Below are 136,636 nucleotides of genomic sequence, written 5' to 3'. Positions count from 1 at the left end.
CTTTATTTTGGTCTCCACTCTACCTGTCACAGGCTGGGTCTCCGACCCAGCACTCTGAGTTTTCTTTGTATTTTTTGATATGTTATTAGTTTGTGTTATTTCCTATTTGCCTTTAGTTTAGGCAGTTATTGTTCCTGGGTTTTCTATGTTTTGGGGTTTTCTATTTATTTCATCACGTATTAGGTCTGTTAAGTTGTGTTGTCATTTCCTGTTTTATTCTGACAATGTCATGTGTTCTTTGTTCATTGTATTTAGCTTTCCTCTCCTGGTCCTGTCATTAGGTTTATGTCTGTCAGCTGTTTTCCCCCATGTGTCGCCACTTCCCCTGATCACCTCATGTCTGTATTTAAGCCTTTTGTTTTCTTCATGCCATTGTCAGTTCGTCTGTTTATCTCACCAGAGTTACAGTCATAGTCATAGTCTTAGCCTGTTTATTTTCCACCTCAATCATAGTTATAGTTTTTGGTCTTAGTACCTTTAGTGTTTTGTTTCTTAGTGTTTTGCCAGCTTAGTGTTTTGTTTCTTAGTGTTTTGCCTGTTTGCTTTGGTCTCTTGGTTCATTTCCTGTCGTCATCGCAATAAAGGTTCACTTTTCTGTTAATCATTACTATTCCTCGTCATCATCTGCTTCTGGGTCCTGTTTCCGCACACATCGGCGCACCCCGCCGTGACAGAACGAACTGACCAGTCATGGACCCAGCGCATTCTGCTCTCACCGAGTGTCTGGAGGAGACTGCTCGGATCCAAGCGATCCTCGACCGCTTCTTTACAGCCCCCGATTTGAAGAGCAAGCTGGTAATGATTAACGTCGCTGAAGCTATTATGGAGAGGGATCCCCGCCTTCTCCAGCTCCCGGACTCACCTGCCATAGTTGATGCCTTTACGAGGATAAAGGAGATGCTGCAGGCCCAGGGACTGTCGAGTCAGGAAATGGCTTCCAGCACCCACCAGTCACAACAACCCCACAATCAGTCATCTCCATTGCTGCCTCCGGAACCTGAGTGTGTTCGTGTCGGTTCGCTGAGATTCGCCGCAGCGTCAGCACCTCTCAGCTCACCAGTTTCCACGCCCTCATCACAGTCTCGCCATACTCCTGTCACAGTTCAGCGCGAGGAAGCGCCGCACACCATAGACTTGGACGACGACGAGCGCCAGTCTATATTCTGCGCTCTCTTGGAGGAGGAGCTCCGGTGGAAGCCGTGGCTCATTCCGGAGCACGAGCACTCTTTCCGGGGAACTCGACTGGCTCTCGGGGGACCTCGGAGTTACCAGGGACTTCCACCCATCGCTCCGCCGTCTTCCACTCCTAAGAAAAAGCGGCGTGCGCGCCACCGACGCTCCGTATCACAAACGCAAGTGAGTGATTACATTTTGGCTCCTCATGTTTTCTCTCAGGAAGTTGTTGAAATTGACACTACTTTTCCGGTTAATGAGCCCGGCTATACCGAGACTGTTTGCCCTGGAAAAGCTAGCCATCAGGCTCAGCTAAGCTGCTGTGGGACTGCTATCCAGGCCGGTTTGGAGCCGGAGACGGAGGTACAGCTGGTGCAGCCAATTTCAGTGTCAGCCGGAGGGCCCGGGGAGCCCGTCCGGCCTCATGTTTCGTCTGCTGGAGGTTCAGGAGAACCCAGCCAGCTTCATGCTTCATTTGCTGGAGGTTCAGGAGAACCCAGCCAGCTTCATGCTTCGTCTGCTGGAAGTTCAGAAGAATCCAGCCAGCTTCAGGCTTCGTTTGCTGGAGGTTCAGGAGAATCCAGCCAGCTTCATGCTTCGTCTGCTGGAGGTTCAGGAGAATCCAGCCAGCTTCATGCTTCGTCTGCTGAAGGTTCAGGAGAACCACACCAGCCTCATGCCTCGTCAGCTGGAGGGCCCGGGGAGCCCATCCAGCCTCATGCCTCGTCAGCTGGAGGGCCCGAGGAGCCCATCCAGCCTCATGCCTCGTCAGCTGGAGGGCCCGGGGAGCCCATCCAGCCTCATGCCTTGTCAGCTGGAGGGCCCGAGGAGCCCATCCAGCCTCATGCCTCGTCAGCTGGAGGGCCCGAGGAGCCCATCCAGCCTCATGCCACGTCAGCTGGGGGTTCAGGAGAACCGCACCAGCCTCATGCCACGTCTGCTGGAAGGCCCGAGGAGCCCGTCCAGCCTCACGCCACGTCAGCTGGCGGGCCCGAGGAGCCCGTTCAGCCTCATGCTTCGTCAGCTGGAGGGCCTGAGGAGCCCGTCTGGCCACCTTCTGCTTCACCACCTGTGACTGCAGCGCCACCTCCTGCGGCTCCCGTGCCGCCGCCTGCAGGACCACCACCTGCTGCGCTACTGCTTGCTGCTTCTACGCCTCAGCCTGAGGACGACGCCTCACCTGGTTCTGCCACACCTCAGTCTGAGAACTCATACAAACTCATTTCACCCACTATAGACTGTGTGTTGCTGCAACTTGAAAAGCAACCTGCCTCGTCAGCTGGAGGGCCCGAGGAGCCCGTCCAGCCTCATGCCTCGTCAGCTGGAGGGTCCGAGGGGACCGTTCAGCCGCCATCTGCGGCCACCTCGTCATCGGCTGGTCCAGCTTCAGCCTGTGCCTCGCCAGGCCCAGCCTCATCAGAGCCTTCAGCCTCGCCTGGTCCGGCCTCGTCAGAGTCTTCAGCCTCATCTGGTCCGGCCTCGTCAGAGTCTTCAGCCTCGTCTGGTCCGGCCTCGTCAGAGTCTTCAGCCTCGTCTGGTCCAGCTTCGTCAGAGTCTTCAGCCTCGTCGGTCCGGCCTCAGAGTCTTCAGCCTCGTCGGGTCCGGCCTCTGCCTGTGCTTCTGCTACGCCTGGTCCGGCCTCTGCCTGTGCTTCTGCTACGCCTGGTCTGGCCTCTGCCTCTGCTTCTGATAGGCCTGGTCCGGCCTCAGCCTCTGCTTCAGCGTCGCCTGGGCCAGCCTCTGCTTCAGCGTCACCTGGTCCTGTGCCCTCCAAGCCTCGGCCGGTACGCCTGACACTTGGGCGCCGCTGCCGCCTTCCGCACGGCCGGCCCCCTGAACTGTTTCCGCCCCGTCGCCTTCCGCACAGCCGGCCCCCTGAACTGTTTCCACGTCACCGCCGTCGAGGTCGGCCCCCTGAACCGTTTCCGTGTCGCCGCCGTTGCCGTCCGCACGGACGGCCCCCTGATCACATGAACTGTGGCTTTCTGGACCGTCACCCCCCGGGCCAGCCCCCTGATCACATGGACTATGACTTTCTGGACCGTCACCCTCCGGGTCGGTCCCCTGAGGAGTCATGAACTGCAACATAGATATGGTTCAAAGATTATTCTGTCAACTGGTTCAACAATGGTAAATGATTAATGATTGATACTTCTGATTATAACTGTGATCATAAGAATACAAAATAAAATATCTCCTGGTCACATTCCTCCTCTTTGGGCTGGCTTGCCAGCCCAACTCACACCAGGATTTATTTCCAAACCAAACAAACACGTTATGACACTTATCAATCCCAACACCTCCGTTGTTTTCCAATTTTCCCACAACCCAGCTGTTCTTTTAGCTTCAGACTCGAGTTTCAGCCTGACACGCTTCAGGCCCCTTTACCACCTCCTCTTGGAGTGAAGAAACGCCCTCGGATTCTTCTTTCTTCGACTTCCGGGGTTAGACCACCCTTCAGTCGCTACACAGATCTGTGTGTTTGTTGTCCGTTGTCACCGCCGTGTCCCCCTTTTTGCCAAAAGCCTCTCGAACCACGTTGGTCTCTGGTGTTCCTAGGTTTCGCCAACCCCTTCCTGGTTATCGCTGTGGTTATGGGATCCATCTTATCAAGGAGCCCCAAGGCCATGACACTTGACCCCAGTTGCTGTGAAGGGTCCCCATATCTCCGTGTCCCCGTCTGGTGTCTGTTCCCTTCTCTGCAAGAGACAGAAAGCCAACACCTCTCCTGTGCTGGCTCTCCTAACCTAATGTTGTTGACTTTGTTTATTCCAATCCTATGCCATGCTTATGTGTGTAAGCGTGCATGCATTTAACCCTCTGCACGTGAAGTCAATAGCTCCAATATATCAATCCGATCCGTTGTCGGATGAAGCTTTTGACCTTCACAGACTAAGTGCCAGCTCCTTATAAGCACATTTGCAATGTGTGTATAAAAATGAACAACAGACCTCAAACAAATTGGGCATTCTTAATTCTAACTTGAGTGTAGTACTCAGTTTCTGATCATCTAATTATGCTTCTCACTCGTTCCCTAAATTGTCTAGAAACCTTTAATTTTGCCATACCTAAATTATTAAAACACAAACCAAATTATAGACCCCCTATATAGGTTTTGCCTTTATGAGCACACTTCAACAATGAGCAACAACCTGCAATCTGTACCAAAAAATCTTCATGGTCCCACCTGCAATTAAAGATCAGATGCATTTTATACCTGTTTTAATTCCTCCTTATATAGAACCTCCTCAGTTTCCGGTTAGTTGCGATTAGTCTCAATTAATCGTTCTAGTTGTATTTTGCAATTCAGCTAGAAAGCAAACCTGTTAAAGTAAACAGCTTATTTACAACCACCTGCAAATCATAAGAGTAATAAACGATTCAGCACAACAGACAAGTATCATGTTCAGGTTTCTCCAATCATTAAATCACTATTATTGCCACAATTTGCTTTATTCACCCTTTGGGCAATGTTATTCCAAGAGAGAGAGCCCCTAATGGCCAGTTAGTGGGCTCTAGGTCAAACTGTCCCCAAATTTGTTATTTGTTATTATTACTTGTTTTCATGTCACTTGTCTGTTTTCTACTGCACCCCTCTCACCAAAGCAAAGCAAACATTAGCAGCACATTGACCGTAGTCAGCCATCCTCATTCCATAGGTGCTATAAAAACATTTCCTGTAAAAGAATCACAGTTTTCAAGACAGGGTGTGTCTCCCCCAACACTCTCACCAGAATACAGTGTAATAGCATCCCCAACTCCTAACCCATAAACACCGTTTCTTCACACATCCGCCCAGAAATCCTGTAATAGAAAAACATTAAAACTGTAACCCTGTAGGGAAGAAAATGTAAATGGTAACGCTGCGCAGTTACCTCTGTAAGCAACACAAGACACAAAAATGGCATTTAAAGGTTCACTCATCCTCGAATATTTTGTCATCCTTCTACTCCTGTAAAAAGAAACACACATAAATTCATCCACCCTTTTATCCTATCTAGGTGGAGGTGGTTAACCTTGAGTCATGGTCAAGTCTTGTCATCTTTTACCAGTCAGTCCGTTTGTTTTTATTTCCAGTCTTTCATCCATTCATCCATTCTTTGCTGATAGTGAAACCTGTCGTCGCATTTAGTTTCCACACTCAGCAAAATGACGTCATCTCAAAAAGAAAACAAGAACTTGAATTTGGATTACCTCGCTGAATCCTTTTTTAAACAGGGACTCTCGTTTCTAATTGTCCCCACAAGTGTTTCCTCCAGAACCCATTTCAATGCGGAGAAAGTCACTTACAACAATTTTCTCGCCGACGTGTAATGCTTGTAATTTCCGATATGCAGATCTGCTTAAAGAAAAGATTCAGCGAGGTAATCCAAATTCAAGTTCTTGTTTTCTTTTTGAGATGACGTCATTTTGCTGAGTGTGGAAACTAAATGCGACGACAGGTTTCACTATCAGCAAAGAATGGATGAATGGATGAAAGACTGGAAATAAAAACAAACGGACTGACTGGTAAAAGATGACAAGACTTGACCATGACTCAAGGTTAACCACCTCCACCTAGATAGGATAAAAGGGTGGATGAATTTATGTGTGTTTCTTTTTACAGGAGTAGAAGGATGACAAAATATTCGAGGATGAGTGAACCTTTAAATGCCATTTTTGTGTCTTGTGTTGCTTACAGAGGTAACTGCGCAGCGTTACCATTTACATTTTCTTCCCTACAGGGTTACAGTTTTAATGTTTTTCTATTACAGGATTTCTGGGCGGATGTGTGAAGAAACGGTGTTTATGGGTTAGGAGTTGGGGATGCTATTACACTGTATTCTGGTGAGAGTGTTGGGGGAGACACACCCTGTCTTGAAAACTGTGATTCTTTTACAGGAAATGTTTTTATAGCACCTATGGAATGAGGATGGCTGACTACGGTCAATGTGCTGCTAATGTTTGCTTTGCTTTGGTGAGAGGGGTGCAGTAGAAAACAGACAAGTGACATGAAAACAAGTAATAATAACAAATAACAAATTTGGGGACAGTTTGACCTAGAGCCCACTAACTGGCCATTAGGGGCTCTCTCTCTTGGAATAACATTGCCCAAAGGGTGAATAAAGCAAATTGTGGCAATAATAGTGATTTAATGATTGGAGAAACCTGAACATGATACTTGTCTGTTGTGCTGAATCGTTTATTACTCTTATGATTTGCAGGTGGTTGTAAATAAGCTGTTTACTTTAACAGGTTTGCTTTCTAGCTGAATTGCAAAATACAACTAGAACGATTAATTGAGACTAATCGCAACTAACCGGAAACTGAGGAGGTTCTATATAAGGAGGAATTAAAACAGGTATAAAATGCATCTGATCTTTAATTGCAGGTGGGACCATGAAGATTTTTTGGTACAGATTGCAGGTTGTTGCTCATTGTTGAAGTGTGCTCATAAAGGCAAAACCTATATAGGGGGTCTATAATTTGGTTTGTGTTTTAATAATTTAGGTATGGCAAAATTAAAGGTTTCTAGACAATTTAGGGAACGAGTGAGAAGCATAATTAGATGATCAGAAACTGAGTACTACACTCAAGTTAGAATTAAGAATGCCCAATTTGTTTGAGGTCTGTTGTTCATTTTTATACACACATTGCAAATGTGCTTATAAGGAGCTGGCACTTAGTCTGTGAAGGTCAAAAGCTTCATCCGACAACGGATCGGATTGATATATTGGAGCTATTGACTTCACGTGCAGAGGGTTAAATGCATGCACGCTTACACACATAAGCATGGCATAGGATTGGAATAAACAAAGTCAACAACATTAGGTTAGGAGAGCCAGCGCAGGAGAGGTGTTGGCTTTCTGTCTCTTGCAGAGAAGGGAACAGACACCAGACGGGGACACGGAGATATGGGGACCCTTCACAGCAACTGGGGTCAAGTGTCATGGCCTTGGGGCTCCTTGATAAGATGGATCCCATAACCACAGCGATAACCAGGAAGGGGTTGGCGAAACCTAGGAACACCAGAGACCAACGTGGTTCGAGAGGCTTTTGGCAAAAAGGGGGACACGGCGGTGACAACGGACAACAAACACACAGATCTGTGTAGCGACTGAAGGGTGGTCTAACCCCGGAAGTCGAAGAAAGAAGAATCCGAGGGCGTTTCTTCACTCCAAGAGGAGGTGGTAAAGGGGCCTGAAGCGTGTCAGGCTGAAACTCGAGTCTGAAGCTAAAAGAACAGCTGGGTTGTGGGAAAATTGGAAAACAACGGAGGTGTTGGGATTGATAAGTGTCATAACGTGTTTGTTTGGTTTGGAAATAAATCCTGGTGTGAGTTGGGCTGGCAAGCCAGCCCAAAGAGGAGGAATGTGACCAGGAGATATTTTATTTTGTATTCTTATGATTACAGTTATAATCAGAAGTATCAATCATTAATCATTTACCATTGTTGAACCAGTTGACAGAATAATCTTTGAACCATATCTATGTTAACATTAATCTACACAGATTATCAGTACTCTGATCAGTCTATTGTTGTTCTGTACTATTCATGTTATTTGCTTAAAGCTGTTTCACAGTTCTGTAATCACTCAGAAGCCTGTGGGGCCTGCTGGACCCTGCCTTGGTTCTATGTTCAGTTCTGCACGTACACAGGCCTTGAAAGTACATGCACGCTCTTATATAACACATGCATGTGTACACACACACTTAGTAAGAATAGGACAGTTTTCTGATAGATATACTTTCACAATAGACACGAATAGATATACACACCACACACTGGTTTTCTCTGAGTGCTGGGCTGAGTGGAAACATCTGGAGGCCTTATAAGGAGAACTTGTGGAGTGAGGGGAACTTCCTGAGTTCTGAGAACTGACTGATACTTATCATGGGACTTGACGTCATCATTGTAATAAAAGCCTTGTGAGATGCTTGTTCGGGGGAGATCGGCTCTAAAAGGCTTGTGATGCTCATCTTCCCCATATGTACATATGTATAATAAAAATCACTATTCTGACATCTACTGAGACCATGCAGTCGTTTGTCTCTTCCTCAAATTCGAACCCTGACACTGTGCTTCTGCTACGCCTGGTCCGGCCTCTGCCTGTGCTTCTGCTACGCCTGGTCTGGCCTCTGCCTCTGCTTCTGATAGGCCTGGTCCGGCCTCAGCCTCTGCTTCAGCGTCGCCTGGGCCAGCCTCTGCTTCAGCGTCACCTGGTCCTGTGCCCTCCAAGCCTCGGCCGGTACGCCTGACACTTGGGCGCCGCTGCCGCCTTCCGCACGGCCGGCCCCCTGAACTGTTTCCGCCCCGTCGCCTTCCGCACAGCCGGCCCCCTGAACTGTTTCCACGTCACCGCCGTCGAGGTCGGCCCCCTGAACCGTTTCCGTGTCGCCGCCGTTGCCGTCCGCACGGACGGCCCCCTGATCACATGAACTGTGGCTTTCTGGACCGTCACCCCCCGGGCCAGCCCCCTGATCACATGGACTATGACTTTCTGGACCGTCACCCTCCGGGTCGGTCCCCTGAGGAGTCATGAACTGTTCCCTGCGCTCCTGTGATTTTTGATGGACATTTTGTTTTTTTTTGGCCTTGTTTCTGGCCCTCCGTCCTGGACCCCCACCGCCCGCCCTTGGTGGGTTGTTTTTGGTTTTGTTTTTCGAGGTTTTAGGGCGTCTGGAATCCGCCCTTAAGGGGGGGGGGGGGGCTCTGTCACAGGCTGGGTCTCCGACCCAGCACTCTGAGTTTTCTTTGTATTTTTTGATATGTTATTAGTTTGTGTTATTTCCTATTTGCCTTTAGTTTAGGCAGTTATTGTTCCTGGGTTTTCTATGTTTTGGGGTTTTCTATTTATTTCATCACGTATTAGGTCTGTTAAGTTGTGTTGTCATTTCCTGTTTTATTCTGACAATGTCATGTGTTCTTTGTTCATTGTATTTAGCTTTCCTCTCCTGGTCCTGTCATTAGGTTTATGTCTGTCAGCTGTTTTCCCCCATGTGTCGCCACTTCCCCTGATCACCTCATGTCTGTATTTAAGCCTTTTGTTTTCTTCATGCCATTGTCAGTTCGTCTGTTTATCTCACCAGAGTTACAGTCATAGTCATAGTCATAGTCTTAGCCTGTTTATTTTCCACCTCAGTCATAGTTATAGTTTTTGGTCTTAGTACCTTTAGTGTTTTGTTTCTTAGTGTTTTGCCAGCTTAGTGTTTTGTTTCTTAGTGTTTTGCCTGTTTGCTTTGGTCTCTTGGTTCATTTCCTGTCGTCATCGCAATAAAGGTTCACTTTTCTGTTAATCATTACTATTCCTCGTCATCATCTGCTTCTGGGTCCTGTTTCCGCACACATTGGCGCACCCCGCCGTGACACTACCCTTCTACATAGATTACAGACAGTCCAGAATGCCGCTGCACGCATTCTAACTAAAACTAAGAAGTTTGCTCACATCACTCCCGTCCTTGCTGATCTGCACTGGTTGCCTGTGAAATTTCGTATTCAATTTAAAATTCTGTTGCTTACTTTTAAAATTACTAATAACACAGGACCAAGCTATCTTAAGGAACTCTTAAACTCATATGCTCCTGCGAGGGCTTTAAGATCATCCTCACAGTTATTGTTGGTTCAGCCCAGATCTCGTTTGAAGTCTAGAGGTGATCGAGCGTTTGCTCTAGCTGCACCTGAGCTGTGGAACAATCACCCGATTGGCATCCGGGCGTCTGATTCTATTCAATCTTTTAAATCACGGCTTAAAACATATCTGTTTGAACTTGCTTTTTCTACCAGTTAAATCCTGGCCTTGTTTGCAGTGAGTTATTCTATTAATTTTTCTGTTTGTCTTGCGTTGTCTTGCGTTGTCTATGTTCTCTATCACTGTGTTTGATGGTACAGCTTTACTTTGCTATAGCTATGTGCTATAGTTTACTCTTATTAGTGGTTTTTACCTGTGAACATAATTCCACACTTATATGACTCTGATGTTATAGTGTTAATTGTTCTATTGTTTTATTCTTTTATGTAAAGCACTTTGGCATCCCCTTGGCTTTTAAATGTGCTCTATAAATAAAGATTGTTGTTGTTGTTGTTGTTGTCCAAGAATGATTAATGATAAATGCAAAACCTAATACGGCAAAGATGGGAAAATAGCTCGGTTTTGAATCCAGGGTTTGAGTTTTTGTGAGTTCATGGTTGCTTTTGTTTTGAATGATTCAAATATAAATCCACTTTTCACATAGTCTTTATGAAAAAAGATGACTAGCACATTCAAATCACCTTAAAACGTTGTCTAAACAAAGTAATTTGACTGTTTTTTTGAGAGTCAAAATGTAGAAAGCAGATGTCGTCTGTTGTGCATCTGCCTTTGTGTTTTTAAGGTGTAGTTTCAGGGTGGAGCTCTCATGACAGACAGGTAACAGATTCCCTGTATTAAAGTCCAAAGATGACATTTTTAAACATGTTTTAAAATATGGGAGATTATAGTTGTTCTTTGCATGCTACCGTGCAGATGGTAGCACGCAAATGTACCCATCTCACATTAAAATAAATTATAACACATAATTAACATAATTAAGATTAACGGGTGATAATATTCAATATGAGTTAGTAAATACTTCTTATTCTATACCACAAACATTCAGTTATGACTTGAATTAAATTGTGAATGGATTGACAGATAATACACAGACCAATAGTAGCTGTATCTCAGCCTATATAATATTTTATTCCTTTCATTACCCTTTGAATCAACTTTGCTCATTAAAGTAGGCTGACGCTGCCCTTCTGGACTCAAGAAACTATTTTTAACCATATTTTTTCACTTTCTTTTTGAAAAAAGGTTAACTATAAATACAATATTGGTTCCTTTAGTATCTTCAGTCACAGAGAGTTCAGCTTGACTTGCCAGTGTAATGTCAGTTCAGTTGTTAAATTTGACCTATTAACTAAACAAGGCTTAGCAGCACCAGAAAGCAACTGTGTGCCTGCTATTGTTTACACAGTGAATAATCATTAAGTCTAACGCTAATGGTGGCAGGTGTGTCATGGTAGTTGGCACACACCTTACATTAGCCTGGGATACGTCCAAGCCATGTGCTCAATTTATAAATTTCATGCTGCTGTTTAGGGCAGGACACTTTGCTTCAAACGTCTATATTTCATAGGATGTTTGTTCTAAAGCGACACATACGCTGACAGTTTACTGACCATGTGACTCCCAGTAACAGGTCTTATTAGGGGTTTTCTTTGTATGTTTGCTTAAAGGTAATTAACTAAGTAAATTGGGTCAGACGGGGTAAAGTGGCTCTTTGTCTGACAGGTGTGTGGGCACAAATTTGGTTTAGGATGGCTGTCACACAAATATAATATATGGGCTTTGTTTTAAGAAACAAAGAATGATTTCTTAAATGTGTTCAGCACGTCACTGTGTCTGCTGAGATCATCTCAAAATGGTGACTAATGTTGATTTTTTTTATGGCAACAGTTATTTATCAACTATAGAACTTTTGAGGTTCACACAAAGATATAAAAAACAGATTTCAGTCATACTGTGAGGACTGCAAATACTGGAAGCCAACAAGAAGCACAGCCATAGTGAGCAGGAGATGCTCTGTATCTCATTGTACATCTGTCTAGTGACAATAAAGGCACTCTGTTCTATTCTACTCTACTGCAAGCAGTGAGTACTTTCAATTTTACTGCTGACAGGCTAACCATTAACAGCAACTGCTGTTCTCTAAACATGAAAGTGGATACCATAAACACATAAACGTATAAGACTGTGATACACATAAATATGGGCTAGTGGAGGGTCACTTGAATGAAGTGAAACTCTCTCTAGGCCCTCTCTCTTTTGGTCATACAGTAGCTTGCAGGAAGTAGATTATTATGAGCTACAGGTCAGCACAGGCGTGATTTGTTCAAAGGTGATTTTCATATCTGTGTTAGAAACATAAGGACGGCGTGCACAGCCTCAGGTGCTTAAATGCAGAGTCGAAGCTACTTGGTTCTCACCCACCGGTTCACCGCGACGCAACTACACCTTTTTCTGCACAGCTTTTCACTTTTGAGTAAGTGAGGTAAGACCTGCTTTTAAAACTTTAAACCAGATGATCCTTAATTTGCATTTGTATCAGTGTGGTCCTTCCTGCTGCTGTGAATGCAAACTATGGGCTTTGTAAGTTCAAATGTTATTACTGGTGCAGTTTGTTAGGTGGCGGCTGTGTGCGGACAGGGATAGGACCCAAGGTGCAGACTCCGGAGACAGTCGTGAACTCAAAATGGCTTTTGTCATGGATCGCTGTGTGGCAAGCAGGAGGAGGACCCAAATGCAAAACTCACAGACACGGGGATGAACTCGAGAAACACAGCTTTAATGCTGGCACGGCAGAACACAGGAAATACAAAACTAAACTGGGGAAAAGTAAACTAACACTCGCAGGTAGACACAGGAAGATCCACACAACATGAGGGAGAACGTGACACAGAACTGAGGGAGACGCAGACATAAATACACAGAGGGTTAACGAGGGAAGTGGGAGCACACGGGGAACACAGGTGACACTGATAATAATCACGGGACATGGCAGGAGTGAACACAACACTGACGGTAGAGGTGAAACAGGAAGTACAGAGGTTCAGACAGGAGGAGAGAGAGCATGGGGAGAACACCAACATAACGGGCAGGGGAGACACGGAATAAACACGAAAGGGCCTTTACCCTGGGGGCCGGTGTGGGTGCAGGAGCTAGCTGGACCTCTGTCGCTCCCACCCGAGGAACTGAGACAGGTGCAGGAGTCGGCAGGGTCACGGTTGACCTCACCCGGGGAACCGGAACAGGAGCAGGCAAAGGCAGGGTGTCCATCAACCCCACCCGAGGAACAGGTACGGGTGCCGGGATGAACGGCGCCTCTGCCAGGCTGGGGACAGAAGCAGGGACCAGCTGGACCTCAGCCACCCTCTCCCGAGGAACTGGTACGGGAGCAAGGGAAAGCTGGGCCCGCGCTGCCCTGGTTACAGGAACTGGAGGCGGAGAGCGAAGCACAGGAACAGAAACAGACACAGGGAAAATCGAGTTAGTGGAGCTAGAAGCAATGATAGCGAACAGAGAGTCATGGCGAGTCACTCCTGGCAACTCTGTAGGCCTTAAGCTGTCCATGTTAGGAGTAGCAGTCTCTAAAACAGTCATAGCACAGGAAGATCCAGGTTTAGCAGAGTCAGAGTCAGTAATACAGCGCACAAAGGGATCCGTTGCGGACACAGGAGCATTCACACAGACCGTTTCTAAATATACAGGTTGGAGAGCAGCATAGTCCAGGACTGAAGAAACACCATCCACAGGAGGTACAGGAGTTGGGGAGTTAACACAGGCGGTGTCCGAGGCAACTTGGTGAGAAACTAACTCAGGAATAGTCAACCTGAGCTCCCCTAGCAGTTTACACATGACGGACGGTAACTTGTTGCACTTAACCTTAACAGTTGTGATTGAATGCACAGTCTTAGTGTTTTCAAAACCTGAGTTAACAGACTTCGCATCAGCTAGTGTTAACACGAGAGGAGCAACATTCTTTATCCCTGGAGAAACAGAGTCAGAGCTAGCAGACAAGGCAGGAAAAGCTAAATGTGGCAGAGGGTCACAAGCAACCTGAGAAACAGAAAGTGTAGCCTTTGGAGGTTGGCAGACACACTGTTCATTTTCCAGGGGGTCCCCTCTGGTTTCAGCAGGAAGAGGAACCTCAGGACAGTTTGTTTTAACACTTAGTTCACAAGTATGCAACTCAAAAATAGTCTTTTTCTTTTCTACAGTGGGATTATCAGTCTGTGTGTCAATTACTGCTGACCCGGGAGGAGCAAAGGAAACACAGTCATTCTCAAACATGGGTGTGAGGGTAGGTAATGCAGACTCTGGATTAACTGACCCAGAATTACCAGACAGAGTTAACGGTCTCTGGGATGACGCACACAGAGTCTACAGTGCCAGAGTTTTTTAAGTCAGCCTGAACAGCAGTCTCTAGGGGGGCAATGAACTCAGTCTCATGCTTAATAGGTGCAGAGGTGAACTTAGAAATGTTATGAGGCCTGGAAACACAGTCATTTTCAAACTTACTGTTCATCTCTGATGAGTTACAGACGTGAAAAACTGCGGACTCAGGAACAGAATATTGTCCGAGTTGGTCCGACTTGGAAGTGGCATGGAAGAAACAGTTAGTGTCACTCACCACCGGAGTTTGCTCAGAAACTTTAGGGCGGCGGCGGCGTGAGCGCCGTTTTTGCCGAGAGGGGGGAGGAGATGAGCCGGGCCGCGAATCCTCCAGCGGACCGGGCTGAACGTCCTCCGACCCCTCACACTGGAGAGGCAGCTCCGGGCGGACGCCTACGGTGGAAACAAGGAAGTCCCGGATGTGGGGGTGCAGCGCGCCGAACAGCCACGGGAGTCCGGACACCATCCGCTGTAGACGGACGGCTACGACCTCCCGGTGTTCGTCTCCTGGCAGCGCCTCCCACTCCTGACAGTGGTACTCCACCGTATAGATCAAATCCTCCCGGAGCTCAGCGGAGGGGTTGTGAGTTGCTGGGTCCATGTCGTGGTCGCGTTCTTCTGTCATGGATCGCTGTGTGGCAAGCAGGAGGAGGACCCAAATGCAAAACTCACAGACACGGGGATGAACTCGAGAAACACAGCTTTAATGCTGGCACGGCAGAACACAGGAAATACAAAACTAAACTGGGGAAAAGTAAACTAACACTCGCAGGTAGACACAGGAAGATCCACACAACATGAGGGAGAACGTGACACAGAACTGAGGGAGACGCAGACATAAATACACAGAGGGTTAACGAGGGAAGTGGGAGCACACGGGGAACACAGGTGACACTGATAATAATCACGGGACATGGCAGGAGTGAACACAACACTGACGGTAGAGGTGAAACAGGAAGTACAGAGGTTCAGACAGGAGGAGAGAGAGCATGGGGAGAACACCAACATAACGGGCAGGGGAGACACGGAATAAACACGAAAGGGGACGAGGGCTCATGAATACACAGAGGGGCACACAGGGGGTGAGAGTCACAAAGGGAAAGCACTCAGGGAACAACACAACAGGGCAACTCAGGAAACAGAGCCTAAACAGGGAACAAAATACAAACATACAAGAAAACTAAGAACACTGGGCCAACATGGCCCAGGACCATGACAGCTTTAATGTGATACTCAAAATATAACATAACTGGAAAAACTCAAAATAAACTTAAACTGGAGGAATGACAGAACACACAGCAAGGTAAACGGTAGATTGCGACACGGACACAGAGAAACACAGGGCTTAAATACACAGAAGGAGCAATCAGGGAATGAACACACTGAGATAAGACAGAGACCTTCAAAGTAAAACAGGAAACACATAACACAGACTCACATGCAGGCACTACAGAGGGAACAGAGATGTGGGACCAGGGCAGACACAAACACTGACTGAACACGGGGATATAGGAACTAAGGATACACAGAGACGCGAACTAGACAAGGGGATGCAGGTGATAGAAAGACAGAGCAACTAAAGAAGACAGAGACATAAACCATAAGACAGAACTCAAAGAAACCAAAGACTAGAAAGTATAAATAATATAATAAACTCAAAAACCCTGGGTCAACGACCCAGGCATCCTAACAGTACCCCCCCCCCCCCCCCCCCCCCCTTAAGGGCTGGCTTCCAGACAGCCCAAACCAAAATACCAAAACAAAAAAAAAACAAAAACAACCCAACCAGGGCGGCGGGGGAAACAGGATGGAGGGCTCGAAACAAAACCAAACAAGGAGCCAGAAACAAAAAAAGAACAAACAATGGAGCCCGGAAAGCAACAGAACAAAACACAGGAACAAAGTCCAAAGCAACAGCACCAAGGCCCAGGCATAGTCCAAAAGCAAACAAACAAAAGAGCTCACGAAAGGCGCAGAGGCCCCGGCAACAGTCTCAAAAAAGGTCAGGGGGCCGGCCCGGAGGCTGACAGTCCAAGAGCCCAGAAAACAGTTCAGGAGGCCGGCCGGGCGGGAGGCACCGGCGGCGGCGTAGTTCAGGGGGCCGTCCATGACGGCAACGACGTCCAGTCATCGGCCGGACAGGACGTGCAGGACGAGCAGGACGGGCAGGACGTGCAGGCCGGACGGGACGGGCAAGACGTGCAGGCCGGATGGGACGGGCAGGAACAGACAGCACGGAGACCTCAGGAGCAGACGAAGCTGAACACTCGGAGGCTGGACCAGGCGGAGCTGCAGAGGCTGAGGCCGGACCAGGAGGCGGAGCTGCAGAGGCTGAGGCCGGACCAGGAGGCGGAGCTGCAGAGGCTGAGGCCGGACCAGGCGGAGGAGCCGGTGGTGGCTGAACGGCAACGCCAGAACCATCAGCAGACACCAGAGGTGTGGACTCGAGTCACATGACTTGGACTCGAGTCAGACTCGAGTCATTAATTTTATGACTTTAGACTTGACTTGAAAAAATGTTCTAAGACTTGTGACTTGACTTGGACTTTTACACCAATGACTTGGGACTTGAATTGGACTTGAACCGGTTTACTTGAAAAGACTTGATATTTTACCCCAAATACAAAATTTAACATGCATATTATATAGAGATTGAAAATGTGACGTCATTCACGGGTAGAACCGCAAAGGATTCTGGGAACTCGTGGCAAGCGGTACTAGCTAGTGATGTGCGATACCACTGATTTCCTTTCCGATCCGATACCAAGTAATATTCAGGGTGGTATCGACGATACTGATCCGATACCGATACTTTGTACAAAACGGATTTTATTTATTGTATCTCAAATTATAGCGTCATAATGATTACAGGACATCAGAATACCTTCTTCTTATCACTTAATAATGCAGAGTTCATCATATAGAAATAAAAAAACTAAAGTTGTGTGCTATTTGAACACCTTGCCTGCCTGGAGGACTAAAGGACTCCGTGAGAGACTCTCACCCTAGCAGCACCTGTCCCTCTCCTCCTCTTCAGTTCGCCTCAACATACGCTCGTCATATTCTGTGATATGATTTACTCTGAGGTGTTTGACAAGGTTAGTGATGTTGCCACAACCATACATGCCAACCCTCCCGATTTTTCCGGGAGAATCCCACCTTTCTCCAGATTTTCCACCCGGACAACAAAGTTGAAAAACCATATCGCAGAATTCATAGCGCGGCCCAGCCAATTCCAGTTTCCAACAATGACGGCAGCGACTTAGTTTTAATATCACTCTTATTTCTCTTTCTGGGTCGCAAAAAAACGTTTAACATATTTTCAGGTGAGAATGTAGCTGTGTAAACTTCAAATATCTGAGCCGACCGACACATCGTCTTCAAACCCCCGCGGTCTTTCACCACTCGGGTTAAACATGATGTACAAGTCACTTTGATAACTTAAAAATGTTATTGTTTGGCTTTTTCAGTGTTTTATTTGTTCGTGAGTATATCGGTTTGGCTGAGATTAAAGTTATTAGATTAGATTAAATTAAACTTTATTATTCCCTCGGGAGGGTTCCTCCGGGGTTTTCACACAGCTGAATAAACATCAAACAGAAAACTGATTAAACAGAAGAGTTTACGTCAGTGTCCGGTTATATTTTAGACAGCAAGGAGCAGACGGCAGAGTTTCACTCCACCGAGGGAGCTCGTGACGTACTACCCGGCTTTCTTTAGACCGCGAAGGCCGGTCCTCAGGTGGAAGCAGCCTCTGAATTTGGACACCCCCGCTGTTTCCGGGCCGGCCAATAATAACGGTGACATTTAACGTATTTTATCCGATAAATAAACCCTGTAAAATATATTTATCCGCCCAAACAGCCCTTTTGAATGTCTCCCTAATTCTGAGGTCTCAAGGTTGGCAAGTATGGCCACAACACCTCACTTTTTTTGCCACATTTATTGCAAACCACGGCTCAGCTGTTTGTGGAGGTAAAATACATCCGCACAATTACGCTCAGCCATTGTTGTGAGTGCGCACGCCAAGGGGCTGCGAGACATTTATACAGCCGTATTTCGCACATGACTATGAAAGGCGGAAGAGGAAGTAGTTCCTTTGAATGTAGGCAATCCGAATGTTATAGTTTCTTTCCACTGTGTTCCTGTTAATGATAAACTACAAATTTACTCTAAATTACTAAAATATCGATATTTTAATGTGAGAATCGATTCTAGAACATAAATGACTGGTATCGGAGGAATCGATATTTCAGGATCGATCCGCACATCACTAGTACTAGCGCACGCAGGCTTTCAATTAAAATCAGTTATACAGCGATAAAAAGAAACACAAGAAGCCGTTGTATTATTAACTGCAATAGCCGGTCGCATGACAGCCATGGGAAGCCGACGGGTAAAGAGATCGGTTGTTATCGGATTACCTCGTTGAAGAGAAATTGTTCGAGCCATGTTTCCGAAGTAACAAAGAGGCGACGGGTGGCCTGGATTGCAGCCATTCAAAGGTCAAATATAACGTCCCAGAACCCTCCAGCTCACAGGTTAGTCTGCTCCAAGCATTTACACAAAGGTCAGTGTTTTTTAGTAGTTAATACGTCACTTTCATAACATAACTGGTGATATAGGTTACAAGCAAGTCTGGCGCTGAACAGAAATTGTCGCGCTATGCTCCTTTATTTATTGTGCATAAATAGTAAATTGTCCTGACACAATATTGCGTTTCGCCTCTGTTATTATGGTACATTGACAAAAACATATACTTTTATTCACAGGATAAAACAGGTTTTTTGTATCACTAATTGCCCAGTACGATTACAGCATACAATATTATTGTCACTGCTACATTTCTGTAATGCGAACCAGAAATTATTTCCACTACTAATTAATTACCGTTGAGCTCAAAGGTCCTATTAATAAACGGTTAACGAATGTGTATTTATGACGACGATTTGTGAGACTGGTAAACTTATGATACGTACGATGGTCTTTACTTTCTACACGGTGCATTTCAAGGTCCTGCACCCATCCGTCGGTAAACTGTACCTGGGCTTGTTGCAGTGACCTGAAGTTACTAAACTTCATGAGTGTATGCACTCACTCCAAGAACCGTATGATTATAAATATGCATATAAATATGCTACGATGAGATAGCTGACTTCATCTAACTAGCAAATGTTGTCCAGGCTACGTTGGTGATACAGTTTTTTTAATGTGTATGATATTTTTGTCATGCGATTTTAAAGCCGGTCCTACAACCGCATCCAAGAATGACATGCAGCTTATCTCAGAACTGTCGGTGAAAACTATTCTTGGAGCTAAGTTTAATTGAGCTGCATTTTAAAGAGGTGCAATTTCACAATTTGTGTATATTTTCTAAGTTCACTATTTTGTCATGTGTTGAGAAAAACACAGATTTTAAAATTACATGGTCTAATATTTACATTTAGCATAACTGCAACATTATTTTTTCGTTGTTTTTTTTTTTTAAAGACTCGAAAGGACTTGAAATTCAAAGTTTCAGACTTGTGACTTGACTCGGACTTTTACACCAGTGACTTGAGACTCGACTCTGACTTGCCTGACATTACTTGAGACTTGACTTGAGACTTGAGGATAAAGACTTGAGACTTACTTGAGACTTGCAAAACAATGACTTGGTCCCACCTCTGGCAGACACTGGGACGTGCTGACTGGGTCCTCCCGAACCCCCAGCTGACGAGGCAAGAGGCTGAACGGGCCCCTCGGACCCTCCAGCAGGAAGAGACGGCCGAAGCGGTTCCTCGGACCCTCCAGCAGAGACAGGTGGCTGAACGGGCCCCTCGGACCCTCCAGAGACAGGTGGCTGAACGGGCCCCTCGGACCCTCCAGCGGAGTCGGGAGGCTGAGTAAACAACTGAGGCGGTAACTGAGCAGGTGACTGAGCGGATAGGTGAGCTAATGTTCGAGCTATGGACAGAAGTTTAAGTTGTATTGACTGTTGTAACGATGGCAGTAATGGTGGGTGAGGTGGTGGATGAGCACTAAGCTGAGCTATGTCTTCCGAGCCTACGGAAAACTGCTGGACGGGCTCACCCGAGCCTCCAGCGAGGACAGAAACCGGTGCAGGGGCCTGCTGGGCAGTAGCCGCTCCCACCCGCGGAATAGGCACGGGCGCAGAGACTAGCGGAGCCTCAGCTGGCCTGGAAACTGGAGCAGGGACAAACTGGGCCCTAGCCCCCCCTCACCCGAGGAACTGATACAGGTGCAGGAGATGGCTGGACCGCAGTTGCCCTGGGCGAAGGAGCACCGGAAGGCAAAGGAGCAGGCACACTGGAAACTGGCTCATCAAAAACAGGTGACGACCCTTTCCCACCACGTTTAACAGTCTGTACAGTCTTAGGTTTAGCAGTGTTCACAATCTCAGAAAAAACAGACTCGGCAAACTCAGGTTTTAATTTGTTCCCACCCCAACGAGCAGACCTCGAACTAAAAATCTCAGACGAATGCTTATTGTGATGAACTAGCGCGGGAAGATTCAAACCAAAACTGGCCTCCCAATCCAAATCCTCGTCGAGAAAAGAAATCCCAAAAGTGTCTGAGGTGAGTTCATAATCTTTACTGATCAACGGCTCAGGTGGAGTTTGGAAAGTGTAGTCCTTTTGACTCACCACCGGAGGTTGCTCCGAAGTGTCCATATGATGGCGATGTGAGCGCCGTTTCCTTTGGGCAGAGGTAGCTGGCGGTGTGAGCAACTGAGCCTCTGGTGCACAGAACGGTGACGCTGAGGCTGGAGCGTGAACGCCTGAAGCCACATGGAGGACTCCCAACTGAAACGGCCGCATCTTGCGTGCTAGCGGAGCCACAGGTGGAGACTTCTGGCAGCTCCGGGGACCGCCGAGAGCCAGCCGAGTGCCATGGAAAATGCGCCCGACGTCAGGGGTGAGCCATGGCTTCCAGCGGAGTTCCTCCTCCAGCTTGGCAAAGGCTGCTCGGCGTCGCTCCTGGAGTTCAATGTCTGCTGGGTCCATGTTCTGGTCGCGATCTTCAGTTAGGTGGCGGCTGTGTGCGGACAGGGATAGGACCCAAGGTGCAGACTCCGGAGACAGTCGTGAACTCAAAATGGCTTTAATGTGATACTCAAAATATAACATAACTGGAAAAACTCAAAATAAACTTAAACTGGAGGAATGACAGAACACACAGCAAGGTAAACGGTAGATCACGACACGGACACAGAGAAACACAGGGCTTAAATACACAGAAGGAGCAATCAGGGAATGAACACACTAAGATAAGACACAGACCTTCAAAGTAAAACAGGAAACACATAACACAGACTCACATGCAGGCACTACAGAGGGAACAGAGATGTGGGACCAGGGCAGACACAAACACTGACTGAACACGGGGATATAGGAACTAAGGATACACAGAGACGCGAACTAGACAAGGGGATACAGGTGATAGAAAGACAGAGCAACTAAAGAAGACAGAGACATAAACCATAAGACAGAACTCAAAGAAACCAAAGACTAGAAAGTATAAATAATATAATAAACTCAAAAACCCTGGGTCAACGACCCAGGCATCCTAACACAGTTGACCTTACAAGGTATTGTTTATGCATGAAGATATTATATTTTTAAGACTATCATAAAAAAAGTGTTTATAGCAGAATTTGTTTACATTTTTAGACACTAACAAAAGAGAAGCCCCTGAAAAAGAATGAATGTTAAAGGTATACTTTTAAATTTTTCCATTCAGGGTGCAAATAAGGTCCAACATAATGAAAACCTTTACATTTTACATATATTTTTAATGTTTGGAACAATATAACATAATAATTAATATAAAAGCCTTTAACCTTGTTTTCCTGACAAAAAAGTTCTCAAAAATGCCTAATTATTATTAGTATTATAATGTTAATAATAATCTTGTTGTAAACTATGTTTCATAATAGTTGGGCGAACCGCAATTTGCAATAATTTCACATGAACTATCTAAAGTTTGAACTCATTTTTGCTCTTTTTCAGCGAGCTGCAAATATGATTTTATGCACCATAATGGAATTATCTTTTTCCATCATACTGTAGCTCATTATATTTATTTAAAATATGTATCATTTGTGTCATGACTTCCCATTTTGAAATGCCATTCCCACACCCTTGATCTATACCCAACCTAAATAGGTAGTGCTGCGTTCTTTAATCTCTTATATTTTCTGGATTTTTAATGCAAAATTCTTGTAAACAGTTCAAAAACTGCAGTGATGCCTCCTCCCGGTGTATGCTTGAACATCATAGAGGCCCGCTACAAGAAGGACGGTTTCGGAAAATTCACCAAGCCCCAGAAGTTCTTGGGCCAAGACTACGAGCAGTTGAAACAGTACTGCCTCACAAGAGGAGTAAGCTTCATTGATGAGACATTTCTACCTGACAGAAGGTCCATTGGTCAAGAGATACTACGCCATGGCATACTGAGCCCTTCTGAACTGGCCTGTGTGGAGTGGCGGCGACCAGCAGTGAGTGTAATTTTGTAAAGCTAAACTGCTCAGCTGATTATAAAAAGAGCAATTCAGTTTTAGTACTTTCACTGCATTTAGATTGAGTCTCACTACACGAAGAATTTCTTATTCTACGGTTCAAAAACAGCACAGTCAGGTTTCTGGTTTAGTTTGTCAGAGCTCGACACAGATACAGTGGGGCAAAAAAGTATTTAGTCAGCCACCGATTGTGCAAGTTCCCCCACCTAAAATGATGACAGAGGTCAGTAATTTGCACCAGAGGTACACTTCAACTGTGAGAGACAGAATGTGAAAAAAAAAAATCCATGAATCCACATGGTAGGATTTGTAAAGAATTTATTCGTAAATCAGGGTGGAAAATAAGTATTTGGTCAATAACAAAAATACAACTCAATACTTTGTAACATAACCTTTGTTGGCAATAACAGAGGTCAAACGTTTACTATAGGTCTTTACCAGGTTTGCACACACAGTAGCTGGTATTTTGGCCCATTCCTCCATGCAGATCTTCTCGAGAGCAGTGATGTTTTGGGGCTGTCGCCGAGCAACACGGACTTTCAACTCCCGCCACAGATTTTCTATGGGGTTGAGGTCTGGAGACTGGCTAGGCCACTCCAGGACTTTCAAATGCTTCTTACGTAGCCACTCCTTTGTTGCCCGGGCGGTGTGTTTTGGATCATTGTCATGTTGGAAGACCCAGCCTCGTTTCATCTTCAAAGTTCTCACTGATGGAAGGAGGTTTTGGCTCAAAATCTCACGATACATGGCCCCATTCATTCTGTCCTTAACACGGATCAGTCGTCCTGTCCCCTTGGCAGAAAAACAGCCCCATAGCATGATGTTTCCACCCCCATGCTACACAGTAGGTATGGTGTTCTTGGGATGCAACTCAGTATTCTTCTTCCTCCAAACACGACGAGTTGAGTTTATACCAAAAAGTTCTACTTTGGTTTCATCTGACCACATGACATTCTCCCAATCCTCTGCTGTATCATCCATGTGCTCTCTGGCAAACTTCAGACGGGCCTGGACATGCACTGGCTTCAGCAGCGGAACACGTCTGGCACTGCGGGATTTGATTCCCTGCCGTTGTAGTGTGTTACTGATGGTGACCTTTGTTACTTTGGTCCCAGCTCTCTGCAGGTCATTCACCAGGTCCCCCCGTGTGGTTCTGGGATCTTTGCTCACCGTTCTCATGATCATTTTGACCCCACGGGATGAGATCTTGCGTGGAGCCCCAGATCGAGGGAGATTATCAGTGGTCTTGTATGTCTTCCATTTTCTGATGATTGCTCCCACAGTTGATTTTTTCACACCAAGCTGCTTGCCTATTGTAGATTCACTCTTCCCAGTCTGGTGCAGGTCTACAATACTTTTCCTGGTGTCCTTCGAAAGCTCTTTGGTCTTGGCCATGGCGGAGTTTGGAGTCTGACTGTTTGAGGCTGTGGACAGGTGTCTTTTATACAGATGATGAGTTCAAACAGGTGCCATTCATACAGGTAACGAGTGGGGGACAGAAAAGCTTCTTACAGAGGACGTTACAGGTCTGTGAGAGCCAGAGATTTTCCTTGTTTGAGGTGACCAAATACTTATTTTCCACCCTAATTTACGAATAAATTCTTTACAAATCCTACCATGTGAATTCATGGATTTTTTTTTCACATTCTGTCTCTCACAGTTGAAGTGTACCTCTGGTGCAAATTACTGACCTCTGTCATCATTTTAAGTGGGGGAACTTGCACAATCGGTGGCTGACTAAATACTTTTTTGCCCCACTGTATTTGATACACTGCAGCTTTAAGTACAAGTACCTTCTCTTATACTTTCCAAAAACAGATTTCAGGTATGCTTTTTTGTTTGGTTCAACGAAACAACAGTCTTCAACATGCTATTGTGACTCTTAAAATAATTGAAAGATTATTTCAGTGTGGATGAATAAATGCACATTTTTGTGAAGGATACACTAAAAGAAATGTGCATCCTTTCCTTTAACACTTCCAGAACTTTACTTCCTGATCAGCACTCTCCCTTTTTCAGGAAATTGTTCGTTTTCCAGTCTTAGTACTTGACGGAGTCTCCAGGTTTGATTTTGGTCAAGGGAAACTAGGTAGGGAAATGTCTTCATGAATATATTTATTGTTCTCCTCACCTGATTTCCTGTGGTAACCCTGAGAATATTTTTGAACAGGAAACTGCTGGTTTCTTGCGTCAATCGGAGCGCTGACGTTCCAGAAATCCATTTTCGCAGAAGTTGCCCCGCTTGAACAACGATTTGATGAGAACTACTGTGGGATTTTTCACTTCAGGGTAAACACCAACATGTAACAACACAAAATATTTTTATTGATCACTACTTGTGTTCAATAAAAACACACCTGTCAAAAATATTTAGTGATTTATTTATTTATTTTTGAGATGTTCCTTTTTGTTTGTATTTTAACCACAGCAGAATAAACTAGCTAAAAAGCATGTGCTATGGGTTTAAAATTTTTTTTACTGCTTATATTTTATTTTAACACATTTTCATGTTGAAACTAAACTGTGTGTAACGTAAATGCAGAATCCTGCAACTTTTAGGGTCACAGGAGAGGAAATAAATTGCTGGATATGCATTTTCCTAAATATCAGATTGGCCTGAAAGGGAACAAAATTCCTGGCCCGAATCATCTTTTCATCTATCATCACTTTTACAGACCGAGGTCGAGCGCCAACACGCTACAAGACTTTTTTTTTTTTAAATAATAAATCAAGAGTGACATGCTAGATTCTTTTTTCCCCCCAGTTCTGGAGATTTGGGCAGTGGGAGGATGTGGTCATTGATGACAAACTACCAACAATCAATGGCAGACTAATCTTTGTTCATTCCAAAAACCAAAATGAATTCTGGCCTGCTCTCCTGGAGAAAGCCTATGCTAAGTATGCAATCTTAATCTTAGACATAATGAGAGTTGAAGGTGTGATTTCTCTAAATATTAAAAAACTGTATTATCCTGTCAGGGTTTGTGGTTCCTACTCCGACATGATTGCTGGAACTCCTTCAGAGGCTATGATGGACTTCACCGGTGGCGTTCACATTAACATCGAGCTGTCACAACCGAGTCCAAGCCTGTGGGGGCTGATCTGCAGAGCTGGCAAATCAAACACACTGATGGGCTGTGGTACACCTCCCAGGGTAAGTAGAACTACACCACACAGAAGCACCAGCATTGGCTTAATGTCCCTGATACTTCTGCTGCCCTATACTCACTCATACAGGACTTGTTTTTATACTTTCATTTTGATCTCACTAAACACCTATAAAGTTTTATAACTGTATCCGGCGCAGTTGTGGTATCATTTTGTCAGAATCTACCTAGAGACAGAGGTTTAAACATCTGCCAAAGCAGCTAAAAAGACCTTAGTCATGGTTATAAGCTTTTATTACAGTCACTTTATAAATGCCGCCATAAAACGACTGTTTGTAACACTTATAACATGGTCTTGACATTACCCAAGGATAAAGTTCATTGGCAAGGCAGGGATGGCTCTGTGTGTGCTATAGACAGAGAATCAAGACTCAAATGCTGGAAAACCTTTGCTTACATGAGCCAGTTTGATATAAATGAATGGGTCCTGTTTTAAGACACCAAAGCTGCTTTTGTTCAGTTATTGTGCGTACTCATGCCAGTCTGACATTTAGTATATATTTAACTCTGCAAGGAAATAACATTTTGAAAAACATCTGAGCAAAGTAGTGTCGAATTTAGCCACAAGCAAACAATTTCACAGTCACTTGCACACGTAAAATGATTTATTGGCTTCATCATCATCAATAGAAGTTGATGTTCTTAATGTATAATATTCTACTTTACTAGTGGCAAATGCTTTTGTCTTGTAGGAGACATCTGGTAACGAAATATTACCAAATGGACTGGTTGCAGGCCATGCATACACTGTGACAGGTATCAAAGAGGTAAAGATTTGTACTGGAAATAGAAAAAAAATCAAATGATACTTAAAATTAACAAAAAAAAATGGTGGTTTGCGGTCAGATGATGAGTCGAGGAAAAATCGTATACCTTGTGCGTTTGTGGAATCCCTGGGGTAAAGGAGAGTGGAAAGGAGACTGGAGTGATCGGTAAGTCAGACTCACACTCATGGCTCTCAACTTAAAAGATGGAAAGCAAATCAATGTCAAAACCTATGTGGTAGCCTTCTATCTAGTGTAAGGATTATATTTCAAGTATGGCTGTGGACACATGCAGGAGAGCTTTTCTGAACTCCCTTTGAATATTCAAAAGAATTTTGAAAAGCTGTCTCTTTGTCTAAATAAAATGACAAATTTTCTTTGAGGTCTCCTCTGTGGCAAACTGTGAGTCCTGAAGACCGTGAAATGTGCCTTTCAGTGGCTGATGATGGAGAGTTTTGGTAAGAAAACTTGTGAAATTAAAAAACAAAAAACCAAACACAAAATACAAACACTTTTTGCATTGTACCCTAACAGCCCATCCAGATGTAAAACAAGTAATCTCAAAATTCATCTGATTTTTACAGGATGACCTTTGAAGATTTCTGTAAGTTCTACGCAGATATTGACATCTGCGGGCTGTCTCCTGACTTCTTTAATGAAAGTGACTCTAGTCAGTGGACGACCTCTGTGTATGAGGGCCGATGGGTTGCAGGAACCACTGCTGGAGGTTGCCTTAATTACAGAGGTATTAAATCTCATTGCAAATGCGTTGAAACATTAAATACATACAGTATCAGTTGAAAGTTTTAGAACACCCCAATTTTATTTATTTTTTGTGAAAATTATGCATTTTACTGTCTCATTGCACTCTGAAATGAAAACATTGTACAAATAAGCAGTTGGAGTTAAAAAAATAAATCATGGAATCAATTTAGAGACCAAAATGTACTATCAACTTTGACTCTTCAAAGTAGCCACCGTTGGCAGATACAAAGCGCTTTGAGTGCTCCAGGAGAGAAAAGCTCTATATAAGAATCAGTCCAATAACCATTTACCATAGAACAGCTGGACACACCTGTGTCATTCGTTCTACAATAGAAATCAAATATTATTCTGAAAGTTCTTCCCATATCTGTTGCAGAAGTTCCCATAAATGTGTGGCACTTGTAGGTTGCTTTGCTTTCACTCTTCTGTCCAGTTCATCCCAAACCAGCTCGATGGGATTTAATTCTGGAGACTGTGCTGGACACTCCATGTTTTCAAGCTTATCTTGTTCTTTTTTTCCTGAGGTAGTTGTGGCATAGCTTGGATTTATGTTTTGGTTCATTATCTTGCTGTAGGATGAACACCTGAACAACTAGGTGCATACTAGAGGGTATTGCATGGCGCTGCAGATTGCTTTGGTAGCTGTTTTGGTTTAGGGTGCCTCTCACTATGTACAAGTCACCCACCCTGGATCCAGCAAAACAGCCTGAGACCATCACACTTCCTCTTCCATGTTTGACAGTTGATGCCACACACTGTGGAACCATTCTTCCCCTACTTGAGTACAAAGATCCTGCATGGTGAACCGAAGAGTTCAAATTTTGATTCATCAGTCCACAATACCTTCTTCCAGTCTTCAGTAGTCCAGTGGCGATGTTTCATGGCCCAGGCAAGCCTCTTTGTCTTATTCTGATGTCTTAGCATTGTCCTGTCAAACCTGCAGCTCGAAGTCTTCTCTTCACAGTTGAAACTGAGACTTGCTTACTATGACCACTATTAAACTGTGCTTGAAGCTGTTGTCCTGTGAGCCACGTAGTTTCTCAGAAACGTGTCCTCTGAGTTATTTGAGGTGGCTGTAGCTCAGGTGGCAGAGCAGGTCAGCCACTAATCAGAAGGTCGGTGGTTCGATCCCAGGCTGCATCCTGGCTGCATGCCAAATATCCTTGGGCAAGATACTAACCATGTTTGCCTACTGGTGGTGGTCAGAGGGCCCGGTGGCGCCTGTGTCCGGCAGCCTTGCCTCTGTCAGTGTGCCCCAGGGCAGCTGTGGCTACAATGTAGCTTGCTATCGCCAGTGTGTGAATGGGTGAATGACTGAATGTAGTGTAAAGTGCTTTGGGGTCCTATGGACTAGAAAAGCGCTATACAAATGCAGGCCATTTACCATTTGTGGCTTTGGGTCTGCCAGACCTCTTCCTGTCAGAGTTTGCTCCAGTTTCTGAGTGCCTTTTGATGGGGAAGAAAACAGTACTCACTGTCATGAAATGTTTCTCCGACTGAAAACGCTTCGTCCAGATGAACAGAATCAATTTTTCAGGATACATTTTTAAGCGTTATGATGGTCTGTCTCGCTTCCATTGTTAATTGCATTTTTCTGGCCATTTTTGTAGCAACGCAGTGCTTTCTGCAGTACAGTACTGTTCAACTGATCACAAGGGTATGGTACCACAGTGTGTTTCATACTGCTTTTATGCAGACAGAGGGGGTTGGAAGGAATCCAGAAAAGTTGGAACCCATGTAGGAATCAGTAATTGAAGTTTTCAAAGCTTGATCAACCTCCATTGTCCCAGCACAGCTTTTAATTGCTAACCCATTTTGTGTTCCATGAAAAAGGCCTTTGTGTATAATTCCAAAAATGTACATTAATTTGGGTAACCACGCCATTTAAAAAAAAATCTTATTTATTTATCTTTTTTACCTCCGGTAGTTCACTTACCTTTGTACCATTTCAAGCTATTCACTGGACTTGAATGACTTGAATTGCAATAAATAATTGGGAAAATTGGGATGTTCTAAAACTTTTGACCGAGAGTGTATACTAGAAAGAATGTACCGAAATAAGCACAAATTGGTAAAGCACGAACACATACATGTAGTGTTTGTGTGATTTTAATATTTAACAGATTCACATTTAAGATTTTTATGAACCTCGGTTTCTTTATCCATCTTATTATATTTGATGAAATAGACAATTAAAAGAGATAAAAGAGTCCTGAAGGTCATAGGTGCTATGTAGGAATTTATTTCAGCAATTATTAAATAAGATTATTCTTTTAGTCTTGATGCGGACCCTAAAATTAACAATGGGTCCAATAGGGCAACAAGTTCTTTAGTTAGTGTAGTTAGTATTAAGGTCATTGCTTATTTTTTTTTTAGTTTAACATAACTCTGTTATGTTAAACTAAAAAAAATGTGAATGCAAATTTCAGCTATTTTTTCCAAGTATTGTAGGTATTAAAATTCTGTAACCAGTAGTAAAAAATTATGTTACAATATTAAAAGCCCAAATATGGTAACATAGATTTTTCTTGTGAATGGAAAGAATAAGTTGGACATCCATAACAATACAGACCCATAAACAGAGTTGTAAAGTCTTTTCCACAGTATATTATCTATATAGCTCATTTAATTGCATGACTTTGTCATTTATTAAACAAAAGTTCAGTGAACCTTTCACCCACCTGACCTGGACTATTTAACCAGCCTTGCTTTCAGGTTCATTTTTGAACTTTCATTTTTTTGTGTCCAGCAAATAAACCATGTTTTTTATTTGCTTTCTAGACAGTTTCTGGACTAATCCACAGTGTCGTTTCAAAATTTGCGGTGGATACTCAGAGAAAGACGGTGATAAAAACATAATGGTGTCTCTCATGCAAAAGCCCGAAAAAAGGAACAGACACCTGGCGCAAAACCTCCACATTGGGTTTTTCATATTTGAGGTAAACATTACTCTTTGCTGCCTAATATGGAAATGTCATGACACTTTTATGTTTTGAATCGTTTCCAAGTTGCAAAGGTATTGCACATCAGGATGGTGATAAGGATAACCTCAACTTGAAGGCTACACTGCTATTCCTTCAATGATTAAACCTTTGGCTCAGTTGTCATCATCTTTGAAGAGCATATAATCATTAGTAAAAGATGCATACAGATTTCATTAGGGTTGTATTCTGACACTAACTGAGTATATTTCTTATTCTGAACATGAACCAACTTGCACTGATTTCCTTCAAGGTGACAGAAAAAGTAAGAAACAGTTTGTATCCAGTTCCCATTTACAGATACAGCAGTCCCACTTTAAATGGTGTAAGATAACTGACATATCTACCTGCTATTTCAGTATAAGACACAGAGAGGGAAGTTTACAGAGGAGTTCTTCAAATCCCAGGCACCTGTTGCCCAAACTAAAACCTACCTGAATGCCCGTGAGGTGATGGAGTTCTTTATGTTAAAGCATGGGGAATACTTGATTGTGCCATCCACCTTCAATCCCAACGAGACAGCCTCCTTTATCCTGACCATCCACGCAAAATCAGAGACCAACTGCTAGTATGCACGCTCATTGTTTGTGCAAACACAACATTGCTAAATTGGAATAATCTGCATGAGATATATGCAAAACAGACAAGAACAAATAAATTGTGATTTTTTTCTTTCTCTGCAGTGATAATTCTGGTGATCACAAACATGAGCTTGATGAGAAGGTGGGTGTTCAACAATAAATCACGTCTGGTTGCGGTTGTGTTATATGCTAAATGATATGTAAATAGCTTTTTATTTAACACAGAATTTAATTTCTCTGTTTCAGGTCAAGGTAAAAAATCAACAAGATGATGAACAAAGGAGAGAGTTTTTCCATAAACACTCTGACAAGGTAACTTCCTGTTATTTTCTCACGAGCATACTTGACACTGTTGAGTTTACTATTTCTCTTATATAGACTGAGTTTTATCACACAGTGGAAACTTTTGTTTGTTTGATAAGATTTTTTTCATCTTTATCTAAAACTTATCTGTGAGAGGTTTGACTAACTATTATACTTCAGTGCACAAAATAAAACTGTTTGACTTCTGTATACAATGAACATAAAACGTGCTAACACGAAAGTTTAAATGCATTTCGTTACATTTGTTCTCAACTAAAAAAATCCACAACAGAACATCAGTTGTGTATAAAAGTGAGAAATTTTAAAGTGAAAGCTTAATCATCCTGATTAATTTTTTGGCTACTTTAAAGATGCACTTGTGGTTTAGTTGTCTTCTCACTGTTGGTTATTTAGTAGCAATTTAAGCTAGGATCAAAATATGCATATCTTGTATGACACATCATTATTGGGTCAGTAGGGTGAAGAAAGCTTAACTTACTGAAGAACTAAGTTGATATAAATAAGACAGAAATAAAATATGAAAATGGAAAAAGACTGTTTAAATATTAGCATTGTATAGCTCTAAATTACACATTTCTTTAAGACAAGTTCAGTGTCCATAGTAATAAAACCAAGGTACTTATAGACAAACTTTTTCTAATTTAGTGTCCTATGAAAAGTAGCAATATTTAACTGGCTAAGTAATGTTAGCCAGCTTTATTGGAAACTTTTTTTTTTTTAAATGGGTTTTAATCTGAGTTCAAATCTTTTTTGAAAGCACTTAGATGTTTCCAGACACGACAAAAATCAACGTGTAACTCACTTAATTATGAGAACTGTGAATAACAGTGGCCCTAGAATTGCACCCACATGCTGAACTAATAGCCATGCATTACTTCATGTATCCATCTTTTCCATCTAAAATAATTATTTCGGGGCAACTTGAAATAACTGGATTACAACTCGTAATATTTAGCTTGATGGGTTAGAGTTTTGCTAAAGCTAGCAAAGATTTTGTATTGTAAAAGAGAAATTACAGCAATACACAAATTAGTCAGAGTGTGTGTTTGCTAGTGTGTGTGGACAGTTTAATTTGGACGTTAACAAGTGACCGAGGCTCATAAACAGAAGTATAAGAGAAACCCTGTTTTCGTTTCCAGTATGAAGAAGTGGATGCTGAGCAGCTTCAGAGGCTTCTAAATGAAAACATCCTAAAAGGTTTGGACTTCAAGAGACTACAGCTTATAAGCTCAAGATTTATATATTTCTGAAATATATATTTCTGTTTCATTTAGGAGACCTGAAATCTGGAGGCTTCAGTATTGACGCCTGTCGCAGCATGGTTGCATTAATGGATGTATCCTGTTGTGGTGCATGTGACATTTGTCATAGTCACTCAGACAATGCAAATAATAGATTTACATGTTCTCCACATTTTCAAACATTTGCATGCATGATCACAGCAAGTAATTTGAAAATAATATCAAAAAGTATCTTAAACAGAGTTAAACAGTCAACAATCCAGGTGAGGAAGTCCCAACAAATTCTGTTCATCTGGATGTAGCATTGAAGGATATCTCAGAGTTCTTGCCAAATAAAAGTCTTAATTTTATCTCATGTTTTTGGAAAAAGGCCAGTTAGAAAAGTCTTCACCTTGTCACTTTGAGGTTTTATGAGAGTTTCTTCATATGGTTAGCAGTCCTGTAGAGTTCACGCTTTAGTGGGTCAGCACCAGTGTTGGGAAGGTTACTTTTAAAATGTATTCCACTACAGATTACAGAATACATGCCCCAAATTGTATTTTGTAACGTATTCCGTTACGTTACTCAATGAGAGTAACGTATTCTGAATACTTTGGATTACTTAATATATTATCATGCTTTTTACAACTACATGAATGTACTATTGCAGTGCGAACTATTACTTTTACTGAAGGTTATTCACCATACTAATACCAACTAGATGTTTAAATCTTAATATAAAATGAGTAACACTAGGGTGGACATTAGGTAAGGCTGCACTTTTTGCAGCGATCTCGTATAGAAAACTATTCTGCGCTTATATAAAACAGGTCCGCGGCTCCGAACCGTAAAGGCGTAAAACCATAAAGGGACCTCTGGCTAATACGTCGGGTTCGTGTCGGGCTCGTAGCTGAAAACTAGCTTTACTTTGTTGTCTGGGTCAACTTTGCTAGTGAAAGACAGAGAGAGGCGTTGAAAGGCTGCTCCAAAGGAATTTATTGTTTCGGAGGAAAACACGAACACGATGTAAAGTCGAGTCTTAACAGCTTACTTACAGCTGGGCTCGTCAGGCACTCTTTTTGGCTGCAGTGGCTATTATTATATTTACATGCTTCCAGCTCCCGTTTCTGCTCGGTGACAGCTCGTACTTTTCCTTTTTCTTCCTCCCTCGCTGACAGACACATAACGGGTATGGCAGTCCATCCACCCTGCAGCATGGACTACACTGCCCATGAGGCTACATTCTTTAGAGCGATGACTGTAACACTCTCCCTATTGCCTTCATATTAAATCATTTTTGTGAATAATTTTTAAAAATATTTCTTCACGTCATTATGCGGGTTGCAAGTAGAGGTGACATGGACTGCGAGATTGAGACACAGACATTAGAGCCTCTTAATGCGTGTTTTGTTTGGGTTTCCACCAGCGTGGAAACCAAAAATAAAGAGGGCATAGCCTAACATATGAAACAGGAAAATACCCTCGCGTAATCCATTCATTTCGACCAAGTAACTGTATTCTGATAACACCTTTATAAACGGAAACTGTAACGGAATACAGTTAGTCATATTTTGTATTTTAAATATGTAACGGCGGTACATGTATTCCGTTACTCCCCAACACTGGTCAGCACAGCTTCTTGGCTTGTAGAGGAGCTACCCAGTTGGCCAGTACATGTTTTACTCGCACACATAGCTTTGTTGCCTTAATGTTGGGTAAAACAGACATCAATTACAGGAAAACTCAACAGTGAGGAATTTCTTCGTCTGTGGAACAAAGTTGTTACATTCAAGGTAAAGACAATGAAAATTAGGTTAAATATTTGATGCTGAAAAAAGTAAAAAAAAATTTGAACTACATGCACTGCTCTATAGTTAATTATGTATGGATAATACTTCTGCTACATTCCAATTGTGGCTTTTTTCTTTTTGTTTTCTAGGAAATTTTCTTCCGCACTGATGTTTCAAGAACCGGAACGCTGTCACTGAGAGAACTACGAAATGCATTCTTAGTTTCAGGTAGGCCTGCTTGGAATTCATTCATTCATTAATGTTCCTGAAACTACACTCTCCTGCAATCCTCTCACTGGACTCCCAAATGGCTAAGGCACACCACAACAAAAAATAGGACTGCTATTTCTTGTGACTGGGAAAAAACTTGGCAATTGATGCTTTGTGCTGGTCGTATGCCAGTAATTGCGATCACCAACTGATTGCCCAGAGCTTGCAACACCTTCAATCTCATGGCAAAAATTTTCAATTGCAAAGAGATTGCTCATTTCACCTGGCGGAAGGCAACCTGTCTCCAAGGGATTATGGTGTACCTCAGATTGACTGCATCATTGTCTGACAGATTGGTGAAGGTTTGCAAATAACAGCCATGTTATTTATAAATGCAGATAAACTGCCAACAAGTTGCAATCAATCTGAGTCAGCCTCTGCTAATGACAGCAACTTGCTTTACTTTGAAAATGGACACTCGACTCAGCCGATGGCCATCTGGTTGTATTCTGGTTATCTTCCTATTAGTGCTGCCAGCGTCAATTTCGGAAAGAATAAGATAAAATATATAAATTAAAGTTAAAAAATAAAATAACTGTGCAACAAAATACACAATACACAGTATAGAACTATATAAGAATGTATGAAGAAATATAAATATATATATACACACAATAACAGCAGCTGTACAAGTATTAACTGGAAATAAAGAAATATAATGTCCAGTGTTGTGCAATCCACATTTGTAAGTGTCTTGTGCAGTGCAAATATGCCTAAAGTGATTAAGTGATGAAGTGAAAACAATGTCCAGAATGTCCAGTGTGTGTGTAAGAACTATATGTGTGGGTCAGTACTGTGTGGTGGTGTGATTGAGAGACCGTATCGCCTGCGGGAAGAAGCTCCTCCTCAGTCTCTCTGTGTTGGGCTTCAGGGAGCGGAATCGCTTTCCTGACCTCAACAGAGAGAACAGTCTGTTGTTGGGATGGCTGAGGTCCTTCACGATCTTCCTGGCCTTGGTCCAGCATCGCCTGCTGTAGATTGAGTGCAGGTCAGGGAGCTCGGAGCGGATGGTGCGCTCAGCTGACCGCACAACCCTCTGTAGAGCCCCTCTGTCCTGCATGGTGCTGTTCCCGAACCAGGTTAAGGTGTTTCCCGTCAGGATGCTCTCTATGGTGCACGAGTAAAAGTTCCTGAGCACCTTGGAGGGCAGTTGGAAGTCTCTCAAGAATCTGAGGTGGTAGAGACGCTGACGGGCCTTTTTCACCACGGTGTTGATGTGACAGGACCATGACAGGTCCTGCGTGATGTGAACTCCGAGGTATTTGAAGCTGTCCACTCTCTCCACTGGGCACTCGTTGATGACGGGGGTCTGGTAGTTCCTCTCCTGCTTAGTGCTGAAGTCCACTATCAGCTCCTTTGTCTTACTGACGTTTAGAAGGAGGTTGTTCCTCTGGCACCAGTTCTCCAGATTCCTAACCTCCTTCAGGTAGGCCGTCTCGTTGTTATCAGAGATCAGGCCCACGACGACGGTGTCGTCAGCAAACTTGATGATGGTGGTGGAGCTGGTAGTGGCCACACAGTCATGTGTACAGAGAGTACAGCAGGGGGCTCAGAACACACCCCTGGGGGCTCCAGTGCTGAGAGTGGTGTCCGCCCATCCTTACTGCCTGTGGTCTGCCAGTTAGGAAGTTGGAGATCCACTGACACATAGATGAGCTGAGTCCCAGATGCTCCAGCTTGGTGGTGAGTGTGGAGGGAATTATGGTATTAAATGCAGAGCTGTAGTCTATGAAGAGCATTTTAACATAATTCCCCCTTCTAGTGTCCAAGTGAGTGAGTGATGTGTGGAGGAGATGAGAGATGGCATCGTCTGTGGAACGATTTGGACGGTAAGCGAACTGTAGTGGGTCCAGTGTGTCTGGTAGTGAAGAAATGATGAAGTCTCTGACCAGGCGTTCAAAGCACTTCATCACTACTGAGGTGAGGGCTACAGGGCGATAGTCATTGAGAGAAGCAGGGTGGGGTTTCTTCGGGACAGGAACAATGATGGACTCTTTAAAGCATGTGGGGATCACCGACTGAGATAAAGAGATGTTGAATATCTCAGTGAACACAGGAGCTAGCTGGTATGCGCAGTCTCTGAGGATACGACCTGGGATGCCGTCTGGTCCTGCTGCTTTCCTGGTGTTCACTCTTGTTAAGGTTCAAAATATTGGGGATGGACACCAGAGGAAAAACCCACAATAACAACACTGGTCCGGTCGGGTTGAGTCAAACGATGATTTAATGATCACACACGTGGGAGATGGACACTGTATGCAGACAGTCTCAGATCTCATCTCAAAAAACACATCACCATAGTTTTATGAAATCAGGGTATTAGAACGCCCCCTCATGCGTAGTGACAGGTGTAATACAATCAATGTTGACAATTTTATTTAACACAAAGAATAACATTGTCTCCTTCCCGAGGGCAGACGCTGACTGCCCCCGTCTCCTGGAACCGTCTGTACCCTGCTAAGACACAACATGGCAGCTACAAGGACTCTTTCATTTGTTAAGACCATCAGTGTGTATTGCTCTAAATCAAGTATATAATATTAAATGAATATTGCTGGATCAGCTACTTCTACTTAAAACATATTAAAACATGACTAAGCACAAAATCACCAAGAATAACATCTTATAAGTGCTGTGTAAGCGCGTGCGGCCTTCCAAGCTCAAAGCCTTTGCCCTCCATAGATCAGCCAGACTCGCGCTGGCTGTAGCTTTTAACCTTTAATTACCTTGAGCACAACTCTAGAATAAGCAACAAACTGCAATGTGTATGGAATGATCATGGTTACATCTGCAATGGAAAATCATGTTATTATTCTGGTACATGTAAGAAAAGATCAAACTAAAGTTATCACCATCACTGTAATGCAAAGAATAATGTAAGGTCAAAAACTTCAATTTATGCTTAATGCAAAGCTGGTTATATACTTCTAATGAACTAATAATGCCATATTAAAATAATGAATGAAAATGAGAAAAACATCCCCTCCTTATTTTACACTCTCTTGAAGGCTCTCCTTACTTCATGCTCGGAGATGACGAGCACGTTTCCGGTGCTGGCAGTATCTTCCTGTCTGCAGCCGTTAGCGCCGCTAGCACTAGCATTGTTGGAGTCCTTAGCTGCAGCCTCGAAGCGAGCATAGAAAGTGTTCAGCTCGTCTGTCAGAGTCACAGCCGCGTTCGTCATACCGGTTGTTGGTGCTTTATAGTCCGTTATTGTCCTTAGTCCCCACCACAGGCTCCTAGAGTCACTCTGTTGGAGTTGTGACTCTAGTTTCCTCCCGAAGCGCTGCTTCGCCTCTTTCACCGCCTTCCGCACGTTATATGATGCGGCTTTGTACGGGTCCATTTCCCCCGTCGTGAGTCCCGTATTGTAGGCAGCGGTGCGGGATCTCAGAGCGTCGCGGATGGTTTTATCCACCCACGGCTTCTGGTTGGGAAACGTTGTGATAGTCTTTGTCTCCACGGTATCATCCGCTAGTTTCCCAATGAATCCCACAACCGCTTCCGTAAACACGTTGACATCATCATCGGAGCTGTTTCTGAACATGTCCCAGTCTGCGTCGTCGAGTGCGTCCTGTAACGCGGCCACCGATTGATCCGTCCAGCGCGCGACCTTCCTCTGAACCGGAACTTCCTGTTTCAGCCTTTGTTTGTATTTTGGCATGAGGAAGATGGCGGCGTGATCGGATTTGCCAAACGGAGGGCGAGATTGTGCCTTGTAGCCATCCTTGACCGTAGTGTAGCAGTGGTCCAGTGCCCTTTCACCTCGGGTGGGGCAGGTGATGTGTTGATAAAAGTTTGGCGCTGCACGTTTGAGGTTGGCACTATTAAAGTCCCCCGTCACAATAAGCGCAGCGTCCCGGTGTTGTGTCTGGTGCTGTGTGAGTGCCTCATGCAGCTCGCATAAGGCGGTGACCGTGTCCACTTGTGGTGGAATATAAACGGCACTTATAATGACCGATGTAAATTCCCGAGGTAGATAAAAAGGACGACACATGATGGACAGTAGTTCCAGATTTGGTGTGCAGGAGCGTGTGAGAGGAACAACGTTCGCACTGTTGCACCAGTTGTTGTTCACCATTAAACACACGCCGCCTCCCCTTGACTTCCCCGAGTCCCGTGTCCTGTCCATGCGGTGAACCGAGAAGAACTTGGCCGGCTGGATGGCGTGGTCCGGCACCGCTGGGTTCAGCCATGTCTGTATCCTGGCCCTGAGGTCGTCAAGCTTGTTCTCCAGTGACTGGACGTTGGCAAGCAGGATGCTAGGCAGAGGTGTGCGGTGTGCACGAGCTCTCAGCCTGTTCCTGATGCCGGCTCGCTTCCCTCTAAGCCGCCGCTTCCCTCTAGGCCTCCGCTTCCCTTTGTTCTCCCTCAAGATCTCGCTCGGCCAGCTCGGATCCGGAGTTAAAAACTTCGAATTGTGAGTACATTGTATACCAATAGAAACAAGAGTGTCACTGTCATACCTAATGTACCCAATGGTGATGATTTAGAGACGCTGAAAACTAACTTAAAAAACAAAGACAAAGAAAAGGTGGTCGGAGCAGTCGTGACGGCAGCCGACCTCACCAGCGCCATCTTGTTAACTTTGTTAGAATCTAAGAGTTTCTGACCGAAGTATAATAATAATAATAAACTTTATTTATAAAGCACACTTAAAAACCAAGGGTATGCCAAGGTGCTTAACAAGTAAAATAGAGTATAGGAGGAGGATAATAGAAATAGGACCAAAGCAAGTACTAAATATGCAAACAGATAACTGTCACTAATACATAGGAAAGCAACAGGTACAGAGCAAACAAGAATTTAAATGAGCATAGAAGTGCATGATATAAAATCATAAAAGAAATATTAACTAGAGGGAAAGGCAAGATTGAATAAGTGGGTTTTTAATCGTGATTTGAACAGTGCAATGGAGTCAGATGCGCGGAGGTCGAGAGGAAGGGTATTCCACAGTACCGGGGCAGCCAGAGCAAACGCACGGTCACCCCGGGACTTCAGTCGAGATCTGGGTTGGGTCAGAAGTAGTTGAGTGGCAGATCTGAGTGTTCTAGCAGGAGTATGTGGTTTGAGAAGTTCACTAAGATAACTTGGCGCTAATTTATTAATAGTTTTGAAAGTAAGGAGTAATATTTTAAATTGAATACGGTACTTTATGGGCAGCCAATGCAGGCTAGCTAGGACAGGGGTATTCCACAGTACCGGGGCAGCCAGAGCAAACGCACGGTCACCCCGGGACTTCAGTCGAGATCTGGGTTGGGTCAGAAGTAGTTGAGTGGCAGATCTGAGTGTTCTAGCAGGAGTATGTGGTTTGAGAAGTTCACTAAGATAACTTGGCGCTAATTTATTAATAGTTTTGAAAGTAAGGAGTAATATTTTAAATTGAATACGGTACTTTATGGGCAGCCAATGCAGGCTAGCTAGGACAGGGGTAATATGGCAAAATTTCCTGGTACCAGTCAAAAGGCGGGCTGCTGCATTTTGGACTGTTTGCAGTTTAAGAAGAAGAGAAGAGGGAAGACCATAGTACAAGGAGTTACAATAATCCAACCTGGAGGTCACAAAAGCGTGAATAAGCTTCTCCAGGTCCTCATGCGGAATATAATGCCTAGCCTTAGAGATAAGGCGCAGTTGGTGGAAGCTAGATCTCACTACAGCAGACACTTGCTTATCGAGTTTGAGCGAGCTATCCAGCAGTACACCCAAGTTACTGACATAGTCACAAGAAAAACTAGCAAAGGAACCCAGGGCAGCACAGAGTTGGGCACGAGGGATTTTACTGTTGAACACCACAATCTCAGTCTTCTTATCATTTAAAACGAGGGAATTACTCAGGAACCATTCTTTGACCTCCCGCATGCATTCTTGAAAGTAGTGCAGGGACACAGCAAGGTCGTCAGTAAGTTCAAAATAGATCTGTATGTCATCGGCATAACAGTGGAAGGCGATATTGTATTTTTCAAAGATTGTGCCTAGAGGGAGCAAATACAATGAGAAGAGAATAGGGCCTAAAACTGATCCTTGAGGCACACCACAACAGACCGGAGCGGAGGAAGAGGAGAAGGTTTCTAAGTGAACTGATAAGGATCTATCAGCGAGGTATGATTTAAACCAGTCGAGGGCAGTGCCTCTAATACCCACAGTGTGCTCAAGTCTTAGTAATAAAATGTTATGGTCTACCATATCAAAGGCCGAAGAGAGGTCCAGTAAAACTAGGACCATAGAGCGTCCAGTATCAGTGATTACAAGAATATCATTAAGAACTCTAACCAACGCTGTTTCAGTGCTATGCAATGGCTTAAAGGCAGATTGAAATTTCTCAGCAATATTGTTCGTGTCCAAGTACGCCTGGAGTTGGGAGAGAACTAGTCTCTCCAGGATCTTGGACAAGAACGAAAGCTTAGAGATCGGTCTATAGTTTGAAAGGTCATAACAGTCAGAATTTCTTTTTTTAAGAATCGGGTGGACTACAGCATGCTTAAAGGACAAAGGAACACAGCCTGAGAGCAAGGAAAAGTTCATAAGAAATAGGATACTAGGTCCGATTACATCAAAACAGTCCTTAGCTAAACGAGATGGAAGAATGTCAAGCACAGTATTGGTGTTATTCATTTGAGCAACTAGCCGCTTAAGAGTCAAAAGTGACACAGGCTCAAACTGGTGGAAAGTTGAAATGCACTCAGGAATGGGGAGAGGATATAATGTCTCAATGTAAGTCATTAATGTGAATTTGTGTGTTTAATGTGCTTGTCAGGAATAAGGGTGAGTGACGACATGCTGAATCTGATGGCTCTGCGCTACGGCGCCTCCTCTGGACACATGACGCTGGAGAGCTTCATCAGTCTCATCCTTCGCTTTGACTGCATGAACAGTAAGTGAAGACAAGTGGGACAAGCTATGATCTGTTTATTTCTGTTTGTGATTTATCTGAAGTAAGTCAATCAAAAAATACAACCTCACAATGGAAAACTTTAACCTTTTTGTTGTGGAAGACATTAATTTTATACGTATCTTTTAAGAGATTCAATTAATTTTTGCTCATCAACAGAAATCTTCAGACAGTTATCTGATGGAAAAGCAATGACTCTTCAAGAGTCTGAGGTAATAAAGCCAGCTTGTTCTCATTAGTACATTTTATAACACATGTTGATTCATTTTGAAGTTCAGAGGAAAGAAAAATACATTATTTTTAAAACTGAAAATAAATTTATATACTATTCATAAATTATTTTACACGAAAGGAAACAGTTGCATACTCCTTGTGCATACCTTGAGCTACTTTGTGACCAAGTAGGGCATGTCCGGGATTTTAAAACACGTTGGTAAGGTTAGACAGTTAGCAACTGTTAATGTGTTAAGGGCAAACTTAGATTGGCATTTGCTAAAAGTTCAACTGATTTCACTTATATCCCTCAAGTGCAGCTTTTTTGAATGTTGTTATGATTAAAGTTTTTGAGAGTTACAAATATAGCCATCAAAGAGGGATGAAAGATACTGAGCCTTTTATCTTGGCCAGCTTTTATAGTTCAGCAGTCCGAGGAGAGCTATGTCAGTTGAAGACTCTCCCATGTCAGCCAGTGATCAAGAAGAGTAGGCCAGGATGTCCTTGGAGATAGGTGGAGGGGCTGCACATACTGCACTAACAACCGGTCTCTCTTTATTTCCAGTGGATGTACATTTCGATGTACACTTAACGCAAAGGAATGGACGTTTGATGCACAGTTCATCTGCACGCACTGAAGAAGAGATCCATGTATATTTTTCCTGCTAAGCTCTAAGTTGTCATTTAGATAATTGCCAAAATGCAAAATGCTTTCAAGATAACTTTTCTCAAAAAGTAGACATTTCTATTTTTAATTGTCATTTACTTGGCAATTTGTTTTTTACTGAGACAGACAGAGAAGACAGAAACTTATTGTAGAGGGAACAATCTGAGATATATAACGTGAATATAAATAATCAATGAAAATTAAATACTACAAGAATGTGCTTGCATGTAAAAGGCGGCTCTGAATTAGTAACTGTTCTAACAGAAAAACAGGAAAAGGCTATAAAGGATGTTTTTTCCTTGTGCACTTTGAGCTCATTAAACACACATAGATTACTGTATGTGAGGGTGCAATGTTTGGCCATGATGCTTTATTGATTAATTCATCACTCATTATTGACACAACAGTGCAAGAAAGCACCAGTGTGGTTGGAATCAATATACTGTTGAAATGATTTTATATCGTTATTCAAATGCAGCTCTTTTTGATAAATGCATTATGCACATATGTATCTGGCTTTTTCTTATTTTCCCACTGTCAACTCCTCATTTCAGGTTCAGGTTACTTTTTACATATAAGGCTCAATCATTTGGAAAGCATTCAGGGCCATTATCAAAAACACTCAAAATCACTGGAAAATTTTCATGTAAATACATTTAAATAAAGAAAAAAGAAGAAGAAAAAGAAGAAGTTTAGCAAATGAACCATGAATTCAAATTCTGGCACCAGAATCTGGAAGGTATTCATTGATTCAGCTGCAGCTCAGTGTTTGTAAACTGTAAGGGTATGTAGTAGAGGAAAAGCACCTAGGTATAGAGGCTAGCTCATCAAGCATCATGGGAAGTGGCACACTTCAACTCTTGATCGTGGCTCAAGAGTTGGGAGTTCGCCTTGTAATCGGAAGGTTGCCGGTTCGAGCCCCGGCTTGGACAGTCTCAGTCGTTGTGTCCTTCGGCAAGACACTTCACCCGTTGCCTACTGGTGGTGGTCAGAGGGCCCGCTGGCGCCAGTGTCCGGCAGCCTCGCCTCTGTCAGTGTGGCTGTGGCTACAATGTAGCTTGCCATCACCAGTGTGTGAATGGGTGGATGACTGGATGTGAAAGCGCTTTGGGGTCCTTAGGGACTAGTAAAAGCGCTATATAAATACAGGCCATTTACCATTTTCCTTGTGTAAAAACTCCCCAGTGAGCATGAGCTCAGTGAAACTCTAATAATTTCCAGCATAAATTTACTTACACCAGTAGCCTTGCTAAATGTTTGTAAATATTCCAAGACAGTACCAAGAGTTTCCCCTCTCAAGCATTTCAGAAGGTACAAAGGGAATGTTAATCCACAACACTGTAGTGAAATTAACAGGAAACACATATTCCCAGTATGTCAGCGTTTCTTCAATGGTTCCCTGTTAAATCTTGAGTTAAATTTTAAAAACTTTCACTTACATATAAAAGTCCTAAATACTCAAACCCTGTGATATCTTACACACCTCAAATACCATGTTAACTTAATAAAGAACTTTCATCCTCCACTGCAGACTTACTTGCTGCTTGTAGAGAAACTCTGTCTGCTTTTGAGATTAGTCTTATGCTGTTATAGGCTCAGGATTCTGCTGAGCTTCCCATGATGACGCTCTTAACATTTATTCTCACCTGTTTTCAACTCCCCAGACACTTACATACCACTGCTACATGTCATTAAAGTTTGTCTTTTCTCTCACATGGCATGCGAATGGTCTTTGTCTTCGTCCCTTATGCTTTCCTTTTTCTACACTCAGCAGTGGGCGATGACATTAAAAAGGAAGTTTTCCTTCCCACCTTTGCTACCTTTATCCATATTAGATCATCCTCTCAAATGGGCGGAGAGACCAGTCAATGGCCCACTGGTAACTGGCAGTTGCTAGGGAAAAGGGTGTATTCTGGCAACGGCTGGTGATAACATTGTTTGCAAAGAGATATATAACGTTGCCAGAGGTGTGGACTCGAGTCACATGACTTGGACTCGAGTCAGACTCGAGTCCAAGACTCCTTTGTTTATTGTGCATAAATAGTGAATTGTCCTGACACAATATTAAGTTTCGCTTCTGTTATTATGGTACATTGACAAAAACATATACTTTTATTCACAGGATAAAACAGTTTTTTGTATCACTAATTGCCCAGTACGATTACAGCATACAATATTATTGTCACTGCTACATTTCTGTGATGCTACCAGAAATTATTTCCAGTACTAATTAATTACCATTGAGCTCAAAGGTCCTATTAATAAACGGTTAACGAATGTGTATTTATGAAGACGATTTGTGAGACTGGTAAACTTATGATACGTACGATGGTCTTTACTTTCTACACGGTGCATTTCAAGGTCCTGTACCCATCCGTCGGTAAACTGTACCTGGGCTTGTTGCAGTGACCTGAAGTTACTAAACTTTCATGAGTGTATGCACTCACTCCAAGAACCGTATAATTATAAATATGCATATAAATATGCTACAATGAGATAGCTGACTTCATCTAACTAGCAAATGTTGTCCAGGCTACGTTGGTGATGCAGTTTTTTTAATGTGTATGATATTCTTGTCATGCGATTTTAAAGCCGGTCCTACAACCGCATCCAAGAATAACATGCGGCTTATCTCAGAACTGTCGGTGAAAATTATTCTAGGAGCTAAGTTTGATTGAGCTGCATTTTATAGAGGTGCAATTTCACAATTTGTATATATTTTCTATGTTCACTATTTTGTCATGTGTTGAGAAAAACACAGATTTAAAAATTACATGGTCTAATATTTACATTTAGCATAACTGCAACATGCTTTTTTCGGGGGTTTTTTTTAAAGACTCGAAAGGACTTGAAATTCAAAATTTCAGACTTGTGACTTTACTCAGACTTTTACACCAGTGACTTGAGACTCGACTCTGACTTGCCTGACATTACTTGAGACTTGACTTGTGACTTGAGGATAAAGACTTGAGACTTACTTGAGACTTGCAAAACAATGACTTGGTCCCACCTCTGAACGTTGCACTGAAAATCTCCTTGTGATTGCTTTGATTGCTAGCAGGCTTCCACAAATACCAGTCATTTTCATGGAAGCAGCAGTGAAACTGTGAAAAAGGGGATTAGTGTTGGGGTTGTTATTCAAAGAATAATGTATTACACATTAGTCATTATCCTAAGTCTTGCTGCTGGGCTGGTCTCGGCATTGACTTAGTTTTATCATCACTTTGGATCCTTGGGTTACTTTGCGTTAGCATGCTAGTGTCCTATAGAGTCCTTTTGTGCAATAAAAATAAAAGTACTTTCTATACCATTTTCCTCCTGTAACACTTGGTTGTCCATTGGTTGCGGCAGCAGGATACAATTTTTATTTTGAAAAGTTGTATCCTACTGCTTTCTCTGTGTCCACTTTGGATTGGAATTTCTTGGACGTTTCTTATTACAGCTCAGAGAGTAAGTAGCGAGTTTCTGCAGACAAGTTGGCATCTTTTGTGCAAACTACCGGTGGCAACCTGCTTGTGAATAAAAGCATCACAAGTTTCTTCAAGTGCAACATAGAAAAAAAAACCATCAAACAGAAAAATAAAGGTTCTCGTTAGGGTCTCACATAATAATAAAGCAAGACTTCTCTCAGTTCAGAGGATAAATTCATCAAGTTACTGGCCCGAGAAAAAGCCAATTAATGGTACACAACATTAACATTTCCGAGTTCAAGCAGCAGACACAACTGAGCATCACCAGCTCTGAGATACATACAATCAAAGAAACCATTACTGAGGGAGACCAAGAAGGAGGATCAAACTGCTCTGTTAAACACACACACACACACACACACACACACACACACACACACACACACACACACACACACACACACACACACACACACACACACAGATCCCAACAGTGTGTGAATGGATGTTTGCTTTACAGCATTTTCACTCACATCTGCTTTATAAATAGTGGAACAATTATTTGCTTCGCAGAAGGAACAAGACTTACAGCAAAACAAAGGCTCTGTGAGGGCTACTGGCCTGAAACACACCTTTTTTGGGTTGGGGTATAGCATGAAGGCAAATCCACTTCCTCCTGGGTTGTTGGAAAAACTCCAGGTGATGAGCTCATGAAGGTCCTGTAGAGAATAAACATGAATGAATGAGTTAAATGGTGGAGTACACCTTGGACTGGTCACCTGGCAAGAAACTTTTTATATATTTTTTAAATTTCTAAAGCATTCAAAGTGATAGAGGGAAGTAACCATAAAAGTGTCTAGGTAAGAAAAAAAAAGTTGTCAAAGAAGACTCAAAGAAGGCAAATCTACATATAAAATACGATTTTATTAAGAAAATGTAACTTTACAGGCAGCTATGCAGCTAAATATATAAAAACCCACAAGACAAATTATTTTTAAAGGTCCCAGCTGTTGGAAAAAAAGAGAATTGCTGAAGATCACAAAGAAAATGCTTTATTCAAAGAAGCAGAACGCAACCTCTCACTATTATCTTAGGATTGAAACTGACCCAATGAAGTTTGCTGCTTCCTTTCCCCAATATAAAAGGAATTTTAAAAAGCAGCTGAAATAGAAAAATACATATAAAAACAAATGTACAGTTAAATGTGACATTTTTTTCTTTGAATTTCCATTTTCCTAGATTTTTTAAAATTTATTTACTTATCAGTTTAATTTCCCATCCACTTCATTCATTTTTGATTCATACAGTAGTCCCATGTCATTCACTAACTTCTGTATTTTGTTTCTATTAAAACTAGAGATGGACCGATCTGATATTACGTATTGGTATCAGTCCAATACTGACCTAAATTACTGGATCGGATATCAGAGAGAAATCGGAGAGAAATCAAAAATGTAATCCGATCCATTAAATATCACGTAACTCAGCTCATAACCTTAGCACGTCGAGCAGTATGCGTGACGTGATAGAGTGGCTGTGGCGTGCGAGACCTCTCGGTGGTCTGGTTGAGTGTTTGGAGCCTCGCTACCAAACCAGCATTTCATCTCCAAGAAAGTTATCCCAGAGAGAAGTAAAGCAAGTGTGTAAATTCATCTCTGAATGTTTGTACAGCATTCCCATATTAAGCCCTGCCTCTTCTGCAGGGGCGGGTGTAGCAAAATTTAGCCAGGGGGGCCGATAGGGCATTAACAGGAAAAGGGGGGCACAAAAACATACTTTTCTTTCTTATTCTCAGTTAAAATGTCTAGCTTTTAATAAATAACTATCTGAATCTTACACCCAAAGTTTTAATCTGATGTAAAATGTATAAAATCCATTACTGTATATAGTAACTATTAAGTCTAATATACCCTAGGAAGCTACTTTTTTCCTTTGGGAAGGTTCCATCTGTGCAGTCTGCAAATTTGTTGAAGAAAGATGTTAAGCATCATGAGGTGGAGGGTGGGGGTGCTTCCCTTTTTTTTTTTTTTTTTTTGCTGGGAGTTGGCAACCCTATTACCGTAGTTAGGTTGCTTAATATTTCCGCTAAGTGCTCTTTAAAATACCAGAATAAGGAGGATGGAGTAGGTTTAAGTTTATTAGATTGATCAGTTTTGCTGAACTATGAAATATTTTGGGTGCAGTGTATTTTTTGCATACAGGTTTAACAGAATAGCTTTATTTATTTATTTTTTTAAAACTTCAGTATGAACTTATACAAAACACAGCAAGATATTAAAACAGTTTTGTTGATTAAAAAATACACTATATCGGATTCATATCGGTATCAGCAGATATCCAAATTTATGATATCGGTATCGGTATTGGACATACAAAAGTGGTATCGTGCCATCTCTAATTCAAACACAGATTGACAAGTTTGCAATACTATTTATAAATAAAAAGCAGTTATTCAGTCATTGACATAATATGCAGAGAGGCATATGGTTTACAGCTTTAAATGATAGTGTTTGTTATAGTTTCACATTATTGTGTTTAGTTGTTTCAAAGTAATAAAGTGTTATAGCTAATTCACAGAAAACAAGTTTTTGAAATATCTTCTTGTGTTTTCCAGATGAAACGTGCATCTGTCTTTCAGCTGGCTTAAGTGTACATGGAAACGTACATCCACTGAAAATAAGACAAATTATTTATTAACATTTAAGTATCACTTAAACTGATGCGTTTTCTTTGTATAAATATTTATATTTATTTATTCGTTTGCTCTGTCAGCACTAAAGTGACTTTATTACCTCTGACTCCTTGAGATTAATGGATTTTCCATCAGACAACTGTTTGAAGATTTCTGTTGAAGAACACAACTTTGAGTTTAAACTGTACAAATCATGAACCTTAATCAAATCTTAGAAGCGAGAAAGATGTTTTCAACTGAAAAAACTTTTCATTCTCACTGCATGAGATTTATTTTCAGCTATCTACACATCTACTGTTGTTATTTCTTCTCGGCTTCACTTACTCTTCATGCAGTCCAAGCGAATCATGAGATTGATGAAGCACTCCAGTGCCATGTGTCCAGAGGAGGCGCCATAGCGCAGAGCCATCAGACTGAGCATGTCATCTGAAACCTTCATTCCTGAAGAACACACACAGTCAGACTTGAGGAGGAGTTTGCTTATCTATCCATCTATCTAATTGCATTATTAAGCTGGTATGAAATCCCATGCCATTTGTGAGGATGACAGACAGTAGTCACAATATTCAGCCATGTGCAAAGTCATAAGGATGACCTGACATCAAGAGTAAGTAAGTAGGATGTGGGCCAACAGCTGGACTCGGGATTATCTAATCTTGCCATCAGGCTTTAAATATGTTTGGAAAACAATCTCATCCAGCTCCAAAGGAGCTATTCAGGGCTTTGGTTGTTTCATGGGATGGGTAGTGTACAGGGAGGGAGGTTCTCTGGTTGAACCTGTCCTGTCTGGCTGATGCAAATAAAGCAGAAGTCACAGATAAAGGTATATTTTGCCTAACCAGATAATAAGGACAAGGGGGGCAGGTATTTGCAGATATTAGAAACCCTCATTTCCCCTCATCCAAATGCACCAGGAAGTGGTTTGTGTGCTTGTAACTTTATGATGATAATTTTTGTACAAACATTAACATGTTTACTGTGACGTTTACAATATCATCTATATAATGAATATATATTAATTATACAATACTATACTATAATTCTTGTATTTTTTCTAATGATAATTTATGCAGTTAAACTATAATCTAGAATTTTATTACATAATTTAATGTGATTCAGTGTTGCAGTATGAAGCACAGAATTTTTTTTTTGTTCATACTATTTATATTTGAACATATTACATTTATATTAAATATACTGAATCCTTGTCTGATATACCTGAAGCTACAAATGCGTTCCTCAGCTCACTCAGTGACAGCGTTCCTGTTTTTGAAACGTCGGTGAGGAAGAAAGTCTCCTGATAAGAGAAGAAAAAAAAAAGAAACTGTGATCAGGGAAAATCTTCACATCTATAGCAGATGTATTGATATATGTTTTAAGGCTGTTTTTTTCCCTTTACCTTGTACTTGGTGACCTTGTTCCACAGACGGACAAATTCCTCACTGTTTAGTTTGCCTGTGATTGATGTCTTTTAAAACCCACATTAAGGTAGCAAAGGGACAAATCTTAGTCTGGTCTTTCAGATGAGTAATGCTGGTTATATCAACAGAAGACCACTCAGGTTTGCTTACACATAGACTATTCTTCTGTTATGTACCTACAAAGATTCATTGTTACTTTTCAACAGCTCAGAAAGGCAAACTACAAAGTTTCTTAATCTGCTTTTTCTAGTATCACATGTATTATAACAGGATACATCAATTAGAGCCACCATGCTGCGACAGGCATCAAGGCTGAACCCTCCAGATTTCATTTCTCCTAAATAAAACAGAGTTGAATTAGCAAAGACAGTGTAGCACGATTGTCATCCACAGTATTCAGAGTCATAGACTGCATGTCGAAGTAGCCATGGCGATTAAGAAACTGAGGGTCTTGCACACCCTGCTGTATTACTGATGTTTACACTCATGTGGACCACAGTTAATTTTGTATTAATAAGTTAGAGTCATAGTCTCATAAACCAGAGTTTGCCAGAGTCCGATGAAGGCTTACAGGAAATAATACTGATTTATAAATTGGACGGGTCAGACCTGGAAACTACGCTATATGAACAAAAGTATTTACAGGGCTCCAAACCTCCTCTGGCAATAACATCAGCACAAAAACTGTGCACAAGGAGCTTCATGGAATGGGTTCCCATGGCCAAACAGCCATGTGTAGGTGGCCCAGTAAATTTAAATTGAGCTTGACAGACTTTTTAAAGGCCAAACCTTTCAGGATGTTTTCATTTAGAAGCCTCTGGAGCTGCTCAGCATCCACTTCTTCATACTGAAACATTAATTGATTTGGTTTACTACATGATACATTACACAGACGTTAGACACATAATGCTATATAAACTTGTAATATTGCAGTAATGCGGCTAATATTATTAGCAAAAAGATCTTTTTTAATTACCTTGTCAGAGTATTGACGGAAGAATGTTTTCTTGTTTTCTTCATCCTGATGGTTTTTTACTTTTGTGACCTGACGAGTCAACAGTTCACATTAATAACACATGAACAGCAAAATAACACGGACACAATTAAATGATTTGTTACAAACCTTTTCAACTGGCTCATATCTTTGCTCATTTGAATTTGAATTCTCACTGTGGGGAGACCAATATGCATTACTTTCATAGAAATCTTGGCTCCCAATAGAGGGAGCCAAGGGAGCCTTGGCTCATGTGATTAGGTAGAGGATCATCAGGGGGACCTTTTGTCCCTCTTTTGGGGGGATACTCCTACTGGGTTTAAATCTGGGACTCTCCACCATTTGACCTTAGAACTGAAGAAGCTTCTTGGATGAGAGGTGAAACGTCTTCAAGCAACTTAAAGAAGCCCAGACGCTTTTCTTTCCAAGCTCCTTAGATTACGATGATCTGGATGACTGAGAACCTTAACAGACATCTACAGACTGAAATCCTTGCCCATTCTTCTTTGCAAAACAGCTCCAGCTCAGTCAGATTAGATGGACAGCGTTTGTGAACAGCAGTTTTCAGATCTTGCCACAGATTCTGGATTGGATTTAGATCTGGACTTTGACTCAGCCATTCTAACACATGGATATGTTTTGTTTTAAACCAGTCCATTGTTGCCCTGGCTTTATGTTTAGGGTCGTTGTCCTGCTGGAAGGTGAACCTCCGCCCCAGTCTCAAGTCTTATGCAGACTCCAAGAGGTTTTCTTCCAAGATTGCCCTGTATTTGGCTCCATCCATCTTCCCATCAACTCTGACCAGCTTCCCTGTCCCTGCTGAAGAGAAGCACCCCCAGAGCATGATGCTGCCACCACCATATTTGACAGTGGGGATGGTGTGTTCAGAGTGATGTGCAGTGTTAGTTTTCCGCCACACACAGCGTTTTGCATTTTGGCCAAAAAGTTCAATTTTGGTCTCATCTGACCAGAGCAGCTTCTTCCACATGTTTGCTGTGTCCCCCACGTGGCTTGTGGCAAACTGCAAACAAGTCTTCTTATGGTTTCTGTTAACAATGGCTTTCTTCTTGCCACTCTTTATGCAAAGACCAACTTTGTGCAGTGCACGACTAATAGTTTTCCTATGGACAGATTCCCCCACCTGAGCTGTAGATCTCTGCAGCTCGTCCAGAGTCACCATGGGCCTCTTGGCTGCATTTCTGATCAGCGCTCTCCTTGTTCGGCCTGTGAGTTTAGGTGGACGGCCTTGTCTTGGTAGGTTTACAGTTGTGCCATACTCCTTCCATTTCTGAATGATTGCTTGAACAGTGCTCCGTGTGATGTTCAAGGCTTGGGAAATCTTTTTGTAGCCTAAGCCTGCTTTAAATTTCTCAATAACTTCATCCCTGACCTGTCTGGTGTGTTCTTTGGACTTCATGGTGTTGTTGCTCCCAATATTCTCTTAGACAACCTCTGAGGCCGTCACAGAGCAGCTGTATTTGTACTGACATTAGATTACACACAGGTGCACTCTATTTAGTCATTAGCACTCATCAGGCAATGTCTATGGGCAACTGACTGCACTCAGACCAAAGGGGGCTGAATAATTACGCACACCCCACTTTGCAGTTATTTATTTGTAAAAAATGTTTGGAATCATGTATGATTTTCGTTCCCCTTCTCACGTGTACACCACTTTGTGTTGGTCTTTCACGTGGAATTCTAATAAAATTGATTCATGTTTGTGGCTGTAATGTGACAAAATGTGGGAAAGTTCAAGGGGGCCGAATACTTTTGCAAGCCACTGTATGTGTATTATAAACATGAAATAGAATAAATTAGCTTCTTACGTCTTTGGTCACCTTGAAGGACGTCAGGAATTTCATTCATGTTGGGAATAAATAATAATTCAGTTAGTCATTAGTTAGTTATTTCAACATGTGCACAGCCACTGTATGAATGTTTGGACAGCATATTAAAGCTTGGCTTGCTAACAAAATGTTTTCTAGCCCACAAATAATTTTTATGTTGTAGTTAATTTTTGATCTGTCATTTTCTGCATTTAAATGCCACATTATTATTGTTGTTTCCACATTACGATACAAATTCTGACAATGGTTAAATACATTTTCATGCTCTGAAAATGTCAACTTCAACATGGTTTTTATTTTCACCATAGTTAGTTTATGTTCTCTTTTGCATGCATTTTCTTTCCATATGTATGATAGATAGAGACAGAGAAATACTTACTAAATATACAGAAAAACCAATGTGGAGGTTCTACACCAGGCGTCTGTTCCTCTTGTCAGGCTTTTGCATGAGAGACACTAGGATGTTTTTCTCCCCATTGGACTCAGAGTTTTCACCTACGACCTTAATTCGATACTGTGGATTTGTCCAGAAAGTGTCTGGAGGACATAGAGGGAAAAATATGTTTTATTTACATGAATTGAAGATTAAAACATTATGTTTTTGCTGTATGTGGCGCTGGCCCTTTCCCTCATTCCCCTTATTTGTCAGAGCTCAGTGACAATCAGTTTCTGCATGTTTCTGTAAAATCTTATTTTCTTGCAAATGTTTTTCTGTATTATAGCAAAACATTAATATTGTTTTAATGTACAACAGAACATTTAAACACCTATATTCCAGTATATGCTATATAATTACCTCTGTTATTTATGCAGCCTCCAGCAGTAGTTCCAGCAACCCACCGACCCTCGTACACAGAGGTCTTCCACTGAGCAGAGGATTTTCCATCTATGAAGTCTGGTTTCAGGCCACAGATGTCAAGATCTGTGTAGAACTTACAGAGATCTTCAAATGCCATCCTGTTAATAAAATCAGGTAGATTCTCATTCCTAATTTATTTAGATGTGATGTCAAAGTATAAAACTCTAAGCTTATAACATAGTACAGAGTAAATAAAGCAAAAAAAGAGAAAACTACAACTTCTGGTGGTATTAATATAATTCCGCCAGAGGTTGTAGTTTTCTTTTGACGAAATTTGCTTACCAAAACTCTCCATCATCAGCCACTGAAAGGCACTTTTGGCGGTCTTGAGAACTCAGTGTTCCACATGGGGGACCTTAAAGACAGTATTTTAGGTAAGAGATGACACATTATGTTGTTAATTTTTATCTAGAGTTGCATGTATTGAAGAAAAAATATTCCCTAAGTAAATATAGGCAGTGTTTGGTAAGTTACTTTAAATTAGTAACTTAGTTACATTAATAGTTACTTCTATCAAAAGTAACTCTGTTACTTCAAGTTACTCGTTACTTTCAAAGTAACTAGTTACTAGGGAAAGTAACTTTGGTTTTACTCAGAATTCTCTTGTTAATGTGTTGCTTCCATAACTTTGCCAGTCTTCTAGCTTGCTTACTTTCCACAAGTGCACTGTGCTACCTTCCAACAGAAAGGAAAAAATAATGTGCATATTTCCACGAGAGAAATCCAACGCCTGGGCCGTCGTTGAGCACCCCCATGATTCTAGCCTACGTCACAGCGTCATGTGCGCTTCTTACATCCAACACAAAAACTGCAGTCGTGGTGCTTTGATTGTACTCAGAACTCGGAAATTCTGCCTTCTGAATAGGAAGATGTAGGTAACACCAGACTGCAGATGAGCTGCATACAGGGCTGGACTGGGACAAAAAATCAGCCCAGGCATTTTGACTAGAGAGCGGCCGCCATTATAGGAAAAATCATAAAGCCTTTGAATGAAAACAAACGCTGTTGTGACAGTGATATACACTGTTTTGATGGTATATATGTATCAATCTATCAATTGTTTGTTGTAAGATTGAGATAATTATTCATTAAAAGCTAGATATTTTAAATGAGAATAAGAAAGAAAAGTATTTCTTTGTGCCCCCCTCTCCCTGTTAATGCCCTACATGGCCCCCCCGGCAAAACTTAGCTAGACCCGCCCCTGCAGTTGCCAGCCGTCAGCTACGTAAAAAAGGATCCTGGGGTTATTTGTCTCTCAGAAACAGTTCATAACTTCCCTTCAACTCATTCATGTCACCTAAAAGGTAAACCTGTTTCTCCATCACCTGTTCAGCTCTGATGATTCAGTAAAGACATCTCCTGGTTTCATCTTCATGTTTCCCTCTCACCACATACCCAAACCGATATCATGACCAGCAGCTTTTACAGCTGTGGCTCCAGCAAACATCAGCTGATACTAGAAAGCATCTAAGTATTCTAACAACAGCTGATCAAGCTTAAACGTGCTGCTGTTGTTTAGCGCGACATCCGCTGGTTTCCTCTTTCGGCGCAAAGTGAGCGATAAACAAACGAGAGAGAAAATCCGATCAGCTGATCATTGATCAGTTTCATGATTGAAGTAGCAACAGGAGAGGGAGGGGTGAGAATGAGAGAAGAAGAGGCAGCTGTGCAGCAAAGACACAGAATAACTCCAGCTTTGTGTCTTTTTCATTCTAGCTGAAGTCCGGGACAAACTGTGTCCCTTTTCACCTCGATACGAAACGCTTGATATTTTCTCTGAATACAAGACAATTCCGTTTTTCATGGGACGGTTGGCAACACTAATAATTAACCTTATGAACAAAATAAAGTTCAACATCAGTAACATCATAGCACCCACCCAGCTGTATAGAAACTCTGTCATGCTAGCTAGTACCCAGAATGAAAAAGTCGCATAACGAAAATAAACTACCCCTAAACTTGGTTTATATCTCACCCAGAGAGACTGCAGGTCATAACTTCTTACCTGAAGTTCAGTTCACCTGACACTCCGACCGTCGGCCGCCTCTGGTCTCTGCTTCACCTGCTTCCCCTTTCCCCCATCCACCTGCTGGCCTCCTCCACTTGCTAATGTTACTGAATCTGTGGAAGCTCCACGATAGCCACCGCAAGAAGTAACGAATAACGACCCTATCTAAATCCCAGTAACGATTGAATCCTGATTTTGGCATAATAACTAGTTACCGTGCTCGTTACCACAATAATAACGTAGTTACTGTAACGCGTTAGTCCCAACACTCAATATAGGTTAAAAGGTTGTACTTTCACCTGCATTTTAAACTAAATATTACACCGGTTTGTTTAAGCAGTAACTGGAAAAAACAGTTCGGACTAAATTTCCCTTAAAGACCAGAACTACTTGAGTAACTGAGTCACTTTTAGAGCAGCAAGTACACAATGCAGATGTCAACATTTTTACAACATGTAATTTTATCCATCATGTCTTCATGAAACAGTACCAAAGCTGATTACTGCTTACCAATCACTCCAGTCTCCTTCCCACTCTCCTTTGCCCCAGGGGTTCCACAAACGGATCAGCTTCACAACTTTTCCTTGGCTAATAAGCTGGCAGCAGGCAACAGAAAAATCAGTTGTTATGGTATTTAAATGTATGCTCAAAGGTTTTTAAATCTCCCCTTTAACATATTTGTCCAATATGTCAGGAACCTGTTTTTGCTGTAATTCTTCCTAAACTGCATACTGTGGGAAATGTTATTACTGTAGATTCACTTCCAATAATAACTGTGATTACTGTCTAATTCTTTACCTCTTTAACCCCTGTTACAGTGTAGGCGTGCCCTTGGACCAGTCCATTTGGCAAAACTGTGTTAGCAGATGTTTCCTACAACCAAAGAACATTATTTTTATTTTTTACAATGACCAAAGACTTCTGATACAATAATATCATTAGGAAAAAATGACTGCAAAATTTTTCGTTATGTTGATTTAAAGCAAATTTCAACATTTTGCGACACACTTATTTGTCTTCATAAAGCTACTTCTGGCAGTCGATTAACAAAAAAGTTCAAATCAAATCAAATCAAATCACTTTTATTGTCACATCACATGTGCAGGTACATTGGTACAGCACATGTGAGTGAAATTCTTGTGTGCGAGCTTCACAAGCAACAGAGTTGTGCAAAATACAATAATGTAAACAAGCAAAATACAAGAATGGCTACATCTGAAACTAATAAATATATGTACAATATATAATAGTATATGCATTTCTGGATGTGTATACTAAATATTTTTCTACGTGTGTGTGTGTGTGTGTGTGTGTGTGTGTGTGTGTGTGTGTGTGTGTGTGTGTACACATATTTTACAAATTAAATAGAGTAAACAATAAATAAAAATATATAAAATAAAATATACAGAGTGAGACATGTGCAAAACAGTGGCATTTATATACAGTGTGGAGTGCATAATGTTAAAGTTCCAGTAGTGAAGCTGAGGTGTCTATGAAGTGTTCAGCAGTCTGATGGCCTGGTGGAAGAAGCTGTCTCTCAGTCTGCTGGTTCGGGACCGGATGCTGCAGAACCTCCTTCCTGATGGAAGTAGTCTGAACAGTTTATGGCTGGGGTGACTGGAGTCCTTGATGATCCTCCCCACTTTCCTCAGGCAGCGCTTCCTGTAGATGTCTTGGAGGGAGGGAAGCTCACCTCCAATTATCCGTTCAGAGCACCGCACTACTCGCTGGAGAGTCTAGCTATCAACTCAAGTCACCCTCAATATAAGGATTCACAGATGCGGGAGACCAAAGTTACAAAGAAAATATTTCTTCTAAAATTAAAAAAAGGCTTTTGCCATGAAAATGATGGGTATAATCTATGTACATCATTCTCAGTTCATGTATGCATACAAAAAAAATCCACATCACAAGATGCTTGTGTTCAAGTATATTCACCATCTTCATCTCCATGATTTAGCATTCTCATCTTTCCATGAGAAGGCGGTGCTGTTGCCATACCAGGTGGTGATGCATCCAGTGAGGATGCTCTCAATGGCACAGTGATAGAAGGTCCTGAGGATGCAGGGACTCATGCCGAATCTTTTCAGTCTCCTGAGAAAGAAGAGGCGCTGCTGCGCCTTCTTCACTGTTTTGTTTGTGTGTACTGACCATGTAAGATCCTCAGCCAGGTGTACGCCAAGGAACCGGAAGCTGCTCACTCTCTCCACAGCAGCGCCGCTGATGGTGATGGGGGTGTGTACTTCTCTGCACCTCCGGAAGTCCACTATCAACTCCTTTGTCTTTGCGACGTTGAGGGTGAGATGGTTGTAAGTAAGTAAGTAAGTAAAATTTATTTATATAGCACTTTTTAAGACAAAAACGCTGTTACAAAGTGCTTCACATAAAAACATGTCAAACGAACAATATTAGAAGAAATATAAAAGCATATCAAACAGGCAATAGTACAATATAAATATAAAATAAGACAACATATTACCCAAATGCCTGTCTAAACAGATGAGTTTTAAGCTGTTTTTTAAAAGAGGCCACCGTGTCGATGGTGCGTAGTGAGGAGGGTAAACCGTTCCACAGTATTGGAGCCAGGGTTTGAAAAGCGTGATCCCCCTTTGTTTTCAGACGAGTCCGTGGAATAGATAGACGACCACTATCAGTGGATCTAAGAGTTCGCTTTGGAGAATAGGGTTTGAGAAGCTCCGAGATATAGATGGGGGCCTCACCTTGTAGAGACATAAACGTAAAGGTGAGGATTTTAAACTTATATCTATACCCAATCGGAAGCCAATGCAAGGATTTTAGTATAGGAGTGATATGGGAAAATTTATTGCTGTGGGTTAAAAGCCTTGCTGCAGCATTTTGAACCGCTTGGAGCCGATTTAGTGAGGCCTTAGCTACACAGGAGAAAAGTGCATTACAATAGTCTAGCCGGGAGGAAATAAAGGTGTGGACAAGCATCTCCAGTTCGGTTGTGGAGACAATAGTCCTGAGTTTGGCAATATTTCTTAAGTGGAAAAAGCAGGAACGGGTCACGGATTTAATATGAACGTCAAAGGACAAAGATTGGTCAAAAATTATCCCAAGATTCCGAGCAGTGGCTTTTATCGTCGATGAAAAAGCACCCAGATGTTGACTAATTTGGGGCTTGATATTCTCTGGGGCAAGGATTAAGCACTCTGTCTTATCTGCGTTCAGTTGCAGGAAATTGTTTGTCATCCAAAGATTAATTTCCTTAAGACAGTCCATAAGAGTGGATAGCTTGTCTAATTACCAAGATTTAAAAGAAATGTATAATTGGATGTCGTCTGCATACAAATGATAAGAAATATTTTTGAAACCGCTAATGATCCGGCCTAAGGGAAGAATATATAGTGAAAATAACAGGGGGCTTAAAACCGAACCTTGTGGAACTCCACATAGGAACTTTGCCACGTCTGATTGGAAGTTTCCCACTGAAACTAGAAGCGTCCTATCTTCCAGAAATGAGGTGAACCACTTTAGGACAGATCCAGATATCCCTACCATGCAATTTAAGCGATGGATTAAGATCTGATGGTCAATGGTATCAAAGGCTGAACTAAGGTCCAGAAGAACCAGGACTGAGCAATCACCCCTGTCTGCAGCCATCAAGAGGTCATTTGTGACTTTCAGCAGAGCTATTTCTGTAGAGTGTAACTTTCTAAAACCCGATTGGAATTTATCAAGAATGTTATGCTTCTCCAGCGCTTTCTTTACTTGTAGCCAAACAACTTTTTCTAAGATTTTAGAGATAAAAGGAAGTTTTGAGATGGGCCTGTAGCTTGACTGAAGTGTTGGATCCAGGTTAGGCTTTTTCAGCAGAGTTTGAATAACCCCCTGTTTAAAGCACCTGGGGACAGAGCCAGATAGCAATGAATGGTTTATCAGCGTGACCACAGAGGGCCCGATGGTCTCAAAAACTTTACAAAATAGATGAGTAGGTAAGACATCAGCTAAACTCGTTGAAGGATTCAATTGAGTCAGTGTTTCCAATAAATCCTCTAAAGAAACTGGGAGGAAAGATTCCATAATTATGGAGTGTGGACGATCATAGTTGGTGGGGTTACCTGAGGGAGTTATGTTACCTCTTAGGCAACTAATCTTATCTTGAAAAAATTTTAAAAATTCATTACAGTCTTTATCTGAAAAGACAGGTATACATGGCGTTGGGGGGAGACGATGCTACTCACTGTATCAAAGACAACTTTCGGATTTCTTTTTCCTACTGCAAGTAGTTGAGAGAAGTAAGTGGCTCTTGAGTCTGTCACCATGTCATTAAAGGTAGATAATAGTTCTTTTAAATGGAGCTTGTGAACCTCGAGTTTTGTGATTTTCCACAGGTGCTCGGTTTTTCGGCATATTCGCCTAAAGCTGCGGATAGCTTCTGTAAACCAGGGCGGGCATTTAACAGTACTGCCTTTCCTGATTTTAAGAGGAGCCACTTTATCTAGAATTTTTTGACATTGTGAATTGAAGGAGGCCATCTGCTGATCTATATCATCTGTTTCAGATAAATTGTTATCAAACAATTCCATAAATTCTTCTACCGCTGAGTCGTTAATTAATCGTGAACGCTTCTCATAAACAGAGGGTAGAGTGTCATAAGTAAAAGAAAGGTCAAATAAAAGGTATTTATGATCACTAATAAAAATGTCTCTGCAATGGACTGGGCCAATATCCAAACCCAGTGATAATATCAGGTCCAGGGTGTGGCCACCACTGTGTGTTGGCCCAGTCACATGTTGGACAAGGTTAAAAGAGTCTAAGAGAGTGAGAAAATCCGAAGCAGCGTGACATGAACTGTCATCAACATGAAGATTAAAATCCCCCAGCAGAAGAATTCTTTCCAGCTTAATGGTGGAGGATAGAAAATCCCCAAACTCCACTAAGAAACTCCTAGCTAGTCCCGGTGGCCTATAGATTAAAATCACATAGAAGGGGTGAGTCCTATTGATCTTCATCATCTGGATTTCAAAGGAGTTAAAGGAGGGGGTCTTTACCAGCCGACAGAAAAAGGAGTTTCTAGAAATAACTGCCAACCCACCACCACGTCCTGAGAGACGCGGTGTGGTTAAGCACTTACAGTCTGCTGGACACAGTTCATTAAAATGGACAAATTCCATATTCCGCTGCCAGGTTTCAGTTAGGAACATAAAGTCCAAATTATTCCTAATGAAAAGGTCGTTGAGAACAAATGCCTTAATTGAGATCGAGCGGCAATTTAATAGAGCCATGTTAATCGGCGGTGCTGGAGCATCACTGTTTACACCCTGAGGGGCTTGGTGCAGGTTCGCACTGCATACTCCTCGGGGCTTTTTACCGTTTAGTATAATCCGTGGGACAATAGGACGGTCACTCACATGGTCTGGGAAGACTGTTCTCAGACACGGCGTCCTGATGAATCCCAAGCGGGGAAGCTGTGTATTTAGCTGGAGGTCCGCCTTAGCAAAAACATCCAATGTTGAGAGCTCCAAGCAGGACGTTAAATCAGCGGTACTCTTATATTTCCGTAATCTCACTTGGATGCCCGCTCTCCTTCCTCGTCTTCTCTGACGGTGATTTGTCCGGGAATGGCGGCTCCGGTTTTTCCCTGGCCCGGGCAAGCAAGGGACGTAATGGGCAACAGCTGATCGCCCGGAGGGTGGAGAGAAGCCTCGAAAATATTTCCAGGTTTCATCCATAGATTCCATAGTTGATTTAATCCGAAGTAAAGTGTGGCGATCGTAAACATAGGTAGCTGTAATCTTATCCACAGACAGCAGCAAAATCGGTTACACTGGATATGTAAAGCGCTTTGGGGTCCTTAGGGACTAGTAAAAGCGCTATATAAATACAGGCCATTTACCATTTACCATTTAATGCAACATAAAACAGGAGAACACAGAGTTTGACAGCGGCATTGCCGATCACAGGCGCCATCTGGTCAAAAGAGTAGCATGATAAGACCCACTGGTGTCTTGACACCAGTGGGTCAGGGCGCTGACCTCCTCCCTGTAAGCTGTCTCATCACTGTTGGTGATAAGACCCACCACTGTAGTGTCGTCCGCAAACTTCACAATGATGTTGGAGTTGTTAGTGGCCGTGCAGTCGTAGGTGTAGAGTGAGTACAGGAGAGGGCTCAGTACACACCCCTGTGGAGCACCAGTGTTCAGTGTGACGGGGGATGAGGTGATGCTGCCCAGTCTGACCACCTGGCGTCTGTCAGACAGGAAGCTAAGGATCCAGCTGCAGAGGGAGCTGCTCAGTCCTAGATCCTGCAGTTTCCTATCCAGCTTCGAGGGAACGATGGTATTGAATGCTGAGCTGTATGTAATCTACAAACAGCATTCTCACATACGTGTCTCTCTTCTCCAGGTGTGACAGGGCAGTATGTAGTGTCAGGGCTATGGCATCATCAGTGGACCTGTTGTGGCGGTATGCGAACTGTAGAGGGTCCAGTGAGTCGGGTAGTGCAGAGCAGATGAAGTCCCTGACCAGCTTCTCGAAGCATTTGCTTACGATGGGGGTCAGGGCTACAGGTCGCCAGTCGTTCAATGAGGAGATGGTGGAGGATTTGGGTACAGGGACGATGGTGGCCATTTTGAAGCAGGCTGGGACTACAGACAGAGAGAGGGAAAGGTTGAAGATGTGCGTGAACACTCCAGCCAGCTGAGCCGCGCATGACTTGAGGACGCGGCCGGGAATCCCGTCCGGACCAGTAGCTTTGCGTGCGTTCACCTTCCTGAAGCACCTCCGCACATCCTCCTCAGACACAGTGTGCGCACTGACGTCATCCACGGTGCGCACACTGTCCGGTCTCATGGTGTTCGCTGTGTCGAATCTAGCGTAGAATACGTTTAGATCCTCACACAGAGAGGCCGTGGTCTGCAGTGTGCTGGTTTTCCCTCTAAAGTCTGTGATCGTGTTTAGTCCCTGCCACACACTCCGAGGGTTGTCAAACTGTTGCTCCACCCTGTCCCTGTACTCACGTTTGGCTGCTTTGATCGTCTTCTGGAGTTGGTAATGTGCGTGTTTGTAGTCCGATGTACTCTGAAAGTTTTGCAACTTTCAGAGTCAAATAGGTCAAAACTGTCTTCTAGTTCCAGAATCTACATTCCCAATTAAGCACATCCCAAAGTGCATGCTAACTTGGGTTGCATTTTTGCAGTATTGGTTGATTACTCCATAACTGTAACTTATCATTACATCATTGCTTTAGTTTTATATTTTTCGTGGAATATGTTACCAGTTTTATCAGTTGATAATGAAGTGCAGTCTGAGTGGAAAACACTCAACACATTTTAAATCTCACCATCTCTCATCCGCAAAACAAAATCATGATGTGGGAGACCAGGAAGTATTGGCTATCAAGCTCACTTCGGAGGAATGGAGGCACTGGCTGGAGAGCATGGCTCAACCATTTATTGTTTGGACAGACCACAAAAATCTGGCATATCTGCAATCAGCTAAACATCTAAATACTTGACAGAGACGCCCGTGAATATGTTATAGCCTGTTCAACCTGCGCTTGGAATAAGCACTGGAACCAACCACCTGCTGGTCGATTACAACCACTGCCTACTGCTCTCCAATGTGTTGCAACATCCAATCAATCTATCTGAAGCTAGCAGTTACCTTGGGTGGAGTACACAATAGCCTGACATCTCGGTGTGGTGGGGCATTGTCTGCTGGGCTGTGCGGACGCACCTGCAGGGCATCCGCAATCACGCCCGACGTGTTAAAACATGGCGACTCAAGGGTTGGTTTGTGTTGTGGCGAGAAGTGCTGAATAAAGATGGCTAAAATTCAAGATCTGTGGTCCCACCGTGCCTTATTCTCACCACACTGGTGCCGAAACCCAGGACGCGACACAACAGAGCCAGGGCAGGGAGGGGCTGTCCCAGATGATGGCTGACTTGGCGGCTATCCAGCAGGAGCAGGTGGCAGAGGTACGCGTTAGGCACCTTAGCAGCCGGAGGTGGTAGACGAGGCAGGCAATAGTCCGCGCCGGCCGGAGGAGAGTAAGCGGCTGGGTGAAGGGCTGCTACTGCCAGGAGCAGTGGAGGAGCTGCTCCAGCCGAATGCGGCAGACAAGGCACGCGAGGTGTCTACACCTACTGGAGGTAGAGGAGCCACTGCGGGAAGGGCTGCTCCAGCCGGGAGTGGTGGAGGAGGCCCTCAAGCCGGAGGTGTACGAGGTGCGAGGGGGTCCATGCCTGCTGGGTGAGGAGCCGCTGCATGAGGGGTTGCTCCAGCCGGGAGTGGTAGAGGAGCCGCTGCAGCCAGAGAGGAATCAGGTGCACGAGGGTCCTGTCCAGCCGGGAGCAGTGGAGCAGCTGCTCCAGCCGGAGACAATGGAGGAGCCACGCAGGGAGACAGAGGTCCCCGTGTAAGGGGGACCTGCACGAACTGGGGCCAAGAGCAAGACACAAGCTGTCCTGGAACAATGGACGAGTGTCCAACCGCCTTTGAGCAGGTGCTCACGGCTGTGCCTGCAGGGTCGTGCTGGTTCGCCAGGTATTCAACTGCCGGACCAGTGTCGCTGCTGGAGGCGTGGGCGGCCTCCGCAAGAGACACTGCCCTGTCATCAGGTTGGAGGCCGGTGGGCGGGAGTAGGTTCGGCCAGATGGCTCCCCGGCCTCAATCGGGCGATGGGTTGTATGTGGTGGGGGTATGTGGTGGGGTGTGGTCTGCGGTGCCGTGCGGACGCACCTGCAGGACATCCGCAATCACGCCCGCCGTGTTAAAACACAGGACTCAGGGGTTGATGTGTGTTGAGGTGAGAAGTGCTGAATAAAGATGGCTCAAATTCAAGATGGTCCCGCTGTGCCTTATTCTCGCCACACTCGGCTACTGCTCTGACTCTGTTTATTTGTGCTTACCCCTTGAGGTGTACCACAGCTCATCAATGTGTTGGATTTGCCAGCTCTGCATATCAGCCCCCACACGTCTGAACTGGCGTCCGACAGCTGGACACACATGTGGACGCCACCGGTGAAATCCATCACAGCCTCTGAAGGAGTTCCAGAAGTCATGTCGGTGTAGGAACCACAAACCCTGACAGAGGTAGATAATATTTTTCACAGATCCCCCACATGTAACTTGTTCACTGTATATCGGATAAATCATATGTTTCTTTGCATACTTGGCATAAGCTTTCTCCAGCAGAGCAGGCCAGAACTCATTTGGATCTTTGGAGTGAACAAAGATTAGTCTGCCATTGATCGTCGGCAACTTGTCATCAATGACGACGTCCACCCACCGCCCGAATCTCCAGAACTAAAGTAAAGATACAATTGTTTTGTGAGCTTGTTGTGTTTCATGAAATTTGATCATTAGAGACAAAATAATCCAAACACTGTGAAATAAACAGCTTTTAAATTTTCGTTTAGTGGGGGAAAAAAACAGTTAAAGATAATAATTACTTCTCTATACTGATAGTTTAATGATGTTTACCCTGAAGTGAAAAATGCCACAGTAGTTCTCTTTGATTTTTTGGTCGAGCGGAACAACTTGTTCAAAAATGTGATTCTGGAAAGTCAGTGCGCCGATTGATGCAAGAAACCAGCAGTTTCCTGTTTAACAACAACAAAAAAAGAACAATCAGGACTGTAGGCAGATACAAGAGTGTAAATATTAGGAGTGAAGAAATGACCCTACCAAGTACACCTTGACCAAAGTCAAATCTGGAGACGCCATCAACCACAAATTCAGCATCAGGAGCAATTTGCTGTAAAACAGGGAGTATGCCCCAAATTTGAGAGGTTTGGGTCTCAGTTTGAAATATGAAACTCTTCCAGGGCCCTTAATTCACAACTTTTTTATATAACAGAAAATGAAATAAACTGAATAATTATCCTGAAAAGAAGCTCATGATCAAAAGTCAGTCAGAAAAAGAAAGAATAATCATAATTTTGTAAACTTGTGGCTTTGATTCTTTTCAGAATGTGAATATTTCATGTTATTTTTAAACTAGATTACAAACTAACTAATCAGGTTGTTTAGGATAACAGAATGCATTTTTAATAGAATATCTTTTATTTAATCCTTAAGGATTGATTTAATTCTTTTTCACAGCCACTAGAGGGCACTGTTATAGTCAAAATTTCACTTCTTGAGTCATGAGAAGATTTAGTTTCACAATCTCAAATATGGTAGGGCAAAGGTGGGAAAAAATTTTGCTTTGCAGTAATGTGATACTGCGTCTAATGTGCAGTTTAAACATCTTTAAATACTCACCGCAGGTCTTAGCCACTTCACGTGGGCCAGGTCGGAGGGCATCAGTATCCCCTGGCCAACAGACTTTGCATCAGGGGGGAACATGTCATCGAGGTACCTTACTCCTTTGGTTAGACAGTACTGTTTCAGGTTCTTGAAGTCTTGGTTAAAGAACTTCTCAGGGTTGGAGATGCTCCCATATCCCATCTGCTTGTGACGAGCCTCCATAATGTTCAGGCATGCACCAGGAGGAGGCATTGCTGCAGTGTTTGTCTCTGTTTTCAAGAAGTTGGCATGTAAATTTGACAGATTAGTATAATAAATGACACAGTACAAAAAAAACATGTCAGCTCAAATTATAATATATTAATATATATAAATAATGCAAACATTGTTTAGGTTATTTTCTTTCAAAAGAAAAAGAAAATAACTGCAACAAAAAAAGTATCAATGAAATGCCCATATAGTAAGAATATTTAAGAACTATTACTATGAAACTAATAAAAACAAAACAAAACCTAACACTAAAAATAAACAGAAAAAGAAAAACTATAATAACTTTGATTTGAGTCATTAGTCCTTAAATTGTTAAACAAACATTTTACCTGAACGAGTCACGAAAGAGGAAGCATGTTGTTTAGTAGATACGGAGCAGGTCTGCAGGTAAGAGTGGACAGGCTTCAGTCTTATATAATGCCCACAATCCCCTAAATCAGCCAGGACAGGTTGTGGCTCCTCCTTACCTTACTATGGAAATTTCACTTAAACTCCACCACTTTCCTTGGAATTACCCTTGAACCTGCAGGGTTAGTTTTATAGGTGTTTACACACAAGTGTTACGTTTGTAGTCCAAGCGAGTGAAAAAACGCAACACGAGGGTTAGCCCCCCCCACTCCCCACCCAAGTAAGTACACCGACAACAATACCGTTCAAGTGGTAAGCAGCCGTTTATTTTCGTCGGCAGTGAGCAATGCCAAAACAACAAACAAAACTCCCTAGCGATCCCTACGCTTCCCTACACCAAAATAAAAAGAAGCCAAACAAAAGACAAGTCGCTTACCTACCTTTCTAAGGGAAAAAACAGGAGAAAACGTGTTAAAAAAAAAAAACGGCTTCTCATGCCTACAAGGCTGCGGCAGTGACAGTGATATATCAGGTGAACCAACCCGTGATCACTATTTGACAATCTATTTACAATTATTTACAATATAATAGCCATCCCACCCAGATATACTATTTACACTATTTACAACCAAGTAGACATCCCAACCAGATATACACTCAAAACTCTACACTGCACTAACATAGATCATCACACAGGTTCTTGGTCGAGTGGTGGAGGCTCGGGGAGAGCTTCCAGGTGGCTGTCGTTAAGTCCTTAAGTACCGGAGGTGGTCCATCAATTATCCACACAGGATCCACACAGGACAGGCAGAGACTCCACCCGGATACCAAGCAGCCACGCCCAGGTTTCCACCTCCTAGGAGAGAAAAAGGGGAAAGATACCCACAGCCATCCCCCCCGTGGGAGGCATAACACAACACACACATCACTGGGTCGTAACAGTTCTCCCCCCCCAAAAAATCAAACATCCATCTCTACACAAAGATGTTTGATTCAAGACCGAGAGAGGGCATCAGCCATAACATTCTCTAAGCCCTTTTTGTAACGGATCTCAATGTTGAAGTCCTGTAAGAGTAAGGACCAGCGCATAAGGCGCTGGTTGCTATTCTGCATCCGAGACAGGAACTGGAGAGGGTTGTGGTCCGAGAATACGATGGTTGGAACAGGACTGGATCCAAGGTACACCTCAAAGTGCTGCAAGGCTAATAACAAGGCTAAGGCTTCCTTCTCGATCGTGCTGTAATGTAGTTGGTATTTTAGAAATTTCTTGGAAAAATAACAGACCGGATGGTCGATGCCATTTACATCCTCCTGCAAGAGCACTGCCCCAGCCCCCAAGGCACTCGCATCCACCTCAAGCTTGAATGGACGTGCGAAATCAGGGGCGGCCAACACAGGAGCACTGCAAAGGAGAGCTTTGACAGCTTCAAAAGCAAACTGACATGTCTCCGACCATGTGAATGGTGATTTTGGACTGGCAAGACTGGTCAACGGGGCTACTACCTTAGAGAAGTTCTTGCAGAAACCACGATAATAACCTGCCATGCCTAGAAACCGCCGCAGCTCCCGACGGGTCTGCGGAGCGGGAAAGTCCAGTATTGCCTGCACTTTCACCGCAACCGGGAGAACCTGACCCTGTCCGACTCGTTTCTCCAGGTAGGTTACCGCAGCCTTTCCAAACTCGCACTTAGCCAAATTTAGTGTCAGAGAGGCATCACGCAGGCGGTCAAATATTTCACTAAGGGTTTTGAGGTGTTCAGGCCAAGTGGAGGAATAGGCAACTATGTCATCCAGATACACTTCACAGTTTCTAACTCCATGCAGCACCGTGTTCATCAGCCGCTGGAAGGTAGCTGGGGCATTCCGTAGCCCAAACGGCATGACAGTATACTGTAAAAAATGGTCAGGCGTAACAAAAGCACGGAACCTGCCAGTATCCTTTTAGGAGGTCAAGCTTGGTCACAAAGGTGGCTGACCCAACACGGTCGACTAAGTCATCCATGCGGGGGAGTGGGAAGGAGTCTGGTTTCGTAACAGCGTTTACTTTTCGGAAGTCGTTACAGAACCGGGAGGTTTGATCGGGTTTTGGGACCAGAAGTGATGGTGAGCTCCAAGAGCTATTACTGGGAATCGCAAAACCATGGTCGAGGAGATACTGGGCTTCCTGCTGCATTACAGCACGCTTCGTGGGATTTACTCGGTATGCATGTTGCTTGATGGGTCTGTGATCGCCCACATCAATATCGTGGCTTAGCACATGAGTTTGAGTGGGGATATCACCGAACAGAGTCGGGTAGTTTGTAATGAGCTCACGGACATCAGATTTTTCGGGATCAGACAGATGAGCCAAACAGGCATCCAAGTCAGCCAAGATTTCAGAGTTTTTAAGACGCACCCCCGAAACAGAGCGGTGCCTATCGTCCAACCCATCATCACAGGGTTGAGAGACGGACACCGACACGATAGGTAACACAGACGGTGACCGGCGTTCGCGATCAATGTATTCCTTCAACATATTGATGTGACAGACGCGACTTTTCTTCTTACGATCAGGGGTTAACACCACGTAGACAGTTTCACTCAATTTGCGCTCAATGCCATAGGGGCCGGAAAACCTTGCCTGCAGGGGTGAACCAACGACAGGCAGGAGAACCAACACGCGATCCCCAGACTGGAACCTCCGCACTACCGACTTTCTATCAAAACGGGTTTTCATTCTGACCTGAGCCTTTTCTAGCGCGCCACGAGCAGTGTTGCAGGCATCATGCAGCCTCTCTTTAAATGAGCTAACATAGTCCAGAATGTTTTCTTCCGGATGATGTTTCTCTGAGAGAAATCTCTCTCTCAAAAGACGTAACGGGCCGCGCACCGTGTGGCCAAAAACTAACTCAGCAGGACTGAACCCCAAAGACTCCTGGCACGTCTCCCTGACGGCGAACAATAGCAGGGGCAACCCCTCATCCCACTCACGGCCAGACTCAGTGCAATGTTTGCGAAGCATGCTTTTCAGAGTTTGGTGGAACCTTTCCAATGCACCCTGACTCTCCGGGTGATATGCGCTGGAAGTGTGATGGGTGACACCGAGCTTGGTCATAACCTGGGCAAAAACTCTGGACATAAAGTTTGTGCCTTGATCCATCTGGATACGTTTAGGCAGTCCAAAGATAGAAAAGAACTTAACTAGGGCCTTCACAATCCCACGGGTTTTTAACGAGCGCAATGGGATAGCCTCAGGATAACGGGTGGCAATACACATCATGGTGAGTAGATATTGATTTCCGGACTTTGTTTTTGGAAGGGGACCAACACAATCAATGATAACATGTTCAAAAGGTTCCCCAACCACGGGGATGGGCTTTAACGGCGCAGTTGGAATCACCTGATTTGGTTTACCGGCAAGCTGACATGTGTGGCACGAGCGGCAAAATTTCACCACATCAGATTTAAGACCAGGCCAGAAAAAGTAACGGAGGACACGGTTGTATGTTTTTGTGATTCCCAGGTGACCGGACATAATGTGGTCATGGGCTAAGCTGAGGACCTGGGGACGGAGCGACTGCGGAACAACAATCTGCTGCACTCCCTCCCAGTAGGATTGAGCTGAGAACGGTAAAACCCCCTCACGAATGAACGACTGTTTCGCACCAGTGTCCCGCAAAATACTGACAGGAGCCCGCCGTTCATCTCCTATCAGCGATACAAAACCGTGTGACACAAATGGCTTAAACTCCTCATCTACTTTGTCATTCTGAAGTGTCGCCACCTCCTTTACAGCATGATTGTCGGTCTGTAGAAGGTTTACTGGGGAAGGAGATGCACCCTTCCCGGTCTGTTCTTTTCTTTTCAGAGCAGGACAGGCAGCAATAAGGTGTCCCTGCTCACGGCAAAAAAAAACACACTCGGTTTTCAAAGGATGAGGTGGGGGCGCGGCGGGTGCCCCTTGGAGACCAACTGTGCGGGCTGACAGAAGTCGGAGGGCTGTGAACAGGAACTGAAAACACCGCTTTGTGTGTCAACACAAACTCATCAGCCCGTACAGCAGCGGCGCCGAGAGTCGTAACCTTCTGCTCGTTTAAGTAGGTTACCACATTGTCTGGTATCTGACGTTTAAACTCCTCTAACGTCACCAACTCACGCAAATCATCTAAGGTCTTCACTTTTGTAGCATGACACCACTTATCAAACAGAGTCTTCTTTTCTCTGGCAAACTCCACATAGGTCTGGTTGGCAGTTTTTCTCCCATTTTTAAATCTTTGCCTGTAAGCCTCTGGCACCAACTCGTATGCACGCAGGACAGCAGCCTTCATAATATCATAATCAAAACTGTCCTCCAGAGAAAGAGCAGTGCATACCTCTTGAGCTTTCCCCACCAATCGGCATTGAAGTAAGAGAGACCATACATCTCTTTAGCTCCACTTCCCTTATGCACAGCGTTACCTGCAGCTCTTCCACAGAAGGACTAGGTAGAGAAGGGAGATTTTCCAGTGGGGTATGAATACCAGCAACAGCCTCTAGCTCGACGCCCCCTGCAGGACCCGACTCCCCAAACAAACCCCTCTCCGTCAGGTTAGCACCCAGAAGCTCCTTAAGCTCCTTTTTCTTCGCGTTCAATGGCACCGTTATGTCAAAAAAATTGGCAATTAGCATGAGGTCAGCCTTTTTACACCTGTCCAACTTCTCCGCAGATGGGCCCAGTGTGAAATCTTCCAACTTAAACTCCATCCCAACACACACACACACCCCCCACACAAGAAAAAACTGCCAACCAGAAAAGCAGAGCCAACCAAGAAAACAAACTACAAAAAACACACCCAAAAAAAGAACCAAAGAAATGACGAGCACCCAAATATGTTACGTTTGTAGTCCAGGCGAGTGAAAAAACGCAACACGAGGGTTAGCCCCCCCACTCCCCACCCAAGTAAGTACACCGACAACAATACCGTTCAAGTGGTAAGCAGCCGTTTATTTTCGTCGGCAGTGAGCAATGCCAAAACAACAAACAAAACTCCCTAGCGATCCCTACACCAAAATAAAAAGAAGCCAAACAAAAGACAAGTCGCTTACCTACCTTTCTAAGGGAAAAAACAGGAGAAAACGTGTAAAAAAAAAAAAACGGCTTCTCACGCCTACAAGGCTGCGGCAGTGACAGTGATATATCAGGTGAACCAACCCGTGATCACTATTTGACAATCTATTTACAATTATTTACAACATAATAGCCATCCCACCCAGATATACTATTTACACTATTTACAACCAAGTAGACATCCCAACCAGATATACACTCAAAACTCTACACTGCACTAACATACAGTAGATCATCACACAGGTTCTTGGTCGAGTGGTGGAGGCTCGGGGAGAGCTTCCAGGTGGCTGTCGTTAAGTCCTTAAGTACCGGAGGTGGTCCATCAATTATCCACACAGGATCCACACAGGACAGGCAGAGACTCCACCCGGATACCCAGCAGCCACGCCCAGGTTCCCACCTCCTAGGAGAGAAAAAGGGGAAAGATACCCACAGCCATCCCCCCCGTGGGAGGCATAACACAACACACACATCACTGGGTCGTAACACAAGTCATGTTAGTCCCTTTCACTTCTGAATGTACAGGTGCAATGTTCTGTATACAGCTTTCTGTTTTTTATTAAAACATCACATGAATGAAAATAATCAGAAGGCAGAGCCAAACATTTTCAGCTCTCATGACCGTTACAGTGAGTGAATAATCCTTGATACTGAAAAGCAAGCAAGAGGAAAGAATAACCCAAAAGTTTTCTTGACTTCAGTGCAAATATGTAACTCTGTTGTTGTATGTTGTCTGCTAAATATAAAATGTTTTAGATATTTGAACAACCTTGAGTAAGTCTGATTACACTTACAGGACTGCCATGGTACCGGTAGTTGGCATTTATTTTGATAATGATAAGTAAAATATTTACTCACATAAAAACTGACTTCATCGGTTAACTGAAAAGGTAATTTGCTTGTGTACATGTGCAGTAAAAGATAGTGATGTTACTTGCTTAACAAAGCTTTACTACCATATTTTTTGCACTATAAAGCCCACTTCAAGTCCTTTAATCTTCTCAAAAATCAGTAATTGGGTTGATGCATTCTCAATCATCCAGAAAAGTAAATCTCCAAAAGTTGATTCTGTTCATCTGGACGTAGCGTTTTGTGGGAGAAACGTTTTGTCACTCATCCAAGTGACTTCTTCAGTCTTAGCTGACTGCAGGAGCAATTGAAGGAACAATGAAGGAACATTGAAAAATCAGTAATGCACCTGTATGAATTCAGGTTGTGCTTGCTGACCTCGAATCGATTTTATGTGGTATACGCGTTGCTGCTTTACCAGGTAACAATTAAGTTTAACATCCAGGCATCCATGAAAACCGAATGCATTAAATTTAATGCAGTTAAAACTTAGCGGGAAGTTAGCTCGCTAGTTTCCACCTACAAGACATCATAAACCACAGAGGCTGCGCTGTGTGCAGCTGGCAGAGGAAATAAACTGTCATGGTTCTGGGTCAATTTTGACCCAGCTTTTTCTTTTTCTGTTTTGTTTTGCTAAATATATGAATTATTTGGGTTTTTGAGTTGTGCTTGGTTGATTTTGTATTAAGGGTTATTCTTGGTTTTGTTCTCTTTACTTTATTTGGTGTTCTGGCCATTAGTTTAAGTCACTGTCTTCTCTGTTTCATGTGTCATATTCTTTCTGTCTATCTCTCTGTGTCAAGTTTGCGTTTTCGTGATTGAAACCAAAGAGGTCATTGTTGATTTCAGGAGGCACAGCACTTAGTCCTCCTCAGCATCAACAGGGAGTGTTTGGAGAGGGTCCACCTTTCGGTTCCTTGATAACACAGTTCCACCCCGCACTCCAAGGACTTCCCACTATTAACCACCACTATGTAATACTTATTTTTACATGCAATAACCAAAACTGTAAACACACAACATTATTTATTTGCATATTTATTTCCTTTTTTCTTTTTTTTCCTGGATTTGTATATCTGTACATTTCATATACACAGTATCTCACAAAAGTGAGTGCAACCCCCTACAATTTTTTGTAAATATTTTGTTATGTTTTCATGGGACAAAACTGAAGATATGACACTTTGGTACAATGTATTAAAGTATACAGCTTCTATAACTGTGTAAATTTGCTGTCCCGTTTAAATAACGCACACAGCCATTATTGCTTAAACCTCTGGCAACAAAAGTGAGCACACCCCTAAGTGAAAATGTCCAAATTGTGCCCAGTTAGCTATTTTCCTTTCCTGGCGTAATGTGACTCATGAGTGTTACAAGGTTCCAGGTGCAAATGGGAAATAGGTGTGTTGAATTTGCTACCACACTCTCTCATACTGGTCACTGGAAGTTTAACATGGCACACCATAGCAAAATCATGGGAAAAAAGAATTGTTACTTTACATAAAGATGGCTTAGGCAGTAAGAATCTTGCCAACACCCTGAAACCGAGCTGCAGCACGGAGACCAGTAGTGAGTGTTTTGAAAGTAGAGCTGATGGTTCACCTAAAATGTGAATATTAGGTGAAGTATATATCCTAATATTGTAAAATGTTACTAAAATGTTGAGCAAATTTTTTAAAAGAGCAATTCAGTTTTAGTACTTTCACTGCATTTAGATTGAGTCTCCCTACACGTAGAATTTCTTATTCCACGGTTCAAAAACAGCACAGTCAGGTTTCTGGTTTAGTTTGTCACAGCTGGAAACAGATATTTGATACACTGTTTCTAATACAAGCAATATCTTGTATTAGAAATACAAACAGATTTCAGGGATGTTTTTTAGTGTGGTTCAACCAAAACAGTCTTCAACATGCTATTGTGACTCTTATAACAATTGAAAGATTATTTCAGTGTGCATGAATATATGCACATTTTTGTGAAGGATACACTAACAAAGAAATTTGCATCCTTTCTTTTAAGACTTTCAGAGCTTTACTCTCTGATCAGCACTCTCCCTTTTTCAGGAAATTGTTTGTTTTCCAGCCTTTGTACTTGACGGAGTCTCCAGGTTTGATTTTGGTCAAGGAAACTTCATAGGTGAAATGTATTCGTGAATATATATGAATATATATTTATTGTTCTCCTCACATGATTTCCTCTAGTAACCATGAGAATATTTTTGAACAGGAAACTGCTGATGAGAATAACTGTGGGATTTTTCACTTCAGTGTAAATACCAACATCTAACAACACATCTGATTATAATTTTTTGACAGATATATTTTTATTGATCACTACTTGTGTTCAATAAAAACACACCTATCAAAAATACTCACCGATTTATTTATTTATTTATTTTTGAGATGTTGCTTTTTGTTTGTATTTTAACCACAGCAGAATGAACTAGCTAACAAGCATGTGCTACATGGTTTAAAATTCTTTTACTGCTTATATTTTATTTTAACACATTTTCATGTTAAAACTAAACTGTGTGTAATTGTAACCTCATAAATGACTGGTTTATGATACCAGAGGCCAGTAAGTCACAGTCCCCGCCTTTGCCTGCTGCCCATCCAACGTAAATGCAGAATCTCCAACTTTTAGGGCCAAAGGGAGGAAGTAACTTGCTATTTTGCTAAACACATCCCAATAAATAGATTGGCCTGAAAGGGAATAAAATCCCTGGCCTAAAACATCATTTCATCTATCATCACTTTTACAGACCGAGGTTGAGCCCCAACACGCTACAAGACATTTTTTGAATAATAAATCAAGAGTGGCAAACTAGATTCATTCTTTTTTTTCCCCAGTTCTGGAGATTTGGGCAGTGGGAGGATGTGGTCATTGATGACAAACTACCAACAATCAATGGCAGACTAATCTTTTTCATTCCAAAAACCAAAATGAGTTCTGGCCTGCTCTCCTGGAGAAAGCCTATGCCAAGTATGCAGTCTTAATCTTAGACATAATGAGAGTTGAAGGTGTGATTTCTCTAAATATCTGTAAAAAAACAAACAAACTATTATTTTGTCAGGGTTTGTGGCTCCTACTCTGACATGATTGCTGGAACTCCTTCAGAGGCTATGATGGACTTCACCGGCGGCGTCCACATTAACATCGAGCTGTCACAACCGAGTCCAAGCCTGTGGAGGCTGATCTGCAGAACTGGCAAATCAAACACACTGATGGGCTGTGGTACACCTCCCAGGGTAAGTAGAACTACACCACACAGAACCACCAGCATTGGCTTAATGTCCCTGATACTTCTGCTGCCCTATACTCACTCATACATGAGGACTTATTTTCATTCCTTTCACTAAACACCTATAAAGTTATATAACTATATCCTGCTGTGGTATAATTTCGTCAGAATTTACCCAGAGACAGCGGTTTAAACATCTGCCAAAGCAACTGAAAGGACCTTAATCCTTTTATAGAGGCATTTATAAAGTGACTGTAATAAAAGCTTATAACCATGACTGCTATCAGTTACTGTAAATAAACGCACTGCTTGCATTAAAGTGTCCTGCATTTTGGGTCTTACTTCGCCACATACCCATGGTCTGCCACCACAGACCGTGACAGAATGATCCAGCCACACATGGACCCAGCGGACTCTGAGGAGACGCTCAGGAGGGAGATAATGGATAAAATTTACAACCTGTGTGATCTGTGGTGGAAGAACCCTGGGGAAGGGTTGTGTCACGCCATAGAGAGGCGGCTGCAGTAAACACTTTTTAATTTTCCCAGGAAAGACAGTTTCTGGACCAAACCACAGTGTCGTTTCAAATTTTGCAGTGGCTCAGACAAAGATGGCGATAAAAACATAATGGTGTCACTCATTCAAAAGCCTGAAAAAAGGAACAGTCACCTGGTGCAAAACCTCCACATTGGGTTTTTCATATTTGAGGTAAACATTGCTCTTCACTGTCTAACATGGATATGTCATGACACCTTTATTTCTTGAATCTGACACTTGATTGTGCCATCTACCTTCAATCCCAGTGGCCTCTATCCTGACCATCCACCCAAAAGCAGAGACCAACTGCTAGTATGCACACTCATAAGTGCATACTAGCAGGGCTGAAGGACAAAATATGGCAATGCTAAATTGGAACAATCTTCATGATACATGTGCAAACATGGAAATGTTTTTCTGTGAAGAAGAAATATGCATCACAAACATGAGCTTGATGAGAATGTGGGTATTCAACAATAAATCATGTCTCATTGCTGTTGTGTTATTTGCTAAGTGATAATGTGAATACCTTTTTATTTAGGTCAAAGTCAAAAGTCCACAGGAAGATGAACATAAGAGACTTTTTCAATAAACACTCTGACAAGGTAACTTCTCACTGGCACACTTGACACTGTTGAGTTTACTATGTCTCCTATTTCTATTGAGTTTTATCACAAAGTAGAAACTTTACTTTAAAAATGATGCATATTGGTGTCAGAATGGTGATAAGAACTTTAAGGTAAACTTATCCATGAGAGGTTTGACTATTATACTTCAATAGACGTGATTAAACTGTTTGACTTCTGTATATAATGAACATGAAATGTGCTAAATTCTTTAGAAATGTAAAGAATGTTGGAAAATGGACATTTATTTGAATTTGTTCTAAACGAATAAAATTCATAACAGAACATCAGTTATGTATAAAAGGGAGAAATTTTAAATGGAAACCTCAATCATCCTGATCGTTCCTTATGTGTCTTTAAAGATGCACTTGTGGTTTAGCTTTCTTCTCACTGGTGATGATTTATCACAGTTGTTTAGTAGCAAATTCAGATAGGATCAAAATATGCATATTTGGTAGAAAGCATATTTTCCTGGCTCAGAATGATGAAAAAAGCTCAACTTAGTTAATATAAATAAGACATAGAAGAACTTTCCCTAATTTGGTATCCAATTAAAAGTAGCAATATTTAACCTAAAGCAATGTTAGTCATCTTTCCATCAATCTTCTTCTGCTTATCTGGGGCCAGGTCACGGGGGCAGCAGCATCAGCAGAGAAGCTCAGACCTCCCTCTCTCTAGCCATCTCCTCCAGCTTGTCCAGGGGAACACCAATACGTTCCCAGACCAGCCAAGAGATATAAACTCTCCAGTGTGCCCTGTGTCTGCCCTGGGGCCTCCTCCCAGTGGGACATGCCTGGAACACCTCACCCAGGAGGCATCCTTATGAGATGCCCTCACAGCCTCAACTGACTCCTTTCGATGTGGAGGAGCAGCGGCTCTACTTTGAGCCCCTCCTGGGTGGCCGAACTCCTCACCTTATCGCGAAGGGAGAGGCCAGCCACCCTTCAGAGGGAGCCATTTCCGCCGCTTGTATCTGCAATCTCGTTCGTTCGGTCACAACATCTCGTGACCATAGGTGAAGGTAGTAATCAATCGGTAGATCGAGAGCTTTGCTTTTATGCTCCGCTCTCTCTTCACCACGACGGACCAGAATAGTGTCTGCATCACTGCAGCCGCAGCACCAATACATCTGTTGATCTCCCATTCCTTTCTCCCATCACTTGGGAACAAGATACTTGAACTCCTCTACTTGGGGCAGGAACTCATCCATGACCCGGAGTGGGCACTCCACCCTTTTCCAGCTCAGGACCATGGCCTCAGATTTGGAGGTGCTGATTCTCATTTCCACCACTTTAAACTCAGCTGTGAACCTTTCCAGTGCGAGCTGGAAACCACCCCATAAAGCCAACAGAACCAGATGACCGCTATGGGCACCAAGCTCTTGCAATGGTTGTATAAGGATTGAATAGCCTGTAGCAATGGGCAAGACAATCAATACTACCAAAGCACCTCCCACACTCTGAGGGACACAGTCGAATGTCTTTTCCAAGTCCACAAAACACATGTGGACTAGTTGGACAAACTCCCATGCACCCCCAAGTATCCTTGAGAGGCTAAAGAGCTGGTCCAGTGTTACACTGTACAATGACAATAAATACATTTCTAAGTTGCAAGTTCTTCACGACCAGGACGAAAATCGCTTTGTTCCTCCTGTATTTAAGATTCGACTAACAAACGGACTCTTCTTTCCAACACTGGCATAGACTTTCCCAGGGAGGCTGAGGAGTGTGATCCCCCTATAGTTGGAATACACCCTCCGGTCCCCGTTCTTAAAGATGTGAACCACCACTCTGGTCTAGCAGTCCAGATGTACCGCCCCCGATCTCCATGGAACATTTGGAGGTGTGTCAACCAAGACTGCCCTACAACACCCAAAGCCCTTAGCAACTCAGGGCGATCCTCATCCACCCCAGGGGCCCTGCAACCAAGGAGTTGTTTTACTGCCTCAGTGACCTCACCCTCAAATATAAACGAGTTGTCCTCCTCTTCCCAACACTCTGCTTCCTCAGCAGAAGATGTGCCATTGATATTAAGGAGGTCCTCGAAGTATTCCTTCCACCACCCAACAATGTTCTCAGTTGAAGTCAGCTACGTTCCGCCTGCACTATACACAGTGCAGGTAGAGTATCGCTTTCCCCTCCCAAGTCGCTCAACAGTTTTCCATCAGTTTGAAAGTCTTTTTCAATGGCCTTTCCAAACTCCTCTCATACCCGAATTTTTGCTTCAGGCACTGCCCAAGCCATATTCTGCTTGGCCTGTTGGCACCTACTGGCTGCTTCCAAAGTCCCACGGGCTAACCAAGCCCAATAGGACTTCTCCTTCAGTCTGGTGGCTCCCTTCACCTCGGGTTTCCTCCATTTGGTTCGGGGGTTACCACCACAACAGGCACCAATCACCTTGCAGCCGCAGCGGCTTTAGCAATGGAGGCGCTGAACACGGTCCATTTGGACTCAGTGTCCCCCAATCTCCCTTGGAATGCTGTTGCAGCTCTGCCGGTGGTGTGAGTTGAAGATCTCGCGGACCAGGACCTTTGCTAAGCATTCCCAGCACACCCTCACTATACTGCTAGGTCTGTCCAGCATCATCTTCCACCACCTAATCCAACTCACAACTGATCAGTTGACAGCTCAGCCCGACCCTTCACCCTAGTGCTCAGAACATATGGCCACAGGTCTGGTGATACGTTAATAAAAATTGATCATTGACCTACTGCCTAGGGTGCCTCGGTGTCACCTGCATTTATAGACATCCTTATGTAAGCAAATGTCTAAATGCTTTAGACGTTTTTTAGTATGTCTAAAGCATTCAATGTAATAAAGGGAAGTATCTATAAAAGTGTCTGGGTAAAAGAAGATCTCTCAAAGAAAAATCAAAGACGGCAAATCTACAAAATAACACATGATTTTATTAAGAAAATGTAACTTTAACAGGCAATTATGCAGCTAAATATATCAAAACCCACAAAACAAATGATAAGATTAAAAAAAATCCCAGCTGCTGGAAAAAAGAAAATTGCTGAAGATCACAAAGGCAATGCTTCATTGAAAGGAGGAGAACGCAACCTCTCACTATTGAAACTGACCCACTGAAGTTTGGTACTTCCTTTCCCCAATATAAAAGGAATTTTAAAAAGCAGCTGATATAGAAAATTACATATAAAAACAAAGGTACTAGTTAAATTTGACATTTTCTTCCTTTGAATTTCCATTTTCCGAGTTTTTGTAGTTATCTTATCAGTTTAATTTCCCATCCACTTCATTCATTTTTGACTGATACAATAGTCCCATGTCATTCACGAACATCTGTATTATGTTTCTATTATAAAACACAGATTGACAAGTTTGCAGTACTAGTCACAAAAAAATGCAGTTATTCAGTCTTTGACATAATATGCAGAGAGGCATAAGGTTTACAGCTTTAAATGTTAGTGTTTGTTATAGTTTCACATTATTGTGTTTAGTTGTTTCAAAGTAATAAAGTGTTATAGCTAATTCACAGAAAACAAGTTTTTGAAATATCTTCTTGTGTTTTCCAGATGAAACGTGCATCTGTCTTTCAGCTGGCTTAAGTGTACATGGAAACGTACATCCACTGAAAATAAGACAGATTATTTATTAACATTTAAGTATCACTTAAACTGATGCGTTTTCTTTGTATAAATATTTATATTTATTTATTCGTTTGCTCTGTCAGCACTAAAGTGACTTTATTACCTCTGACTCCTTGAGATGAATGGATTTTCCATCAGACAACTGTTTGAAGATTTCTGTTGAAGAACACAACTTTGAGTTTAAACTGTACAAATCATGAACCTTAATCAAATCTTAGAAGCGAGAAAGATGTTTTCCACTGAAAAAACTTTTCATTCTCACTGCATGAGATTTATTTTCAGCTATCTACACATCTACTGTTGTTATTTCTTCTCGGCTTCACTTACTCTTCATGCAGTCCAAGCGAATCATGAGACTGATGAAGCACTCCAGTGCCATGTGTCCAGAGGAGGCGCCATAGCGCAGAGCCATCAGACTGAGCATGTCATCTGAAACCTTCATTCCTGAAGAACACACACAGTCAGACTTCAGGAGGAGTTTGCTGAGATATATGTACATACATACATATACTAGTGCTGTCAGCGTTAATCTCGTTAAAATGATGTTAACGCGCCGTCCAGCTGCACGCACGGGTCAATCCGCGCTATCTTGCTAATGAAGATTTGCCGCGTTAATGTAGTTATGGCAGTGGTTCCCGAACTTTTTTTGCTGGGGCCCCCTTTGTTTTACAAGAAAAATGTTCGCCCCCCGCATGCACAAACACATCCTCCAGCCACACACGCCCATATTTTGTTTTCAAACACCAACAGTTTATTTCACATCTCAAACATTTAGTAAACAATTAAACAAATACAAGTAATCTGCAATAAATTACAGGTAGTGATAAAATACACTACTAAATCTTTTACGCTACGTCCACACCTACACGGCTATTTTTGAAAACGCAGCTGTTTCTATGCGTTTGGGCCTTTCGTCAGCACGTAAACGGCGTTTGGAATCACCGAAAATGGAGATTTTTTTAAAACTCCTTTTTTAGACTCCTTTTCCATCCCTCCGTGTGGACGAGGGATAGACAGTTCGTCAGGCAACGTCAAAGGTATGTGCCTTTTTTCACGTCACGCTGTGCGCACGTTATTGTTTACATGAGATGAATTGCAGAATGGCAGATAAACAGTATTTTGTCTCCATCTTCAGGTTTTACACGCTTACATACACACACGATATGCTTCATCGTATTTTCTAGTCTTTGGCTTAGAATTAAGTTGGTTTGGAAACATATTTGGCGATGCTTCATCTCCTGCTTTGCGTTTGTGTGGACACCCGTCAAAAACCTGTCCATTATGCTAGCAGTGTCCAAGTGTCCTTTTTTTTTTTTTTCTTTTCATACCCCCTGCAATGGCTCTGCGCCCCACCCTAGGGGGTGGGCCACACACTTTGGGAAGCTCTGGGTTATGGCGCTAGCATTATTTTAACGAGATTAACGCTGACAGCACTAATATATACTAATACACACACATATATGTATATATACATACATATACACACATGTACATATATATACACACATATAACTATAAACATATACCTGAAGCTACAAATGCGTTCCTCAGCTCACTCAGTGACAGCGTTCCTGTTTTTGAAACGTCGGTGAGGAAGAAAGTCTCCTGATAAGAGAAGACTGAAACCATGAAACTGATCAGGGAAAATCTTCACATCTATAGCAGATGTAGTGATATATGTTTTAAGGCTGTTTTTTTCCCTTTACCTTGTACTTGGTGACCTTGTTCCACAGACGGACAAATTCCTCACTGTTTAGTTTGCCTGTGATCGATGTCTTTTAAAACCCACATTAAGGTAGCAAAGGGACAAATCTTAGTCTGGTCTTTCAGATGAGTAATGCTGGTTATATCAACAGAGAAGCACTCAGGTTTGCTTACATATAGACTTCTGCAATAGTTACTTTTCAACAGCTCAAAAAGGCAAACTACAAAGTTTCTTAATCTGCTTTTTCCAGTATCACATGTATTATAACAGGATACATCCATTAGAGCCACCATGCTGCGACAGGCATCAAGGCTGAACCCTCCAGATTTCATTTCTCCTAAATAAAACAGAGTTGAATTAGCAAAGACAGTGTAGCACAATTGTCATCCACAGTATTCAGAGTCATAGACTGCATGTCGAAGTAGCCATGGCGACTAAGAAACTTAGGGTCTTGCACACCCTGCTGTATTACTGATGTTTACACTAATGTGGACCACAGTTAATTTTGTATTAATAAGTTAGAGTCATATTCTCATAAACCAGAGTTTGCCAGAGTCCGATGAAGGCTTACAGGAAATAATACTGATTTATAAATTGGACGGGTCAGACCTGGAAACTACGCTATATGAACAAAAGTATTTACAGGGCTCCAAACCTCCTCTGGCAATAACATCAGCACAAAAACTGTGCACAAGGAGCTTCATGGAATGGGTTCCCATGGCCAAACAGCCATGTGTAGGTGGCCCAGTAAATTTAAATTGAGCTTGACAGACTTTTTAAAGGCCAAACCTTTCAGGATGTTTTCATTTAGAAGCCTCTGGAGCTGCTCAGCATCCACTTCTTCATACTGAAACATTAATTGATTTGGTTTACTACATGATACATTACACAGACGTTAGACACATAATGCTATATAAACTTGTAATATTGCAGTAATGCGGCTAATATTATTAGCAAAAAGATCTTTTTTAATTACCTTGTCAGAGTATTGACGGAAGAATGTTTTCTTGTTTTCTTCATCCTGATGGTTTTTTACTTTTGTGACCTGACGAGTCAACAGTTCACATTAATAACACATGAACAGCAAAATAACACGGACACAATTAAATGATTTGTTACAAACCTTTTCAACTGGCTCATATCTTTGCTCATTTGAATTTGAATTCTCACTGTGGGGAGACCAATATGCATTACTTTCATAGAAATCAACTGTAATGTGTCAAATGCAAATTTTGTTTTAAAATTTTTTATGTCATATCATCAGACATCGACAGTGAGCATACTAGCAACAAGTCTCTTCTCTTGAGTGGATGGTGAGGATGAAGGAGGCTGTCTCGTTGGGTTTGAAGGTGGATGGCACAATCAGGTATTCACCAGGCTTCAGCATAAGGAACTCTATCACCTCACGGGCATTCATGTATTTATCACTCCGAGCAACAGGCAGATGGGTGTTGAAGAACATTGCTGGAAACTTCCCACTTTGCGTTTTGTACTGAAATTATTCAAAGTGATATTTCAGCTCCCCAATTTCATTTGAAGAAGTTTCTGAAGTGCGTACAGACATGTCAACTTGAAGGTTTTATGTATCAGCGCATACAGATACACAGAACCTTAATAGTGAAAGACAGTGTACTTTCCTTTTCACATCACCATATGTGTATTATAAACATGAAATAGATTAAATTAGTTTCTTACGTCTTCGGACACCTTGAAGGACGTCAGATGAATTTTGTTCATGTTGGGAATAAACAATAATTCAGTTAGTCGTTAGTTAGTTATTTCAACATGTGCACAGCCACTGTATGAATGTTTGGACAGCATATTAAAGCTTGGCTTGCTAACAAAATGGTTTTTTGTATGTTGTAGTAAATTTTTGATCTGTCATTTTCTGCATTTCAACACCACATTATTATTGTTGTTTCCACATTACGATACAAGTTCTGACAATAGTTAAATACATTTTCATGCTCTGAAAATGTCAACTTCAACATGGTATTTGTTTTCACCATAGTTATGCATGTATGAATGATATGACAAAGAGAAATATTTACCAAATATACAGCAAAACCAATGTGGAGGTTCTGCACCAGGCGTCTGTTCCTCTTGTCAGGCTTTTGCATGAGAGACACTAGGATGTTTTTCTCCCCATTGGACTCAGAGTTTTCACCTACGACCTTAATTCGATACTGTGGATTTGTCCAGAAAGTGTCTGGAGGACATAGAGGGAAAAATATGTTTTATTTACATGAATTGAAGATTAAAAAATTATGTTCTGCTGAACATTTAAACACCTATATTCCAGTATATGCTATATAATTACCTCTGTTATTTATGCAGCCTCCAGCAGTAGTTCCAGCAACCCACCGACCCTCGTACACAGAGGTCTTCCACTGAGCAGAGGATTTTCCATCTATGAAGTCTGGTTTCAGGCCACAGATGTCAAGATCTGTGTAGAACTTACAGAAATCTTCAAATGCCATCCTGTTAATAAAATCAGGTAGATTCTCATTCCTAATTTATTTAGATGTGATGTCAAAGTATAAAACTCTAAGCTTATGACATAGTACAGAGTAAATAAAGCAAAAAAAGAGAAAACTACAACTTCTGGTGGTATTAATATAATTCCGCCAGAGGTTGTAGTTTTCTTTTGACGAAATTTGCTTACCAAAACTCTCCATCATCAGCCACTGAAAGGCACATTTGGCGGTCTTGAGAACTCACAATGTCCCACATGGGGGACCTTAAAGACAGTATTTTAGGTAAGAGATGACACATTATGTTGGTAATTTTTATCCAGAGTTGCATATTTTGAAGAAAATTATTCTCTAATTAAATATACCAAAGCTGATTACTGCTTACCGATCACTCCAGTCTCCTACCCACTCTCCTTTGCCCCAGGGGTTCCACAAACGGATCAGCTTCACAAGTTTTCCTTGGCTAATAAGCTGGCCGCAGGCACCAGAAAAATCACAGTTATTGGTTCGATGCATGCTCAATCATCCAGGTAAGTAAATCACAAAAGATTGATTCTGTTCATCTGGACGTAACGTTTTCAATGCAAGAAACGTTTCGTCACTCATCCAAGTGACGTCTTCAGTTTCAGCTGACTGCAGGTTTCCCCAACCTTATAAACAGTACATTGCACAATGACTGAAACGAGCATCACTGAACGAACAATCAGCTGGAAACACTGGTTTGAGGGGGAGTCAAGGAGGCCATTTACGTGATTGCAGCCATTCCCCAACTCTCTGTGGATGGTACTCATTGCCACTGATCAGTGGTCTTTGATCAGTAGTTGTTAGTCAATGGTCATGAGAATTTGCATATTAATGATCAAGGAACTGATCTCAGAGCCCATTGTTCATTCAGTGGTTCTATTTTCAGTCATTGTGCAAATGTACTGTTTATAAGGTTGGGAAAACCTGCAGTCAGCTGAGACTGAATAAGTCACTTGGATGAGTGACGAAACGTTTCTCCCAGAAAACGCTACGTCCAGATGAACAGAATCAACCTTCTGGGACATATTATTGTTGTATTTAAATGTATGCTTAAAGGTTTTTAAATCTCCCCTAAACATTTTGTCTAATATGTCATGCGCTTGTTTTTGCTGTAATTCTTCCTACACTGCATACTGTGATACTATGTGATAGCATTCTTTTTATTGCTGTAATCTTACCAGGGAAGTATTATTACTGTAGATTCACTTCCAATACTAACTGTGATTACTGTGTAAGTATAATTCTTTACCTCTTTAACCCCTGTCACAGTGTAGGCGTGCCCTTGGACCAGTCCATTTGGCAAAACTGTGTTAGCAGATGTTTCCTACAATCAAGGAACATTGGTCATTGTAAAAGCATAAAAAATGAAAATAAAGACTTCTGATACAATAATATCATTAGAAAAAAGTGACTGCAAAGTTTGGTTATGTTGACTTAAAGCAAATTTCAACATTTTGGGACACTTTGTCTTCATAAAAGATGTTTCTGGCAGTCAACCAACCGCTTCACAAAAAACTTAAAATAGATTTTGAACTTTCAGAGTCTACTAAGTCAAAACAGTCTTCTTGTTCCAGGATTTGCATTCCCACTTAAGCAGTCCCAAAGTGCATGCTAACTTGGGTTGTATTTGTGCAATATTGGTTGATTATGCCATAAATATAACTTCATCATTACATCATTGATTTAGTTTTATAGTTTTTAGGCAATATGATACCAGTTTTATTGGTAGATGATGAAGTGCAGTCTGAGTGGAAAACACAGACTTTGTTATAACTCACCTCAAAATGCATAAAATGTTTGTTAAAATGTCAAAACAGTTTCACAGCATCTCTAATCTATACTAACACTAATCAAAGTCCTCTAAGCCCTTTTTTGTAGTTGGAGAATAATCTCCCTGAATAACCTCGGGCTGTTTCTGAGTTCTGTTTTTTTGTGCTTACCCCTTGAGGTGTACCACAGCCCATCAATGTGTTGGATTTGCCAGCTCTGCATATCAGCCCCCACACGTCTGAACTGGCGTCCGACAGCTGGACGCACATGTGGACGCCACCGGTGAAATCCATCATAGCCTCTGAAGGAGTTCCAGAAGTCATGTCGGTGTAGGAACCACAAACCCTGACAGAGGTAGATAATATTTTTCACAGATCCCCCACATGTAACTTGTTCACTGTATATCGGATAAATCATATGTTTCTTTGCATACTTGGCATAAGCTTTCTCCAGCAGAGCAGGCCAGAACTCATTTGGATCTTTGGAGTGAACAAAGATTAGTCTGCCATTGATCGTCGGCAACTTGTCATCAATGACGACGTCCACCCACCGCCCGAATCTCCAGAACTTAAATAAAGATACAATTGTTTTGTGAGCTTGTTGTGTTTCATGAAATTTGATCATTAGAGACAAAATAATCCAAACTCTGAAATAAACAGCTTTTAAGTTTTAGTTTAGTGGAGAAAAACAGTTAAAGATAATAATTACTTGTCTTATTCTGATAGTTTAATGATGTTTACCCTGAAGTGAAAAATGCCACAGTAGTTCTCTTTGATTTTTTGGTCGAGCGGAACAACTTGTTCAAAAATGTGATTCTGGAAAGTCAGTGCGCCGATTGATGCAAGAAACCAGCAGTTTCCTGTTTAACAACAACAAAAAAAGAACAATCAGGACTGTAGGCAGATACAAGAGTGTAAATATTAGGAGTGAAGAAATGACCCTACCAAGTACACCTTGACCAAAGTCAAATCTGGAGACGCCATCAACCACAAATTCAGCATCAGGAGCAATTTGCTGTAAAACAGGGAGTCAGTTTTCAAATATAAGGATTGCTTCACTCATTTCCACTTAATGTATCCGACCATTCCCAAATTTAAGAGGTTTGGGGCCAAGTTTGAAATATGAAACTCTACTTCACAGGCTTAAATATCAGGATTAATTTAATTATTGTCACATCCACTAGAGGGCACTGTTACAGTGAAAATCTCACTTCTTGGTTCATAAGAAGAGCTACATTTTCACAATCTCAAATGCAGTGGGGCAAAGGTGGAAAAGATATTGTATTTTGTTTTCTAAAATTCTAAAATGAATTATTAGCTCATGTCTAGCAGTCTAGGGCAACCACTTTTATTTTTGAAATGTTAAGCATTATTGTTAGCTGTGTACTGGGACTGTGTGAATTGAAGAACAGCTCATTCAAACACTTTTACAATCTGACTGCAGAAAAATGTCATTAGCAGAAAATTTAAACTGAATCACTTGCAGTGAAAAAGGGGGAATCAGTCCCCGGCTGATTAAACATTTAGATGTGATAGAGCATCTAATGTGCAATTTAAATATCTTTAAATACTCACCGCAGGTCTTAGCCACTTCACGTGGGCCAGGTCGGAGGGCTTCAGTATCCCCTGGCCAATAGACTTTCCATCAGGGGGGAACATGTCATCGAGGTACCTTACTCCTTTGATTAGACAGTACTGCTTCAGGTTCTTGAAGTCTTGGTTACAGAACCTTTCAGGGTTGCAGATGCTCCCATATCCCTTCTGCTTGTGACGAGCCTCCATAATGTTCAGGCATGCACCAGGAAGAGGCATTGCTGCAGTGTTTGTGTCTGTTTTCAAGAAGTTGGCATGTAAATTTGATAGATTAGTATAATAAATGATATGCTACAAAGAAACAATGTCAGCTCAAATCCTAACAGTAAAATTAAATTCTTCTTAAAATGATCAGTACGCTCCTCAAACCTCTAGGGTGATTATCAGTCTACTCCACCTCTAGTTTACAACCAGTAAATTACATTAAATATTTTTTTGGTAACATAACTTTAGATATTAAAAATAAAGCTTGGTTGATGTAAGAATTGATGTAAAAAGTCAATGCCAAAAAAACATGACATACTCTGTCATTTCATATATTTAATTGTCATATAAGACAATTTTATTCTTCTTTGCTTGTGTTTAAATTCAGTACTTCAGAAAAGGTTATTTGTAGGCATGCTTCTTTATGTATGAAAATCTCTGTCTGCACAAAACAAGTACATACAAATTACAAATTCATTAGACCACCACCCAGTGTAATGTTTATACCACAGCTGCTCTCAATTAACAGTATTAGTAAATACCAAAATCATGTTTTATGTTTCTGTAACCAACTGTATGTGTAGCCTCTTTAATCAAAATAGTATTTTTAAAGCTGTTGTTATCCATTAATTTTCATATTTCATACAACTGTAATTTTATTTTAATTTGCCTAATAGATAACAATATAATTCTAAGTAATTTCTAAAAACACATTTTCATTCTTGTTATGATAGATGGTCTAATAAATTTGTTAAGCACTGTATGCCCATTTGCTTTTTAGGAAGCAGCTCAGCTCATGCTTAATGTTTATATTGACTATAGCTGCTACTACTAATAATATTAATAGAATTAACTAAAAACAATATACATACTGAGATTAAAGTGGTAGACATTTAGAGGAAATTACCTAAGATTTAACTCAGTTTTATGAGCCGTTTTTTGCAAGGTAACAGTCTGCAACAGCACAAGTGCAGCACCTGTTCTAATAGGTATAGGTGACCCATAATGATAAAGGTGGGTCGCCTAACTAAATCTAGGTGAGAAAAAAAATAGGTGAAATAATATATAAATATTAAAAACATTGCTTGGGTTTTTTTTCTCTTTTAAAAGAAAAAGAACTGCAATTTACAATAAAATATCAATGAAATGCCCATATAGTAATAATATTTAATGAGACTATGAAACTAATAAAAACAAAACAAAACCTAACACTAAAAATAAACAGAAAAAGAAAAACTATAATAACTGATTTTAGTCATTAGTCCTAAAATTGTTAAACAAACATCTTACCTGAACGAGTCACGAAAGAGGAAGCGTGTTGTTTAGTAGATATGGAGCAGGTCTGCAGGTAAGAGTGGACAGGCTTCAGTCTTATATAATGCCCACAATCCCCTAAATCAGACAGGACAGGTTGTGGCACCTCCTTATCTTACAATGCAAATTTCACTCAAACTCCACCACTTTCCTTGGAATTACTCTGGAACCTGCAGGGTTAGTTTTATAGGTGTTTACACACAAGTCATGTTAATTCTTAATGTACAGGTGTGATGCCCTGTATACAGCTTCCTGGTTTTTATTTAAAATAACCCAAAGGTTTGCTTGACTTCAGCGCAAATATGTAACTCTGTTGTTGTATGTTGTCTGCTAAATAAACATTATATTTTAGATGTTTGAACAACCTTGAGTAAGTTTGTTTAAACTTACAGGGCTGCCATGGTAGTTGGCATCCACTTTATTTTTGGTTTCTTCGAGCATTTGTGCATGTTAGAACTTGTAACTACACAAAGATTTTATGGCTGACAGTTAAATCTTTTTGCCTCTAAAGTGTTTGACTACTGTAGAACAAGAAAAAAAATTCACTAACAAAATAACTGACTTCACCAATTAAACTGCACGCCAAGATATTTTTGCTGATGTACATGTGCAGTAAAGATCCTGATGTTACTTGTTTAACAAAGATTTACTATATGATATATTTAAATATTTACAGACGTGGACAAAAATGTTGCTACCCTTCGGTCAATGAAAGAAAAACTCACAATGGTCACAGCAATAACTTTAATCTGACAAAAGTAATAATAAATAAAAGTTCTATAAATCTTAACCAATGAAAGTCAGACATTGCTTTTCAACCAAGCTTCAACTGAATTATTTAAAAAATAAATGCATGAAACAGGCCTGGACAAAAATGATGGTACCCACAACTTAATATTTTGTTGCACAACCTTTTGAGGCAAACACTGCAATCAAACGATTCCTGTAACTGTCACCTCTCAGCAGGTATTTTGGTCCACTCCTCATGAGCAAACTGATCCAGTTGTTTCCGGTTTGAAGGGCGCCTTTTCCAGACTGCATGTTTCAGCTCCTTCCAAAGATGCTCAATAGGATTGAGGTCAGGGTTCATAGAAGGCCACTTTAAAATAGTCTTATGTTTTCCTCTTAGCCATTCTTGGGTGTTTTTAGCTGTGTTTTGTGTCATTGTCCTGTTGTAAGACCCATGATCTGCGACTGAGACCAAGCTTTCTGATACTGACCAGCACATTTTTCTCTAGAATCCCTTGATAGTCTTGAGATTTCATTGTACCCCGCACAGATTCAAGACAACCTGTGCCAGATGCAGCAAAGCAGCACCTGTCACGACCTGGGGGATCGGCAAGGCGCTGGTCGGCCTTATTTTTTTTCTTTTCTCTCTCTTGCGCTCTCTCTCACCTCCTCTCTGTCGCTGGGGCAGAACTCATTGTGGGTTCACGCCCTCGGCCCTCGGCCCACGGAAAAGAACGCACCTGATGCCCATCAAGGTGAATGGCATTTCAGCCAGGAGGTGACTGCTGGTCTTCGCTGGATTGTTGTCTACCACACGTCAGTGAGAGTCAAGCTACAGCTCAAGATAAGTCAAGTGTCTTTTGTGAATATCGTACTCATTCCTGTTTCCTCATCTACAGACCCCCTGGATAACCTTTCCCATGTGAATCTGTGTGTCAAGTGTGAAGAAAGGAACTGCAGTCATGTATGTGGAGAGTTGGAGAGCGAGTGATTCCCCCCCTTGGATTTCCCTGGAGTCCCGTCCCTCACATTGTTGTATATAGCACTGCCCGGCACTCTCTGTATATACACCTGGTGAACTCTGTAAATAAATCCTTGTGTTCAGTTGATTCAGGAGTCCTGCGTTTGAGTCCCCTGCATCTTGAGTGACAGGAGAATGGCGGCTAAGCTGTCATCCCTGTTGGACAACGTCTCCCACCCCATGCAGCAGACTGTGACAGCACTGAGCAGCTCCTTCAGTGGGAGACTGCGGCACCCACGGTGTGGGACGGAGAGATTTCGCAGGTCTTTCCTCCCCACTGCTGTCAGACTCCACAACAAAGACTTTAACTGAACAAACACACACATCCACACATGTGCAATAACACTAAGTGCAATAATCTTTTCTGGCATCGTTGTATTTTTACTCAGTTGTATATAGCATTCGTATTCTATTTTTATCTTATTGTATATTTTTATTCTATTTTATTCTACTGTATGTCACCCTTTTTAACTGAGTAGTCCAAAATCAGTCAAATCCACAGTAATCTGTCATACAAAGTCAAGGAAAAAACTATATTTGGGAATCTACTCTTGTTGGGTTCAGTTAGGATCGTAAGGAGACTGGCAGTGGTAACTCAACTTAAAGAAGGAATATCCCTCCACTCAGAATGAGACACTGACAACAACTTAAAGGGAGAAAAGTGATTTGAGTGTATTCAACATTTAAATGGTCCAAAACATAGACATGAACAAAACATTTAAATCATTTCAAACATGTAAATGTCAACAATGTACAACATATCACTTAAAGTGTCCATAAATGTATCAGGTAGGCTGTCCATTTCAGTTCAGTGCACTTAGTATTCAGTGTTCTTAGTAAGTGTTAATTGTCTTTAGTCACTGGTTTGCTTTTTGATGTTAAGTGGAATCAGATCTGACCCAAAAAAAAGAAAAAAGTAACAACATAAAGTGTCCTGAGATCTCATAAAAAAACGTTAATCCAAAAAAAATTGCAAATCGTTGTATCCTACCACCCTCCAAGGAAACAGGTGGCCTTCAGATTGAGAACGTCCTTTCTAGGCACCTCCAGTGGCATCCAGTCCTTAGATGGCACCGCTCGGTCCTTGCAGCAGATTTCTACTACATAAAAAAAACCAGCCAGGATATTCTTCATAGAAAACATTAATTCCGTAGCGCAACACGTTACAGGACTGAATATCCACACAGCTTTGCGCATCTAGCTCCGTGCAGGCGGATGCAGTGAAAGAAAGTCACCACGCACGCGCTATGGTGCATTCACGGTACATGGGGAAAACTCAGCATTTAACAAAACAGTAACACTTCAAATTAGAATAAAAACAGAATACAATTGGCAATAAAATAACCATGGGTTACACTCTCCCCCTCTAAACGGCATGAGTCCCTTCATGCATCATAGACCAACTGGGGCCTGGTAAAGGTGACATGACAGTTTTGGAGAATGCAACGCCTAAGGTTTGGAAAAAGGAGCTAATAGCCAAGGTCAGTGGCTCTCCTAACTCATCATAAGTGAATTTCTGAGGTGGGCGTCTTTCTCTGTCAGAGCGCCTCAACCTCACTGGTTCTGTAGCACCAGCATCAGTACTAACAGCATCATCATTAATGACTGCAGGCTCTGGTGGAGTGAGATCTGCATCAGTCATGGTAGGTGTCAAGTTGGGTTCGGGAATGTCAATCACAACATGGTCTGAAGACCTCGCATCGGAAGGAACATAGTCCACATGACTTGTGTTAGAGACTTCAGGTTGTGTCAAGGTAGGTTTTCCAATATCAGGTAAGGACGTTTCCGGTACAGCAGTGTCAGGGGATGATACAGGGGGATGACTGTCCAATTGCTGTTGGGCTTTAGGATGAGCTGACTCAATTTGAATGTAAGGGGCTTTTGTGATGATTTGTGGATTCCATATGCCAAAACATAATTCCTCTTCATCACTCATCTCATCACTGTACTCTCCTCCATTATCCTTGTCGTTGCCTTTTGTGCAGTTTGGTTTACTCCTGGTCCTCATTTTCCTTTGATTCCCATTTTGAGAGTCCGATCCAACCTGATCTTCAACAGGTAAGAACCCGCAAGGGAGAAGCAAATCCCTGTGCAATGTACGCTGGGGGCCGTCTCCGTTTTCCAGTCTGACAACATACACTGGGCTGTCTTTGACCCGTTTGACAACAATGTGAATATTTTGTTCCCAACGGTTAGCAAGTTTGTGCTTCCCTCTAACATTCACGTTCCTTACTAAAACTCTGTCACCTGGAAACAGTTCTGCAGCTTTGATCTTTTTATCAAACCTCATTTTATTCTTCTCACCCATCTTTTGTGAGTGTTCGCTGGCAAGGGTGTAACTCTCTTGGAGGTTTTGGCGAAGACCTTTAACATAGTCAGAGTAAGACTTTGGACTGGTTTTGCCCGGGTGAGTACCAAGGACAAGATCAATAGGCAACCTCGGCTGTCTGCCGAACATAAGTTCGTATGGGCAGTACCCTGTTGTGTCATTTCGTGTACAGTTGTAGGCATGTGTTAATGGCCTAACAAAGTCTCTCCAATGATACTTGTCTTTGTCCTCCAGTGTGCCTAACATGTCTAAGAGAGTCCTATTGTACCTTTCCACCGGGTTTCCTCGTGGATGATAGGGCGTTGTGCGAATTTTGCTTGTCCCAATCAATGTGCAGAGCTCTTTCACAAGCTTAGATTCAAAATCTCTGCCTTGGTCACTAAGCAGACGGCTAGGGATGCCATAGGGGATGATAAGGTGATCCCAAAGAGCCCTGGCTATTGTCTTAGCCTTTTGATCTTTTGTCGGGACCGCAACTGCAAATTTTGTGAAATGGTCCGTCAATACTAACACATTTCTGGTGTCTCGACTATCGGGCTCAATACACAAGTAATCAATGCACACTAGCTCAAGAGGGTAAGTTGCCTGGATATTCTGTAGTAGAGCAGCCTTTTGGGGAAGGGCCTTCCTCATGAGACAACGTGAGCATTTCTTACACTTCTCTTCAATAGACTGAGCCATTCGTGGCCAGTAGAACCTTGCCCGAGCGAGATGTAAGGCACGCTCAACCCCGAGGTGACCAACCTCGTCATGTACACCTTTCAGGGCTCTGTCGCGGTACTTTTGGGGCAGTACTAACTGGTACACAAGGGAATCTCTGTCATTGAATTTCCTGTAAAGCACGCCATTACTGAGCTTGAGTTTGTTCCATTGTTTCAGAAGGAGTTTAACATCTGACGATTCAAGATTTGCTTCTTTGGGGCTGGGTTTCAAGCCTCTTCTCAACAGGGCTATAACACGAGCGAGAGAAGGATCATCCTTTTGTGCAGCGCACCAATCAGCATCTGTCATTGAGGGTAAGATGTCTTCTCCATAAGCCTCAGTGACTGAGCTGGGGTCAATAGCAAGACTCTCGACAACTGAGAGGGTTTCTGAATGGCATGACACTGAGTGACGCTGACACAAGGCAGAAAACGTTTCATGGTCAAGATTGTTTTGCATGTTAATGAGACGTTCTTTCATATCATCAATGCGAGCTTTTTCTTTGACAAATGCCTCATCTTCATGAGGAGGCTCTTGGGGCCGCCGTGACAACCCATCAGCATCTTTGTTTGCTTGACCTGCCCTGTACTTAATATTGAAATTGTAAGTAGACAAGGCAGCCAGCCACCTGTGTCCTGCCGCATCTAATTTTGCAGTTGTCAAAACATAAGTTAGCGGGTTATTGTCGGTCAGGACTGTGAAGCTAGAACCGTAAAGGTAGTCATTGAACTTTTCACACACAGCCCACTTGAGGGCTAAGAATTCAAGTTTGTGTGTGGGATAGTTCTGTTCACTCTTAGAAAGCCCCCTGCTAGCGTAAGCAACTGCTCTCAGCCTCCCCTCTTGCTCCTGATAGAGCGCAGCTCCCAACCCATCCCGACAAGCATCCGTGTGCAATACATAGGGGAGTTGAGGGTTGGCAAAAGCAAGAATTGGTGCAGAAGTCAGCTTTTCGATTATTGTTCGGAAGGAGGTTTCACACTCATGAGTCCATTGTTCCCCGAGAGGCTGAGTGGGACTGTAAGAAAGTCTGGGTGGTTCTCTCTTGTAAATCTTGCCTCTCTTCTTCGGTGGCCGGTAGCCGGCAGTGAGACGATTCAACGGTTTGGCTATCTTGGAGTACCCTTCAACGAAACGTCTATAGTATCCAGCGAAGCCTAAAAAACATTTAAGCTCTTTGAAATTGGATGGGCGCGGCCAACATTTCAGAGCAGAGATCTTTTCAGGATCGGTGTGGACTCCGTGAGCATCCACAACATGCCCTAAATACTTCACAGATGTTTTGAAGAAGTGGCATTTTTCTGGGGATAATTTAAGACCGTAGTCTCTCAAGCGACTAAGAACTTTCATTAGCCTGGATTCGTGCTCTTCCAATGTGTCTGAGAACACAATCAGGTCGTCTAAAAAGACAAGCACTTCGGTGAGGTGGAGATCACTCACACACTTCTCCATCAGGCGTTGGAAGGTGCTTGGGGCATTTGTAACACCCTGTGGCATCCTATTAAATTCATAGAAGCCAAGAGGACACACAAAAGCTGTCTTAGGCTTGTCCTCCTCGGCTACCTCCACCTGATAGTAACCGGACTTAAGGTCCATGACCGAAAACCATTTAGCTCCACTCAGAGCTGTGAATGTCTCCTCAATATTTGGCAGGGCATATGCATCTCGAATAGTTCTTAGATTTAGTCTACGGTAATCTATGCATAGCCTTATCGAGCCATTCTTTTTCCTTACCAATACAATTGGTGAGGCGAAAGGACTTTGTGACTCTCGAATGATGCCTGCATCCAGTAATTCTCTTAGATGTTGTTTGGCAGCTTCTCTGTCACTTGGGTGTATGGGCCTTGGCCGCTCTTTGAAAGGCGTTTCATTGTTCAATTTGATTTGGTGCTTCACAGCTGTGGTGTGGCCATGGGACATGTCATCGAGAGCAAAAACTTCAGGGATGGATCTCAGTTTTCCCAGAATTCGCTCTTTCCATTGCTCTGGGATGGGAGAATCATCAAGGTTGAATGTGAGGTTGTCACTGTCTGGTTCATTTTGACTTGGAGGATTCCGAGTTTGACTTGATGCTAGTGGGGAAACGTGTTGGGCTGCACAAGCTTGAGCGACAATGCTATTTGACTGCAACGTAACAGCATGTTCACTAACATTGTGTACAATGACAGGCACTTTACTGCTGGAATTAAAAGGAATGTCTACTAAAGCCGATTCAAGAAGCAATCCACCTGGTAACTTGTATTGCTCATGCGGCTCAAGGACAAAACTTGTGTTCCGGTTGTTCTTTCTTAACCTCACATTTCCCATTAGGCATTGTTTGTGTCTTGCAGGGATTGTCACTGCCCCTTTGCTATGCAACATGACAGGGCAGGAATGAGTATCATTTCTTTGTACTTGGGCAACATGTTGAAGGATCGTTGCAAACTGCTTAGAGTGTAGCTTACGAATGAACTTGGGACCATCTTGATGTACTAACTGTCCATAAACCCGTAAAAGCACATTTGTCCCTATCAACAGCGGAATTCTACTGTTAAAGTGACACTCAGGAACAACAAGGGCCAAAACAGCTAATTGTTGTTCTTTGCCTGCAATATTTTCGGGAAATGTAATGCAAGTCTGAACATATCCCAAGTATGGCACGTTTTGCCCTCCTGCTCCTTCAATTTCAAGAAGAGCATGTATTGGCTGGATGGGAAGGTGGGAAAGGTGCATCTTGTGAAAAGACTCAGAAATGGTCGTAACCTGTGAGCCTGAGTCCATTATGGATTCACAGGGTACCCCGTCAACAAGTACTGAGGCTGCACAGCGTGGGCCTATGAGGCCTTGAGGGAAGAGGAAGTTAGGATCTAGGCTGCCTATGGGATGAATGGGTTCTGTGATTTGCACTTCAGGACCACAAGCTAATGTCTCGGGACTGGGGAAATCAAGGGTTTCAGCTCCTGGGTGTCCCACGACAGGAGCTGCCACTAGTTTAAAGCAAACGGGGCTGTGGCCTGTCGTGCAGCAAAATCAGCCTGTTTCTTTCTCAACTCTGCATGCTTTTCTCGGACAAGTGTGGGATTAGCGTCATTTGTGCAGCTTACTGCAATATGATTGTCTTCCCCACACTTAAAGCAAAACCATGCCCTAGGTGTGCCAGGAACTTTAGCAAATGCCTGTGAGTTTCTGGTGTTGACAGCTAGAGAATTTTTGGGCTCATATTTCTCAGGTTTGGTTAAATGTCTTTGGCTTTGGACAAGCATTTGGACTTGTTTGGTCAACTCGGCTATTTGACTTTCAAGCTTGGCAGTTTCATTCAGTTTTGGGTTCACAGATTTGGATTTAGTGCTTACAAGAGGTTCAGTACTTGGGGTGGTGCTCCTTGGCCTTTGAGTTAAAGTTAACTGTTCAACTTGCTTTGCGAGCTCATTGACTTTTTGTTCGAGTTTCACAGCTTCACTGTCGGTTGGAGTAGGAGTCGCAAGTGGCGCTTGGCCAAAGGTGGGCATACTAAAAACTGAGTGTGCATGTGCAGCAGCTTTTGTTGCACCCAAATGTTTCTTCATGCGGTCCAACTTGGCGAAACGACGCTCTTCCTCAGTCCTTAACATGAGGAGAAGCTCCGAAAATGAGGGTGGAAAGCTCTTTTTTGCTTCAAGCTGGAGACTTACTATCAAGCTTTGGTCCCAGCAACCTCTAATGAATTGCTTAAGAAGCAGTTCATTTACATTTGTAGGAGGGGCTCCCCCTCTAGAAATGACTCGTGTGAGAAGGCTGTGAAGACGGTTCAAGAAGGCAGATGGGTTTTCTCCGCTGTTTTGATTCGAGCCAAGAAAGGCAGTGTAAAGCTCTTCACCGTCCTCAACAACTCCAAAGGCTGAATCAAGCTGAGTGACATAAGTGCTTGGTGTCGCAGTGACCCCCAGAGGCTTTACAATTTCAGATGCAGGGCTAAGTAAGCTCTCAAGTATCTTCCTCACTTTGAGGGCATCAGTCAGAAAAGGGTCACTGAGTAGAAGATCGACTTGGGTACGCCATGTCTCATAGTCGACGTCACCGTTGGGCCGTGGAAGTCGGCCTGAGAAGGTACGTATCTTAGCATGAGCAAGGGGTGCGTGACTTGGCTCATTACGAATAACATGTTCAACCACTACTTTCTGAATATGCGAAGGGTTGTAGATGCTCTCGTCTACATGTACTGGACCAGCAAAAGTGTCAGTATGTGGGCTGAAAGCACTTGTGGGTTCTACGGGTTCACTTGAATCAGTATTGGGAATGATGTCAGCTGTCGTATTAACGTTATGGTCAACAGGTGACTGTGTCTCAGTCTGGGGGGTAGGGCTGGCCTGCAACTCGCCTTGGAAAATACTGAGGAAGCCTGCCCTCCCACTGCCCCCCATAAACTCAAGTTCCTTCAGGTATCTACGGGCCACTTCCTTGCCCATTTCTTCTTGGGTGATATCTCTGATGGTTTTGGAAACCCATTTCACTGTAGGGTCTACAGGGCTGACAACTTCCCCTAAGGTGGAAGGGTCTATCTTTAAGATAGCCTGTTCAGACTCATACACTATAAGTGTTCTGCCTTCGGGCTGATGTGGCTCATCAGGGACCCTGACAATGTTAGAGATCTTACCATTGACTTCAAAAACATTAGTTATATCATGTTCACTACGATGTCTTTCAATACCTGTAATAAGCAGGGTTTTCTGGCTATCAACTCTAAAGCGTTCACAAAGGTCAAGTGCCATTTTCGAAAATAAAAGTATCACTCAGTGTGTCATATGAGTTGGAGGTAAAACCACTATGCCAATCTCCTGGCTGGTTCGCCACTAGTTGTCACCCTTTTTAACTGAGTAGTCCAAAATCAGTCAAATCCACAGTAATCTGTCATACAAAGTCAAGGAAAAAACTATATTTGGGAATCTACTCTTGTTGGGTTCAGTTAGGATCGTAAGGAGACTGGCAGTGGTAACTCAACTTAAAGAAGGAATATCCCTCCACTCAGAATGAGACACTGACAACAACTTAAAGGGAGAAAAGTGATTTGAGTGTATTCAACATTTAAATGGTCCAAAACATAGACATGAACAAAACATTTAAATCATTTCAAACATGTAAATGTCAACAATGTACAACATATCACTTAAAGTGTCCATAAATGTATCAGGTAGGCTGTCCATTTCAGTTCAGTGCACTTAGTATTCAGTGTTCTTAGTAAGTGTTAATTGTCTTTAGTCAATGGTTTGCTTTTTGATGTTAAGTGGAATCAGATCTGACCCAAAAAAAAGAAAAAAGTAACAACATAAAGTGTCCTGAGATCTCAGAAAAAAACGTTAATCCAAAAAAAATTGCAAATCGTTGTATCCTACCACCCTCCAAGGAAACAGGTGGCCTTCAGATTGAGAACGTCCTTTCTAGGCACCTCCAGTGGCATCCAGTCCTTAGATGGCACCGCTCGGTCCTTGCAGCAGATTTCTACTACATAAAAAAAAACCAGCCAGGATATTCTTCATAGAAAACATTAATTCCGTAGCGCAACACGTTACAGGACTGAATATCCACACAGCTTTGCGCATCTAGCTCCGTGCAGGCGGATGCAGTGAAAGAAAGTCACCACGCACGCGCTATGGTGCATTCACGGTACATGGGGAAAACTCAGCATTTAACAAAACAGTAACACTTCAAATTAGAATAAAAACAGAATACAATTGGCAATAAAATAACCATGGGTTACATGTATATAGTATATTATTTTATTCTATTCTGTACAGCTGTGTACTGTATTTATTCTTATTGTATTCTAATTTTTGCGTCATAACTTTTGCACTGTCCACTTCCTGCTGTGACAAAACAAATTTCCCACGTGTGGGACTAATAAAGGTTATCTTATCTTATCTTATCTTATCTTATCTTATCTTATCTTTGATCTGTCATCAATTTCCTCCTGCAGCCACGTCCAGGGAGGTTGGCTTAAGATAAGATAAAGGATTTCAAAAGAGAGACTCTGGATTAACATGTCCCTTTGGCCACATTATTTTCTTTCTTTTCTAGGGGTACCATCATTTTTGTCCAGGCCTGTTTCATGCATTCATTTTTAATTCAGTCAAAGCATGGTTGAAAAGCAATGTCTGACTTTCATTGGTTAAGATTTATTATTGGTTTTGTAAGATTAAAGTTATTTCTGTGACCATTGTGAGTTTTTCTTTCATTGACCGAAGGGTACCAACAATTTTGCCCAAGTCTGTATATTATAGGAGAGGCTGACTTATGGAGCTTCTTTGAAATCTCACTTGAGACGAGCATGTGGGCATGTGCTTCTTTTTAAAACTTTCCCGTTCCATTTTGCAGAAGTTGAAGTTTTTCAACATTAAATTAAAGGCTGCTTTGAATAACAGGAGGAGGCATGCATAGGCAGCCAGATAAAACTGTGCAATAAATATTGGAAATTCCTCAGGCTCCTCAGTTCCTCCTATTATAATACAACCACAGACAAAGAAAAGCATGAAAGATATTACATACGTAAGCCAAAATGGAGCAGCAGTGAAAAAAGCTTGACTCTAGTTTCCAGGTGTTATAGTGGCAAAACAAGCCGAAATAATCACCACTGTGGCCAAACATCTACACTTTGGTCTCTTCTCAACAAAGGACATTGTTACTGAAGTCTTGTGGTTTGATCAGATGCGACTTTGCAAACCTAAGCAGAACCTGCACAGACATCTGAGTCCAATCAGCGTCATGCCTGCCTTCTTGGAGCCAGTCAGCCTCCACTCTGCATGGTTTAAATGTCAGTGCTCTTCCATCAATCTCCCCTTCAGACATTCCCTTGTGGAACCCACCTCTTTCCCATCTCCACCTCACTGGAGTCACTCAGAGCCACATCCTAGCCTCATCTTCACTACCACTGGCATCTATAACTCCGGGGTGTTCTGGAGTACTTTCTTTTGATCATGGATGTAATGATGCATTTGTTATGATAAACTTGAATCTTAATAAAAACATTTTTTTGTTGTAAAATATTTCTCTATATCTATTAACTAGAAACACGTGAGACCCTAAAAAAACAAAAAACACCCAAAACAAATAAAATAAACGTAAAATAAAAAGTGTTCTGCATCACTGAAAATAAAAACTGGCTTTATGTGACTGTGATTATTTCCCCCCCAAGGCCTTTTAAACATGACTTTCCTTGGAACTGAAAGTTAAATGAATTATGATCACATGCTTGTTTTCACTTCCACTGCTTAACAAACCAGTTATAGAATTTGATGTGCATAAAGTCTTTAGGGAGAAACCCAATATACAAGGGACTCTCAAAAGGGCAGAAGTTGTTGTTATTGCCCTGTCTCGGTAAGATACATACTCTCTAACAAAGCCAGCGCTCCTGAATGTCATCAGCTCAAACAATCTAGTTTATTTTAAGGAAACAGTCTTCTTGCAAAAAAGCCCACTGATGAGTTGTGGTAATAATTCTAAGACAGTTCTTAGACTAACCAGTTTTCTACTTTTTTCTTCTTTGTTTTCCAATAATAAAGCTTATTTGTTCCTCTCTCAGCCCGACTCCTACTGAGCACTCTTTACAGGCCACAGCTCTGTTCTCCAACACTCCCCACTGCACGCACTGGCTTGCGGCCTGCCTGTGATTTATTTTTTTCATTTGTTAAGAAAAAAACAAACAAAAAAACAAAAACAAATGTGATGAACAAACCACACAACCTGCAACTACAAGATAACCAGAAGAGTACATGGTTAGGTTACTTTCACACCATAAAAACCTGTTTAGAGGCAAACCTCTCCCATGCATCCTTTTCACCACCGTTATACATCAGTGGTGAAATCAGCAAAGATGCACTTGAATGTCTCATCTGTTCTGGATGTTGAAGGATTCCCCTCACTGGCCATAATTTCCCCATTATAGATTACTTATATACAGTATTTCTAGGTGTATAGGTGAAGTTAACACTTGCATTATTGTAAGCCAGTGTCAATGTTAAGGCCTAAATTGCCATTAGAATATTGCAATTAGGAGGATAACTGCAATTATAAACTAAAGCTTTTTATCAGAGTGTGAGCCTGTCAGTGAGCAAAAACTCCTTATCCAGGCTGGCCACGTGAGAAGGGTTACTTTGTTTCCTTAAGGAGGCCAGAGGTTATAAACTCAGCAGTCAGGATATGGGAATTTCTATAGAAAGGGGCATCTGTACTTTCACACCTTTGCTAATGAGTTAATCTGAAATTTGTGGTAAACACAGATTCTATGTCATTCTTTTGCATGTTTTACCCTGTTCAGTCTAACCGCCTCTACCTGCAAATTTAGGATAGGTAAGCTGGCAAAGCACATTTCCAGTTTATTTATTCAGAAGTCATTCTTGCATGATAGCGCATACAGTGATCTTATCACGTTCAGATCCTTTCAAGTGATAGGGAAAAATGAAACTAAATTACTGGTGTCATGTTAAGACCTGCCTATGGCTGCACAAGATGAAGATGAAGAAACTAAACTAAGATAACTAAAGGATGCCGTCAAATGCTGGAGTCTGCGAGGCCAAATTATCAAACAAAATCAACCCATTCCCAAGAAAATAGTTTAATTAAAAAGAAGGTAATGGTGAATTTCCCATCTAGTGAGAAGAAAAAGGAGTAGAATAGGCAGCAACAAAAAGGACAGGAGCCCTCATAAAAACCCATAATGAAAGTATTATTTTTACTCATGTAATTGTTGATTATTAGCATCGAAATAGTAACTGAATGTGATGCACTGTTATGTTTACAGAGAGAAACACATGTTCGGTAACTGCACTAACAGATAACGAGGACTTTAATCAAAATATAATTAGCCGCCCAAAAGGGGAAAGAGAGAAAATTGTAATGGAAAACCAGATTACACAAGGTTTTTGTGATAGTAGCTAGCTGGCAGTGCCAAAATGATTTATCATTTCTGTAGCTACTCTGTTCTACGGCTATATCCCAAAAAGTTGATTCTGTTCAGCTGGACGTGGGACAAACGTTTCATCCCTCATGACTTCTTCTGAAGCATCAAGATATCTATGGGTGGGTGCGTAATGCCAGTTTGAGTTTGAGTTTGTTTTGTTCACACTAAACAACAAGCGAGTGAGAGAGATACTGCAACATGGCCAAACTTGTCTCCAAATTCGTAGTCATTTCGTTAAATTATGTTTTTGTTACGCAGCGGACCATGAAGACCACTCTACCCACATTTTAAAACTGAGACCTTCTAAAACATGAAGTCAAAAGATATAAGTCTTTTGACTTCAAGTTCTGTATGAGAACTCTTATGCCAGTCAAGGAAAAACTTATTTTTTAAGCTACAACATCAGTTTGACGTTAGAAAAGTAAACACCAAAGACTATGGGCTTTGAAACGTCTTGAACCAGAAAAATCGAAGCAGAATATTTCATTCAAACACACAATAGGTGTTCACAAACGTGAAAAAAAATATTAAAATCTTCTGAGAATTATTCTCTTTTACTCATGCCTAACGTTGCGTTGGTCTTATATTCATCAGTCATCGGGTGATGGTCTGATTTTCTAAGCTATTTCCAGTCAAACTGGTACCACTTGTCTTTAAAGTGTTCCCAGAAGCGATCACTAATCTCTTTACTGTTATTTGGACATGCCAAAAACAACAACAACAACAAAAGGTTTTGTAGGCTGTTGACTTCGGAGGCCATTCTGTTGTTTTGTTGATTCTCTTTCAGTTAACAGGTGTCACTGATGCCATGTTAACTGTAAATGAACAATATCTAATTAGACTCTAGCTAGAGACCTGGACATTTCTGTTAGAAGCCAGTAGAGGGCAGTAGTGGAAATGATGGTGATCACACAAGAGAAGGTTGGGTCTGTAAAGACCTAAAATCATACATTAAACATACATCCTTGTTTATCAGAAACGATGTGATAATACACAAAAAAGTCTTTGGTGGAGGAAAAATAATTTTACTCAAATATTTTAACGTCACAATCAGTGATCTGATTGCTGACACTATTAACATGTACTCTATTCTCTTTGACTTCACTCAAGTGGTGCAGTGCTGCTATGCCCCTTTGTGATGGCTTAACCCATATTGTGCAGAACTAGAAGGTCATTAATGCTTTAATCTCTTACAGACTATAAGGAGACTATGACGATTGCAATGCACATTATTCTGACATCAGCAGGGAAAGCGTATGAAAACTGTGCTTCCTTCAACATCAGAATCTTAAATGTTGTGAATCGTGCCTACAGTTTGCCAACTCCTCTGTGATGTCCCAGTGCAGGATTAGAAACTTCCTTATGGCTGCTAATTTTTGACTGAACATCAAAGGTGACGTGGTCTTTGCAGAGCCCTCGGCAGGCTAAGTCATTGATAAACAAAAGGTTTACATAGGTTATGTTTTCTATTATGTTTTAAAAATGTAATTGAACTTGAATTTCAGGTAAAAATTGTTTTTTTGTTTTTTTAAATTTCTCCCTGTAATTACAATACAGTAATTGTATAAGTGAGCATGGAGGCTGGTGGAGGGAATAATGTCCCAGTGGTGATGCTGGGTAATTTCCTGCCTTTAAACAAACACACTGCCTAATATTCTAGATAACATAACATGGCAATAAAATATATGAAATTAAAGGTATAACCTAACCAGCTCTTCCTTATTTGTAGCCGTCTCAGAATAAAGTTGGCACATGAATTACAGCTGTTCTGTTAACCTTAAATTAAATGTTCAATCACAAAGAGTTGAAAACATACTCACCTGTTTTGCTCGTGTCTCCTTTAGCGCTCCCAATTCCGAAGAACTTCATGCCTTTTCTGTGTTTCTTTAGCAACCACAGCTGTCATCACATTTTCCCTAGAATAAGTGTAACTTACTTGCACAGATTCCTGAGCAGAGGTTCCAGCAGGTTATCAGCTCATAAAGCTGTCCTGCCCTGACAGGTGCAATGAATCTCTGACTGAAGGAGCTGTCAGTCAGCATGAACATGCCTAAAATGCAAATATGGAGATTGCATTTTTGAATGAAAAAAAAAAAAAGCTCACTGAATATTTGTGTTATTTGCAATATTTGCAAGTTGGGGCAAGTTTCTACCATCTTTTATCACCTGGTACAGTTTATCCACCATAGGCTTTGATTGCTTTGATCGAGGATGGAAGTCTAGCCAATACCACAGATGACATGGAGAGTCATAATCTGGTTCTCAAATACTTTCTTACTTACAGTTAAGTCTTTGCTTAGCAGGAGATAATGGAGGACAATAGGACAAATGTGCTGTCAACCCAAGAAATAGTGTCACTATAGGTCATGGTTCCTGTAAAAGTAAATAACCCGAGTTACCAACCTCCCTTTACAAACAAAACTGTGCCATGCTGTCAGCACTTGCTGGGGTGATTTTATCCAAGTCATGATGAAGCCTGTTGTTTCCTCAGACTTTAAATAGCAGACTCCACGTATGGACTTATATTGTACTCAGTGTTCTCTGTTTAGCTGCTCTAACAGCTGACATGGCTTCCAAGTTTTCCCACCACTGGATATCTGAAGGTTTGTTGGTAACTGTTCTGTTATTAATCATATCCTTCACTCTGAACGCCTTCCGTGACATTAATATTGAGAACACTTAACACTTCAGAAATGTTTTCATACCGATGTGTGCGTCAGCCTCTCCAGAGAGCTCTTTTGACTTCATTGAATTGATTTTGCCCTGACCTTATCTACATTGTGCCAGACTAAATGTTCTTGCACAATATATCTTGGACTCCAGACAAGTTTGTTAGCAAAGTAAACAGGATACATCTGGCCCACAGTTTCTCGTCCCACAGGAATGCATGTTTTTACCTTTTCTTAATGAGCTGTTAAGTGTCTGAGACAGTGTAAATATCTTCGACTGAGAGAAAGTTGCCAGGATGTAGTGGAAAACTTAAAGCATTATCATTTAACGACACTACTTTCTGCTACTAATTAATAGCTGAAAATATAATCCTACTATTACCGACTGGCCGGAAAACGTGTCAAAAAAATATGGGCAAAACAGAAGCTAGACTCCCTTTATCATGTAGTTGCGCTCAACTACATGTCCACTCTTGTCTGTCAATTTCTCTTTCTCTCTCTTTATAACAATATTTAGAATGAATACAGGCTTTGACTTGTCACATCCTTTAGACTTGCTCTCACCTGGATTTAGATCTGTACTGTAAACAAACAATGAAGCGCAGAACAGGAATAGAAGGTAGATAGAAAGTAAAATAAACTTTACATCAGCTTCTTTACCGGCAACTTGTAATATGCCAGCAGACTAATGGCTCCGAAAATTAAAATTGGCCAATAATCTAGTAATTTAAGCTACATAAGCTAATGTTTCTGATGCTATTTAGAGAACAAATTCAAATAATGCAGGGGCGATGTTGTGACTTATCAGAACAGTTTGCACTTTTACAGTATTTCATATAAATGTTTTAAATCTGCATCTCTAATTTATATCATGAAATGACCTCTGCATCTTCTTTCTGCCAGAGCAACCAAAGTCTCATTTAATCTATTAATGACAAACCAGCCTCTGTGTGAGCGCTCTGGGTAGCTTTCATTTTCCAGTAGAGGAGATGGCAAAATATGATTATAAAACAATGTCAGAAAATAATATTAAAACACATTATCATTACCCTGATAAAGGGTCTAAACACACCCATGACCTAAAAAGAAGATGAAACCATAAAAAAACTGTGATATTCTGGATTAGGCTCTTAAAAGGATCAGGACAGAAGGACGTGGATAGGTGCCTTTATTGAACAGCAGGACATCACACACTAACTTGTTGTTTCTTAGCGGTGCAGAAAACTACCCTTTTTTGTTGTTATATATTGGTCAACCAAGAACTAGCCCTGTAACAGGCACTTCTGTATTTTACCACTGGGGGGCAACAATTCACTCTATTACATTCCTCCCCTTTTAGATTTGTAATTGAAGTAAGCAACCCTTTAAAGAATGTATTTCACTGCCCCCACCAAAAAGAAATATTCTGTGGCCCTTACGAACAATGAACAAATGTAGCCATTACTTCCATTATTAACTCTTCACTTCTAAAATAACTGGCAGTAAATAACTAAAACATAACTCTACATTTTCAAAGATTCAGTCTCTTTGGGGGAACTCTGCGTCTCTCTGGGTATCTGCGTTCCACAGATGGGCTTTGGGTGGTTTCTGGGTTGGATACTGGTGGTTCATCGGTTGTCTGTTTAGGTGGTTCAGGAGGTAAGGAGTGTGATGTTAAAATCCCAGGTGGACTTGGTGGTATCTCTGGAACAACACTGTCCATAATCACTTCTGGCCGTCCCTCTGAAACCGGTGAAAATATAACTGGGGGTTTCTCCACAGTCTGTCTCCATGGTAACAGGTGATCCACATGTATTGTGCGTGTTCTCTGTCCCTCTTGTATCAGGTAAGTAACACTTCCCATTTTCTTCAGAACTGTTCCCTGAGTCCATTTTGTTTCCCCCCCCCTGAAGTTTCGGATACGCACAGCGTCTCCCTCCGAAAAAACACGAACAGGTTGGGTTTTGTAATCATGGTGTCGCTTCTGCTCAGACTGTTTCTGTTCAATGTGTCTGCTTAGTTCAGGTTTCAGCAGGCTGAAGCGAGTCCGGATCTGACGTTTCAGGAACAACTCTGCTGGTGTACGACCCGTTACAGTGTGCGGTGTACTGCGATACATGATAAGGAAGTTTGCCAAACGATGACTGAGTGGCAATGTGGCCTTACCATCTGCTTCCAGCACATTTTTCATCAGGGATCGTTTCAGGATTTGTACTGACCTCTCTGCTGCCCCGTTTGATGCAGGATGATAGGCAGGAACAGCTGTGTGTCTGATCCCATTTAACTCCAGAAACTGATTGAATTCCTTTGACACAAGTTGAGGTCCATTGTCTGAAACAAGCTCTTCTGGAAGTCCATATGAAGCAAATAACCCTCTCAAAACCTCAATGGTGTTGTGTGAGGTAATGGATGGCATAGGGAACACTTCCAACCATTTTGAATGACTGTCAATGACAACTAAAAAGTACTGCTTGCCTTTTTCAGCGAAATCAATGTGAATCCGTTGCCAAACTCTCTCAGGCCACTTCCACGGATGGAGTGGTGCAACGGGTGGTGACTTCTGTACAGCCTGACAGACTGAGCAGCTTTGAACCAGTTCTTGTATATCACCATCACAGCCTGGCCACCACAGGTAACTGCGAGCGAGTGCTTTCATACGACAGATACCTGGATGTTCATGATGCAGGTCTTCCAGCACTTTCTGTTGGTAAACCGGTGGAATGATGACCCGTTGTCCCCAAAGAACACATCCTTGTTCTGCTGACAGCTCGTGTCTGCGTGTAAAGTAAGGCTTAAGTGATTCGTCTTGCATATAACTTGGCCACCCATTCATGGTGTAGCTCCAGACCTTGCTGAGGATTGGATCCTTTATGGTTGCTCTCTCAATGTCTTTAGCTACTATTGGTAGCTCTTCCACATGTGAGAAATAGAAGATACTTCCCTCAGCGGCAATGTTGTCTGGCGTATTCCGAGGTAGACGTGACAATGCATCTGCATTAGCATGTTCAGCTGATCTTCTATATTCAATGTCATAATTGTATGCCATTAGAATAAGAGCCCAGCGTTGCATTCTTAGTGCAGCGAGTGTTGGGACAGCTGACTTTGGCCCTAGTATAGCCAGCAGTGGCTTATGATCTGTTATGAGGGTGAATTTCCTTCCATACAGATATTTATGGAATTTCTTTACTCCAAAAATTATGGCAAGGGCCTCTTTTTCTATCTGGGCATACTTTCGCTCAGCTTCAGTTAATGTTCTTGATGCGAAAGCCACAGGCCTTTCCTCTCCATTTTCCATGACATGAGAGATGACTGCGCCCAATCCATAAGGTGATGCATCGCAGGCTAACTTCAATGGCAGATTTGTGCTGTAGTGCACCAACACTTTGTTCTGCAGCAGTAGACTTTTTGCATCCCTGAATGCTTTTGCACATTCCATGGTCCAAATCCATTTGGCATCTTTTCTCAACAGGTTATGCAAAGGCTGAAGAATGGTGGATGGATTTTCCAAAAATCGACTGTAGTAATTTAGAAGACCAAGAAAGGACTTCAGTTCAGTGACGTTTGTTGGTTCTGGTGCATTTGCTATGGCTGCTACCTTTTCCTCTAAAGGATGCAGACCATCCCTGTCAATACGATGTCCCAGGTACTCCACACTGCTCTGAAGAAAGTGGCACTTGGAAAGCTTCACTCTGACACCATGCTTCTCCAGACGTGTGAGTACTTCCTCCAACCTCTTCAAATGATCCCTTTCAGATGAAGCAGTGATGAGGATGTCATCCAAAAAGCAGGTGACATGCTCCATCCCCTGAAGGATTTGATCCATCACAGACTGGAAAAGAGCCGGAGCACTGGAAACACCATAGCTGAGGCGATTGTACTTACAGAGACCTTTGTGTGTGTTGATGACCAGATACTTCTCTGATTCTTCATCTAACTGTAGCTGCTGATAGGCATGAGAAAGGTCAAGTTTACTGAAGGATGTTCCTCCAGCTAAAGTGGCAAACAAATCTTCAGTATTTGGAAGTGGATATCTTTCCTCTTCAACACACTGGTTGACACTGACTTTGTAGTCACCACATATCCTAATTGTTTTGTCTTCCTTTGGCACAGTAACAATAGGGGATGCCCACTCACTTTTCTCAACCTTTGAAATAACCTTCACCTTTTCCAATCTGTCCAGCTCCTTTTCCACAGCTTCTTTTAGTGCATAAGGAACTGGGCGAGCTTTACAGAAAATTGGTGTGGTGTTTGGTTTAGTGTGGATTCTAGCTTTAAATCCCTTTATGCAGCCTTGGTCATCCGAAAACACTGCCTGATGGCGCTGAATCACTTCTAGTACTCCTGGCTTTGCTTCTTTCTGCACCAGTACCTTGTGTACTGTGAAAATCTGTTTCCAGTTCAGCTGTAGTTTCTTTAACCAGTTTCGTCCAATCAGAGCTGGTCTGTCTCCCTGAACAACGATCAGTGGTAGGGTGATGTTTTGAGTCCCATACTGTACTGGTAACATAATATATCCACGCACAGCAATGTGTTGGCCTGAGTAGGACTTGAGCTTTAGCCCACTGGCTGGTTTTATAGGGAAATGAGTGAGATGCATCTGATAATACTTGTCTGATACTACCGACACTGCTGATCCTGTATCCAGCAGCATGGTGGTGTTCTTGCTCCCAAGCGCAACATCCACTGTGTATCCCTTCTCACTGGAGGTGATGGAGTACATTGAATAAACTCCAAAAAGTTCAGCTTCATCATTCCTACTTGAGCATTCATCCTCAGTTTCCAAATACTGAGTTTGCTGACTGAATTTTTTATTCCTGCAAGCACGTGCAATGTGTCCTATTTTTGCACAAACATGACACTTTTCGCTCTTAAATTTGCACTCACGTGCTGAATGCTTTCCACCACAACGATAACATGGTTGCTTCATTCCTGTGTCTTTTTTAGGTCCCTTCCAGTTCTTTGGCTTGTTATTGCCCTCTTGCCTGTTCTGTCCTTTCCATCCTTTGTTGAAAAAATTTGGAGCATTTGTCAAGGCATTTACGTGGTGAGGGTCCTGGCGTCCTGAGAACTCCATCGTATTTTTCGAAGCGAGTTCCATGGATACGGCAATCTCACATGCACGTGGAAATGTAAGATCCTTTTCCGATAGTAGCTTGCGCTGCACAGCATCAGAACGCAGCCCACTAACAAAACGATCCCTCAGGGCCTCATCCAAATATTGTCCAAAATCACATGTGGCTGACAACTGCCTCAGGGCGACAACATAGTCAGAAACTGCCTCCCCTTCTTTCTGGTTACGTTTCTGAAAACGAAAACGCAGCTATCACCACTGGAGTCGGCTTATAATGCGCACTTAACGCCCCCAGTCAGCGCTGCATATCCCATGGTACTCGGTACCCTCGGAGACACAAGATTCTTTAGCAGCCTGTATGTATCTGCTCCGATCACAGAGAGAAACGTGCACACTTTCTTCTCATCGGAAACATCATTTGCCAACATCCATTGCTCCAACCGCTCCAAATATGACTCAAAATCTTCCTTCGATTCATTATACTCTTCAACACGACCCACATGCATCACCATGTTAGCTCACCAAAAGCTGTTCCGCTGCAGCCGTGAAGAAAACGTCTTGATTTGTCTTTTTCTTTACATGTGAACACAACCCTCCTACAGCCTCTGTCACGCTGTGGAAATCTTTAGAATCCTCGTCGCCAGTTGTGATATTCTGGATTAGGCTCTTAAAAGGATCAGGACAGAAGGACGTGGATAGGTGCCTTTATTGAACAGCAGGACATCACACACTAACTTGTTGTTTCTTAGCGGTGCAGAAAACTACCCTTTTTTGTTGTTATATATTGGTCAACCAAGAACTAGCCCTGTAACAGGCACTTCTGTATTTTACCACTGGGGGGCAACAATTCACTCTATTACAAAAACCATGTACGTTTATAGTGTTTTAATTATGGCTGTGAAAATACCAAAATAAAATTTTATTAAGTGGACCACATATTAAAACAGACACACCCTCAGGTCAACAATCCCGAATTATATTTTTCATATAGCTTCTCAGAATATTGAACAAAATTTTTTACATGTTTTTATTTAAAATTGGAAAATATTTTATCCAAACAAATGGTGTTTGACATATTTTCAAGTATTTTTTAATTTCCAAATATAAACTATAAGAGTACTTGCAAGAATATAACCAGAAACCTAAATTAAATATAAACAGCTGAATTACAAAAGCTCGTGACTGGGTTGAATTCAAAGAAATCTGCTTCAGAAAATATTGCAAACAATAGCTTAAATATAGATGTTAAGGCAGTTTTCTATAAAGTGTGAGAATTACTAAGTCACATCACATCAGAAAAGATTTACGTTTGTTTTCTGATCGTTGTCATGTAACTAAAGCCACCAGTTTCGTAGATTCACCCAGTTTGGTAAAATGTAGTTATTTGAATTTCCTACACCAAAGTAGACAGGCGGTGATTAACCTGATAGTAATAATATTTTAAATAGACTTGGAAGAATTTATTAGCAAGGCTTTGTTTGAAGTAGACACTATTTAAGTGCCACTGTGCACTCAGAGGGTGGAGATTGGTGTCTGTTTCCTGTGATTGAAGTCGAGGCACTTCCTGTATTTAAACAAATACAGGAAACGTCTGTATTCACATGAAGGCCCGCAAAGGTCTTCTGTACTTGCCCTCCAAAAAGTTATTGGGTTTAAATATGAAAAAGCAGTAATCAAGAGTTATGTAAATTGTACATTTTGGGAGGTTTTAAACAATCCATTACAGTATGAATATTAAAACTCATATTTTGGTTATTATACACAAAAGATTAAATAGCAGCATAAGAGCTGGGGGTAGGCAGCAAATCTAATCAATAGTGATACTTCTATACCTGCATAACAGGAGGAAGATTACACATTAATAAAATACTGATGGTTTACGATAAGTGCAATTTTAACATCTTTATAGTAAATAATGAGGTGAAGGTCAGACGTGGCGACAGAGTGGCAAAGTTCACGGGTTCACTTCCTGTGGCGGCTATTTGTAATGGCACAGTCCCCTCCATGAATCTGACCGCTCCATGTTCATGTATTGAAAGGCACCACAATTCAGGGAGTCTGCTTAAAAAGCTTGAACTCTGCTGGGGCCGGAGACATCTGGATAACCAGTCAAAACACTCCAGAGCCTTTCATTGTTTTCTTCCTCGAAACGGAACCAGTCAGCATGGGAGTAAGAAAGAGCTACTAACTGCTGCTAAACATGATTTCCGTCTTTAGTTTTGCAAACAGGATACTGGAGCCTGAATGTTGCTTTGAGAAACACTTGTTCTTTGGCTACGAATGGGCAACCACTTATTGGTCTCTTTTTACCCTAAAACTCCCAGGAACCCTTTGGAGAGCAAACATTTTGCTGATCTTCGTGGCAACTATGTTGTGGCTTCTTGTCCTGCAGCTCATTAACAGCTTCGAAGGTTTATCAGGGTTTGAACATGAAACGCTGTGCACCTCTAATGCCTGCTTCACTGCACACATGAAGAAGGAGAGGTTTGACAAGGCCAAAGAAGACTGCGACAAAAGAGGAGGATATTTGATGACCATAAGAGACCGAAAAGAAGAGGATGTGGTGCGCTCACTTCTCTCATTAATAAAAAGTCAACGACATGGGACGCTGCTTGAATTTTGGATTGGATTAAAACTCAAAGAAACCAATTGTGTATTTCCTGACCAGCCACTCCGAGGATTTAAATGGGTATCTGGAAATGAGGAATCCCACTACTCCAACTGGAAAGAAGAGCCTGCCTCCACATGCTTAGCAGAGAGATGTGTAAATATTGATTACAACTTTTCAAGTGAGAATCACCTGAAATGGACTGCTGTCCCTTGCAAAAAACATAAAGCTTTTTATGCATGCAAGTTTTATTTTAAGGGGATGTGTGAACCTTTGGCTCTACTGGGGCCTGGGGAAATCGCTTACACAGTACCTTTCTCACAAGACCCACTTAAAAGTCAACTGAAGTCATTTCCTCATGGAACTTTTGCTATAATTCGGTGTAGCGATCAGGAGGATCGCATGTCTTTGTGCAACGCTGTTAACCATACCTACCGGTGGACTAACCTGGGCCCCTTTTGCAAAACAGGAAAGCGAAGCTGTGATATCAGCAATGGTGGGTGTGAACATTTGTGCCGTCAGGATGCAGATGAAATTCGATGCGATTGCAGAGAAGGTTATGAATTGGAAAAAGATGGACTCCGCTGCAGGATCAAAGACTTGTGCAGTCCTGACACCTGTGAGCATCAGTGTGTAATGAGCGAGTCGGGATATTTCTGCAAATGTCCAGTTGGCTTCGAACTGCACGAAAACCAACGCAACTGCTCTGACATTGATGAGTGCCAATCACAGGCTTGTAAGAACGACCTGTGCATAAACACACATGGCAGTTATAAGTGTGCCTGCAAAGTCGGCTACAAAATGATGGATGGCAAATGCAGGGATGTTGATGAGTGTGCACAAAGGAAATGTGAGCACATCTGCTTGAATACCATTGGATCGTTCTCTTGTTTTTGCAAGGAAGGCTTTGCTTTCTCTGAAGATGGCCATTCATGTGAAGACATTAATGAATGTGTGACTGACAGCTGTTCAGGGGCTAAGTTTGAATGTGTAAATACTGTAGGAAGCTTCATATGCACCCACCTGGAAAATGATGGAACCACTTATGCTCCAAATGTGACCTTTGCACCATTAACCTCATCAGATTACCCATCTTATGAGAAGACACAAGAAAACTTTACAGAGTCTTTAACCAGTTCTACAACTGAGCACCCATATCCTCAAACCGATTCACCCATTCCAGACCCGGAGAAAGTTACAAACAAGGATCCACTGAGCAACACAACCATGGCCACGAGTTTCGCCAAGACAATCAATTCCAGGGTGATAATCTGCGTCCTCGGTTCAGTCATTCCTCTTGTTGTGTTGATTGCAATTACTTTGTTTTTTGCAATTTTTCGATGCAGTCGCTCTAAAAAAGAAGTGAAGAAGAACACCACTGCAGATGGCTACTGCTGGGTGTCCTCTGGCTTGGATCCACGTTTAGAGAAACTATACGAGTCCATCTTGACTGATGACCCATGACCATTTAGTGACAGAAAAGACTGACTAGAGTTATGTTTATTTATGCAATTCTTGCAATCTCCTGTGATTACACTACATATCAAAACGCAAATCAGAAAACGTCATTGTCCATCAAATAGTATTTGAATAAGAGTAGAGTCATAATGGGGGAAAAATAAAAAGTAAATGGGTGTTAAGTGGAAGTGCATAATATGCTGTAACGGTTATGAAGGATGTGTAACGACTGTTTTTATTGCACGGTTAATAGTCTGAGGCAATGTAAATATCTTTACCTATGAGAAAGTTACCAGTATTTGCTGTAAAAAAAATTTCATTCAATGTTAAGATCAGACACTTTTCTTCATTTGTTTGTGACAATATTTTATGCTATTGTGTATAATCCTGCTATTACCTCCTGTCCTGAGAATCTGCTTGTGTACTATGAAAACAAAAGAGGATCTTTAGCTTTAATATCACAGAAAATGATCATTAGACCATTTACTGATCACTCTACAACCTGTGCCCCAAATAACACAACAAAAAAAGAAAAAAATACACAAGTATCGAAGTAAAAGTACTAAAGAGATATTATTTGTATAATATGATCATTATTACTGGTGCATTAAAATGTTGGTGGTACTTTGCTGTTTGAGCTGGCTGAAGTATAATATAATCTAAAAGTAAAAAGTGGACTAACACGTATATTCTCCAGAGAGTATACCTCACAAACATTCTTAAGAACTTAAAGGTACTTTTTGAAAAAAAAAATTGTTTAGAAGAGCTTCAAAGGTCAAAGCTTTTGTACTGTGTTGCAGCGATATGAAGTTGAAATAGGCTCTGGCTGTAAACTCTCATTTGGACCACGTGATAATACAGCGAGTTATTTTGACCTGCCCAGAGTTCAGCACAACACATTTCAGCCTTTTTAAAGATATTATTAAACTCCATCCTGCTAAAACAGAGCAGATTCAGACTATGATAAAAAACAAAAGGTGCCTTTCAAAATGTTTAAAAATGCTGGTAATTTTCTTGTTTTTGTTGAACAAGAAGTACCTTTAAGTAAACCTGTTTAGTCTCTGACAATGACATGTACTTGTACACACCAACAAATAAGTCTTTTTGATTGAAGTTCCACATCTACACACCATCATGTAAAGATGAAACTGGTGTCAATTTATATACTGCAAGTATAAAATCTAAAATGAATTGTTTGCTTGTTTTTCTTTGTTGTTCTTATTTACATATATAGATAGCACTACCATTCATGAAGCCCATTCTATTACCAGAATTATTGTTTATGTTTCTGTAAAGGTTAATTTGTTAGAATTTGAATCCAATTTAATTTTTTTTATTTAATATTATTGTTATTATCCATGAATTTATTTTAAACACATTACTGTTTTTGATGAGGTTGCCAAATTAAACCTTACATTCCAGAAAAAAATAAATAAAAATTAGCAATCAATTGTTCTGCTTGATTAATTCCTGACTTCCCAGAGAGGTCCAGTGTGCCAGCTCACATTTTGGTATAAAATCAGGAATCTTGATTTTAGGCAAGTACTTGAATTAGTTTGGCAGTTTATATAAGAGCCCTTTGCATATTTAGTATATCTAAACGTTGTTCTTCATTTTGTTGCTGCTGGTCCTACTTCAACTAATTTTTTTTTCTTTATCTCATTTCCTTCCTGAGATACCCTGTTTCCGCAATGGCACAAAGACTGGAAATTCCACATCGTTTAAGACAGGCAACCTTTTGCACTCCACTATGAGACAGCATGGCCTGCTTGCAGACGAGAGTGCCTGTGCTTAGGATGAGTATGACTATTCTGATGGTTTCACTGACTGTTGGAAAAGGATTGGATATAAAGCAGCCTGACCACTGCAGAGCAGTTTGCAGTAATTATGGCAAACCTGACTGCATAACTCTAAACCAGGGTGAAGTGGATTTTAAAACAGCTGAAGAAGCCTGCCATGACAGGAAAGGAGAACTTCTGCAGTTGTGCTCTAAGAGTGATAAGAAGTTGTTTGACATTCTGAGTCAGGAATTGTTTGGGAACTACTGGATCGGGCTGCATTTACCAGCTGGTGCCTGCAGCAACCTCTCAGCTCCACTGAGAGGCTATAAGTGGATATCTGGCAGACCGGGCATCACCTTTCTTCCATCCTGGAATAACCACATTCAACTCTGCTCTCCACATTGCGTATCACTGTCAAGTGATGAAAAATGGACAGAGAGACCGTGCTTAGATAAAGCTGATGGGTTTCTGTGCAAAGTTGAGCTCCAAGATGCATGCCGTGGACAAGAAGTATCGCATCCAACCCTTTTTCAAAGCTATAAAGGCTGTTCATCTGGACCATGTGAGCAGAATTGTGAGGATTTTAAGGGGGGTTACACATGCTCTTGTTTCAAACAATATATACCAGACAACAAAGACCCCAGGCAGTGCAAACCACACTGTGCACAAAAGAGATGCCCTAGTATACAAGAGGCTGGCTATGACATATGTCCTGAAGGCTTTCTAAAGGTTGACGGAAACTTTTGTGAGGACCCTAATGAAGGTCCAGTCACAACTCCTCCCGTTGTAGCGTTTGTCAAACCACCCATCAGCAACAATACACTGAAGGCGTCTTCTGTTCCTGGGGTGCGCTTTCTGTGGGTTTGGATTGTGGTCATTGTTGTTGTCATTGCATCTATTTTTGTCATTAGGTTTTATGTAGTTAAGCGTAACAGGCAAAGAGAAAATTCTAATCGCAACAACGTTGTGACTTAATTATTGCCCCAAAATGACAGAGTCCTCTGGCTCTTTGTTCTTTATCGCAGACTTGGGTATTCTGTGTTGTCTCCTAGTTATTTAATGGTACACTCATGAACCTAAAGGTGTGGTCCACATCACTGGGAACAGAAAACGCTAAATGTTTAAGTGGTTTAACAAGTCAAAGTAGCTCTAACCTACACCTCCAATTACTGACTGGCCTCCAACTATTAGTTCCAGTCATATTTTCTTCCTCAGAAGCCTGACCAGCAGGCTGAGCCTATGGTCATTACTCATGGTTTATTTATGTGTTTTGTCAAAAAGGAGCGTAGATTAGATGAACAACTGGCCAGATGTATAGATGAATGTAAAGAATTCCAAATGTTTTACATCTCATTTTTCCTTTTGGAAAACAAGAAAAGTGAGAACTACATTTTGATACATGAAACATTTTAACAGCCATCATTTTAGGAGGTTTACACCTTTATTTTATTACATAAGAGCTTATATGAATGAAACCCAATGTGCTGTTCTTGTTACTACTACTACAACATCATCTTCATTTCAGAAATATACATACACACACACACACACACACACACACGCACACGCGCACACACACACACGTTCTCAGACAAAAACAAAAATTAAAATTAAATAAATAGAATCTAAATTACATGAAATGACAACCGTTAAGTCTGAAATGGAGTAGGAAGAAATATGTACATACTTATTAATCCCTACCTTACGCTCACTCTATTGAATCACCATATTCAGTGTTACCCCAACTTCCCCTCATCACTTCCCCCACACAATAAGGAATGAAGGACAAGTATAAAGATAGCTACAGTGATAGCTATAATTCAGATACAATTTAGCATAGTTATATATACTATCAGTCATCAACTTTATCAGTTTTGTATTCTTCCAAAAGCAGTTTTTGAAACATCTTTATGAACTTATTAATGCTTGAACATATAATATAGAAGTATATAAAATGTTAAAGAGTATTCAAAAAGTAATCAAACTATTTTTACAATCTTAACATACTTATGTGTACTTCACATACAGCATATGTATAAATATGTTAACGCTGACCCTTTTCTATAATCATTCACATTTGTACATTTAACTGGTTGCAAATGAGTTTTAAAGATATGACATGTGTATACTTTTATTTCAGGTCTTTTTTGAGGTAATTTTATGGTCAATTACGTTTCATGTTCAAGCGTGAATTCTTTCAGATTTGCTCTTATAGCACCATCTACTGTCCTCAAGAACAAAGTGCTGAGAAAGCAGGCAGTCAGAACTGAGTCAAATTGTAATTTGGGAAATTACAGTTTGTTCCAACAGAAACCGAATTACTTAAGCTGTATCTTCTAATAATATAGCATTAGTAACAACTGTTTTAAAATATAAAATATCTCTAATATTAATTATTATTTAGTTTTTATGGCCTTAAGACGCTGTACACCTACTTTTTTTACATTTATTTTTCTTAAGCAACATGTAATGAAATATGCTGTATAAATAAAGAGACATGGACATTGTTGCAGGTATATTGATAAATAAATTATCGGACTTGTGTTTTTCTTTCAGTTTTATTTAGCAAAAAATTATTTGTCCTTTTTATTCATCTGTTCGTGCTCACTGGCCACTTTAAGTACACTTGTTGAGCTACTCGTTACTAACAATGTCTGAATGAATCAGAATTCAGCAACTCATTGCACCTAGGCATGTAGACATGGTCGAGACAACCTGCTGAAATTCAAACTGAGCATCAATAAAAAAAAAAAAAAAAAAAGGAAGGTTGTTTACGTGGCTCTGAATGTGACACAGTTGTTGGTGCCAGACGAGCTGGTGTGAGTATTACAGAAACTGCAGATCTGCTGGGATTTTAGAACACAACCATATCCAGAGTTTACAGATGATATACAGGGAGTGCAGAATTATTAGGCAAATGAGTATTTTGTCCACATCATCCTCTTCATGCATGTTGTCTTACTCCAAGCTGTATAGGCTCGAAAGCCTACTACCAATTAAGCATATTAGGTGATGTGCATCTCTGTAATGAGAAGGGGTGTGGTCTAATGACATCAACACCCTATATCAGCTGTGCATAATTATTAGGCAACGTCCTTTCCTTTGGCAAAATGGGTCAAAAGAAGGACTTGACAGGCTCAGAAAAGTCAAAAATAGTGAGATATCTTGCAGAGGGATGCAGCAGTCTCAAAATTGCAAAGCTTCTGAAGCGTGATCATCGAACAATCAAGCGTTTCATTCAAAATAGTCAACAGGGTCGCAAGAAGCGTGTGGAAAAACCAAGGTGCAAAATAACTGCCCATGAACTGAGAAAAGTCAAGCGTGCAGCTGCCAAGATGCCACTTGCCACCAGTTTGGCCATATTTCAGAGCTGCAACATCACTGGAGTGCCCAAAAGCACAAGGTGTGCAATACTCAGAGACATGGCCATGGTAAGAAAGGCTGAAAGACGACCACCACTGAACAAGACACACAAGCTGAAACGTCAAGACTGGGCCAAGAAATATCTCAAGACTGGTTTTTCTAAGGTTTTATGGACTGATGAAATGAGAGTGAGTCTTGATGGGCCAGATGGATGGGCCCGTGGCTGGATTGGTAAAGGGCAGAGAGCTCCAGTCCGACTCAGACGCCAGCAAGGTGGAGGTGGAGTACTGGTTTGGGCTGGTATCATCAAAGATGAGCTTGTGGGGCCTTTTCGGGTCGAGGATGGAGTCAAGCTCAACTCCCAGTCCTACTGCCAGTTTCTGGAAGACACCTTCTTCAAGCAGTGGTACAGGAAGAAGTCTGCATCCTTCAAGAAAAACATGATTTCCATGCAGGACAATGCTCCATCACACGCGTCCAAGTACTCCACAGCGTGGCTGGCAAGAAAGGGTATAAAAGAAGAAAAACTAATGACATGGCCACCTCGTTCACCTGATCTGAACCCCATTGAGAACCTGTGGTCCATCATCAAATGTGAGATTTACAAGGAGGGAAAACAGTACACCTCTCTGAACAGTGTCTGGGAGGCTGTGGTTGCTGCTGCACGCAATGTTGATGGTGAACAGATCAAAACACTGACAGAATCCATGGATGGCAGGCTTTTGAGTGTCCTTGCAAAGAAAGGTGGCTATATTGGTCGCTGATTTGTTTTTGTCTTGTTTTTGAATGTCAGAAATGTATATTTGTGAATGTGGAGATGTTATATTGGTTTCACTGGTAAAAATAAATAATTGAAATGGGTATATATTTGTTTTTTGTTAAGTTGCCTAATAATTATGCACAGTAATAGTCACCTGCACACACAGATATCCCCCTAAAATAACTAAAACTAAAAACTACTTCCAAAAACATTCAGCTTTGATATTAATGAGTTTTTTGGGTTCATTGAGAACATGGTTGTTGTTCAATAATAAAATTATTCCTCAAAAATACAACTTGCCTAATAATTCTGCACTCCCTGTATATGTGAAAAAAATGAAAATATCCAGCGAGCGGCAGTTTACTGGATAAAAATCCTTTGTTGATGTCGGAGCTCTAAGGGGAATTTCCAGGTCGCTTCAACAATCCGTCAGCCAGTCTCCGGACTCTCAGTTTCTGATTCAACATTTGTTTGCACATTTGCCTGAATACTGTTGACCATGTCCATCTCTTTATGAGCACAGTGTACCTCACTTCTGATGGCTCCTTCCAGTAGGATAACACCACATACCAAAAACTTCAAATTATCTCACTAGTTTCTTGAACATGACTTGTGTTCGCTGTACTCAAACGGCATCCACATTCACCAGATCTCAGTCAAACAGAGCACCTTTGGGATGTGGTGGAATAAAAGATTCACATGATGTGCAGCCGACAAATTGGCAGTGACTGTGTCAATCTTAAATTTGATTTGATTGATAGGAGGCGATTTCCAGCAAAGTTTGGCTCTGCGCTGGAAGTGGTGTCCATCATGGTCCTACTGAAAACAACAAGTTGAAATGTAACGATTTTCTTCAGCCTTTTATCTGTTCCGCCATCTGACTAATCACTCACTTCCTGTTTCATTTTGTATCAACAGCATTGACGCAATACTTCAGAAGGGATACGATGATTAATTTAATGCATACATTCAACAAACTGTATTAGAGTCTCTCTCTCTCTCTCTCTCTCTCTCTCTCTCTGGTCATCTGTTAGAGTCTGGGGCGCAATTTCTGGACATGATTTAGGTCCATTTATTCTTTTAGAAGCAAAGATGATACAAAATGCTACAAGGTTGCTCGTAGGGATTTACTTTATGATCAACCATGACAATGCCCACATGCAAATGTCATGACGTGTCAGTGAGGATAAAAATGATGTGGATCATGTCCTTTGTCCTTTGCAGTGAGTCACATTTTCTACTCCACGACCATCATCAAAACAACCACAGGAAGGAATGTCTTTTTGGCAGACTAGTGCAAAGGTGCACTAATGTGTGACTTCCTCTAGGCAGTGCTGTGTGTTCTTGCCAACCCCTGCTTAGGCTGAATTACACAACTATGCCTGTGTTCGAAGTCAGATCTGGATTTTTGAAAGTAGTAAGTGTGTATGTGTGCGTGAACAACCCATAAAGTAGTAGTGCAGTTCTGAAAAAACTGGAAGTTGCAAACCTAACCTAGCTCGCACCGGTTGTAGCTGACATGACCTCACCTCTACCAGCAAATATGGGTCCTAGAGAACCAAATCCGCCAATCACAACAGGAGGAGTTCACTTTGTTTGGGAGGGCACGAAAAGTGCCTAATAATCTGTCTGGGAGAGTCCTGAGACGATTTCATTCCATGGGGGTTTTTTTGTTTTGTTTTTAAATCACATTGTTCACCTATATTACACCCTGTGCACTTAACTACTGCAGCATTGTGTATTTCATTGTTAAAAAAAAATGAAATTATTATGATTTTTACTTTGCAAAAAACTCCTGCCATTCATGTTTCGCAAGCAATTCGTCCAAACAGCATGATCAAACGATAGATGAAGAAATGTTAAAGGGGGCGAGTCCTCTGTGCCGCCATTGGTGGGATTTATTCCCCGAGTAAAACCTTACAGGTAATGGGCTTCGTGAGCTCTACTTTATTTTAACATTATACTTAAATACTTCTCCTCCAACGTCAAACATAACTTAATTTTAACTTGAATATGCACGTGTATTTAACTTTGATGGAATACAGTGTGACACTTATCCTGGAAGGTAAGTTCAAAGGGAAAAATTAGCAACCTAGCAAAGCTTCACTCGAGTGACGTATTCCAATGCTAAACAGAAAAGGGGCGGGTCCCTTGAGGTTATCCAATCAGAAAGTAGGCGGCAGTCCTCGACGGCGTGTCATTGGCTTAAAGTTTCTCTCTTAGGTTGTTCATATAAATAATAACATCTCGGCTAGCATGTGGCAAGCATACCAGAGAGGTAGCGCGTTTCCTCACTCAGTTAAAATTGTCCAAAGTTGTTTGTCCGCTCGACACTAAGGTAGAGGTAGAGGTCCGGGCAGGGAGAAGCAGCGGCAGTATGTCGGTCGACAGCGTGTTTAGGACCCGGTCCCTCGGTGTGGCAGCCGTAGGTCTTCCTGATCAATACGCCGATGGCAAAGCAGCGAAAGTGTGGCAGCTGTACATCGGAGACACGAAGAGCAGGACGCAGGAGTACAGGAGCTGGGTGGTGTCCCTGCTGAAGCAGCACGGGGTGCGGAGTGTGCTGGATGTAGCCTGCGGAACAGGGTAATGTCAGGTCAATTTAGCAGTTTCATAGTGACACGTCTGACAGGGGCTTCAGCTCTGCTTCATCAAAATCCACTTACAAATCGTTCAACTTAGTATGGATTTATAAATATGATCAAATAAAAAAAAAATATAAGCAAAAACTTTAAGTTCTGAAATTTCCATAACAAAATCTTAAATACGGCTTTATCCAAGTATCTCGAGCACGCTTTTGTCAATGGTTAAACTGATTTAAATTGCATATGCCAAACAAAAACCTGAACTCACAATGATACAGCAGGTGAACAGCTGCTGATGACGTCATAAAACGTGCTGATTCAGACTGCATTATTGCTTTTCAGATTTGTGAAAAGGTGTGACTCTTGTGTGATTCACAGTGATTGTGCAGCTTCAGAACAGAGTTGTGTAGGCGTAGCTGATAGTGATGATGGTGTTTGCTTCTTTGCTGTTCTTGATAGATCTGTAGGTAAAAAAATAATGTGATTTCAGCTCACATAGGCCTTTTTGTACTTGTACCCATCTTTATAGCTGTTCAAGTGAGTTTGACGTTTGTGGAATTTCAACTCACTGACCCTTTTTAACTCGGGACAAAATCCGGATTAAGCCACAGAATAATGAATGAAAGTGCAGAGTTGCACCTGATCCTGAGCCACGTCCTGCCTCCTGCACTGGTCTGGACACAGCAGGTTTACACATGCTGGTTAAATGTGATTCAATTAGAGAGGCGTAATATGTCTGAGACACAAGCTTGTAGAAGCAAGTGTTGTCCATTTAAATTTCCTGTTTCTAAAGCAAACTAAACACAAGCGAACCCTAAACTTGCATTTAGTAGGTCAGTGGGTGATGAACTAGTGCTGGGTAGTCGAAAGGAGTTTTTTCTGGTTTCCTGCAGTCTTTTTTATCTCCCTTGATACATTGACTGTGCTTTCACACAGCAGCAAGGCCATTGCCTAAGCACAGACAAGCAGACCATAAATGTCACCTCAGCTGTTGTTTTTCTCATGGAGAATTTTCACTGGAGATGCACTATAACAATTTTATTATTTGATGTTTATTATAAATGTATCTTCTTTTTTCTTTGCTCATCACTTAGCACTCATTTCAGCTGCTAATCAACATTACAGAGCTTATAATGTTCATGTAAGAACTGCAGTCATTTCCATAATAACTCAGCTCCATATATCAGGCCGCATGGTTGTTTTCCTGCGGTTTGGAGCACCCCAGCACATTGATTCTGACCCGATACCCTAGTAGTGGTGCCCCTCCATAGTGCAGCAGCCTCGAAGTAAACATATTCCTCGTGGATCATGGTTACAAATAGCTATTTTTGGCAGTGTGTTTGTGATGCTTTCTAATTCTGAGAAGAAGCTTCAGGCTGTGAATCACTTTCAGCTGAACCTGTGAGAGTTTTTTAATTTAGGATTCCATAGGTTCTAGCAGGAAATCTTATGTATAACTGCAGAATGGATAGGCATACAGACAAATTAAAGGGGAACCATGAATCCCTGACTTATACCTCAAGGATTATACTGGATCTGTTAAGCTGAGGCCTTCACAGTCACCAGACTGAACACAGTTGAACCAAATGAAGGACCATCAGAGTCCTTTGAGACTTGTTGCCAAGATGAAATCTAAAAGATATGAATTTGCTTTTAGCCTAAGACTGTTTAATCCAAATCTGAAAACTGGCTGTTCTTTTTACGTAAGCTTTATTTGTTTTGTTGTTATATTATCTTGTAGTTACCCAGTAGATGTTAATGATTTCTGCATTATTGTCCATTGAATCCCTCCCCCCTGTTGCACTGAAACACGTCAGTATTGTTTATTATTAACTCATAAATTGCCGAGAAAACATTTTTGGAAGTCAGTCAGTAGCATCTATTCAGGCTGTGGTTTGGCCCACAATCACGTTTTCCTGTCAGGTTTTCAAAATAGGAGTAGCTTCTGGCTACTATACAAATCATCTCTCCTTACCTGTGACAAGGTTAGTATTCCTGTCTGTAGTGAGACGATAAGCTTATCAACCTACTACTAAACCACATGTAGTGCAGTCACAGCAAACACACACTCGCACTCAGACTTGATCAAACTGGTTTTTTAGGGGAAGATGACAGCAGGGATTAGTTCAAAATCAAAACACACCTACTGCATGATCCTCACAGGTCGGTTGTTGTTTTTAATGTATTCATGGATTTTGTTTTCTAGGATTGACTCCATTATGTTGGTGGAGGAGGGGTTTAATTTAGTGAGTGTGGATGCCAGCGACAAAATGCTCAAGTATGCACTGAAGGCGAGATGGGACAGGAGAAAAGAACCAGCTTTTGACCAGTGGGGTATGAAAATTAAAATATATTTATTGAATCAGTGAGTTCCACAGATTTAGATTCTATTTGTGCCAGTAATCAAATCATATTCGCCAAGCATTTTGTGACAGTCTCTTTGTGAGCCTCTCGTCCTCACGATTAGCTCAAAAGTCCACCATCTTGGACTACAGCTGGAGACGGCAGCCCTTGTTCTTCTCTGTGACCTCAGCAGAGCAGCACAAGCTGCAGGTTCTGATCCCCAAGTGGAACATAAGAGCAGAACAAGGACTACAGAGTCAAGCTGCAGTACAAGTTGAGCTGGAGCAGCTCCAGTCATGGGATGAGATCCTCTCCAGGGAAGCAGCTAAAGGATATTGAAGCCAATGAGCCAACTGGTAGTTAAAGCATAAGACAAGGGCCAAGGCGAGTTGCCAGGGAATTGTTAACTAGTAAATTGATCTCTCATATGAATCAATGGAAAATAACCTTAAGAAGAAGTGACACAAATGAAGCATTCGTCAGAGAATGTGCATCCTAGCATAAAGTTAACTTAATCAACAGAGCAACATCAGTACAAGTGATGGCAGGGTAAGCTTAAAGTTGAAAAGCTAAGCAATCAGTATGACATTTAGTCACGGACCTCCTTATAGTAATAAAACAAAGACTGTGTGGTGTTTGTTTTGCATTGGCCGTCATGCCTGGGTTGCTCCCAATAAAGCCCTGTGTGTGGGCAGCACTCAGTTGTTTCATTTGTCTTAAACTGTTGCAAAGTGCACATGTTTGTGGTGATATCTACATTTCCTCAGGTGACCTCATGTTCTGCTCTTTTCCTTCTTGTCTTCAGTGATTGAAGAGGCCAACTGGCTGACTTTATCAGAAGACATTCAGAAACCAGGAGATGGTTTTGATGCTGTCATCTGCCTCGGCAACTCATTTGCCCACTTACCAGACTTTAAAGGTACACAAATAATAAAAGTGTTGTTAATTTTATAGGTGAGCTTAAGGGCTTTTCCTCTGGGCCTGTCAAAACATCTCATTATGCCTGGACTTGGCAAACGTAGGCATTAGAGTTTAAAGGTATGACCTGTCTGGGTGCACCTCTGAACACAACCAGCGATGATGTTGCAGTGCCCTGGAGTGCTCTTTCACCTCACTGTAGCAGGGTGTAGAGGCATGGCAAGCCCATACAGGATCTGTCTCAAAGGATTTATCCCACAACCTTCGTCCCAGAGATTGTCAGAGATATTAGAAATATATTTGTGGAAGGGGAAAAAAAAGTGTCCAAATAATTTTTGCCTTGTCAGAATGATGATGTGACTCATTAAATTGCCATGTGATTACTCCTGCATCCATAACTCAAATCAAACATCTCCTTGAATCGATGCACACGCCTTTGCCTTCCAGTTTGTTACCATGTGTTTAGCTGCCAATTTGATCCCTTATTCATGCACTCAGTCGTGCTGTTGTTGCTGTTAGGGGACCAGAGTGACCAAAAGCTGGCCCTTCGAAACATCGCCAGTATGGTCAGACCAGGTGGGGTCCTCATCATTGACCACCGCAATTACGACTACATCCTGGAGACCGGGCGTGCTCCACAAGGCAAGAACATCTACTACAAGGTACCAAACATATACCAATATTGGATTTACTGCAGTGATTATTCTTTTTACAACATAATTGCATAACAGTGTAAATACAGCTTTTAAGAACTCATGGTGGAAACTACAGCCTTCAGGCTCACGACACCTGCTTAGTTTGGAAAGGTGAAATGCATCAGTTAACAGTCGGTGTACATTTTAGTCTGTTTTTCTTAACCCTTTCCAAAGTACTGCAGGCTTATGGCAATTGAACAGTTTCAAATATTTAAATTTAATTTCAAAATATTATTTTAAATTGAATATTATTTTAATTTGCTTGTATATGCTCCTATAGTTCGTGGAGAGAAAATCAGAATCAGCAAAAATCTGTTTCGACGGGTAAAATTTAGAAAAAAAAAAAAATGGACTCAGCCAAGAAAATTGGACCCGGTGCCCCTCTGCTTTTAATCCTTTGGTAAATCACTTCTGGGATTTCGCTCTAGAGACTGCTAAGAGAAGCTTAGGATTGTTATTTTTTGGTACAAACCCAAAGCACACAGCAACATATGAATGATTAACCTTGTGTTGTGGCTGCGCTGATCACAGACGTTCTGTCTGCTGCTGTTTGTTTTAGTCATTTATTCTCTTTTCAAGGATGACGGTATGTTTGATTGAACCTCTGAGAACAGATACACTGTTTAGTTTATTCAAGTTCAAAGAACTGGATCTATTTCTTACTCAGTGGTGTCTAGAGCCTGACCACTTTATCAGTTGGCCAATATTAGCCTTTTGGTGATCTATCAGCCGTTAAATCCATCCTGTCATCCATTCGCTGGAGGCTATACAGCCCTTAAATTAAAATTTAAAAGGTAAAGAAAAAATTGGAGAGACACCCTCCAGCCATCTTACGAGTGTTGATATTGCATAATTTGTCCACCAGAGGACACTCTGCAACTTCCCTTTTGGCAACAGCAGCTTGGGCAGCACAGCTATCAGCTGATCTAAGAAGACTTGGGGATAAGATAAATGACTACATGTAATAAATATTAGAGAATCTGTTCATGCATCTGAATATCAGATTGTTAAATCTCCAAATATTGATTTAGCTCTTCCTACACTGGCTGAGCTCTTGTGGTGTCTAACTGCTTGTTTATTCTTGGAAATTATGGAGCATTTGGACCTGGAAATGGCTGATTACATCCTTCAACGGTGTAAAAGATGGACGTAGCTCCTGGACGTCACCTGTGAATTTCCCACTTTGAAGCCTTGAGACGAGCATTTTTGCCATTGGTGTCCTTTTGCTTTGAAATGTGCTTTGAAATATGCAAAATTCACTTAATTTTTAATAAAACTCAGTGATTAAAATTGAATAGATAGAATTGATCAGAAAGTAATTTACAGAGGTCAGACCTGAAATTTGTTTTCAGACTTTTTACAGGACCGGAAGTCATTTTGCAGCCACAGTTGGCGCTCCCCATTGGTCCTTCAAATGAGTGCAGGTTTAAGGCACTTCTGTGTTGGCTTCACTTTTCAGGGCCTGAAGCTACATCTGTCTTTTATACTTTGCTGAATGTGAATTAGTCATACAACGTGCAGTTATCTATTGGCTTTTTCTCAAATATCATCCTTATTTTATTGTCATACAGATCATAAGTTTTGGACTTCTCTCTCTGCCCAAAAAGAGAATCTGAAGTTTGAAGCCATTCTTCAGCCCTCAGTATGGATGGCACAAAGAAGCCCGTTTTTAATCTTAATTCTCTGCACAATCTGGTCTTTTATTGCTTTGCGAGTAGTAGTGGGACAGACAGTATTGTTTAAGAATGGTTTATTTACGCCATCCCTAGCAGCAGCTGGCTTTAAGACTTAAATCCCCACACGGAGCCTGACGGATATTGTGAGATTTTCACTAAAACTGGTGCAGGAGAAACAGAAGGAAATGTGTTTGGGTTTTCATATCATTTTGGCAAATGGGGCAAAAAATGGATGAAGTCAGGAATAATGAGTAAAAAGCCCTTTGGGAAGACGGGGAAACAACATGACTGAAAGTACACGTAGCCTCTAGTGTGCACATTAAGTGGACACTTCTGTATAGATTGCATGTATGATTTTTTTTATTTTTTTTTCTGTCTCATCCCCTTTTTTTAACCTTGTGTTCACATAATTCAGACAATCAGCCAGGCTTGCATTTGGAATGAGCTCAGATATGAGATGTGGAGAATTCACAACAGCAGGTCGTGACTGTAGGGAGCCATATTTGATTCAAGATGTTTGCATTAAAAACAACGTCCATATTCTTTAATCCAGCCAAAGCAGGAAGTATCCAGCTGGAAGGCCTCAATATAAATACTACGTCAACAATTGCTAGTTGGCAAAAATCAGCTTCTGATGCCTTCGTAATCCCTGAGTTTGCTCTTGTGCTCCAACACTGAACCAACCAAATCTTTTTTTCCTTTCATCAGTCTCTTCTGTTCAGGCTGTGTTTGGACATCATAGAAGAAAATGAGGATAAATTGTGTGTGTGTGTGTGTGTGTGTGTGTGTGTGTGTGTGTGTGTGTGTGTGTGTGTGTGTGTGTGTGTGTGTGTGTGTGTGTGTGTGTGTGTGTGTGTGTGTGTTGCAGAGTGACCTAACTCAGGACATCACCACCTCAGTGTTGTGGGTCAACAGTAAGCCACATATGATCACTCTGGACTACACCATCCAAGTGCCACAGGCCACCCTCCAGAACCTGCCTGAAGTTAGGTGAGTCGGGCTCTGATGCTGCTGCAGAGCTGATAGGAGACTGAGCTCACACCTCATACATTATATCTTGATCCTTTTATGGGAGACCTATTCTAACTGGTAGATCTGGACAATACATTATACATTTGTCATTATAGCATCTACAATTTCATGTCTTGTATGCATTAAATGCAGCTTTTACTGTATCTCAAATCTTTAGGTTTACATTGCCTTGAATATTTTTGCTTTCCAGCCATAAACTGTAATGTTAATTCATTAATATGCTAAAAAAAAAAAAAAAAAAAAAAGTTGTCTTACATTCACTTTAGATGGTGTTTAAACGTCATCAGCAGGATTGTGGTTTTCCATTTTCTAATTAATTTTCCTCTTGATTTTGACTTTATTCTGAATTCAGTTTATTTTCAGTTCTTTGAAAATGTTTAGTTTTAGTTAGATTTTTATTAGTTTTAGTGTTATTATTGTTGTATGAAGGCTTATGTCAGAGGCAAGAAATAAGAAAATCAGTACATGAATAAAAGTGCATGACTTTTTGAAAGCAGTTTATTTACAGTCTTGAGACATCCATCACCAACTCATCAGGCAAACTAATCAAACGAACAGATACTAAAACTAAGGATATTTCCTCTATTTTTAAATTAAGTCATTTAGGCTTTAATTTTAATCAAAGATGTTTTTTTATGTTTTGGTCAAATAAAATGTTTTCTTTTTTTTTTTTTCCCCCACATTTAGTCTTAGTTTAGGGTAACCTTGGTTACTGGTCATGCCGCCACATTAGACTATATATATATATATATATATATATATATATATATATATATATATCTCACCATAGCAACAAAAGAGCACAATTTTTCACGTAGACCAGTGATTAATCCTAACCCTCATCGGGCTTTATAAACATCATTCATGATGTGTAAATTATTTTACACCCGAGGTCGCTGGGCTCCATCCTCAGACACAATAACAGCTGTTAAACTGCGCTGCATTCCTGAAATCAAGGACAAATGGTCTGCAGTAGTGTTATTGTTAAAACTAAACTTTGATACTTTTAAGTATCACAGTTGAAACTGAGCTGAATCTCATAAATACTACCAAACTTCAGTAACTCTGGTGTTTTGCTCTGTTTGTGTCCTCCAGTAAATTCCGTTTGTCCTACTACCCTCACTGCCTGGACAGCTTCAGAGGTCTGCTGAACGAGGCCTTCAACGGCAAACTGGAGCACGCCGTTTACGGAGATTTCAAGACTTACGTGCCGGGCCAGTCTCAGGCTCCATGCTACTTCATCCACGTCTGTAAGAAAAAGGCCTAAGAGGAATACCGGGAGCCACCTTGATACTGATGTGCACACAGTGCTTGCAGGAAGGAGGGAAAAACATCTCTGCTTAAAAAGTCCCAATATATTAGCTTTCTTTCAAAAATATCACAACACACTTTGTCACATGGATACTGAAAAAAAATGTTGCTTTAAAGCAGTTTTTGTTTTTTTTCCCAGTAGCTTTAAATTAAGAGTACATAAAAAAAAAAAAAAAAAACTTGTCTTTTAGGCATTTGAGCTGCCAAGACTCATTGGTTCTGCTAGTCGACACTGTTCATTCGTTTGACTTAAAACAGTTTGTTGTTGTTTGAAAAGCTACATTTACATGTGTCGGACCAGTGTTTTGCCCATGTCTGGTAGTTTTCCTCCAATGTGCATTCATGCGTTCATCTCTTTGGGCTGCTCTCTACATCCCGCCTCTTTGAACACATTTCAAAATGGTGCTGTACATTTGTGGTACTCCTGCTTTTTGTTGCCAAAAACCTACAAAGATGTATTCTTAGATGAGTGTATTTTGTAAGTTTACCACTTTGGTCTTAAAAAAAACATCTGTGGCTTTGATTACGGTGGCCTGATTTTTTTAAATGTATTTTCAACCTGGAAAGAAAATGCAGCCATTTTGGCCTTTTGCCTTTGACAGGCACAGATTGAAGATTTGAATTCAGGTAAACCCAAGAGAACGACTAGTAATAACTGTGAATCACCTCGACTTATACAGGAAAACCTCACCTGCCTGTTAGATCAGATTTCCTCTTCTTTAAAGGGTCGTTACAGTAAAGCCTCTCCTACCTGAACAGACTTTGCTGTAGAAATGTAAGTTTTGTGATCGGCTTTTAGACAGAAAGCCTTTAAATTTTGTGGAAACTGCCACTAATGAACATGAAGCAGGCCAGTACTGAGCATCAGCAAACATGAAACGACAATAAAAACTGGAGCCCCGACTAATTGAACCACGTCATCAAACAGAAAGATGACATTAACGTAATAAGATTATTACTGAATGCCTAACCTGCTTATCAACCAAAGATATTTAAGAATATTAAACTGTTATCTCATGTAGACTAAGAAAACTCTGCACAGTAGATAATCTTCCATCATGTTTTCCACCATTAATTTACACTGCTGTATTATCCAGGTGTAAATATTTTTTTTCTGTATTTTTGCAAACTCAGTAGGGCCATTTTCACTTGAATGCGAAAGGAGTTCGACCACAGTGAAGTGAAATATTCTCACATCTCTGCCTGAGGAGCTTTGTGATATTGTGCTAGTGCTTCCTGTAGGACAAAATGTACGGTATGCAAAGTTCATGATTAGTTTAAAAGCAACATTAGATGATAAGGTGTTAAACATTTTATAAAATTCATTTCCTGCATGATTATCGAAATCTTTTGCCATAAAATAAAAATATTTGAAATAAGCACTGCTGTTTGTGTACACAATATTTTTTAGGACAATGCTAAAAGTTTGATGTTTGCTAGTGTAACATGTAACACAAGTACGAAGTGAAGGCTGCCGGGGATGTCATTAGCTTTGCAAATAATTAGCATGAACTGGTTCTTTGAACAGAATCTACCTTTGAGCGTGCGAGTTTGATGAAAATGTAGTTCATAGCTGCTAATTAATGGTCAGTAAGTGATGGCTAATATGAACGGTTACTGAAGTCCAGTAGGCTGAAACATTAGCATGATTGTTTTCAGAAAAAACTAATTTGTCAACTCTTAAGTTTTGTGTGAGCGCAGCTTTTTGTCTTCCCTTTTTAAAATAAATAAATAAATAAAAAATCCTTGGGTATTCAAGACTGGAGCTAAATTAAATGTAGGTATAATCAGGTAATTGCTGGAACATGAATACCTAAACTAAATATATCAATTCCTTCAATAGCTAGTAAGACATTTCACTAAAAACGAAATAAATAAATAAATAAATAACCAGCTCAAGTGAAACTTGCATCATCAAAGTCATCTGACAGGTCTTTTTGAGACCATAAATGTCTCCTTTCATGTGAAAATAAAATACAAGTACACACAATGATTCTGTGTGTTGTAGACACTTTCAGTAATAAGTTAAAATAATTGCCTTATGTATGAATTTCTCAGTCGGTCATTTAGTTGTTGAGGAATTTAAGCCCACTCTCGTTTACAGCTGCTTCAGCTCACTGAGGTTTGCAGGCATTTATTTACACACATCTCTCTTAAGTTTAAACACAGCACTTGGAACAGGTAAAGTCTGGACTTTGATGACTGGGCCATTGCAATACTTTGATTCTTTTTTTCTTCTTCCGTTGTACATTTGCCCAATTTAGCCAAACATTAGCTGTTTGGAGATGTCCCCACATTTGACACCGGGACTCTTTGGTATACAGAGGACTCCGTGACAGCCTAGTGCCCAAATCACCAACCCTTTTATTTATTTATTTTTTTTTTTTATTGCCAAACATGGTGCTATCCATTATGATCAAGGATTTCCACTTCTGTCTAATCTCTCCAAAGGGCACTGTTATGTCCAAGTCTTGTGATTTATCCAGATAAAAGCATGATTTCAGTTTATCCTTTGCAAACCCACACCATACTGCCATGTTCCTTTTAGAAAAGAGGCGATCTCCTGGCGAACCTCCCAAAGGTGCTTTGCTTGTCTTTTTCAAATTCTACTCTCATAACCGTTAACATTTAATGTACTGAGGCCTGTAGCATGTGAGATGTAGCTCTTGTGTTTTTTATACTCTGAGCATTTCACAGCTTTAACTTGAAGTGAGTTTGCTGGGATGTTTCCTCCCTTATTAAAAATCTAATTGTAGAATGACGGATTTAATCTCTCACCTCCAGTTTTCTTTTGACATGTCCGTTACACCAGGGATTTGTCTAGTGAGGTACTGCATGCCTTGTCGAGAGAGTCGCTGTGACAAACTGATACAGAGCATATGAATGTGTTGTGATTTATACACATTGTAGTCAGAAGTTCTCTAATCCACACAGGGTCAACGCTTCAATAGATAATCAATTCAAACATTTCCTTTGACTCTGCTGAAGTCAGAGGAAAACTGTCAAACAAGATGCTTTATTCCATCAAAATTAAATACCAGAGAAGAGCAAAATACAGGCTTGGCACAAGAGGGCAGCATCTCATTATATGATTCCCACAGACCCACGTCTTTCCCTCATCCAGCTTTCACAGTGGCTATGTTCCTCATCTGGATCTCATTATCACTTCATCCTCTTCCTTATCAGACTTTTTGTCTGCTAGCTCTTATTATCTGTTATTTATTGCCAGTCATTCTCACACTGGTTTATAGGGCCATTTTCTTTCCTTTGTTAGTAATCTTTGTTTCTCTTCTTTCTGCATGCTGAATTTTAGCTTCATACCACTTAGTTAAGACATAAATTTAATGACACTGCTCTAGTCTCAGTTTATTTTATAGCGAGTATGAAACTGATTTAAAGGGCTTTTTGAAATTTGCTTTAAATTAGCTTTATTTTTCTAGAAGCCACAAGATCCTGCAGCATCTTATTAAAATAGTAGAAAGTTAAAGCATACAGCTGTTTCTTTGTCTGGTGTTTTTGTCAAAGAATGACATTTCCTCTCTCTGTGTATCTGACCTCTGAACACAAACTTGCACACTATCCTCTAGCCATTCTTCCCTGGAGTGTCTGTATCACATCTTATGCCTGCAAGGCAGGCTATCAGACAGCCGTGCAAAGAGCTGATACACAAACCAGATGTGAAAACCGCTTGCCAGATGTGGCTGCTCTGCTTTGCTTTGCTGTAGTTAAGGGAGTCAAAGTGGTCAACCATGAATGGGTTTACTGGGGAGGATTGCTTTCACAGCACAGTCATTGGCCAAATCAAACAAAAGCAGAGGGAGCTGAGAGAGACCCATTGGCTGGAAAGAAGGAGATGAGTAATTACGATGAATAATGATTATGCTCAAGAGCCTTTAAAGGAGAAAAAGAAAAAGGAGTCAAATTAACGATTTATGCTGTATGGTCTTGTTAAGAATTTATTGAGTTGAAGAGAAAATAATCTTTCTCTGGATTTTCTTGGAAACATTAATAGAAGACAGACTCGAGGCACTTTCATGCCGAATTCTAGCTTTTGATGAAGGAGCTTTAGTCTTTAACATGCCCTTTTAGAAACCTGTTTTTGTCTACTTTAATTTTATCCAGCTGTTTCTTTGTTCATTTCCAGAAAATTATATGTTCAGTGACACAATGCAAGGTCAATACTTGTAGTCAGCTCCAGCTCTGGTATCTTAATTTAGTTTGGAATAATGAAGCAAGCTTCCCAAGCCAGTCTCCAATTAGTTTTGAGCTTCTGAAAGTGGGAAACTGTTAAACCTAAAGAAAATGTTAATCATAGTCCAAATATTTATGGACCTAATTGTGTTTTTGGGATAGAGGGACGCACAGAGCTGCTGTTACACTCCAGATTGTTACACCCATAACGTCCTGGAGGATATATTTTGAACCAATATGTAACCAATGTGTTCAATGTGTACTTTATTCTAGTGAGCACTGTAATACTTTCTCAGGTTTTTATATTTCTGTGACAGCTTCCAGATCAAATGTGGCAGATTAGGAAAACATACTGAACATAACCCAACACATTTGCCTTAATATTTCATACTGCAACTCTTCATTTACTCACATGTTTTTACGACACACTTAATGAATGTAATAATCTATAGTTATAATACAAGTATATTTAAAGCTGCAGTTATTGCCGTTTGTATGGAATCAGTTCCACAGAAAGCTTTTTAATGTCTTTTAGCTACTTAAACATACCATAAATATCTTTTTAAAAGATATATTAAAAAGTACTATATGTACCACAAATCTCAAAACTTAGTGGGAGGGGGAATAAATGCCAACACATTGTTTGGACATTGCCAATGTGCTAATGCTAATTGCTAATAACATCCCTTCAGCTTTGCTTAGTGGCCGGTAAAAATCCAATTAGTTCTTTGTTCTCTATTTCTTGTTATCATTATTTAAACCTTTCTTTGATTTCTTTCGTTTTGCTATTTGGGAGAGGATTCTTCCCATCCCCAGTCTTTGTGCTAAGGTAAGCCAAGCTAACAAGCCTGAGCTAGCTTTACATTTAAAGCAAGTTTTCAGCGTTACCCAAGACAAATAAAGCATTTAATATATAGACCGAAGTATTTTTTATGAGTGTGCGGTACCTGTAAAAACCATTTAAAAATCATGCTGTGTAGAATGAAACTAAAGCTCCAAATCTAACATGAAGTGCATAAATTTATACAGTGAACAAATTAGTGTTAATTAAAAATGTCTTCTGTTTTTAATGAGAGCTTTGCACATTAATAGAGATATTTCAAATGGTTCTCAAATAACGACTGACC

General features: G+C 41.6%; 4 protein-coding genes and 3 long non-coding RNA genes across 8 annotated transcripts; 4 read left to right on the top strand and 3 right to left on the bottom strand.

Moving 5' to 3' along the window:
* Positions 1 to 3,374: 3,374 nt before the first annotated feature.
* Positions 3,375 to 5,519, bottom strand: LOC143414060 (uncharacterized). The gene is made up of 2 exons (XR_013094624.1): positions 4,528 to 5,519; positions 3,375 to 4,360 (listed from the first exon to the last, which is right to left on the bottom strand). It is a non-coding gene; the product is annotated as an uncharacterized LOC143414060 (long non-coding RNA).
* A 728-nt stretch (positions 5,520 to 6,247) lies between these two features.
* On the top strand, positions 6,248 to 8,182 carry LOC143414061 (uncharacterized). The gene is made up of 2 exons (XR_013094625.1): positions 6,248 to 6,377; positions 6,545 to 8,182. It is a non-coding gene; the product is annotated as an uncharacterized LOC143414061 (long non-coding RNA).
* Positions 8,183 to 48,158: 39,976 nt separating this feature from the next.
* Positions 48,159 to 65,982, bottom strand: LOC106676610 (calpain-13-like). The gene is made up of 16 exons (XM_076877868.1): positions 65,746 to 65,982; positions 65,167 to 65,236; positions 64,963 to 65,081; positions 64,652 to 64,785; positions 64,389 to 64,563; positions 56,311 to 56,385; positions 56,023 to 56,108; positions 50,925 to 50,970; positions 50,778 to 50,846; positions 50,591 to 50,648; positions 50,077 to 50,138; positions 49,780 to 49,848; positions 49,599 to 49,677; positions 48,705 to 48,821; positions 48,481 to 48,533; positions 48,159 to 48,358 (listed from the first exon to the last, which is right to left on the bottom strand). Exons 1-16 carry the CDS (start codon positions 65,980 to 65,982, stop codon positions 48,332 to 48,334), a joined length of 1,476 nt encoding a protein of 491 aa, XP_076733983.1. The 3' UTR covers positions 48,159 to 48,331.
* A 13,621-nt stretch (positions 65,983 to 79,603) lies between these two features.
* Positions 79,604 to 104,972, bottom strand: LOC101485450 (calpain-1 catalytic subunit-like). 2 transcript variants are annotated; one of them, XM_004574752.4, is made up of 23 exons: positions 104,890 to 104,972; positions 89,357 to 89,408; positions 87,845 to 88,098; positions 87,215 to 87,284; positions 87,011 to 87,129; positions 86,704 to 86,837; positions 86,441 to 86,615; positions 85,750 to 85,824; positions 84,862 to 84,947; positions 84,668 to 84,742; positions 84,323 to 84,483; positions 84,054 to 84,211; positions 83,698 to 83,709; positions 83,286 to 83,494; positions 83,126 to 83,171; positions 82,979 to 83,047; positions 82,792 to 82,849; positions 82,278 to 82,339; positions 82,004 to 82,072; positions 81,824 to 81,902; positions 80,625 to 80,741; positions 80,401 to 80,453; positions 79,604 to 80,278 (listed from the first exon to the last, which is right to left on the bottom strand). In XM_004574752.4, the coding sequence occupies exons 3-23, from the start codon at positions 88,079 to 88,081 to the stop codon at positions 80,252 to 80,254; spliced, it is 2,091 nt and encodes a 696-aa protein (XP_004574809.3). In that variant the 5' UTR covers positions 88,082 to 88,098; positions 89,357 to 89,408; positions 104,890 to 104,972; the 3' UTR covers positions 79,604 to 80,251. The 2 variants fall into 2 exon arrangements, with proteins under 2 accessions (XP_004574809.3, XP_076733593.1); XM_076877478.1 differs by lacking the exon at positions 104,890 to 104,972 and having other exon boundaries at positions 89,357 to 89,423.
* Positions 83,246 to 91,154, top strand: LOC143413961 (uncharacterized). The gene is made up of 6 exons (XR_013094523.1): positions 83,246 to 83,368; positions 84,340 to 84,499; positions 84,901 to 85,006; positions 86,449 to 86,624; positions 90,660 to 90,925; positions 91,009 to 91,154. It is a non-coding gene; the product is annotated as an uncharacterized LOC143413961 (long non-coding RNA).
* Positions 104,973 to 112,952: 7,980 nt separating the features above from the next.
* cd93 (CD93 molecule) lies at positions 112,953 to 119,179 on the top strand. Its single transcript, XM_004574751.3, has one exon. The coding sequence runs from the start codon at positions 112,989 to 112,991 to the stop codon at positions 114,858 to 114,860; it is 1,872 nt and encodes a 623-aa protein (XP_004574808.2). The 5' UTR covers positions 112,953 to 112,988; the 3' UTR covers positions 114,861 to 119,179.
* Positions 119,180 to 122,989: 3,810 nt separating this feature from the next.
* Positions 122,990 to 132,697, top strand: gnmt (glycine N-methyltransferase). The gene is made up of 6 exons (XM_004574750.4): positions 122,990 to 123,344; positions 125,550 to 125,677; positions 126,492 to 126,605; positions 127,124 to 127,266; positions 129,844 to 129,965; positions 131,103 to 132,697. The coding sequence occupies exons 1-6, from the start codon at positions 123,136 to 123,138 to the stop codon at positions 131,272 to 131,274; spliced, it is 888 nt and encodes a 295-aa protein (XP_004574807.1). The 5' UTR covers positions 122,990 to 123,135; the 3' UTR covers positions 131,275 to 132,697.
* The last annotated feature ends 3,939 nt before the right edge of the window (positions 132,698 to 136,636 follow it).

This window comes from Maylandia zebra, linkage group LG19, assembly GCF_041146795.1.
Source record: "Maylandia zebra isolate NMK-2024a linkage group LG19, Mzebra_GT3a, whole genome shotgun sequence".
Taxonomy (NCBI): domain Eukaryota; kingdom Metazoa; phylum Chordata; class Actinopteri; order Cichliformes; family Cichlidae; genus Maylandia; species Maylandia zebra.
The sequence above is the reverse complement of the archived record's forward strand: the minus strand, read 5'-3'. Positions and strand labels throughout refer to the sequence as shown.

Bases quoted from the DNA above. Each gene is read 5' to 3' on its own strand.
- LOC106676610 (XM_076877868.1), bottom strand. From the start codon at position 65,982: ATGCCTCCTCCTGGTGCATGCCTGAACATTATGGAGGCTCGTCACAAG. The intron at 56,109-56,310 runs GTAAAGAATTAG...GCCTGCTGCCAG, and splicing joins CTGTAACAGGGGTTAAAGAG to CTTATTAGCCAAGGAAAAGT. The intron at 50,139-50,590 runs GTTTGGCCTTTA...TGTTTTATTTAG, and splicing joins AAATGAAAACATCCTGAAAG to GAGAAATGAAATCTGGAGGG.
- LOC101485450 (XM_004574752.4), bottom strand. From the start codon at position 88,081: ATGCCTCTTCCTGGTGCATGCCTGAACATTATGGAGGCTCGTCACAAG. The intron at 84,948-85,749 runs GTAAAGAATTAT...GCCTGCGGCCAG, and splicing joins CTGTGACAGGGGTTAAAGAG to CTTATTAGCCAAGGAAAACT. The intron at 84,484-84,667 runs GTAAGCAAATTT...TTTTATTAACAG, and splicing joins GCTGATGATGGAGAGTTTTG to GATGGCATTTGAAGATTTCT.
- cd93 (XM_004574751.3), top strand. From the start codon at position 112,989: ATGATTTCCGTCTTTAGTTTTGCAAACAGGATACTGGAGCCTGAATGT.
- gnmt (XM_004574750.4), top strand. From the start codon at position 123,136: ATGTCGGTCGACAGCGTGTTTAGGACCCGGTCCCTCGGTGTGGCAGCC. The intron at 125,678-126,491 runs GTATGAAAATTA...TCTTGTCTTCAG, and splicing joins ACCAGCTTTTGACCAGTGGG to TGATTGAAGAGGCCAACTGG. The intron at 127,267-129,843 runs GTACCAAACATA...TGTGTGTTGCAG, and splicing joins GCAAGAACATCTACTACAAG to AGTGACCTAACTCAGGACAT.